Source organism: Sorex araneus, chromosome 2 (assembly GCF_027595985.1).
Source record: "Sorex araneus isolate mSorAra2 chromosome 2, mSorAra2.pri, whole genome shotgun sequence".
In the NCBI taxonomy this organism is placed as follows: Eukaryota; Metazoa; Chordata; class Mammalia; order Eulipotyphla; family Soricidae; genus Sorex; species Sorex araneus.
The window spans coordinates 357,034,330-357,178,508 of NC_073303.1; the positions used below are offsets into that span (position 1 = coordinate 357,034,330).

The window sequence follows — 144,179 nt, forward strand, 5'->3', positions numbered from 1 at the left end:
TTAAGCATTTAGGGAGCTGTTGTGGTTTTGGCTTTTTTTTTTTCTCTTTCTCTTCTCCTCCCCCTCCTCCACATACCTGTTATTTGGGTGAAGATTTCTTCTTAATTTCCCCATCTAAAAGAACAAACTACCTACTTCCTTTGACTCATGGTCTGAGACATACTTGGCTAGGAAGGAGCGTCGGCTTGCTGCAGGAATGTTTTAAAGAGAAGACTGAGTATAATTTAAATGCATAATAGATTTCTACCCCATTTGCCAAAAGCCATCCTAAAGAGAGCTGATACAGACAGTTAAACGCTGGTAATTATAGTGGAAACCCAGCCCCTTGCAGACATGAAGTCAGAGGTTTCTGCCACCCCGGCTGCTCACGAGCAGCCACTGAAGTAAACAGGGCACGCACCAGGGCTCCTCGTCCCAGGAAAATGGCGCCTCTTGCCCCAGGAGAACCAAGAACCAAGCTGGCTCCAAACAGCGTAGAGGAAAACACCCAGAATGGCCCCCAGTCAAATCATCCCCCAGCTCCAGAACCCCCGGCTGTCTGTGTCCAGGCCGCTCCCTTCACCGTCACACCAGCCCCTGTGTTTCCCCAGCTCCATGGGCCTCTGCCCAGGCAGTGTCCGTAGGTCTGTTGCGATCCCGTCCTTCCTGCCCCATCTGCCTGCTCCATTACCTCCTGTTGTGCTTGGGCACTGGTGATCCCACACTGCTCTCTGATCCAAATGCCAAATGGGCTCCATCCTGAGTACCCTACCGAGGTCCTTCTCCTTAGGGTGTCCACAGTGCTGCAAACAGATCAGTGTCCGAGGGCTGGGGTCAGGCACCACCGCCAGGAGTGGTCCCTGAGCACAGAGTCAAGTGTAAATCCCGAGCACCCTTGTTTCTAAAAGGTGTCCCTCCAACCCCAAACTCAATGCTTTGTTTTATTTTCCTTCAAGCATCTTTATTTGGTTGTAGGCCACGCCTGGCGATGCTCAGGCTCACTCTTGGCTCTGAGCTCAGGGAACACTCTTGTTAGGCTCAGGGGACCATATTGGGAGCTGGGAATCGAACCCGGGCCTACTGTGTGCAAGGTAAGCATCCTACCAATTATTGTTGCTCTGGCCCCTGCTGAGGAGATAAAATTTAAACTTGACTTAGATAGAAAAAGAGATACGTTTGGAAATGCAGAGTCAAGGCTGGAGAGCTTTCCGAAGCAGAAAGGAACCCGTGATTTAGCTGGGATTAGGCAGACGTGGGTCAATTCCTAACATTAAGAATGCTCCCTCATGAGTCCATAAAGACAACAAAGGGAGTGCTGCGAAGGGTTAATGAAGGCTGAGAAGACGAAGGAAGGTCTGAGGTGGTGGAGGTGGTGGTGGTAACATCTGATCTGGGTTCCAACGAGCTATTACGGTCTGACAAGAGAAGGACATTCAAGGTACCCAGAGCAGAATAGTGAAACCATGAAAGCCATAAAGAGCAAGTCCAGTAACCAAGGGAATAGTAGTACTGGCATTAAGGGACTTTCCTTGCATGTGGATGACCCTGGTTCTGTTCTTGGCACCACATGATCCCCAAGCACCAATAGGAGCAACTCCGGAGCACTTCCGGGCATGGGACACCCCTCCCCTTCTTAACCGTAAACAAACAGGAGGTCTAAGATAAGAATTTGACGTTGAGCCATCATTACTCTGCTGGCATTTAAGATCCCATTTTCCTTATAAAGCTCCACCCTCCTCTCCAGCACTGCCCCTGCAGTCTTCTCAATAAAACAAGGCCATGGGACTAGAGAGAGAGAGAGCACAGGGGTTAATGCGCTTGCCTCCGTGTGGATGGCCCTTGATTTTCATCCTTGGCACCACAAAGGGTCCCCTGAGCAGGAGTGATCCTTGAGCACCCTTGGGGTACAGTCCCAACCCCGGCATCTCCCTCCTCCCCGCCAGATGAAGCCATGAAGCTTAATAGTAGCTAGAAAGCATTTGTACTAGGACGACCACGGTTTTACCACTCAGACACGACCTTCAGGGTTTCATTACTGTCCTTTTTTTTTTTTTTTCCCTTTTTGGGTCACACCCGGCGATGCAAAGGGGTTGCTCCTGGCTCTGCACTCAGGAATCACTCCTGGCTCAGGGGACCATATGGGATGCTGGGAATTGATCCCGGGTCGGCCACGTGCAAGGCAAATGCTCTACCCACTGTGCTATCGCTCCAGCCCCTCATTACTGTCTTTGACTACTCCTTGGCATCTCTAGAAAGAGAAGTCTTGAATATCAGGTTCTGCTGAGAATGAAAAGGGAGTTCTTCTGGGTTCAACGAAAGCGGAACGGAGATAGGAAATCCTCTGCCCGTACCACCTCCCCTTCCTCCCCCACCCTCCATCTCCGGCAGCTCAGCAGTCACACCCATAAGCCACCTCTGACTGGCACCAGATAATCTCATCATCGGCCACCATCCAGATCGCATGTCCTTCTCTCTGAGAAGGGAGCATAGCATGACGCTCGCCATAACCATGCCTCCAGACCCCACGCCAGGCTGTTTCACTCAGGGCGCCCCAGAGGGGGGCAGGTGAGAGCCCTCCCCGCCCCAAGGGACCCAGCCCTGGCAGCTGAAAACTCCAGAACTCAACCGCCACCACGCTCAGAGGCACTCTCCACATGCTTGTGAATCCATTACCGGACAGTGTATACCACACACCCTACCCATGCTCCAAGAGTACCGCAACCAATCTCAGAGGGAGATATTTTTTTTCACAGATGTGTATATATATATATATATATATATATATATATCTCACGATCACGAAATCCCGTTAATCGTTGATTTCTCAAGCGGGCTCAGTAACCTCTCATTCATCCTTTCCCTGAGATCTTAGAAGTCTTTCTCGACTCATTTGGCCCTCCCAACGATGTCGCACTGGAGGCTCTTTCAGGGTCAGGGGAATGAGATCCAGCTTGTTACTGGATTTAGCATATGAATACACCATGGGAAGCTTGCAAGGCTGTCCCATGTGGGCAGGAACCCTCCAGAAGCCTGCCAATTTCTCCCAGAGGGAGAAGCAGGCCACAAGATATCACATATTGTGTGTGTGTGTGTATATATATATATATATATATATACAAACATGCAAGTCTCAACTTCTAACAATATTTTTAGCGGATTTTTATAACAAACAACACAAAATACACTATTTAGTTCTGTTTTGGAGCAGAGATTGAGGTTCGGATGGAAACATTCAAAATATGGTGGTGGGAAGGTATAATGTGGGATTGGTGTTTGAATACTAAGTGTAATCAAATGTTGTAAACTACTTTATAAAATAAAAAAAATATTAAAAATAAAAGAAAAAAGAAAAGGGAGTTCTAAGCTCAAAGAGCTCCAGTCACACACCTGAAGGAAAACCTGCCCAGTGGTTAAGGGGAAAGAGTTCATGATCCCTGGGTGCAGGGAGAGGGCCAGGGAGGCTGGTGGAGATGGAACTCTGACAGGTTCAGCAGAGGACTCTCCTAGGCATGGGCTTCTCTCCTCGCACAAAGCTGTGAGCCACACGGGGAAGTCCAGCTCATGACTCAACTGTGCCCAACACAGCGTGGAGACACTGGCGCAGGCCTGGGAGAAGGACCACCTTGTCAGGGACATCGCTATCGGGCAAGGAGCTCAGGGCATCCTAAGCTCCAATGTCATCCCTTCCCATGGACCCTCATCCGGTCAAGCATATGAACCATCTGTTGGGAAATACAGCCTTGGAGGCAAAAGGCGTTGTGGTCAGCAGCAGGACCTGTGAAAGCCAAGGGGACACTGCTATAGCAGCCAGTAGACTCAGCACAGTAGGACCCTGGCAGCAAGCTGCCCGCAGGCCTGAGCTCCTCAGCTCAGCTCTGATCTGACTGATCTGAACACGGGAGAACCCGTTCCCCACCTCCCAGACATCATTTCTACTTTTCCAGCTGCCGGAAGCCACGCTGGGGAGGAAAAACAGAAAGTGGCAGTGAAAGGGTGAGGGCTTGCTCCAAGGAGGCAGGGAACCTGAGGCAGACTGGGAATGGAAGGACAAAAGACCTATGATCAGCAAGCTTCAGGCCCTCCACCTCTTCCCACACCCTCCCAAAGCCAGATGGGCTCCTGAGGGATTTGAAGCGACTGACAGGAAGTGTAGAAACTGTCACTTTCTTTGGCACGGATCTGAGTTTCAATGTGTGGGAGGTGGGGAAAGGGGCAATACTGGGAGCGTGGGGACAAGCCCTGGTTTTGCCGGTGGACAACCCACCAGCGCAGATCCCGGCGGGCCAGCCCAGCCAGACTGCTCAGGGCAGTCCTCGGAACCTGCATTTTAACCCCCTCCTGGTAACTCCAATTTGGAAACCACTTATCCAACCACTGGCGTAAGAATTAGCCTCTGACCCAAACTTGTACTTCCTCCTTGTCTGAGGGAGAAGATAAGTGTGACTTGAGAGTCACTGCCAATTGGTGACTGAGAGGGTAGGACAAAAAGCAGAGATGACCAGTTTCAACTGGTCTCAACACACTTGGCTATGCAGATCGAAAGTAGTTATGAGGGTTGTAAGTCAGTTTCTCTTGGTTTTGTTTGTTTTTGCTTTTGTTTTTGAGTAGGGGGGGGGTCCCACCCAGCAGTGCTCAGGATTTACTCTTGGCAGTGCTTGGGACCGAGTCAGGGTTGGTTGCATGCAAGGCGAGCTTCTTAGCCCCCTGTACCACCTACTGGACTGGCCCTTCCGTATTGTCCTTTAAAGGAGGGAGTTACGTAGCCTGTGTGGGTTGTGGAAAGGGCAGATGAGCCGGACCTGCGCCAGGTTGTTTCACTCGGGGCGCATCAGAGTGGGGAGATTGAGACCCCTCCCCGCCCCAAGGGACCCAGTCCCGGCAGCAGAAACCTCCAGAACCCAACTGCCATCCTACTCACAGCCACTCTCCATACTGAGTCTCACCCACGAGTGAACCTTTTCCTGGAACTTTTCCGCAGTTGCGGCCGTGTGACACTTCATAGGACACACCCTATCCATACTCCAAGAGTACCACACCACACTTGATGGGATTCAAAGTAGGAGGCCACCAACCTTACAGGGAAATATTGTATTATTTCGGTTCTGCTTTGGGGCAGATATTGGGGTTCGGGATGGAAACACCTGAACTATGGTGGTGGGAAGGTGTCATGGTGGTGGAACTGGTGTTTGAAAATTAAATGCAATCAAATACTGTGAACTACTTTATCACGAATCACAAAATCCCGTTAATCACCGATTTCTTGGGTGGGCTCCGTAACATCTCATTTCATCCTTTCCCTGAGATCTTAGCAGTCCATCTCGACTCAGCCCTCCCAATGATGTCGCACTGGAGGCTCTTTCAGGGTCAGGGGAATGAGATCCAGCTTGCTACTGGATTTAGCATATGAATACACCATGGGAAGCTTGCAAGGTTGTCCCACGTGGGCAGGAAACTCTCAGAAGACTGTCAGTTTCTCCCAGAGGGAGAAGCAGGCTACGTGATATCACACGGCCGCTTTGCGCTTTGAACTACTTTATAAAATAAAAAAATTAAATAAAAAGAAAGGGCAGATGGTAAGTGAGCATGGCCAGTGTGAGAGCTGGCGGAGGCATACTGGAGACGCCTTGCACACTCCCTGGCACTCAGGGCCCGGGCAGAGCCCCTGAGATAACTTCTCTGCTTCTGGGTGGAGGGACGTGGCAGGAGGCAGCAAGTTCCGGAGTCTCTGGGAAGAGAAGGAAATCAGCCGAGGAATGGCAGAGACGCAACTCTCACTACGAGGCCTCTCAGGGGTGAAGACTTTCAGTAAAGAAAAATGCCAAACGGCTTTCTCAGCAAAGACTATGAATGGAAGGAAATTGGTTGGTTGGTTTACTGTGCTTCTGTACTGTCCAGAAATTTTGGGTGTTAGAGAAAATATTATATCATCATGTAGCTTAAAAAAAAAAAGACACAGCCAAAAAGTGTCTTGACATTTTGGATTTTACACAATCTGTACAATAGCTTTTGATAAGAAAGCACTGTAGCACTGTAGCACGGTCGTCTCGTTGTTCATTGATTTGCTCGAGCGGACACCAGTAACGTCTCCATTTTGAGACTTGTTAACTGTTTTTGGCATATTGAATATGCCACGGATAGCTTGTCAGGCTCCGCTGTGCGGGAGAGATACGCTCGGTAGCTTGCCGGGCTCTCCGAGAGGGACAAAGGAATTGAACCTGGGTCGGCCACGTGCAAGGCAAACGCCCTACCCGCTGTGCTGGACTGGACTTGATAAGAAAAGCATTTATTAATGGAGAAACAAGAAAAAGATAAAGGCTTGGACTAAAACCTGTGTAAACAATTTCTAAAAACAATAAGAAACCAACAAAGTTCTATCATCTTTCCAATAGTTTAAGTTAGCATGTTTAATATTATTTATGACCAATATGCTTTTATATGTTCTTTTTGTGTGAACTCTAGCTGATCAATAAAATGCTTTAATGGCACAACACCTTTATTTTAGAACACTTCTAAGGGATTACACTTTCAAGAGAAATGCTTGGTTCTAAAGGCAGAAATCAAAGTATATACTCAGTTTAGAGTCCATAAAAAGCCATGCATTAAAGAGGATGTCTAGAATTTTTATATTTAATTGAACACAAAATCTGAAGGAGTCCAACAGATTTTTTTGTGTTGTTCAGAGCAGACAAAATCTTTGCATTATGTCCATTAGGTCTGTTGGAGATGAGGGAATGCTTAATACATTTTAGGGATTTTCCTCTTATGTTTTTTAGTAACTTTCCCTGGACTAAATAAGCTGTTAAGAGAAGCATCAAACAGTTCTTACTGAACATAAACATATGAATACATACAGAGCAGTGACTTGCTCTGATTGTGGTTAACTGGGTAAAGTTTGTATTTTCCAAAACTAATGGCTATAAGGTAAAAATAAATAAAGGCCTATCCATTTGGCTATCAGTCATCACAAACTATTTCTGAATTTGTTTGTGAATGTGATCCACTGAACAGTCTATTCAAGGAAAATATATTTGGCTTTCTCAAAACTGTAGTAAAGGGGCTGGAGCAGTAGCACAGCGGGTAGGGCATTTGCCTTGCATGCGGCCGACCCCAGGTTCGATTCCCAGCATCCCATATGGTCCTCTGTGCACCTCCAGGAGTAATTCCTGAGTGCAGAGACAGGAGTAACCCCTGTGCATAGCCGGGTGTAACCCAAAAAGTAAAAGAAAAAACACACCAAAAAACCTGTAGTAAAGAAAGTTTGGATGCACAGAAGCGAAAGGCTGTCGATCCAGTTTGGGCAAACAAGCAGAGCTATACTAGAGAAGCATGCAGTTCCCAAGTTCCTTCAACAGCATAACTTCCAGACTCTCCACACCATTTCTGACACGTATCAAAGAGAAAGACACAGATAACTGTGCTCTGTCATGACCCACCATGGTCACCCTGATAATAATAAAAATCGTATTTCTGGCAAAACTTCCGTAAAGCATTCCAGGCTTCTAAAAGATGACCAGCATGTTTAGAAGTACAGCAGGTATAATAACATCTCTGTGTTCAATCGGGTGCTAGGTGCAGAATTTTTGTTTAAGAGTTTGTTTATATGGGTTTATTTATTTTTTTGTGTTTGAGCCACACCCAGTGATGCTCAGCGGTTACTCCTGGATCTGCACTCAGGAATTGCTTCTAATGGTGCTCAGGAGACCATACAGGATGCTGGGGAATGAACCCGGATTGACCACATGCAAGCGAACACCCTGTCTGTGGTCCTATTGCTCTGGTCCCAGCCCCAGAAAGTTTGAAAGCAGCACAAACGTAATTCAGTAAAGTTCATTCTTGGAAAAGTCTTCTCAGAGTTGAATGTTTCCATCAAGCTCACCAGTGCACCATACTTGGAGCATGCCAGGCTGAGCAGAGAGGGTTCTAACCCCAGTCATGTGACAATGGCCATGACCAACCTCAACGAATCTAGAGTTGACAGAAAATATACTCCTCTGGCCTGAACTCACCTTCCCTGGTCTAGAGTGGGACATGCTTCTCTTTGAAGGCCTTAGGGATGACAAACACTGAACGAAATAGATGCTTCCTTGGGATCTCTTCAGCCTCTCCATGTTCTTCACTCTTGGTTGCCAACCAAGTGCAACTGTCAAGGCAAACACAAAGCGGGGTGCAAGGCTGATGGCCCCGGGGCCCCAGCTCTTCACTGCATGTCCCACCTCTGGCTTTGCCAGTTAACTGTGGTGTCCTTCCACTCAGTGCTTCTGCAGGATGCCAGGCTGCCTGGAGCAGGCCAACTTGAAAGGGGACTTGTGGAACTGGGCTTTGTTGCTGCTACCCTTTGCTACCCTCATGTACACAAGTCCAGGCTAGATGTTGGAGGATGAGACACAGGGAAAAAGGGCTGAGTCGCTCCCTCAAGACCAACTCCCCAGTAAGCCAGGCAAGCCTAGAACTGTCCAGACGCCTGGTCTAAATTACTGATCTAACTCATAAACGAAATGAATGTTTATTGTTGCACACCACTGGGTTTTTGTGGTTGTTGTGCATTACTTTTGTGGCAGCAGGTAATTGCTACAATAGGTTTTCATTTATTTGACATCTCAGTGTGACGCTCCTGCAACTTTTCGGAAAGGTCTGACGATGCAACTTCGGTTACTATCTCAGGAACTTCTGAGTGCAGGGGTCTGCACACAGAACCCAAGCACCTACTTTGTCCTAAGTGCCCTCACTTAATCCTCTTAACCATCCTGAAAAAGTAATTTCTTCATTTTGGGGAACTGGAGGAAATGAAGGACTTGAGGCAGACTGATAAAAATTATCTATCTAAAGCCATTTAAATTGGCAGAATCAGGGCCCAATCCCAAGACTTGAGTCTAAATCCAGCTATACTTTCCATTACATCAGAAGTGATAACCAAGATTTAAAACAGAGGTTATTCTGTCTAAAGTCATTAAAGACAGAAAGTCTGTTTAAAAAAGGCAACTGATTGTTTTTATTCTACCATTCACCGAAGTCCTTGATCATTTACAGAGCTCTTTTCTCCAAACATGTTAGCCTCATTATTTTTGTTGCTAAAATGGCCTTTAGGATATTGGTATTCTCCGTTGAAAAATACCCAGATGGCCAGAGGTTAAATAAGACTGGTCCTTCACCATTTCCTACTTTCATCTATAGGGTTTTATATTCGGTATCCCTCTTCAGTCAACCACTAATTATATGGATTGTACATGCAAAAATCCAAAAATCAGTCACTCCAAAGCAGCAACAATGATTTTAAGGAAAACAAACAACTCTCTTATGTTACACATAAATAATAAACAGGGAACACAAGGTTTACCCCAAAATGCTCCCATTTTCAAAGGTGATCTTTTAAAGAACTCAGAGACAAGAAGGATTCTTATGCCCTCTCCCTTTTGTTTCTGGTTCTTAAAAAACAGAAACTAAAATCATTACATTTTTCAAAGACAAGGACATTTTCTGAGAATTTTCCTCATTGCAAACTGTAGAGTGTACTCTGGGAAGAGGGAGAGCAGAGAACAAAGTTGATATTTTGACAAAAACAACACGATTATTAGGTGGTATATAGACATCCCTAGAAACTTTAAATTCCAAATTTTAGTTTAACAAATTTAGGAAAACCTTATTAAAATATAGTGTATTTGCTAAGTGTAAATAAATACTGGAAGACAGGACATGTTTTAGTTAAAAAGAACTCTTTTCAAATATAACATATTATCACTGACTGTCAATTTAGAAATCTGAGATGGAATTTTTCTTTATTAGTGAATCACCAAGAGGTACAGATTAGACTTACAACTTTTCATGCTTGTGTTTCAGTCGTACAATGCTCGAGTGCCCATCCCCCCACCAGTGCCCATTCTCCACCACTGATGATCCCAGTGTCCCCGCCACCCCACCCCACCTCTGCGGCAGGGCATTCCTTTTTGTTCTCTCTCTCCTTTTGGGTGTTGTGGTTTGCAATAGAGATACTGAGTGGCCATCGTGTTTGATGAGATGGAATTGTTTTTTTGCCTCATACTTCCTTTATGCAAAAAGATTCCCCTTTAACAACTTCAGAATACAGTAAACCACACTGGTTTGCAGGCCACTAATTTTGTTATAGATGAAAGCACTCAATTATCTCTGTAAAATTCAATTCCTTAGAAAATGTGTTTGTGATTGACTAAGTACATTTTTAAAATGTGGTTGATACCACATTCAAGATTTTGATTTAAAAGCTGGAGTGAAGTAGTTTGTGGTTTTTGGCTAACACAAAAATACTAGTCTGTTTACTTCAATATAAAATATTTTTAATATAAAAAGGCAACCTAGAATATTTTTATTTCAAATGTAGTAGAAGCACTGTCGTCCCGCTGTTCAATTTGCTAGAGCGGGCACCAGTAATGTCTCAATTGTGAGACTTGTTACTGTTTTTGGCATATCAAATACGCCACGGGTAGCTTGCCAGGCTCTGCTGTGCGGGCGGGATACTCTCAATAGCTTGCCAGGCTCTCCGAGAGGGACGGAGAAATCGAACCCGGGTCAGCTGCGTGTAAGACAAACGCCCTACCCGCTGTACTATTACGCTAAGTTTATTTAATTCACTTTTTCCACTGCAGCCCCAAATACTTTAAATCTACTACAGGAAACTAAAAGAGGACCATCATTTGTAATAAAATCTTATTTACATGATACTGTAAGTGACCAAATACTGTCAACAAGCTCTTCCATTGAAAAAAAAATGCCTTAGATTTAAATTCAAAGTAAATTCTAGCTCAAGTTTCAGACAGGTGGCCTCAAAAGAGAATCTCTGTTGGGTAGGGGTTTAAGGCTATTCCATTTCATTGGGGAAAAAAGTCACTGTCACTGTCATCCCATTGCTCATCGATTTGCTCGAGTGGGCACCAGTAACGTCTCCATCATGAGACGTATTATTGTTTTTGGCCTATCGAATATGCCACGGATAGCTTGCCAAGCTCTGCCATGTGGGTGAGATACTCTTGGTAGCTTGCTGGGCTCTCCGAGAGGGGCGGAGTAATCAAATCCGGGTTGGCCGAGTGCAAGGCAAACGCCCTACCACCGTGCCATGGCTCCAGCCCAGGGGAAATAAGTACACACATATATGCTGGAGCGATAGCACAGAGGTAGGGCATTCACCTTTCATGAGGCCAACCCGGGTTCGATTCCTCCGCCCCTCTCGGAGAGCCCAGCAACCTACCGAGTATTGCACCCGCACGGCAGAGCCTGGCAAGCTACCTGTGGCGTATTTGATATGCCAAAGACAGTAACAATAACTCACAATGAGACGTTACTGATGCCCGCCCCAACAAATCGATGAGCAACGGGATGACAGTGACTGTATATATACATATATATATATATATATATATATATATAATCTTAATTACAAAAATAAAAAACTCCACATAAACAAGATTCTGTAGGAAAATGTCTTCAGTTGCGAGCAGCAAGCTAGATTTCACTTAGCACACGCCAGTATATGTCTCAACAACACTAGTCTGGAACAAGTTCTTCCCATGGAACGACGAGGGTGATGGCTAGTGTCCTGGGGGCTTTGCCTCTGCCAGCCACTTAGTACCAGTTTCCCCATGGGTTATAGAACCAGAGGCGCACCTCTCCACAGCTGTACCACCTTGCTACCTGGGCTTTCTTGAGTACATCTACTTAGCTTCTGGCTATCAGTTTTGGATTCATCACACAGGGCAGGAGCTAAGTAATATTTCCAGTTTTTGTAAAAAGTACTTCATTTTGAATGGCTTCAAAAGCCCCATCTATCTAAATACATGCAACCGAGAATCCTGCACTGCAACTGCATTTTGACCTTCCCCTCTCACACCTTGTTCAGTAGCACATTCTCCTCAAGACTTTACTAAACTAGTATTTTGTTGGGCCACACCCAGCTGTGCTCAGGGAACACTCCTGGTAGTGCTAAGGGGACCACAGACAGTGTCAGGGATTGAACCGGGGTCTGGCTGCCTGCAAGACAAATGCCTGGTATCTCCAGCTCCAAATTGAGTTTCTAAAGCAACTTCATCAGCACAGAGCATTAAGGCCATCGCGAAAACAGTCAACAAAACCACTAAAATTCTACCACTGAACTGTGAACTGAAACTGGGAAATCCTCTCACACTGCAGTTATTCAGTAAGTAATCATATGGTCATGTAGTTTGGATTAGAACACAGTAAAACAACCCATTGTCTTGTGGTTTTCTGAACGGGTAAGCTGTCTGATGGTGTATCACTTAAACTGGTTTCAGATAAATCTGGTTCAAGGTTCTTGCCTTTTTATTCAAGTAGTGGATTTTTGGAATGTTGTTATTTGAAAACTATCATGACAATTTTGCAAAATCACTACCAGGTAGGCCAATCTTATACAAGTTTCCATGCCTATACATTGTAGAAGACAGCTAGTATGCCTTTAACGTTGTTCCTTCTGGATCCCTCATTTGTGAACTTTGGTTTGTGTTCATCGTATTTTGATGAGAAAGATGAGTCTGTTATAAAGGAGGCTGGGGAGTAGATGATCACGGCCTACAGGACAGGACTACAGTAATACACCAGTGTGATACAGAAGCGTCCTGGACTTCAAGCTTCAAGTGGTCTTTGAAGCCAATACAAAGAGATACTCCAAGTCAGATGACACGGACCACAGTACTTCTCCCTTGCTGAAAACGTGCCATTACAGGCACTCGAGTTGTTAACAACTCATTGCCAATAACCAGTGTCACTAATGCAAGCTCCACAGCAGCAATGTTCCCAGGGCGAGGTAACAATGGAAAAGGGTCTCTTCCTACTCATCTATTGACTAAAGTGATGTAATTCAGTGTTAGAATGTTTCTTTTAGATTGTTTAGAGTAGGATGGTGGAATTTAAAGTAGGATTCTTTAAACAGGCTTTCTACCAACATGAGATTATTGATGCAGCCTCACCCTAGAGTCAATCCCTGGTACTATGCCAATCAACAAACCAAGTACTAATTGACGAAAACATACCTGTGCTGTTCAATGCTAAGAAGGTCATCGTATTCTAGCTTTAAGGTTCCTTTTGCTATACACTAGGGTGTGTCTATTTTAGATGGCTTGGAGAAAGTAAGCAATCTGCTAAGAACTATTGATTCAGCCACTGAACTGAGCTGTGGAAGGCATATAGGAAATCTGGTTGACCTAAAATGTCTTTTTAACTTTTTCTAAAGTATGACAATATGAATAGAATATCTTGATATTTTTCCAACAGAATCCTTTTAAAAGGAGCATTTGCTCCTTTGCTAACAGTACATCTTATGAGAAAATATGAATTTCACCTTCTAGACTAATTTTGTACACTGCTTAGGTAATGTCTATTAGATCATTAAGTTCTGAAATCGTTTCAAGCTCTGAGATAAATGCCTGACTTTGCAGCATTGTACAGTTTGTGTGTGGTGGGGGAGGGAGTGGTATATTTAACTGCACATCTGTTTGCCAGAGGAGTTGGCCTAATGTTATTACCCCAAACTTTGGGGGGGAAAAGATAAATATTAAATAACACATTTCTATTATTAAAATATACTATTTACCCCCACATAACTTAGGATACAGACAGCAAATATAATTCCCTTTTAAACAATCAGCTTAAATAAAAATTAGTTCACACAACTAAAATTAGTTTTATAGTAACATGGCAAATAACTCATGACTTTAATGCTGGGGAAAAAGTTCACTGTTGGTGAACACTGGTGAACAAAGGTAGAGAGGAAGCAAGGTAAATGTGAAAGTTACTCAGACACACAAATTTAAAAAAATGCTAGAAATCACAGGACATTTCAGCAGTTTTTTCAAAAGCAGCATTTTCTTAAGTAAAACTGCATGTGTGGGCGAGCACACGTGCTTTAAATAGACGAAAATATTTGGTGTGGGTGGAGGGGGGAAAGGTACAGGGGGGTAGTAGGTGGAAGGGGAATACTTAAGTGTTTCACAATTTAAACAAGCTGTAATAAAGACATAGCTCACTGTTTAATTTTGAAAGTTCATAGTACTTTGAGAAGTCATAGGATCAACTGTCTACATTGCAGTGCAAAGGACAACCTGAGAACAGGAAACAGGTACATGCTGTGTTCATCAAATTGGAAAAAAAAAATAATCTGATCTCCCATGGCTGGTGTTCTAGCTGTAAGAACCTGGGGAGTCAGAGGTCAAAACTGAGAGCAGAGCTCAAAGTTCAGGATGCCCAGTTCATTTGCCACTGGTTGATGGCATGTAGTCACCTCCACACAGCAGGCACTTTGAAGAATTGTATACCACTTTCTGGCAAGAAAATCCTGGTGATCCTGGACTTTCCTAGTTGGGCATTCAAAATCCCATATTCAAAAAAATCCCTCAGTTCCAAGGCAGGGCAGGCAGTCACTCTAAAGCCTCACCTTCCTTCCTGTACATCACTAGAAGAATAACCAGGTGCATAGAGCTAGTAGTGAGGGCGCATCAGCTTAAAAGCAATTTTAGGGATCTCAGGTTTTATCCCTAGTACCACATGGTTCCCCACGCACCACGTTGGGAGTAGGCCCCAAGTACCACCAGATATGGGGTATGGCTCCCAAACATAAAAGAACTGCTTAATATATTTGCTAATACAGGATATCGTATCAAGATATCCTGACATCTCTGATTTTATGGTGTCAAGTTTAACTTAAGCAAATTAGAGCAGTGTGTAAACTCACCCTTCAAACCTATTTTTAGATAAATCCTTTAAAGCTCCTGATTTTATTCAATTACATAGGATTTTGCTGTATCATTTCGAGATTTCCAGAGCTAAATGAATAATCCAGCTTTTAAGTCTTTTCAGATTTTTTTTTTTAGGTGAAAACACTCTCTGCCAACTATTTCCCACATTCCTGCTTTATATACTGAAAAGAACACTATCAACTGGAGCTGTTTCCCTCAGATTACCAAGGTCACGGTTTATGTATCTTTAATGTGCTCTGCCACAAGGTCTGACCTTGGGAAGAGATGGCAGGCAGAAAGAAAATATTCCCAGATATGCATAGCTTTATTTTGCCTACAATGCTGTGATCTTCTTCAACACTGCTGGGCTCTTTTCATCTCAATCTCTAGTTTCTCATTTTGCTTTCTTGTATAAAAATGGTGCCACAGTTTCAGTATTGTCAATCAAGATAAAAATACTTATGTCTTCAAGGACAGCGTCGAAAGAGCAAAGCGAAATGTGAGGTAGTTTAAGTGTGCAATTTGTGGTGGATTAAAAAAAATGGATTTTTTAAACCCACACATTACCTACTTGCAGTTTCTCCCAATTTAATCTGTTTTATATAAACCAGCAAATGACTATATTCCTCAGATACATATGCCCACCAATAAAGTACTCTTTCTCATCACAATTTTTGTTCTGTTTGAGTAACCTAAGAATGTATATTAAAAAAAAAGTGGCAAACATATATTCTTACAGATTTACTGAGAAATGGAAAATGTCTTTGGAAGAGATTTTAGTTAAGACTTTTATTCCTACAGACAAATGCTGAGAACCAACTTTATGCGACAGTATTATAAAGGGTAGAACTTAATTTAGAACCAGAAAGATAGCAAGTTATCTAGTGACTAACATTGCAAAATAGCCAAAAGCTTTAAAGCCACAGGAAGAACACGACAGTGTGAAATGGATATAGATAGTTGTTAACAACTTTCATAACTTTAAACCTTCACTTTTGCCCTTAAGTCAGTATGTTATGAATCTCATGGCTCAATATCTTTTTTTTTTTTTTGCTTTTTGGGTCACACCCAGCGATGCTCAGGGGTTACTCCTGGCTTTGCACTCAGGAATTACTCCTGGGGGTGCTTGGGGGACCATATGGGATGCCGGGGATCGAACCCGGGTCGGCCGCGTGCAAGGCAAATGCCCTACCCGCTGTGCTATCGCTCCGGCCTCCATGGCTCAATATCTTTAACTAGAAATATAAAGTAAATCCTTGCCCCCTGCCAAAAAGAGCAAAATTATAATTTTGTGAATTTAAGAAATTATTTTTGGGAGAATGGAGAGAATATTTGAGAAATTTTTTGGAAAAAAAAATCTTAACTCTTTTCTGTAGTATAAATCCTCATTTTTATAACCAGAAGCATCTTTTTTTTTAAAAGGGCACATGGATGTCAACCAATGGTGAAATTTGGGATTTATTATAGACTTCTTGGATCAAGTCCACTGACATTGAAGGTAACTTAGGTTAATGTATTCCTGTATCTGTGGATCGGAGATAGTCGAATGAACTGAATAGTCCACTCCTGCTAGATACAACTAAGAAATTAAGATCTGAACCACCACCAGGCTAGTCTCAAAATATGTAAGAACCTGATATGGTGCTGGTACTAACTAGAATACCTTACTCAGCAATCTTACGCTGGAAGGTAAAAGAAATAAATGGGGTGTGTATATTTAATCCAATTGCATACACACACACAAACACACTCGAGCACACACACAACTAATTTTAAGTAGTACCTTTCATTAGACCACTGGATGTGGAATAATTTAACGACAGGACATAGGTGAAAACCATTTTTTGATAGTAATGTATTGCTGTTATAATTCTTAACTTCTTAAGCTGCCTAAAAATAGAATACCAGATGAACCAACAAATTAGGACTCAGGAAGAATAAGAAAGTTTCACTATGAAAGAAAATTGAGAACAAATTCAGAACTTTTTTGCTAAGATCTAAAATGGAAACAACAGAATCACTCAACATTGTTAAAATGTATACAGACAACTGATCCTTAAGTTTTTTCTGTGTGTTATGTAAACCCATACACACATTATATAATTTATTTTCTACTAAAGATTTAAGGCAGTTATGTTATATATAAAGTCAGTTATAATTTATTCAAGATAAAACAGTTCCTACCCAAGAAATCATATGAACACATAGACAAATTCTTACCATAAAGGCTATTATGAGGCTATCTGTAACTAGTACAGCTCATATTTTCTGCTTGAGTGGCTACAAACACAGGATTTCCACTGCCAGAGATAATTTGTCCCTCAATCCCGTACATAAACGGCAGTCTGAACAGACAAAATATTCACAAAAACATGTAAAGATAAAAAAGGAACTCAACAGTAGGATTCTATTTCTACAGACCACACACTTTCATTATTTCTTCTGATTGTACTAAGTATAACAATTCAATATGCTCCAAGGTAGAAGCAGGACTAGTAAAAGATTATCATTGTAAACATAATTTTAAATAGAATCTGATGATTCATGCTATTTGCTGGTCACAAAGACATTTTGCTGGAGTGAATTCTGAGCCATACCTAAGATTTTAATGATTGACACACTTGAACAATATTATAACTTCACGGTGAAGAACTTAGGACCCTGGGTATGAACAGCACCATCCTTTTTGGTCTTTACTAAAGTTCCAAAGAGAGAAACATTCTCACATATGTGGCTACAACATGAACAGCAAGGAAAAGGCAACCAGCAATACTACCAAGATATAGCCAGCAGCTGAGGAAGACCAAAACTCAGTTGAATATAAAGCATCTGGCAAAGTTCATGAAAGAAAGCAAGCGAGCAATAATTTACCTCCCAAAATTCATGTGTTAGATCAGTGAGAAGAGATCATGTACTGCTTACACCCACAGATTATTTAGGATAGCAAGGGATGTTGAAATGGGAAGTAAACTGAAGCTGAAATGTTCGGCTATGAATGCAAGGCTAAATAAGGACTTTTCTTTTTTTATTTGAATTTTGGGCCATACTAGGTGGTGCTCAGGGACAACTCCCAGCTCTGTGCTCAGGAGTAATCACTGGCAGTGCTAAAGAAACCATGAAATGCCAGGGATCAAACTCAGGCGTGCATTCACAGCCACTGAGCTAGCTCTTCAGGCCCTAAAGACAAATTTTAAGTAAAGGTTTGCACTTGTTGCTTTATAACTCACCACCAGGATCAGGAGGTACCTGTTACTGAATAAGTTCTTGAAGTATTTAGTTACTAGAAAACCAAAAATCTTCAAGGTATATTTGGATACCTTTTGAAAGAGGTAGAGAAATCAACTGTTAAATATACTCTTTTATTTGATTTCAACTAGCAAGTGATGAGAATGATTGTTTTTCACCTTCAAAGTCTTAAGTCCCAATGAAACTACCAATAAAGGCACAAATAAAGCAAAATCAAAATAATTTTAACAATGAAAATCTGACTTTAACATTGACAGGTGAAATCAAACTAGATGTTCAAAGTTCAAAAAACAAAACAATCCTGTATCTCAATTTTTGAAATATGAAAGAAAAGTACAGATTAAGAATATTTAACTTTCAAGAAAAATTAGGCAGCTTTCCTTCTTATTAACTGATGGGTCCCAAATGAGAAAATAGCACAGCGTAAAGGTCAGGACCAAACACTAGCCATCTTTTTATCACCCAGCATTTATCACAGTGGCTGGATAAAGAACAGAAATCAGTAAATGTTCATCAAATGGATATATATCACAATGTGTAACAAGTATAACTCAAACCCAAATCAGGAAAATTTCTTAATGTAGGATGAGTAGAATGTAAGCAAGGTTCTTCCTACTGATGGGGAGAGTGCCCAAATCCAACTGCTTCTTCTAGTTTTAAGCATTTACTATAAAGACTTCATATTCTTTTAAAAGAGAAATCCTGGGGCCAGAGCAATAGCACAGCAGATAGGGCATTTGCCTAGCACATGGCCAACCGGGTTCAATTCCCAGCATTCCATATGGTCCCGAGTACCGCCAGGAGTAATTCCTGAGTGCAGTACCAGCAGTAACCACTGTGCACCTGCCGGGTGTGACCCAAAAAGCAAAACAAACAAAAAAAGAAATCCTAAGTAGAACTCTTGACACAAAATAAAAACAGAGCTGTAACTGATGAGATCAAAGTCAGTGAGAATGTCACCAGATGCCAATTCCCTAATGCAGTCTTGAGCTGTCTTCATGAAACCCACAGTGGGAGTCACTGATCAGGTTGGAAATGTGATAGAAAGCATGGCCCTGTAATTCTCATGTTATTAAAACGGAAGAAAATTACCTTCACCTGTAAAGGGGATATTCTGAATAATACTCAGAATTTAAGTATTGGCAAAATTTAACAGAGGAGACCCTATCACTCAGAAGAATGAAAAGAAACTCTCAGGGCAAAACTAACAAAACAAATGAATCCACAACAGACAAAACAGAATGCAAGCTGTATCTCATTAAAAGGAAAAATCGGATCATTAAGTCATAGTCACACAAGAAAATTAATCACACCCAGGAAGTCCAATGTTTGGCAGGTACAAGTGCTGGCACACTGCACTGGGGCACCCCACTGTGGCTGGGGAGGTCCGATCCTCCAGATCCTCCGAAAGGCTCTTGGACTTGACTCCGTGACACTTAACATGTGGGTGCAAATTAAAAAGCCAGGACATTCTACCGCCTTCCAAGCTGTTTCCTAACATCACTACCAGTTCTCAAGTACACAAAGGGCAGAGGTTCCACTGATTACACCCAGCAGTCCCACAGCTGTCAAACTGGGGATGTTCACTCTAATCACAAGATGCTAGGCAGAAGTAGTACTCACTTAGTGGGTAGCAGCAAGTCTAGCAGTGAAGAGGCAATTACTAGAACGGTGAAAATTTTTCTCGGGGCAGATATAAAGAAGGGGTGGTTAATTAAATGACACTGGCCCGATGCAATGACAAAAGCTTATAGCAAGGGTTTGAGGAGTAAGAAATATTCATGAGAATGAAAGTCTTAAATAAAATAAGGCCACTATCAACTATCATAAACTTAGACCCATTCTGACCCTCAAACTTGGACCTGTATAGAGGTTTTTTTTTTTTTTTTTTTTTTTTTTTTTTTTTTTTTGCTTTTTGGGTCACACCCGGCGATGCACAGGGGTTACTCCTGGCTCTGCACTCAGGAACCACCCCTGGCCGTGCTCAGGGGACCATATGGGATGCTGGGATTTGAACCCGGGTCGGCCGCGTGCAAGGCAAACGCCCTACCCGCTGTGCTATTGCTCCAGCCCCTGTATAGAGGTTTTAATATAGAGCAATTGTCAATTTCCTTTCAAAAGCACCTCTGGATTTGCTACCATTCTCCTTGCCACAAAGTGCCTGCCCCACCCAGCATCACATCTTTAAAGAAGTCTTTCTTTCTGTCCTGCTCTACCACAGTACTCTTTCTCTTTCACTGCCGAGTAAGTTGATTCAGAGTTATAAATACTCACAGCAAAGGTAGAGGCCCTGCCTGTCTTGTTTACCTTATACTCAAGGCTGAGAAAATTCCTGGCACTTTTGTTTACATATCAGAGAACAATAAATACATTTTAACAAATAAAAAAAAATTATTATACCAAGTTTACATGAACAATACATATACACACAAATATAGAAAAATGGGGACTATCTAATAGGAAAAGAGCCAATGTTTAAAGTACTGAAAAAAGGTACTTGTAGAAATGGGCGAATATGATTTCAAAGAACAAGTACCAAAGATACCTATCTTCGAGAATACAAAAATTTACTAGAACAGGATCAGAAGTGGTTATTTTCCATTTCTACAGAGATACACACAAAAAGAAATGTTTAAACTGCAGTGAGTTAACATTAGACAAGAATATTTGCTGCAGAATGGATTATCAGCAGAGCTTCTAAAGTCTCTCACTGCTGAGCATAAAAGTTGATTGGTTATAACAGACAACCATGTATCTAGGATTAGTTAAGAAGAGCTCAGACTGTAGGTTAAAAAAATTATTTTTAATTAAAAACACAAAAACAAAAACAAAAAAAACCCTCAAAACACTTGCTAAACGGCTTCTCTCCCAATTAAAAATATTCTGAATTAACAATTATGTAAAATAACAGATCTTATAAACTGAATACAACACACTTTTAAAAAAGATCTTATCTGCTAATCATACCTCAGTATCACTTTTCTAGATATTTTGCAGAACCAATTACATTTACAAAAGGTCCATTTCTTAATACAATCTGGTAACTGTATCAAAGGAAACTAGTCAAATCAAAGAATATAAAGGGGTTTTATATATATATATAGATTGGCTTTTTAAATGGGTAAGTATACTGAAATAATTGTAACATATCCCTGAAAATAATTATACTGTCACCTGTGCACTGTTTACAAGGTGCAAGAATAAATCAATAGACTGCTAAGTTAAACAAATTAATCTGCTAAAATTATGTGTAAGATACAGGGACTGCTCCATGTGAATTCCTAATACCCCAGAATCAACTGGTGCTAGTAATATCAGTGCAATCATTACTGGCATTGGATATCATGCTATGCTGTTTTGGTATCAGGATAAAGTAGGATAAGGGAAAGACTTGGGAAAGATTTTTTCAGCAAGGTTTCCTTATGAAGTCTAGTAATAAAATAAAAAGACAAAAAGAACCACGATTTAAGATCCACTGTACACACCGAAGTCAAGGATACCAAAACTTAATCCACTTTTTTTCCCCCAAGAGTTTATTTTTGGTAAAAGGCAGAAAAATTAGTTTTCCTAGAAGGGATATCTGCTTCTAAACGATAATTTGAAAATCTTGATATATATATTATATATTAAAAAAAGACATAAAAATAACGGAGAAGTGGGAATAGCAGATTAGGTACTGTAACTTTATAAGGGCTTACCTAAATCAAGAAGCAGGACACACGCGCACGCACACGCACGTGCACTCTCGCGCACACACACATACACACACACACACACACACGCGCACACACCTAATTTATGCAAACTAAAAATGTATATAAACAGCACAATACTGTGATACTGTATCATGATACATTACCTGTACACATTACTACTATTGTTATTAATAAACCTTTGGGACACTCCGTTTTATGCCCAACAAGACATCAGTTAAGTCTTTAAATTCTTCTCTTCCTCCTTTATGGGAGGGAATTTCTAGACACTAAATTTCCCATCTAATATTCGAATATAGGAAACTGATTCCACAAGGTGCTTTAATTGATGAGACCTCAAGTGCTGTTTTCTTTCTTGAATGTTTGGATAGTAAACAGTCCATGGGGACCACACACAAATACTATGACAGAAGAGTTGTTACAAAAGTCTTTTGATGGGACTTGATTGGTGACGAAGCCTTATGACATGCTTGAGCAACGCACTGAAGGGGATCCCATCTGAGTTAATACTTTGTCCAACCACTGTAGAGGTCCATTCAGATGAAGTTCAATCCAGCAAGGAGTGCTTGTAACTGTTTGCCTCCTGTTTAAAAAAATACAAGAGATAACAAAAGCTTTTTTTAGCTTAAATACATAAAAAACTTTTGATCATGTATTAAGTTTGGAAAGTTTATTATCCTAGAAACAGTTTTGTCCTCAGAGTCTAACAATGTACTACTAAGAACCTTTTATTTCCTTTAAAGTGCTTTGCAAAAACATTTTTCCCCCTGCAAATAAAATTTGTAGGATGACTTAATTACTTACCAAAGTGGGTAATTACAGGGGGGAGGTTAGAGAAGGGGTGGCGGAGACATAAGGATTGTTCCCAATTAACCAAAACCTAGAACCCTGCTGATCAATCAACAGAATAGAAGATACTCAAACAGCAAATGAAGTAGGATTTGCAACATCTCTGCACTTATCAAATGGACTATTCTCTGGGAATCATGAAATGTTAAACGACATCCTGCCACTTCCTGTACTGTTTCTGTTCTTTCTTAATTACTATATACAATAAGTCAGGAAGTCTGTTTGCTTCCTCAATGCAACAGGTCTTCAAACATGAGAAAAGGCCGTTATCAATGCTAGTCCAAATGATGTGGTTTTCTGTAGCATATGGTGTAGATGCTCCATCAACACCCTTTGAAGATTTCTGTGTTCTCTAGTAACTCCCGTTTTAAGTGGCTAAATTTCTGTGTAGAGCAGGCTAGAAGGAAATTCACACCCCAGGAGCAGCCATCAACCGATGACATAGGAACTGCCATTTAAATGTCGTTTCCTTACTCTCTCGGTGAAATAATTCTGTGTTCCTTACTATTTCCCAAGTTTTCCAATGGAACATACTCAAGTGACGCACCCAATTTAGGAGGTGACTTAATAATGGTATTGGCAGCCTTCCTCTCTTATCTCACTTCCCTCATTCGTTCTCCCCTACTTTCTTCAATTTCCTGAATAAATTCCTGGCACTTGAATTCTTGTCTTCAGTTGAGAGATATACATTAGACATTCTGATATACGATGGGAAGTGGAGGAGAATACAACAGACCCAAATCTGACTTGCAGATACCCTGATACCTTCGATTTCTTTATGTGCAAGGAATTGAGTTAGCACAGTTTACAAGTTGAATCATGTTATGTTGGTTGAGTTTTACATCTTTCTCTGTTCATTCTGTTGTTTCATCTTTCCACTGTTTTGTTCAATTATTCCCTTGGGTCAGGTATTCTGCAATAATTTTGCCAAGATCTTCTTTACTTTTGATTTTACCATTTGTTGAGTTCTAAGTATCTGCCAGTTTGTTTTTAATCAGGTCACTAAGATCGTTTAACCTTCAGGAATAATTCTTCATTCAGGTCACAGAGGTCACGGAGATCATGGATATTGTTACTACACTTATTTGAGCACAGAAATGCACCAAATTATTCATCCTCTCCCTGTGTGCATTACAGCACTGATTCACTTAATTCAGCTGTAATTCTCAATTATTTTCTACTTAGTTGATTTTATGCTGGCAATCAAGTTGGCATTAAAAAAAAAAGTGAAAACGGGGCTGGAGTGATAGCACAGCGGGCAGGGCATTTGCCTTACACACGGCCAACCCGGGTTCGACGCCCAGCATCCCATATGGTCCCCCGAGCTCTGAGAGGAGTGATTCCTGAGTGCAGAGCCAGGAGTAACCCCTGTGCATAGCCGGGTGTGACCCAAAAAGCAAAAAAAAAAAAAAAAAAAGAAAGAAAAGAAAAGAGAAAATTAAAAAAAGTGAAAAAGAATTTTATAAATCTAATCATGTATTTCTATATTCACTTCCAGTATTAGTAAGGATAAAAGTTCCTCGTTACTACCCATAGTTTACAGATATGGGTACCTGTCAACATTCAATAGGAAAATGTTAAAAGTGAACTATTTTATTGTTCCTAACACCAAATACAACATACTGTACAGTACTGCTTCTCCCCATTATGAATTTTTATTTACCTCTAGGTAAACAGTGGCAGCATCTTTCTCCACAAAGTAAAATTACTCTTAACAGAACTACAGATATACAAAGAATTCTTCCAGTGCTGTGATATTTATATTCAAGACCACTGAATTTCTATGATGTTTTTCAACATTCTAATTTTTGAAAGAAAAAGTCTGCCATAAAAATGTACTTTAAGGGGACAGTAAGAGCTGGAGTGCATACTCTGCAAGAAGGAACCCAGGTGAGATTACCAGCAGCACATGGTGTCCCATCTCTGCCCAGCAACCCTGCCCCTGTCGGTCACTGCTGGGTTTGGCCCAAAACAAAGAGAAGAAAAAACAAAAAAAACAAAAAAAAACCCAAAAATAACAACCAGCCCACCACCACCCAAAACCACAACAAATCCAGAATATGCTATCAGGTTGGAATATGGCACAAATGGTAGAGCACATGACTGTATCACTGCCATCCCGTTGCTCATCGATTTGCTCGAGTGGGCACCAGTAAAGTCTCCAAGTGAGACTTTGTTACTGTTTTTGGCATATCGAATACGCCACGGGTAGCTTGTCAGGCTTTGCCATGCGGGTGGGATACTCTCAGCAGCTTGCCGGGCTCTCTGAGAGGGACGGAGGAATCGAACCCGGGTCAGCTGCGTGCAAGGCAAACGCCCTAGCTGCTGTGCTATCACTCCACCTGGTAGAGCACATACCTAAAATAAAGTGTAATATCTAGTACCCATAGCCTCTTTAGGTGAGTTCTACCCCTTAACCTTGTATTTAAGTGTCCACTGATTTTTATTTCCTATACTTTGATAGAACTGAACTGCGTCTGTGGTTTAGGATCATTACTTTCACCCACTCCTACCTTCCACTACAGAAATTTTATGCTTTTGAGGCTGAGTTCATATGCCACCTCTACCACAAGCCCTGAGCCCAGCAAATATGCCTCTCCTTCCACACACCGCCTAACACTTCAAATCTATCTCTTCTATGGTATTTGACACTCTGCACTAAGTTGCAGAGCATGTCTACACATCATTTTCATTCTCTATTCTATAGTGTCAGTACAGAAATGTATAGTAGTATCACTATTTCAAACAAATATCTGACTCTTAATCCCAATGAAAACAGATATGTATAAACCATAGACGACACAAGGAAGGGGGAAAAGAATTACAGTTGGAAATTTAAGAACTGAGTATGTGTTTCATACCGGTATTCTGCTCCCCAGCCTTTAACAAAACTCATTCTTATGGTGCACATTCTAGTTAGCTGATACACGGCTTCAAAACCCTGATTAACGGACTGAGCCAGAAGAGCAGCGAACTCCTGGTTGTTAAAGATCTTCAGATTACAGCCTATGATCGAAAAAGGTAGAGAAAAACATGTAAAAAGAGAATCATGACAAGATAATTTTTAAAGGGGTTACAGATAGTGGAATACAAGCATGCAAATGATCTGATTTCTGAAATTAATAATGTCTAAAAACCTCAATAAATACAGGAAATAAGTTCATTTACATTATATGCATACCTGGTGGGATTTTACACACTGTTGCAGGGTGCCAGCCGTATCTCTGATTACAGTTGGGGCTCTGCACAAAGATTGCACTATCACTTAGGCACTCAGCAAAGACTTCCCCACCTATGTAATATAAGCGCACACCTCTTCCTAAAACAAAGTACATAGGGATTAGTCTTAAAGAATCAAACATTTCAGCATGACTTGGAAAAGTCTTCTAGGAAGAACACTAAAACAAGATAAGGATGTTTGATGACCTTTCCACAGCTCTAGTTACACGAAGTTTGACTTGGAAACATCTTTCTCTGTAGTTTTATATATAAAGTACTTTAACATTAATTTTATTATTTATAAAAATATGCCCATCAAAAGTACTTTGAAAATGTAGAAAATTAATGGGTAGTAAAACAATTTCTAAGAAACTAAGTGACCCTGGAAGGAATAAACTAAAGTTTGTACAATATTGTCATAAACAAGTTATTTCAGTAGTAGTCCAGTTATGATTTTAAAAAAATCATTAAGAGACCAATCATCTACCCCCATTAAAACTATATATTATGATGTCCCAGAAAGTAGCTTAATGGGTTGATGCTTTACAAGCAAGGAGGCTTAAGGAAGACTAAGAGTCAGATATCTGTTTGAAATAATGATACTACTGTTCAATCTAGGGAAATGCAAATGGCAGCCCCCAAGGAATGTCAAGAGCAAAGGCAGGAATAGCCTGAGCACCCCCAGGTGTGGCCTCCAAACCAAAATAAAACTTAAAAATTTTTTTTCAATATATTATGATTACAATAAAATCTCTAGTTACTTAAGTAGAATTATATTTTATTGATAAGAAAAATATTGGGGGAGTTTAATTACCCTTGCAGAATCTGACAGGTCAAAACCCACAAAATGATAAAGATAAAAGGGTTTTTTAAAAATGCAAAAGGCAGATTTCTAAGAAGATAATGATGATTCTCACCCCTAGTGCTACACATCTTCTTTCATTCAAACACTAATGTAGGTGCTGCTGTTATAGGATTTTTCGTAAGTAATTAAGGTCTCAAGTTAGCTGATCTAAAGGAAGGAAGATTATCCTTGGTCAGCCAACTTAGTAAGGAGCTATTCCTGAAAAGGGACTGGGCTGTTCCTTGTGAGTGATTTGAAGTGTGAGCAAGAGGGATTTAACAGGAAAATCTGCATGCTTATACTGAAGCAAATGTAGAAGCAGGAGACCCTGTGTCAAGAACAGAGAACATTTTTGTTGCTGACAGTCTCTAGTTGACAGACTACAAGAAAGTAGATGAGCTGAGCCTGGAAGAAGCTCTCAAGTTACAGATCCAACTCTTGAATTCCAGAGGAGAACACAGTGCAACCCCACTGTCATCTCCCCCTGTGAAACAGACCCTGGGGAGACTCTTCAGCCAAGCCTGAACTCTGAACCAACAGGAACTGTGAGGTATTAAATTTACATTGTTTCAGGCTGCTAAGCATTATACAGTATTAGAAAACCAGAAACAAGCCAGATTTAATATATAAATACACAGCCAAGTACCCTGTACTCTTATGACTAAGAAATATTTGTAAACTACCACTCACCAGAATATCATAACACTCTAAAACTAGAGATTTATCTAAATTCTTTAATCGAATCCACTCAATAAACTAGAAACCAGAAGTAAAAAGATGATCCAAATGCTACGCAATCTAAACTTAGTAGAGGTGAAAAGGGCAGAGGAAACTTGTTAAATTTTTATGCAGACCCCATAAAACATGAGAGTTTGAAATACATAAAAAGCAGAACTGTTTTAATTAAGGTGGCTATTCTCATCTCCTCATCTATAAGTCATCCTAGTAACCTTACCAAATATTATACAAAATTTATACACCAAGTAAGATTTGAGATATTTTGCAAGAAGCCAAGAAACAGACTTCGTAAGACACTGGTTCATAAATCACTGTAGTATCACACACTTTAACAGCAAGCATTATTTCTCACAGGATACAATGATTCTACGGTACCTTAATATATGATATGAGTATATATTGACTTCTCACAGAAGCCAATTACTGTTGTTACTTAAGATAATAAAAACTATACTTTATCATATTAATAATACTAAACTCTTCTTTAATCTCATTAAAAACAAAACTGAAGACCCCCAAAGATTTTGTGTATGTGGGTGATATTTAAGGAAAATTTTGCGATTCAAAATATTTAGTCATTAATTTAAAAAATCAAGATGAACACATTATAGAAATCACCCTACTATAAAATGACTGGCTATACCCTGAAGCAAAAAAAGTAAAAAAATGACAACATTTTATATTTTTGCAAAACTCTTTACTCAATTTAACAAACGATCTGGATTCTCATCAATTCTACATTTAATCTCCTACAAAATCATATTTCATGTAGCTTCTGAAATACTTTTCTGTTCACTTTACAGAATGAGAGTAAGAGGCAAAAAGCATCTTAGCACCACTAAGAATATCGTTCTGACCCTACAAACTTGCTTGAAAAGGTTCTGTAAGGATCACAGTTTGAGATCCTTTGAATTATATTTTGAATGAAAATCTTGTTTCAGATATCGTGCCTTAGATTTTTTTTTTTTAATCAATCATCGTGAGGTACTGTTACAGACTTATAAACTTTTGTGCTTACGTTTCAGTCACACAATGATCAAGTACCCATCCCTCCACCAGTGCCCATCCTCCATCACCAATGATCCCAGTGTCCCTCTCACTACCCCCACTCCAGCCCGCCCTGTGGCAGGACATTCCCTTTTGCTCTCTCTCTTTCCTTTTGGGTGTTGTGGTTTGCAATAGAGATACTGAGTGGCCATCAAGTTTGGTTTATAATCTACTTTCAGCACGCCTCTCCCATCCTGAGCAGTCTAAGAACCCATTACTTGGTGGTTCCTTCTTTATCTAAGCTGCCTTTCCCCCCAGCATATGAGGCTGGTTGGAACAATCCTCCTGGTACTCATCTCTACTATTCTTGGGTGTAAGTCTCCCATTCTGTTACTTGGGCCTCAGATTTTTAAAGTGAGCAAGCTTAATATATGAACTCACTGAAGGGAGAAAAAACTAGGAGGTACAAAGTAAAAAACTTTTGTCAATTTGTTAAAATTATAATTCTAAAACCTGTACAGAGTAACTTAAAACTGGGGAAGACTCAGGAAAGTCAAATTATTTTAACACATATTGAAGGAGGGCCAGAGAGAGAGTACACTAGGTAGGGTGCATACCTTGCATGCAGTTGACCTGGGTTCAATCCCCAGCATCCCTATTGCCCCAAAAATATTGCCAGGAGTAATTTCTGAGCCTGCAGAGTCAGGAGCAACCTGAGCCTCTCCAAGTGGGCCTCCAAAACAAAGAAACAAAAGAACCAAAGAAACACATATTGAAGGACTTCCCATACCAAGGGTACTAGGTAGACTTGAAGCTAAAGTGTTTGCAGATGGAAGAATCACCAGATTACTTCAAAGCAGTGGAGTCTGGTGCTAAAATGAGAATGCACTGTAACTGACAGCAAAGGCAGAAATAACCTTTTTTGCAAACAATCGCCTGATGTCGTGAACCAGACAATGCTCAAGAGGTGTATATGGAATTTCTTATTACACAAGGGAAAGGGAAACATACCTATGTGTCTTCTTGTCATTTCTACTGTAGCATTTCGATTGACATTGGAGAGTAAACCTAAGCAGAACCTCTCTGAATTTGAAGGATCTGTGAAGCCATCCACAGTGAGTGAGGGCTGTGATGCATGGAAGGTCTCTCCGACCCTCTGGTTTAATTCATAATATGCTATCGAACACCAAAATGCAGGTTCCGAGTAAGTAACTGGCTGCAAATCTGGGGGGAGAGGACAGAGGGAAGCCATAAGGGACATGTAAATAATTTAAGCCAAGAATAGATTGACTATCATTCTATTTACATGCTTCATACTAGCTTATCCTATTAATAGTTAAGGAAGCAGACAAATCTACTTCATTTTATAGATTTAAAAATTTTCAAATGCCTCCCATTTCTGTAAGTCATTCATTAACCCATTAAACATCTTTTTCAGATTTTTATGGCAGAGCATTATTTCACTAATAATCTTACCTTCGTTTGCTTAAATTTAAAATCACAGTAAAGGAAATAAATTTCATAATAAAGCTAATTTTTGGAAAACAAAATAAATCTAAAGCAAACATTAATGAGTCAAAGAAGAAAAATTGCCATAATAACAGGGTATAAAATGACATCTTTTTTACCTTTGCTAGTTTGCACATGACAATCAGAGTGAATTACCCTTAGTTACAAAATTAGAAAACTGACACATATACAAGAAATGGCAATGAAATACAAAAAGTATGCAAGCAGAAACAGAATATGGTATTCAACGTATTTTATGGACGTGTACTGGAGCGACAGCATAGTGGGTATGGTGTTTGCCTTGCACATGGCTGACTCAGGTTCGATTCGTCCGCCCCTCTCGGAGAGCCCGGCAAGCTACCAAGAGTATCTCAACCGCATGGCAGTCTGGCTAGCTACCCATGGTATATTCAATATACCAAAACAGTAACAAGTCACACAATGGAGACGTTACTGGTGCCCGCTCAAGCAAATCGATGAGCAAAGGGATGACAGTGATACAGTATAAAAATAAGGCCACACATATTTTATAACCTATGATCACATGTACTTCTGTAATTTTGATTAAAATGTATCAAACACACAGAATAACTCCAACATGTATTTTCCATATACACACACTCTATCACACATGTATACTTATTAGCATATTAATAAACACAGTAATATATCTCATATTAATATTAGATATCATGAACAGTCATAGAAAGACAGAGTATGATTTCCATGGGGGGGGGAAGCATGATCAGATCCTCATATTCCTATGTACAAGTAGAATACAGTTTTAGTAATAATTAAGGAGCTGCACCAAGTGGTGCAGGGGATCAAACCAAGGTCAACAAGGTGCCAGGCAAGTGCCTTAACCCCTGTACTATCTCTACTATTTTTTGAAAGCACTGAACATGTGTATACACGAAAAACAAAGAAAGTACAGATTATTAAGTGACACAATATCCAAAAAGTGGAGAAAAGTATTTGCATCTTACCCAAACTATGATTCACAGGGGAAAGAGTAGTAGGAGAGAGTTCTGCTGGAGATCCTGAAACAAAAGAATTTAATTTTAAAACATGCAAGGCAACATTTTCAAAATACTACTGCTAATAAAATGCCCTGTACCTCATTAGCAGTTATCATACAAAATTCAGACGATTTTTACCCTAAGAATTCAAATTATATTCTACTGTTTCATGTAAGGTCAAGTATGGGGTTTTCAATATATGAGAGTATAAACGATCCTCACGTCTCACCACTTCCTTTCCAGAGGCTTCCATGCTGCCAGTTCTGTGTGTGCCCAGCCATAATATTTCATGAACCATAAGAGCAAACACCTTTTAATCTGTGCCCCTCCTTGCTTATTTTATTTGGGAGGTGGGGGAGTGGGGAACACACACGTATCTGGTAGTGGTCAGGGGTTATTCTTGGTTCTGTGTTCAGGAAGGACCCCTGAATGTGCTTGGGAAAGCTAACGTGGTGCCAGGAATCAAACCCCTTGTCTGTACTCAAAGGAAATTAACCTCTGTTTCTTTCTCAAGCTCCTGTGCCCACCCCACTTTTGCATAATGATAACAGTTCTAAACTTTGCTTTTATACTACTTATTCCATCAGAGATGGTATTTCCTTATCATTTATTTAACATGCAAAGGTATCAGTTTAAAGACGTTTTTACATGCTTGTAATTAGTTCTAAGTTTTCTGGTTTTGGCCTATCTTTCAAGGTGACAGTAATTTTTTTTTTTGAACAAACTTGTTTCAGAGCACTTAAGGTTCACAAAGTAAGTGGAAAAACAGGGGATACACAGAATGGGAAAGAATATTTACCCAATACCCCTCTGATAAGGGATTAATATCCAGGATATATAAGACACTAGGAGAATTGTATAAGGAAAAAACCTCCAACCCCACCAGAAAATGGGGAGAAGAAATAAACAGAAGTTTCCTCAAAAAAAAAAACAAATGGCCAAAAGACACAAGAAAAAATGCTCCACATCGCTAGTCATCAGGAAGATGCAAATCAAAACAACAATGAGGTATCTCACACCACAGCGACTGGCACACATTCAAAAGAAGAAAAGCAACCAGTGCTGGTGTGGATGTGGGGAAAAAGGGATCGTTGTCACTGTTGGTGGGAATGCTGACTGGTCCAGCCTTTCTAGAAAACAATACAGACAGTCCTTCAAAAACTAGAACTTGAGCTTCCTTCCATATGACTCCACAATACCACTTCTGGGAATATATCCTGAGGATGCAAAAAAGCACAGTAGAAATAACATCTGTACCTATATACTCATTGCAGCACTGTTCACAATAGCCAAAATACGGAAACAACCCAAGTACCCTAAAACAGATGACTGGTTAAAGAAACTTTGGTATATCTACATAATGGAATACTATGCAGCTATTAGGAGATGAAGTCATGAAATTTGCTTATAAATGGATAAACATGGAGAGTATCACGATAAATGAAATGAGTCAGAAAGAGAGGGACAGACATAGAGGGACTGCACTCATTTTTGGAGTATAAAATAACATCACATGAGGCTGACACCCAAGGACGGTAGATACAAGGGCCAGGGGATTGTCCCATAGCTGGAAGACTGTTTCATGAGTGGAGGGGAGAAGGCAGATGGAATAGAGAAGGGATCACTAAGAAAATGATGGATGGAGGAACCAGTCGGGATGGGAGATGCATGCTGAAAGTAGATAATGGACCAAACATGATGACGTCTCAGTGTCTGTGTTGCAAGCTATAATGCCCCAAAGTAGAGAAAGAGTATGGGGAATATTGTCTGCCATAGAGGCAGGGGGAGGGTGGGAAAGAGGGGGGTATACCCGGGATATTGGTGGTGTGGAATGTGCACTGGTGGAGGGATGGGTGTTTGATCATTGTGAGATTGTAACCCAAACATGAAAGCTTGCAACTATCTCACGGTGACTCAATAAAAATTAAAAATAGGAAGAAAGAAAGAAAGAAAGAAAGAAAGAAAGAAAGAAAGAAAGAAAGAAAGAAAGAAAGAAAGAGAGAGAGAGAGAGAGAGAGAGAGAGAGAAAGAAAGAAAGAAAGAAAGAAAGAAAGAAAGAAAGAAAGAAAGAAAGAAAGAAAGAAAGAAAGAAAGAAAGAAAGAAAGAAAGACAGACAGACAGGGGCTGGAGCTATAGCACAGAGGGTAGGGCATTTGCCTTGCACTCGGCCAACGTAGGTTCAATTCCCAGTATCCCATATGGTCCCCTGAGCACCACCAGGAGTAATTCCTGAGTGCAGAGCCAGGAGTAACCCCTGTGCATCGCCAGGTGTGACCCAAAAAGCAAAACAAACAAACAAACAAAAAAACCACCAATAAAGTCTCCATTCTCCATATTACAAATACACATACAACCTCCTCTTCTCATCTTGCCCATACATGTTTATCACCCGAAGTTTACATTAAGGCTATTTTTTCCCCATGCCCTGAATCATACCTGGCTTGTGCTCAGGGCTTACTCCTGGTTCAGCATTTAGTTATCACTCCCGGCAGTGTTTGTGGGGCTGGAATTCAAACCCAGGTCTGCTGGGTGTTACAAGGCAAACACATCACTTGCGGTACCGTTTTTCTAGTCCTTTTTTTTTTTTTTTTTTAAGGCCACATCCAGAAGTATCCAGGGGGCCCTCCTCCTGGTGATCCAGGAACCAAATGCAGTATAACAGGATCCAAGCCACATGCCTCATCTCCTGACTCTCTCAGATTCAAGGGCTGACATAACGATATGCATGACCAATGTAGTATCAATGAACAGAATAGCTTTGCTGTCTCCCAAATCCTCTGTTTCTTTGTCCTAATCCTTTCAAGGCTACTAGACAGCTCGGGAGTTTTGCAATTTCCAGAATACCATTTAGTTTGAATCCAACAGAGAATAACTTTTCAGATTGGCTTCTTATACTTAGTTACAAGCAGTTATAGTTCCTCCAAGTAATCTCATCACTTGTTAGCACATTCTTTTTAGCACTGAATAATATTCCACTGTCTGGATGTACCACAGGTTATTTATTCATTCACTAACTGAAAAATCTTTCAGTTGCTTCCAAGTTTTGGTAATTATGAATGAAGCTGCTATAAACAGTCACATACAAGTTTCTATGTGGACATAAGTTTTCAACTCTTTTGGATAAATATCAAAGAACATGACTGCTAGATCATATGGTAAGAATTTAATTTATAAGAAGCTGCCAGTCTGTCTTTCAAAGTAGCTATACCATTTTGTATTTCACCAGCAAAGATAAGAGTTCCTGTTGCTCTGTATTAGTCTAATTATGTCATTCTATAATTTTGGTTATTCTAAAATATGGTAAGGGTAACAAAAATGTATTCAAATTTATTAATTTTTCTCCTATAAGGTTTTATGCTCTTCATGTTTCTTGCTCAAATTATTAAAATAATTATCCAATGTTCTATGCTAGAAATTACAGGGCTTCTGGGCTGGAATGGTAGTATAGCGGGTAGGGCGTGTGCCTTCCAGCACACGGTCAACTTCCATTTGGCCCCCTGGGCACCGCCAGGAGTAACCCTGAGCATTGCCAGGTGTGAACCAAGAAGCGGGGGGGGGGGGGGGGGATGAAAGAAGAAAAAAGAGAGAGAGCGAGAGAAAGAAAAAAAAATAAAGAAAAAAAGTTATAGGTCTTCTTTCTTTACATGGAAGTGTTTGCTCCTGACAAAACTCTGTATTACTGTAAATATTAACCAATCCTAAACTAGTATCATTAAAATGAATAAAAATAGACTTCAAAGGGCACAGAGAACAGGAATGTTGAAATAATTTTAGCAGATCTTAAAATCATTTTACTTTTCTCTTTTGTTTTCATATAGAGAATTTTGAAGAATTAACATTATCAACTATTTTTTGTTTGTATCCCCCCCAAAGCTTAAACATATGCTTTTCAAAATTTAACTAAATGTAGACTAATCATTTTCATTAGTCATTCAGAAAACTGAGAACTGTGTTGGGTTATTCTTTCAGTCATACATATGCCTCCCCACCAGGTCTTACATCTCAGAGCAAACATTTTTCCCCACGCCATCCAAAAATCAAGCAGAGGAAATCTACTGTAACATTAAAAATCATGATCTCTAGAATCTGACATCCTAAAGTCCCTTCATCAATTCCAGCTTAAAAATTAATACATTTTCTTCATTTAATTATTCATCCCTATGCTCTTCCAAATTTTTCTGTAAACATCAACTTCCTTCATAGTTTAATAAAGCTGCCTTTCTTTAATTAGTTAGTTTTATAGGAATTCTAATATAGGTTAAATGTAGAAGCTTAGAATACATTCCTGCTCCTAAAGTAACAATAAGGAAATATCTGAAACAGACCACAGTGATAGTGCAGCAGATAGGTGACCACCATGCAATGCAACAGACCTGGGTTTGATCCCCGGCATCCCATATGGTCCCCCGAGAGCCCCAATCACTGCCAGCTGTGGCCCAGAAACAAAACAAATTTTTTTAAATTTAAAAATATCAGAAACAGTACAGAATCATGTATGCGCTCACCAAAATAAGTTAAGCACACTGTTTATTTTTTTATTTTTTTTTAAATGTCTTTTTTTTTTTTTAAATTTATTTATTTTTAATTAGAGAATCACCGTGAGGGTACAGTTACAGATTTATACACTTTTGTGCTTATACTTCCCTCATACAAAGTTTGGGAACCCATCCCTTCACCAGTGCCCATTCTCCACCACCCGTAAACCCAGTGTCCCTCCCACCCTCCCCAATCCCATCTCCCCCCCACCCCACCCTGCCACTGTGGCAAGGCATTCCCTTCTGTTTTCTCTCTCTAATTAGCTGTTGTGGTTTGCAATAAAGGTGTTGAGTGGCCGCTGTGCTCAGTCTCTAGCCCTCATTCAGCCCGCAACTCCCTTCCCCCACATGGCCTTCGACTACAATGTAGTTGGTGATCGCTTCTCTGAGTTGACCTTTCCCCGGAACGTGAGGCCAGCCTCGAAGCCATGGAGTCAACCTCCTGGTACTTATTTCTACAGTTCTTGGGTGTTAGTCTCCCACTCTGTTATTCTATATACCATAGATGAGTGCAATCTTTCTATGTCTGTCTCTCTCTTTCTGACTCATTTCACTCAGCATGAAACTTTTCATGCCCATCCACTTGACTACAAAATTCTTGACCTCCTTTTTTCTAACAGCTGCATAGTATTCCATTGTATAGATGTACCAAAGTTTCCTCAACCAGTCATCCGTTCTGGGGCATTCGGGTTTTTTCCAGATTCTGGCTATTGTAAACAGTGCTGCGATGAACATACATGTGCAGATGTTGTTTCGATTGTACTTTTTTGCCTCTCTGGGATATATTCCCAGCAGTGGTATTGCTGGGTCAAATGGGAATTCAATATCTAATTTTTTGAGAGTCGTCCAAATTGTTTTCCAGAAGGGCTGAACCAGTCGGCATTCCCACCAGCAGTGAAGAAGGGTCCCTTTCTCCCCACATCCTCTCCAACAGCGGTTGCTTTTGTTCTTTTGGATGTGTGCTAGTCTCTGTGGTGTAAGCACACTGTTTAAAGGCATGAATCAATACTTGCTATGTAAGCAGAAAGTGAACTACTTCCATATTGAGAGGACCTGTCATGACAATACAGAGACACAAACCGGACTGGATTTGCCAAAGAAGAAATCAACCGAACTATTAATATCACACATAGAACTGAACTGTGAGAAGCTCAAGCAGAGCGGACTTCATCAGCTAATTCTAATTTACATATCTTTATTAAATGCAGATTAGTTCAGGAAGTTCTGGGCAAAGTGAAATGCAGTAAGAGATCCTGCATCTGCCAATTAGAATGACACACAGCTATAAGTGCTTACATTAGAAAAGTACCACGACGTAAGCATACACTAAATGGTTAAAAGGCAAATTAATTGAAAAATAAATAGATGGAAGAAAACAAAGGATAGGAAATAAAAGACAATAGAGAAAACTAAAATCTGAAAATGAGATCTTTGAAAACTCAATTGATAGGCCTATTTCAAGACATTGAAGCAATAGAAATCAAATTCCTTATATATAAAAATAGAGCATTACTGGGGCCGGAGCGATAGCACAGCGGGTAGGGCGTTTGCCTTGCATGCGGCCGACCAGGGTTCGATCCCCGGCATCCCATATGGTCCCCCAAGCACCGCCAGGAGTAATTCCTGAGTGCAAAGCCAGGAGTAACCCCTGAGCATCGCTGGGTGTGACCCAAAAAGAAAAAAAAAAAAAAGAGCATTACTACAGATACAGTATTCATTAATGAGATAAATGATCAGAAATACTTTTACAATAATAAAGATACAATCTAGACAGAATGACATTACAAAAAAAAAGTTACAAAATCAATTAAAAATTGAAAATCTAAATAACCTTCTATTTTATTTATTTTTGGCTTTTTGAGTCACACCAGCAATGCACAGGGGTTACTCCTGGCTTTGCACTCAGGAATTACTTCTGAAGGTGCTCAGGGGACCATATGCGATGCTGGGAATCAAACCTGGACTGGCACATGCAAGGCAAACATGCTACCCACTGTACTATATCTCCAGCCCCAAGCTTCTATTTTAAGATCCCATCCCTGGAAGAAATGGGTGCTATGGTAGACACTATTAAGTTTTTGAGACCTAAGTATGAAGGCATTCCATACTTAGATATTTCAAAAAGGGAATCCCTCTCCAAATATATGTGGAGTTCAGCATTATTAAAAAGTAAAAATTAGAGCTGCAAATAGCACGCTTTTAACTTCTGCTAAAAAACAACTTAGTAAATAAAAATAAAATATATAGGCTTGCAAAAAATCCATCAATATTTTAAAACATTAATATATCATAATCAAGGAAATCACGTATAATTTTTCATTAGAAAAATTTTGTTAGAAAATCACGTAGGTGATATTACTTCTACTTAAAAGATTAAAAACAGCTTCATGGTAGTTTACCTAACTAGTATATAGCAAAGGAACAATTCAAACTCAGCTAGTCTTGCTCAAATTCTGATCATGCTATACTACTTATTAGCTTATAAGCTTTTGTCTTCTAAGTGGAAGTTCGAAACTTTGTCTAGAGACTCAAAATGAGTGGAACAGAACTCAAATTTTCACAAGAACTAATGTCCACCTGGGGATGGAGCAACAGCACAGCGGGTGGGGTGTTTGCCTTGCACTCGGCCAACCCAGGTTTGATCCTCAGCATCTCATATGGTCTCCCAAGCACTGCCAAGAGTAATTCCTGAGTGCAAAGCCAGGAGTAACCCCTGAGCATCATTGGGTGTGACCCAAAAAGAGAAAAAAAAATTAATGTCCACCAGACTTTAAAGGAATAATGAAGGTTTGACAAGAATTTTAAGAGAGAGAAAGAAAGCAAAAAGTCAAAAGGCACTTGTTAACAATTTTTTTTTTTACTTAGGGTTGGGGACAGGGGCACCCTAAGGGAAAGTCTGCCAACTTGTACTCAGGGGGCCCTCCCTTAGAATCCCAGGGATTCTAAGCCAACTGGGACAGTGGTTCAATGTAAGGGCCTGCAGATGAGAGGCTATTCAGCTCTGCAGTGCCGGAGATTACCCAGGCCACCCCAGAGGTGATGGAGGATCATGTGGTGCTGGGAATAGAATCAGGGTCAGTCAGATGCAACCCTTATCTATATTATATAGTTCTTTAATCTAATTTCCTTTACTTAATAAAATGCACAGATCTGTACTTCCTTCTGTGCTAAGGTTGACTAGTATTCTAACGTATGAATATACTACATTGAACTTACCCATTCAGAATTAGATGGACATTTGGAAATGTTTCCACTTTTGAATTATTATGAACAATGCTTATGTGAACATTTGTATACACATTTAAGGTAGATGGATGTGTTTTCAATTTTCTTGAGCATACACCTAGTAGTAAAATTGTTGGTCATATTGTTATTTTGTATTTAATTTTTTGAGGAATAGCAAATTTTTCCATAGTAACAAAACCATTCTACATTCCCACCAGCAACATATGAAGATTCCATTTTCTCCATATCCTTATTAACACATTTTCTGGGGGATTGTCTCAAAGCAATATGCAGGGGAGCTTGTGGCCACTTTTAACAGAAATGCCCTGGCAGTGCTCAGCACCCTCCAGGGCTATACCCAGTGGTATATGGTCTGTGGGGATATGTCATGTGGTGCTGGGGTTAAGAACTCTGATCTAGCAGCACTGCATGCCTAACAACTGAACTGAGCTGTCTGGTCCCCATGAATACTTCTTAGTGTTCTCTTGAATTAAAGCCATTCTTAGTGTGAAGTGATATGTGATTCTGGTTTAGACTTATACCTCCTGATAGTTAATCACTACAAGCATAAAAGTGGGCCATCCTGGGTAAACAATATAGCTGTGGAAATGGAGAGATAGTACAGTGAATAGGGTTCTTGCCTTACATACAATGAACTTGAGTTTGATCCCCAGCATCCCATATGGTCCCACAAGCACAACCAGAAAGAATTCCTGAGTTTAGAGCTAGGAATAACCCCAAGCATTGCCTGCCTCAAAAAAGAAAAACAGTTGATTGATCTAGAATATGTTTTTTTGACATAAAGACTTAGTTGTATCTGGAAAATGAAATAAAATCGCAGTGAGATATTTGTATTAAGATATACCTCATGTACTTTAGCTATAAACTAATCTAAACAGTTCTGAAGTATGATTAGCTATGGCATTTTTTTTAACCTAAGAATCTAAATATTGGAAGAATTTAAACAATGTAATTATTGTTAAAAAAAGCTCATTACCCAATCCCCTCACCAATTTTAATTCATGGTTCGGTGGTAGCTTCCCCACACTGGCTTGCAGACACAAGGTGCCAAGTTGAATAACCTAGCACCAGTATTTATAATTCCCAGGGCCAGTGTACAACGAAAGTTTGCAATCACACATTGCAAGCAAGCATGAGTGACCACCACAACCAAGTGCAACAATGAGAGAGTAGTAGAGAAGGAAAGGGAAAGAGGGGAGGAACAGAAAGGGAACTGTGGCTAAAAAATAAAAACAAAAAATACCCCAAAACACGAATTATCAAAATGGTGGATGCTCTAGTATCCTGTGTAGAAAGGCTGATAATATTATTTTTATCAGGTTGTAGTATTAAGGTGTCTAACCCTTAAGATATAGTCATGATGAAACTGATCAAAATGGACAATTACAGGGCCAGATAGGGTACTTGTCTTTCACGTGGCTGATCCAGGTTCGATCCACGGCACCCCATATAGTACCCAGAGGCCCACTAGGATTGATCCCTGAGAACAGCGCCAGGAGGAAGACATGAGCACAGGAAGGCATAGCCAAAAAAAAAAAAAAATCAGCTAATTACAATGCCATCATAGCAATTTTCATGAGTAACCTATTAGTTTTGGTGGGTTATAAATTTTATAACAGAGTAACTGAGAGGTTTGATATGTATAACACACTAAAACTTTTTCTCCACTTTATCTGAAGCTGATAGCTAGAACACTAGAAATTAATTAAGAAGTCCCTGTAAAGATAAAAGAACACTGAAAACTGCTTTTCATTCCTTTCTCCAAATTCTTTTGAAGATCTATTACTAGACTAAGGACTTTTATCACAGATGTTTGTTTATAGAGTAATTCAATATTTAGAGAAGCAGAATATTTAGTATGTTCTCAAATTTTCATTTATCCCAGTGAGAAAATCTGAACAATTATTCTGCCAAATAACTTATGTTAATTGTTCACTGACATCAGGGCCCTTCCCTGAGTTGATGATAATAATTAAATCACAAGAAAAGATTCTTTCTAGGGCATTTGTTCCAATCTCCTAAATGTTAAGTAACTAGTGACTTTCAAATAGGCAAAACGTACATCTAATTACTGATACAATGTGGAAGGCATTCTTTACCTGTATCCATACTTTGGTTCAACTGTTGATCACTTGTTTCTCCATCTTCACTGATATAGCCAGGAGGTGGTGTTTCTACAAAAAGTTTAGAACAAATCAAGTTCAATTTAATCTTACCACCTTTTCTTCCAGCTACCAAAGATAACCAATGAATCACTCTGAATTTTAAATATGTTATATAATATTATTATAAAAAGCAGTATTGGATAGGCAAACTTGTGAATCAGCTTCAGATCACAATCTTAAAAGTGAACCTGTAAAGCCTACTTATAATACAATCAAGTTCTACAGCCATATTTTGTTAGTTATCATTTATATACCTGGCTCATTCCCATATGTAACTTTTTCTGAGGCGAAAGCCAAACATGTAAGTTCAAGAATGCTTCAGTTCTAAATTGCTTGAAAGATATTGGCACATTCTGTTTGTTTGTTTTCTAATGACCATTACGGGTGGCTACCTAGGGAATGATTGGAAAAACCATGCACAGGAGGTATAGGGTTCGCCTTGCACAGCCCTGGGGTTATTAATTCTGGCACAGCAACGCCCCCATTTCCCCAAAGATAAATTTATAATCAGTAAATGTTGAGTTTTGAAGCAGAAAACTAAAATAGATTACTGATTACTAAGGCAAAAAAATACCTTTGAAAATTCCATTATGTCTTATGAACAAAACGTTTATATTCAAGAGGCACCTGAATTAAGTTTTATGTTAAAAACATTTACTCAGTATTACCTATTACAATTTCAAAGAAGCAAAGTAAGTTTCAGTTATCAAGTTCATCAACTATACTGCTGGACCGCTTTAAGCAATTCATGATGATCTCCATACCTATGATGAATTTTGTAATTATCACTAAGGGAGAGTGATTATGTGGCTTAAAGGTCGCCCTCACTGTCTTTACAATTCCCTTTCAAAAGCAAGTTATACCCCCAGAAGTGTTCAAGCAATCAAATCTTGGCATCCTGCATGCAAACACATGATTCAGTATACCGAGCCGTCTCTCCAGCCTAAACCCACGAATTTTAATTATGAAAGTTCCAAAAGTAAAATAAAGTACCTCTACAAATTCAAACAACAATGTCCTCAGTTTCCCTCCACACTGGTGGTGGGAAACGTACACTGGTGAAAAGATGAGTGTTGGAACATTATATAACTGAAACCCAAACATGAACAACCTTGTAACTGTATCTCATGGTGAGTCAATAAAAAACAAATTCTTAAAAATTAAAACAACAAAGAAAAACAAAATTAGGGATAATATTTTTCACTATGTTCTTTATTATGCCCTTTTTAAAAGGTTAATGCTAATAAAATTAAACGGGCTAAATAAGCTTTGTCACTCAAACTTTTCTCAATTATCTCGAGGAAGAAATAATGACTGTCATAACAGTTTATTCTATTTTGTTTTCCTCAATTATTGTTTATCTGTAAGATAACAAATGATATCTTTTCCACTTTGGGTAAAGTCAGAATTTCTTTTGAGTGGAATAAAAAGTGAAACCTCAAATCTTGCTTAATTTAGGTTGAAGCTATATAATACCTACTGGTCAGAAAGGCAAATAAGTATGATCAACTTTTCATTTTCTACTTTGTAAACATTCTAAAGTAAACAAAGAAGAGGTTGGGGGGGCAGCAGTGAACCAAAGATCTCCATAAGGTAAAGTCATCTTTCCACATAATTACCGAGTAGTTCTCTTAGAAGACTGTTGCTTACACCTCCATTTCTTAGTATTGTTGAATAGCACTAATTCTCACATCAAAAACTTAAAATGCCTCCCTCCTCAGATCACACATATAACTCTACTTTCTGCCAAATTCTTCCCTTAGGAAATGATTGTTTTATTATTATTTTCCTTTAATCTAGCCTCCAGGCTTCACCCCCAAGCACTCTACGCACTTTCCTCCTAACAACCACCCCAAAGTTTGTTTTCTAGCAACCCAAAAGGCAGTCTCAAATTCTCTCTGGAACAAAACAGAAATAAAAGAAATGCACTTTACAACAATCAAGAAACACTTTCTAGATTTAAAGTTAGCTATTTAAAAAAATTTTAATGCCTTCAAAATTGCCTTCATGAATAAGCATTTTTCTATGATGAGGCATGCAAGTGAATTTTTTAATGTATAGAAAATTTTCTGTTCCTTAAATATCTCAATTTCATAAAAGTGAAGAGTGAAACAGGGAACTATTATAAAGCAAGAGAAAATTTGAGGCAATAAACAATGCAACTAAAAAATGCAGAATTTTAAAGCTAAAATGTTGATTTTATTTTCCAGGAGTTACAGAGCACAAATAAAAATAGCACAGTGGCTAACCTGAGTACTATACCTATAGAAGTAAGGTATTCTTCTATTTTTATATAATGTTACATTTCTCTCAACAGTATCAACCTGTTAACTATTGTTTGGTTGATTTTAGTCACATTTTGTTTCAAGAATCTCCTCCCCGCACCCCCCATTTATTTTGCTTAAATTCTGCGTCTCTCTTAGCTTCACCCCCCCTTTATTTTGCTTAAATTCTGTATCTCTCTTAGCTTCAGCAACTAAGACAAACCTAGTAAAACTAAAGCTATTCTCCAGGGGAAAAAAAAAATTAAGCTCCCTATTTCACAAAATAATAACCCAACAAATCAGATCTCTTTAGTTAAAATTAAGAAGTATTTGATTTAAGTAGTCAATCTAGGGTCTAGAGACAGGATAAAGGGCAGGGTTCTTGCCTTGCATAGGACGAACCCTTGTTCGATACCCAAGCACCCATAGAGCCCCCTGACCATAATATTGAATAATTATGAAAAAAATATTTTAGTTTTTTTAGGAGACTAGGAGGCAAGTTATACCTGGGATATAATTACTTTGTGGCTCAATTCCTGCTGGGAAATTAGTGTTTTCTGGAATGGAGTGGGTATAATCGTCCAAAGGTGGCAGTTCTGTCAGGATTTCAGTGTGTCGAGGTACCAATACCGGAGGCAAAACTGAAAGAGTAAAAGAAACTCAAATTAATGGCAAAAATAAGTGACAACTGTGAAACATTTATTAAAAAAATTTTCACATGCAAAAAAATAGCCTGCCTAACTTGAAAATTTAGGAGAACTATTTGAAATTACTGAAGAGCTGACAAATTTAATTTAGTACATACACCACCATCTAAACTCCAAGCACTAATTTATCTTTGGCTCTGCAGAACAATATGATCCCATTAATACTGCCATAGAAGCTCATAAATATCCACTGGAAAACACTATGAAAAAATTGTAACAACCTGATTTGGGGAATTTTCTAAACATACAGCTACATTTAAAAAAAAATTCAAGTAAATAACTAAATAAGCTACTCAGAAGTCCTGCTCTGGAGTTTGACTCAATTGCTTTGATACGAAGCACCCAAACAGAAAGTGCCCTTCAAACTGTACCCAAAGCTATTACTGACATCTGGGGTGTTCCATCACCCAAGGGGCAGTATCAGCCATTATGGGAAACACTGGTTTCGTTTTCAACAGATTACAAATTTGTGGGATGAAAGCAACTTGTCTTTTTTGGTGAAGCAAAATAGTTTTTATTAAAACTTATTTAGAAAGATATGAGGAGGAAAAAAAAGTATGTTCAAGAAAGAATACAGGCTTTTCTAGAGTGGAAACAGGCAAGCAAATGAGATATGTGTTCAAGGGAGAACATGGGCTTGAAGAGCAAGCCTGAAAACTTCTAGTGTATATATCTGGGTGTCAAGTAGTATGCTACCCCAAGAAACTACCGTATCTTTCCATAACTTTTTTGTAAACTACTTTAAAAATAAGTACGTTAAGGGGCCAGAGAGACAGTACAGCAGGCAAGGTGTTTGTCTTGCATGAGGCTGACCCAAGTTCTACCTCAAGCATCACAGATGGTTCTCTGAGCCTGCCAAAAGTAACTCCTGAGTTCAGAGCCAGGAGTAACCATTGAGTATCACTGGGTATGGCCCAAAATTTTAAAGAACACTTCAATTAACAGTAAATAATTGATCAGTTTTACAGCAATTTTTCTTCAGTAAGTGAGGTATAGTTAGAGTGCCTAAAATGCATTCCAATATTCATTTCAGACAATCAAATTCTATTTTTCCTACCTGGGGTCTCAACTCTCTGGTAGTGGTAAGGGTTTACACATACTTCATCTTTTTTAAGATTAAAAGCATATTCGCAGTTTTCAATAGCTTTGAGTTCATGGTGACTGTGAAGATCTGGCCAGCGCCACAATCGGCAATATATAACATGTGGCAGTCCTTTTCGATGAGATACCTGAAGACGACCATCAAGAGACCTATTGGGAAGCAAAGTATAAGAAAGGTGGTAATTTAAAAATCAGTCTTGGTCAAATGAACTAAACTTTGTACAACAGGAGCATAGAGGAAGAAATGACAGACATTTAGTTTAAGTGAGTACAAGGAAGAAAAATGTACTATTTAATGGATCTGATTAAAAAAAAAAATAACAGCAGCACTAACAAATGTTTCTTATAAATATGTAAAAAGGTCAATGAATGGCTAACTACTTGGGCAAAAACTGATATTTAATAAAAATATATCATTGTATTTGGAAAAACATGTTGTCAAATCTTTAGTAAATGAAACTCTGTAGGAATGTTTTTAAGGGCAATAATTCTGTGGGTGACTGAATTGTCAAAAAGGGGAAGTAGTGTGAAGAATGGTAAATACCAACAATGATATAAAAGTAACTTACTCTAATATAACTCATTCCTGCTGTGACTGTTTTTGCATACTGAGGTGCAATTCTGTAAGTCACACATAAATGCGGATGGTGATGAATATGATGAAATGAAGTGAACAAATATCATTATGTTCAAAGAAAGAGAATAAGGTGATTAGAACCAAAATAGAACAAAAATGAGTTTGTGTAACTGTGATAAGGGGTTCAGTAAATAATTGTGTATTTATTAGTATAAAGAAGATGAGGTTTAGATGATAGCAAGAAATTTAGCAAAAACTGATTATAAATTTAAAAATTAGGCCAACAATAGATTATAATGTTATCTCAAACTAAAATGAGAATATAGTTATCAAAATTCTTTTTCTTTAGGGGATGCAATAATTTAAAGATTCAAAATTAGATTTTCATTGATCAAAACATCAGTTGAAACATTTAATATATTTTTAATACCGGCAAGCAGGTATTTAGATGCCATGCCTTATTTTACATTAAGGAAACATTCTAGGCAAACTTATATTAAGCAACCCACTACAGGTCTTCCACAGTAACCCCCCACCTCCCACAAGATCTCTAGGATTTGATAGAGGGCAGAATATTCACCTGGTTTGTTCAGAGAAGTTGTAAAGGCCTGTTGTATCCCACTGATCTATCGTATTTGGTGTACTCAGTCCCCAAATTTCAGAGCAAGTGCTGTGCATAAATTGAAAAACAAAAAATTGATGTGAACATGGAAGCATGGTTATTCAAAATACCATGATGTAAAACATGGAAAATGTACAGAATACTTCCTTCACCCAGAAAATATACATTTCTTCAGTTTTCACAGGCATTTTTTGCTGGTTTCTATATTTTCTATATGAAGGAAGCCAGTAAAATGGAACATGTGACTCCAGATAAGTTATGATTATGTTTTTAAAATGTGAACTTCAATGCTCTCTACGTAAATGAAATTATACCTATTAATGTCCAATTTCCTCACTTCACAACAAAAAAATCTGACAGCCATTAGCCTTACAGCACTTCCTTTTAATCTAGTCTTTTTAATCAAAACATGATTTAATTTTTAAAACAGCTGGCATTTTTAATACACAAAATTTCTAATTAAAATAGATACATTTTCACAATTAAGGTTTTCAGGTTATTTGATTAGAATACTTTCTTTAGACTCAGGTTTACTAACAATTAGTGTTCTATTATTACAAGGAATACGGACATGGACTCTGAAGTTATTTGATACGGCACAATATCTTAGTTTCGAGCAATTCCTATTAAAGACAAAAAAAATAGATACATAAAAGCACCAAATTCTTCAAAGAATAAGAATATAAAAAAATTAGCAATACCCAGCTTTTCAAATATCAATATACCTGAAAGACACATATAGAGAAACCCCTGGTTTTTTCTTCAGTATTTCTTTTCAGAAAGATCATGGCATTCCAGGGACAATTCTCCCTATTTTCCCTACCACTAGTTCACTTCAAAGTGACTTTTCATCTGTGGCAAAGTGAAGAAGCAGCACTTCAAAGGTAGCCTGGAATGGAATTTGGACTGCTGTGGTTTCTCATGTACATTTAAAATAGAGTCAAAGACAGGACTAGAGTGACAGTACCATGGGTAGGGAGCTTGCCCGGCATGCAACAGACCCAGGTTCAATCTCCAGCATCCAGTATTGTCCAGAGCACAGCCGGGAGCAATTCCTGAGCACCACAGGTATGACTCCCCCCTCACCAAAAGATAATTTCTGAAACTCAATGATTTCCCCCACATATTACAAAATCAAAATTTGAAAAGAAGATACATTTCAGAACAACTTTTGAAAATAAAAAACAACAGATTAGGTTCCGGTTGCATTATTCTGAGTGAGAGCATTTCAAAGGGCGGTGGGATTGGCACCAAATTCCAGGCTCACTGGGCAACCACACACATAGGGTACTTGGTTTCAGAGTTACAGGTCCTCTTTCACAGTGTGTAAGCCTCAGGTACAATTCTGCCATGCTTTGGAGCTTATATAACTCTAATACTGGACAATTGAAAAAAAAAAAAGATACTTTCCTACACCCTTTTGGAAAATTTTACAGATTTGCTTGCTTTTAAGGCTGCACAAATTTATCTTTCATTTGTACAACTACAAAAGTAAAAATAAAAGAAACTGGGGATAGTTAATTTATTTATAGTTTTGTTTTGTGGCTATACCAGGCAGTGCTCGGGGCTTACTCCAAAGTTCTATGCTCAAGGATCATTCCCAGTGGTGCCCATACATTGTGCCATGGGATGGAAAACCAGGGTTGGCCAAATGCCAACTAAAGCCTACTTTTGCATTAGACTATGTGCTGGCTAGGGAGTAGACACGGCACAGGAAATCGAACTCGGGACCTGCTATCATGGTCCACATCCCTAGGCCTCCAGACAATGATTAATTTTTTGGCTTGGTGCCACACCCAACAGTGCTCAGGGTTTAATCTTGGCCCTGCACTCAGAGATCACTCCTGGCAGGGATGCCAGAAATCAAACCTCAGTCTGCCGGCCACATGAAGGCAAATGGCCTACCAGTTGTACTACCACTCTACACCCCAGACAATAATTTTAAAGTAACTATTATAGCACTGTGGCCCTGTCATCCCATTGTTCATCGATTTACTCGAGCGGGCACTAGTAACGTCTCCATTGTGAGACTTGTTACTGTTTTTGGCATACTGAATACACCAAGTGTAGCCTGCAAAGCTCTGCCATGCAGGCGGGATACTCTCGTAGCTTGCTGGGCTCTCCTCGAGGGACAGAGGAATCGAACCCAGGTCGGCAGCGTGCAAAGTAACTCTTACAGGCTCATGAAGTCTGTGTTCCAGGGAGAGCACAGACCTGCTTGCCTCTCTATCTCTGCTTGCTTGTTTTCACTCTGGAGAAGCCTGTGTGCCCTCTTGAACACAGTTCCCCTCTTTCTCAATTCTGACATCTTTCTGAGCTAGTTTCATTCAACAAAAACTACCTTATAGCACTAAAAAATAAAGTTTTGTAATGGTCCTCATTCCCCTGACCCTGAAAGAGCCCCCAACACGCCATCAGGCTACACTAGCATATGACAGGAACAAATGGAGACGTTACTGGTGCCCGCTTGAGCAAATAGATGAACAACAGGATGACAGTGACAGGTATGTCATGGGAAATTCAGTTAAATAATGCAAACTATAAAATTCAATTAGAAAATTCTAAAACTGAAAATTACAAAATCAGACACAAAACAATTAGCCTTAAAGTTACAGAAAACTGATTAGCAAATCTAAAGATAGATCAATAGGAATTATCTAATCAGAAGACCTAAAATGAAAGAGACCATAAAAAACGAAAAACCAAAAAACAGTAGCATGTGCTGTCCTGAAAAGGCCAGATAACATTTGAGAAAATAATGGTTGGGACCTCTGTAATTTTAGTTGAAAAATAAACCTATACTCTATGAACTTGGTGAACACAAAATAATTTAAAAACAAAAATTCAAAGAAAATTCCTCTCACACATGTACTTTCAAAAATAAAAGACGAACAGGTGCTGGGAAGATAATACAGCAAGGCCTGACCTGGGTTCCATTCCTAGAACCTTATACGGTTCTCTGAATACCACAGAAATGATAACTGAGGGCAGAGCCGGAAGTAAACCTTTATCACCACCAGGTGTGACCCAAAAACAAAGGAAAAACAAAAGATGAAAAAAAATCATCTTTGAACTAATAAGCACCACAGAAATGTTTGGCATAAGGATTCCATCTAAACCTCTGCAATCAGAAACTTGATAAAATTCTCTCTAGTAATGGCTGCCAGCAACCAAAGGCTACATCCCAGGTATTACCCAGACTCTTGTAACTTGAGTTTAGACCTGAAAAAGCTCAAGGCTAATGAAAAAATTTATTTCAACCAATACCTGTCTACAGGCATCTGATCTCGAGATCAGGTCATAGAACATTTACTTAGAAAGCTTACAACTGTAAAACCTCCCCTGTCTCTCTGTGGCTCCTACAACTCAGGTTTGACTTTCTTAAACCTGAAAGCCATTCCTTTAAAAAATAATTAATCAGTAGAACAGATAATGCCTCCAGCTCCAAGTGAGGAGGGAAGATGGAAATCTAACAGCCTAACTTCTATCAATGGCATTTACTAGACACAGAAGTTAACAGTGAAAAACTCTTTTCCTCACTTCCTGGGTAATTTTGTACTTCCCTATTCCCCTGTTACCAGTCATCTCTGTGAAAACCGAAATGGAACCAAGTTCTCATCCTATTGTAGCAAATACTGGAAAAAAAAAATCTACCAATGTAAATTTTATCTTTTAGTGAAGAGACTGAACAACCTATACACGTGAAGAGATAAACATGAATATTTTTCATCAGAAGAATGAAACCCTGAAGACAGTGGGACATTTTTTCAAGAGTTAAAAGGTGAAAAAAAAGCTCAATTCTAAAATATAACTAAAATAAAATACAAGCAACAAAAATAGCTTTCACAAAAGAATTTAAAGGTATGTTGAACACACTATACAAAAAAAGGTAAGAATTCCTATCTAGCAAGACTTTACAAAGAAATACATAAGAAAAGTTCTCCAAATAAAGAGAACTGCCAACAGATAAAAACTGAATACAATGGGCAGGGTGCTTGCCTTGCATATTAGATTCAATCCAACATCCCCATGGTCCTCCCTGAATGCAAAGCCAGGACTAAGGCCTGAGCACAGCCTGGTGTGGCCATCCCCAAATAATAAATAAATTAAAACAACAACAACAGGGGCTGGAGAGATAGCACAGCGGGTAGGGCGTTTGCCTTGCATGCGGCCGACCCGGGTTCAAATCCCAGCATCCCATATGGTCCCCTGAGCACGGCCAGGGGTAATTCCTGAGTGCAAAGCCAGGAGTAACCCCTGTGCATCGCCAGGTGTGACCCAAAAAACAAAACAAAACAAAAAAACCTGAATTGTGAAAATGAAAAAAAACCTTGTATGTAAGTTAACACTGAAGACAGTATTTTCTTTTGAGGCTGGAGCAATATAGCACTGTAGGTAGGGCATTTGCCTTGCATGCAGCCAGGTTTGATTCCCAGCATCCCATTGGCCCCTCAAGCATCGGCAGGAGTAATTCCTGAGTGCATGAGCCAGGAGTAACCCCTGCGCATCACTGGGTGTGACCGCCCCCCAAAAAAGGGAAATTTTCTTTTGACTTTAAAAGAAGAGAGATGAGACTGGCACACATTCAAAAATACAAGAGCAACTGGTGCTGGCGTGGATGCAGGAAGATGGAGACTCTCCTTCACTGCTAGTGGGAATGTCAACTTGTCCAGCCCTTTTGGAAAATAATACGGACATTCCTCAAAATACTAGAAATTGAGCTCCCATTTAACCCAGCAATACCACTTTTAGTATATACACATGGCGGCCCCAAAACACAGCAGAAACGTCATCTGCACTTCTATGTTCATTGCAGCACTATTCACAATAGCCAGAATCTGGAAACAACCCAAGTGCCCAAGAACAGACTACTGGATAAAGAAACTATGGTACAACTGCACAATGGAATACTACAACACAGCCATTAGGAAAAAAGAAACCATGAAATTTTCTTATAAATGAATGGACAAGGAGAGCAACATGCTGAGTAAAATGAGTCATAAGGAGAGTGACAGATACAGAATGACAGCACTCATTTGTGGGATATAAGAAAAATATATATAGTATGAGACCAAGGCAAGGGAAAACAGAAACCAGGAGTCAATGGTTGGAAGCTTGCCTTTTGGGCCTTGTTGTTTGAGTGTCTGAGGGAACAAGATCAGTTAGGATAGAGAAGGGACCAGTATGACGATAATAGTTGGAAAAGACCATTTTGGATGATCTGAGTGTTGAAAGTAGGTAAAAAGATATACCCGATAATCTGTTAGTATCTGTATTGCAAATCATAGGCCCAAAGAGAGAGAGAGAGAGAGAGAGAGAAAGAATGTGTGTGTGTGTGTGTGTGCGCGCGCGCGCGCGCGCGCGCGCGCGCGTGTGTGTGTGTGTGTGTGTGAGAGGAGTGGGAGGGGAGGAAGGTAAGTGCCTGTGGGAGGGAAAATGGAGACACTGATGGTGGGAAATGTGCACAGGTAAAGGGAAGGGTGTTGGAACAATGTATGACTGAAACAAATCATGAACAACTTTTTACCGTATATCTCACTGTGATTCAATTTTTAAAAAATCCAATAAAAACTACATTCAGAGAAAAAAAGGGGAAATGACCAATTATAACAAATTTATAACTGGTAATTAATAAAACAATTATTTAAGCAATACATACTGTTGCAAAGATAAGGACAAAAATTATCTAGAGGACCAGAACAATAATACAGTGGGTCATGCGCATGCCTTGAATGTTGATGACTTGGGTTTGATCCCCAGCATCCCATATAGTCCCTCCACCCTTCAGTAGTGATTCCTGAATGCAGAGCCAGGAGAAGCACTGAGCACCACTGTTATGGCCCAAAAACAAAAAATGGAAACAAAGAAATTATAATCTACAAAGAATAAACTGCCTTCTGCTGTAAGTAAATATATACAACTAAAAGGCACAGTGAAAATTAAGATGAGGGACAGATAGTATAGCAGGTAGGTAGGGTGCTTGCCTTGCACATGGTAGACCCAGATTCAATCCATATGGCTCTCTAGGCCCTGAGCACTATAGGTTGTGCACCACCCCAAAAAAGGATGAAATTTAAAAATTAGGCCCAAAGGAAAAGAGAAACAAAACAGGTGAAAGGATAGGAGGGGGGCGAGACACAAAAAAACAGAAGCCAGAAGCTAACAGAAATCAAAGAAATCAAAGCGGCAGACTTACATTCAACCATATAATATAAAGGTTCAATATGATTCAATCAGAAGCAGATTTGTCAGAATGAAAACACAATGCAAACTGTCCAAAATAAATAAATAAATAAATAAATAAATAAATAAATAAATAAATAAATAAATAAATAAATTGTCCTTTAGGTATGGAGATAGAAAAACAGGTACACAGCTCACCAAGCTTTAATTAAAAAAAAAATACTATCAGAAATAATGACTTCAACACTAAAAATACAAGATATGAATCAATGCATCTGAAGACACTAACAATCCTTTAAGTATCTAAATATAGCAAAACCTGATAAATGTAAAGAAAGCGATGAACAAATCACCATCAGGTACAGAGTAACTCATTAACTGAACAATTAGACTACCAAATGCGTGCACACACACACCCCCACACCCCTATTCATCACAGAAGAGCTGTGTTTTGATCTAAGTGACATTTATTCAGAGAATCCTTTTCAAATATACAAGGGATATTTAAGAGTCCCCATTATGGGGAGGGGGACTCAAAAGAAAAAGTATTTCAAATCTTACAAATCCAATAATCCTTGGGCTATAAGTGAAATTAGAAATCAATGACTTAATGATACTTGGAAAACTTGCAAATATTTGGAAATTAGGAACATACTTCTGAATAACCCTAGGGAATAAACAATAAATCACAAAATAAATCAGCACAAACTTTACATGGTAAATGAATCATAGCATAAAAATGTAAGGGGCAGGGCATTCTGAAGCTGAAGCAGTGCTTAAGAAAAATCACTGCTGGCCTGGAGAGATAGTACAGTGGATAAAGCGCTTGCCTTGCTGAGGTGACTAGGTTCCAGTCCCAGACACTCCATGTGGTCCCCTGAACAAGGTCAGGAGTGATCCCTGAATGCAAAGCCAGAAGTAAGCCCTGCACATCACTAGGTATGACAACAAAACAAAACACTAAAGTAGGTGGGGATCAACTTTAGGAAAGCTATTTATAGGCAGACCTATCTCTAGGGATGTCCTAGAAGTACTAGACATATCTTTTCAGAGGAAAAACAGAACTTAAACCTCATTCCTTCTTCCCTGATAACTTCCCAAGTGACCTTCCCTTTCTTCCCAATGCCCTCTCTGTTTTAGCTGAACTTATTTAAAGATATCTTTATAGCCATGGAAGTATATTATTCAGTTCTGCTGGGTCTCTTCCAGGTATACAGGAGGAATACAAATTAGTAACAAACATTGCTTTTCCTCTTATCATTCTGCCACTTATTTGTCCAGTCTCTGAAGAGTCACAGGGTATCAGAATGATTTTCTTTGCATCTTGATACTAAATTCTAAGTTTAGGCGACTTAGTATTTATTTACCCTAATTCCCTAATATTATTTGGTCTATTTTTTCCCCAAATCTACTACAATCATGACCTCAGCAACATCCCATAATAGCAACTGAAAGATCTAAACATATTACACACATATATACACACATATATTATATATGTGTGGATGTATGTATGTATATTTGTATATGTATATATGTGTTAATGCATACAACATGGATGCATCTCAGATATAGCTCCAGAAATATGCGGCCGGGAGCTATTAAACACAAAAGAACAGATAATAAAGGATGCCATAAAGTTCTAAAAGGGGCACAAGAGGAGAGCAGAAAAATATTCAGAGAGTAGAACTGAGTGTGAAATAACTTAAGTGACTGAAATGTTCTTTATCTTTCAAAAAAGGGGGGAGCAGTGGTGCTGCAGTAAAAGGGCCTCTTAAAATCAAGAAAATGTTTTAAATTCTTCCTTCCTAAGTTAACTATTACATGTCAGGCACTGTATATAGATCTAAAATAAACAAGTGCCAGAGGTCAGAAAGATAGTACTGTGGGTAGTACTGCATGTAGTTGGTCTGGGTTCAATCCCCGACATCCCATATGGTCCCCCTCCAGGAGTGATTTCTGAGCAGCATCACAGTAAGCCCTGAGTACAGCCGGTGTGGCTCCCAAAAAACTAAACAAAAATATATACTAGAGACCTCACAGTAGTCTGCAAGCTAAATCTAATTCCAGCATTTGAAATTTGAGAACACTGAGCTTACCAGGGTAATAAAATAATTTCATAAAGATCATACACCTAACAGTGGCAGAACCAGAATTCTAGTGCACATTGTATTAAATAATTCTTTCTGCTTTACTAAGAGCTTTCTGAGCTTTGACTTTAATAGTGGTTATGCTACTTCTATGACTGAAACTTAAGGTCCCCTGGGGACCTCAACAATAGTATTATCAAGAGTCTATATAATTTCGGCAATGAAGTTTTAAGTTACATTTTCACTGAGTAAGTATTAACTTACAGAAATCTTCTAAACAAATATCATGGATAACCTGGGTAATAAGTCTATTGCTTCATCATCTTAGTTTGATCATGGATCTGTTACAACTACCAAAACAAAGAATACCTACAGAGACTAGTCAACTTAACATGTTAGTAATGACATCACACCCCAGAAAATGAAATGATATCATGGTGTGCTGTACAAATTATGTCTCATTGTAGTTTTAAAGAAAAATCCTAGGAGAATTGAATCCCAGGGGGTACATGGTAGTATGGTAATTCCAAAGAACAACTCAGTGTAGCTTTCAGCATCATGATCATGATCATAATATAGAAGTCAAGGTGAATAATTAGTATCATTCATTAGTTTCATTAGTACAGTATAAAAATGATAACAGTATAAAGAAATCTTCTGATAACAAAAGCTTACTCTATTTAAACATAGCAATGGAAGGCCATAAAAATTCTGTACATTAGTCACATGAGAAAAGCATCAACCAATACCAAGCTGTCTACAGTGAGAAGGATAAAGAAAGTGAGGTCTGAAAACTTTAAATAGTTGCCAGGTAAAATCAACAGTAACAATAAATGCCCAATACACCAGTACATTTCCTAAATTTATTTGGCCGTCTAACTTCAGGACATTTTTAAAAGTGAACCAGGAAGAAAGGTCAATAGGTTTTATATTAGTGAGGCCTGAAGTAGCCTGAGTGCCACCGGCTATGGCAAAAAACAACCAAATACATTGAAAAGCAAAATCGCTTCATATAAGTTCTGCCAGATCAATATCTAATAGTTTACTAATTGCAATTAACATAAAATATTAAAAATATTTTATCAGGGGCGATAAACCAACATTTTTCAGTAACAATGCTCCGTGCATTGATACAGATGAGCAAATCCAAACCCATTACAATCCCATGTGAAGTCCTACTGCTCCATTTATGGGACATAATTTCTTAAAGATAGACAATCTCCCTATTAATGGGTAAATTTCTGGCTGACCTCACTAAAATAATATAAAACTGGGAAAGAAAGGTGAGACAACAGCTAAAACCATCAAGATACAAGTGCCTGAACAAAGTTTCTATGCCTTTCAGTTCCTAGCAGTTAATCCCACTCAATAGTTAAATCTTTATCAAACTCCCCCAGTGACAAGCATCCGTAAAATCACATCAACACTCTGCACCGACTCAAAACATGTTTGTTAAGATATTTTTGTAGGACATATGTATTTATTCACATACTTATGATCAGATGTAAAAAAGGAATGAGAACAAAATTCAAGGAAAGTATTAACTTAAAAGGTAACCCCTAAATCATAAACCACTAAACCACGTTTACTGTTCCTGCCAGTACTTACATAAATCACTACAGCAATCAAACCACCAGTGTCAAAATATTCCGTTACCTTTTACTAATTTTTCTATTTTTCATGACTTCCTATCTCAATAACGTAGTTTACAATGTAAAGGAAGCCACAATCTAGGCCAGAGGTCTTCAACCACTGGTTTGCTGGTGCAGAAAGGTTGAAAACTGGGGCCGGAGCGATAGCACAGTGGGTAGGGTGTTCGCCTTGCACGCGGCCGACCCGGGTTCAAATCCCAGCATCCCATATGGTCCCCCGAGCACCGCCAGGAGTAATTCCTGAGTGCAGAGCCAGGAGTAACCCCTGAGCATCGCTGGGTGTGACCCAAAAAAGAAAAAAAAAAAAGGTTGAAAACTACTGGTCTACCACCTTGGTTCTATCAGTTCACAGATGTGAAAGTTAAAGAACTCTGGTTCAGGTTATCACTGAGAAAAGATTATAAAGCATGCTGAACACTGAATAAAATTAAAGGAGTTAATAAACTAGCAGTATGACATCAAACAAAAAACGCTGAGTCTCCTGCTCAAAAAAATGGATGGGAAAAAAACTGATGAACTCAAGAAAAACTACTCATACAGGAATACTTGTAACCCTGCATCCATATTATCCGTACTGACACAATCCTTTCATTTTATGTATAACCAATAAGACTGTAAGTTTATCGTTTTTATTTTATTCTTGGTTTTTGTTTTTGGGTCACACCTGGCGATGCACAGGGGTTACTCCTGGCTCTGCACTCAGGAATTACTCCTGGCGGTGCTCAGGGGACCATATGGGATGCCGGGATTTGAACCCGGGTCGGCCGCGTGCAAGGCAAGCGCCCTACCCGCTATGCTATCACCCCAGACCCTTGTTTTTATTTTAAATAGTTCAGAAATCAAGAGCTGGATGTTTTAATTAAACATCTCCAGGGCCAGGCAGTGTGTTCAAAGGGCTGCAGTGCATGCTGTGCATGACGAAGGCCCAGGTTTGATCCCCACCACTGCATATTCCCCATCACCCACATCCCACGAGCTGCCGGGAGTGAAGCCAGTACACGGAGGTGAAATCTCCGAGTAGCATCAAGTGTGACCCCTCTTCCCACAACAAATAAAACCTCTATAATAACACCTGTCATCATCACCATACAAATAAGGAACAAGAAACGGAGAGAAAAAGCTTTCCTCCAGACAGTTTATCTTCCCTTCATCACCAAAAAATGAGCTTGAGAAACAACACTGTCCTTAACAGGACATAGTGACAATTAATTTTTCCTCTTTTTAGTTTTGGGATTACACCCGGCTGTGCTTAGGGCTTACTTCTCTGTGCCAACTACATGCAATGCTGGGGATCGAAGCACGTCAACCACATGCAAGGCAAGGGCCCTGACCTCTGTACTACCTCTCTGGCCTTAAATTAAAAGATTAGCATCTCTGTAACACCCAAAAGGACAGAGAGAGTAAGAGGGAAAGAGGGATTGTGCCTGCCACAGAGACAGGAGGTGGGAAGGGGTGGGGGTGGGGGGAGGGATACTGGGAACATTGTAGGTGGAGAATGGGCACTAGTGGAGGAATGCGTACTTGAACTTTGACTGAAACGTAAGTCCGTAAATGTATCTCACGATGATTCATTAAAATTTTTTAAAAGTTCAAAAAAAATAACATCTATAAAATAGCAAATAACCCAGTAGCTGTCTATTTCAGGATTCTCTATTTCATTATTTGTTTCTATGACAGAACCACACCCTGCTGATTACTGTTACTTCAAGCAGGTCTTAAAGCCTGATAGCTCATTTAAACCCATCATCTGTTGTTCTTCCTCATAACTATTTTGGATATACAATTCGAGGTAAATTTTAGGATCACAGGACAATTCTTAAACATAAATGTGGAAGGTTTAATTTAAATCAAAGTAAATTAAAGAAGTTCTTGAAAGAAAAAAAAACAATTTAGTTTGCATTTTTATTCCCCTCTTTCTTCCACCGTGGCTGAGACACCAGGGATTGCATGCACAACTTGTTACAGTGCTCACTAGGCATCATGCTTGCTGGCTGTGGTGCTTGCACATCTCTTAGTGGTGCTCAACAGCACTGTGGTGCAAGAACCATTCAGGGCCAGAGATCACAGACATCAGCACTGCCAGACTCAAACAGCATAGCTGCCAGAAACGCACTTGGCGCAAACAGTAGCACCAGGATTGTATCTGTTGGGAGCCACTGAGCTCTTCCAATTCAGCCACATCACATTTGAGTTTACAGCATAGTAGGTAGTTCCAACACTAAGACACCTCAGGAGAACAGGGTCATGTTTTCTCTCTTTCTATATTATGTTATTTTAAATACTATATACACAATGTCATGAAGATACTAGATTCTATTATATTCCTGCAAGGAGTATTAATTTTGTTTGTACTGGGCAATTAACTTGTTTGCATTCAAACTGCAAAAAGTTGTCTGAGAACAAGTCAAACATTGTTTTCTACCTTAAGCAAGACAATCCAGTCATTTTGGTCAAGACAATCCAGTCATTTTGGTCAAGTTTATAAGCAGAATCTGGGGCTCCCTTTCTTCAGCTTTTTTTTCTTTTTGGGTCACACCCAACCTGGCTCATGCACTCAGGAAACAGTCCTGGTGGTGCTTGAGGGACCAAATGGGAGGCTGGGAATCAAACCCAGGTCAGCCTCGTGCAAGGCAAATGCCCTATCGCTGTGCTATTATCGATCCAGCCTCTCTTCAGCTCTCTTTATTCTGGGATTCTCCCTTCACCTGTACCAAACTCCAACCTCTCATTTTAGGCAAGAAAAACTGTAGGTTTTATATTAAAATTTTGTCTACCCTGTATTTTATACTTTGATAAGAGCTGTGAAAAAAGAAAACTGGGCCAAAAAGATAGTACAGTGGGTAAAGCACTTGCTTTGCACGCAGCTTACACAGGTTCAATCCCCTAGCACCAGCAACACCAGGAATAATTCCTGAGCTCAGGATAGGAGTAAATTCTGAGCACTACAAAAGTGACCCAAAATCAAAAACATTTTTATTTTCTTTTGTGTCTAGTTTTGTTATCTTAGATAATGTTCACCTGGTCGACATGTATCCATTAATGGGTAACAGTACATCCCATTAAATGAGAAGCAGAACTCTGCATATCTGATCTTTGAAAATTTCTCTCAAGGTTCAAAAATCTGGAGGCCAGAGATACAGTACAGCAGCAGCTAGGGTGCTTGCCTGCACCAGGCTAACGCTGGTCCTATCACAAACACCACATATGGTCCCCCAACCACTGTCAAAAGTGATTCTTGAGCAGAAAGCCAGTAATAATTTGTAAGCCCAAATACCTAGTGTGCTCCCCACCAACCCCACCCCGCCCCCCCCAAAAAAAAACCACAAAGAAAAGGAGCAGCAAGTAAAATTTAAATGTAAAAGTCTTGAATGCTTCTGAAAAATAATTCCTTAGAGTCAACAGAACTGTGATCTGAGAATGTTAAGCAAGGGACAGAACAGGGGCTGAGGGACCCTCTCACTCTTGTGAGCACGTTGTAGTATTGCAAGTATAAAACAATAATAGTAGTACTATTTAAGTGCCCACAGCAGTTTTGTTACCATTCATAGAATTGCTTTCTTAATATCACTTCCATTTGTTTGCTACCAGCATTTATTTTTTAAAAATGTTTTTAAAGTGAGTCTGATAAATCTGTATAAAAAGACATTACTAAATTTACTCATTTGCTTTAATGGCTTTTCTTTTTCTTTTAAAGGTGCATTACATAATAAAGTTGTTACAAACTAAAAAATGCACCAATTTTGGTTTGTTTGTTCAGACCTTTACATATTTTGTGTTTTCCTCACTGCATTGGCTAGATCCTTCTCTAGATTAATGAACTAGAAACAAGGGTGAGTCTTTATTAAGTATATTTTTAGGGTTTTTTTTTTAAGACTCCTTTATTGGACTGAGGGTATAGCTACATTTCTGAGTTTGCTAGAAGTGTTTACCTTAATTGATGAAATTTATCAAATGTTTCTGACGAAGAGGTGATATAAGTTTTGAATATTATAATAAACAAACCTGGAATGGCCATTATGACATTAATCTTGATATAATTCTTACTGACATTAATCATGAAATTATTCTTATTGTGTATTATTGAAGTTACTTTTTTAGGAGTTATTTCCGAACCAGTTATTTGGCAGAACCAATCTCCAATTAAAATCAGAAAAATAAAATAACTTCATAGTCAAGTCCTATAAAAATAAAACTGGTATTCCTATACCTTGGTTTGGTACAACTCATCAGAAGCACATGGAAGGACTGAATAATAACTAAAAAGGTTTTTCAAGGCCAAAGACACAGCTCAAAAGGCTAAGGAGAATACTCTGCATTGCTGGGGTCCTAGGTTTAAACTCTGGCCCTGTTGGGGGCTGGAGCAACAGCACAGTGGGTAGGGCATTTGCCTTGGATGCAGCTAACCTGGTTTCAATTCCCAGCATCCCATATGGTCCTCCGAGCACCGCCAGGAGTAATTCCTGAGTGCAGAGCCAGGAGTAACCCCTGTGCATCGCCGGGTGTGACCCAAAAAGAAAATAAATAGATAAATAAATAGATAAATAAATAAATAAAAATTTGGCTCTGCATGGTCTCCTGAGGAGATTAAGCAGGAGCAAAACATGAGCATAGCAGGTGTGTCCAAAACCAAATAAGGTAAAAGAAAAAAAATTTCACCTTCCTCTCTTTTATACAGAAAAGACTGAGTCTTGATAGTGTTTCTGCATTTTAAAAATGTCTCCCATGCAAACAAAATAGACCCTATCCATGAGGAGATTTAAATATCAAGTCTAAAAATAGCTCTCCAGAATTATTTCAAGTCCTTCCAAAAACAGAAACTTTTACTGAGACATATCACAAAAATGGACTCAAGAATACTCATTTTATAAGTAGCTGACAGAATTCTAAATTTTATTTTTAACATGTAGTCTTTTTCATAATTAAAAGTTTTATGGGGAGCCGAAAGAGACAGTACAGAAGGTAAGATACTTGCCTTGCATATGGCCAACGCTGGTTCGATCCCAGGAGTGATCCCTGAGCACAGACTAGCACTGAGCCTGAGCCTGCACATAGCCAAGTGTGTCGTTTACCCCTCTGGCCACCCCGAAACTCCCTACCTAGAAAAATGTTTTCTAGGGCCAGAGAGAGTTCAATAAAGCTGAGTGCATGCTTTGCTCCATTCCTGACACCAATGTACTATTTATACCTATGAATAAAAATTACAAAGTATTCTATAAAAACTATGGGGAAAATTTCTTGTAAGGACTTATTCTGCATCATAAATTTTGTTCAATATCTAACTATGAACTTTGGTGTCATCATTAACATATGTATTTTCTCCCTTTCATCCCCTCTCCCTCAACCCAGCCCTAGCAAATTTGGGAGTAAAACCAAATTAGGAAAAATGTTTTCTTCTTCTTCTTCTTCTTTTTCTTCTTCTTTTTAAATGTAGGAGTACTATTATTTACTCAGCCGTTGATTAAACTGATTGAACTGGGAATGAACTTCACAAAATGTTATCTTCTTACATGAATATAAATCCACAAAAATAAGCAAGTTCATAAAGCAGGAAAGTCTGGAGGAGCAATAAAGTTCAGTTCTAATTTAAGTAAATTTTATAACATAGTTTCATCAAAAAAAAAAAAAAAGACTCAAAAAAACTCCAGTTGGGAGCTATGAGAAGCTTAGCAGCTGAGTATAAACTTTTACATAAGAGTAGCCTGGGTTCAATGGTCCCCCAAAACACCTTGGGGGGAGGTCGAGTGAACTCTAGGCACAGAGTAGGAAGAAGGCCAAACCATTGCTGTGGGTGCCCCACCCCACAGAAAAGAAAGAAAACTCCAGTTATGGCTTCTAGGCTGTAGACATGTGGCTGACCCTGGTTTGATGCCAGCACACATTGCCCTGGAAGCCCCGAAGTACTACAGGGCAAACCCTGGCACCGCAGACTCGGAGTAACATCACATGCATCCTCAGGCCTTCCCACTCAACCTCTAGCCCAATTGGTTGAGAATCACTTGCAAAGGGCTTTAGGGCCTCCTGAGCACAGTTTAGGAGGACTCCCGTCATCACTTCTCCTCCCCCAATACATAACCGCTTCCTACTCTTTGAAAATAAAGTACCATTAGATTATTTAGCAGGTCACTGTCACTGTCACTGTCATCCCGTTGCTCATCGATTTGTTCGAGCGGGCACCAGTACCGTCTCTCATTGTGACTTATTGTTACTGGTTTTTCGCATATCGAATACACCACGGGTAGCTTGCCAGGCTCTGCCATGCAGGCATAACACTTTCGGTAGCTTGACGGGCTCTCCGACAGGGGTGGAGGAATCGAACACGGGTTGGCCGAGTGAAAGTCATTGATAATCATTTTATTCAGAAAACACAGCAGAAGAATCTTGCTTACAAGAACCCCTCCTATACCATGGAAAGTTTTTTAGAAAAAAAAAGAAAAAAGAAAAAAATTATGTTTTGTTAAAATAGTACTTATTTCATACAGATGTGCATGGCATCCTGACATTCTCAAGTTTTCAAAAGAATAGTAGGAGCTTATTCAAGAAGCTGGACCCCTGGGGCTGGAGTGACAGCATAATGGGTATGGGTAGGGCGTTTGTCTTGTACGCAGCCGACCCCGGGTTCGATTCCCAGCATGTCATATGGTCCCCTGATCACTGCCAGAAGTAATTCCTGAGTGCAGAGCCAAGAGTAACCCAAAAAGGAAAAACAAACAAACAAACAAAAAAACGAAGCTGGACCTAGAGAGCTCCTCTCTCTTAATGTCTTATGTTGCCCTAAAACAAAATTCTTGTCAAACTGATTTCCCTCCTTTCTGCATAAAATCTCAAAAAGATGGTTTGGTTGTTGGAGTTATAACCAAACATATGTATTACCAATGAATTTCATGGACCAGAAAAACCATAGAGTGGGCAGGGCTCTTGCCTTGCACACATCCTGACTGGGCTTGATCCCTGGCACTGAATATGTTTCTCTGAGCCCCACCAAAATTGAACCCTGAACACAGAACTGGAGTAAGCCCGAGTACCTCCAGGTACAGCCCCCAAATAAATAATCTCTTTTCAGAAATTCATGTGCTACGATCAAATCAGGGTTTGCCATGTCTCTACAGTTGCAGAAGCTGTAACTGGAGTTTCTTTCTTTGGTGGGCTATGGGGCACCCACGGTAATGCCTTGGGGGCTGCTCCAGCTCTGTGTTTGGGGGTCACTCCCAGTAGTGTTTGGGGGAACTATGAGGTCCTGGGAACCCAATCTCAATCTAAATCACCTTATTCTCTCACTAACTCCACCTTCTCTAAGACTCTCCAGTTATTATTCATAGCACTATAGCACTGTTGCCCCGTTGTTCATCAATTTGCTAGAGCGGGCACCAATAACGTCTCCATTGTGAGACTTGTTACTGTTTTTGGCATATCGAATATGCCACGGGTAGCTTGCCAGGCTCTGCCATGCGGGTGGGATACTCTTGGTAGCTTATTGGGCTCTCCAAGAGGGACGGAGGACTCAAACCCAGCTAAGCCGCGTGCAAGGCCAACACCCTACCCGCTGTGCTATTGCTCCAGTTCCCCATTATTTACAATTTATTATTTATAAGACCTACCTAATCCAAAAATAGCAGAAAGAGGGGGTTTTAAAGAAAACCACTACAAACTTAAAGGATTTATATGGCTGAAACCTGATGTGATTAGTTATGTGATAATGGGAGAGACGATGGAAACTGACCTAGAAAGTGAGAAACCCAAATATTGATTCTCCTACCTGCAGTTAGTTCCTAATGGAGAAACTTCCCTGCTAAACTTCGGTCACTTTGATGTTCAAAAAGTTGGGTTTCTTGGTCTTTTCAAAAGAAATCAATCTCAATGACCTTTGTAGGATCTATCTGATCCTTGACCCATCAAATTGAAGGTCATTCCCATTGGGCAGCTTCAACCAACTCATGCTCTCAGGCGTAAGTTGAAAACCAGTCTATTTATGTCCTCAAATAGGAGCACAACTCACATGTCAAACTAAGTAGTTCTCCGAAAGTTTCCAATTTGGATAAATAAAAGGGACAATGCCACAGCATACACTACTCTTCTCAAAGAAGATCTCAAAAACAGACCTTTTCCACAAACTGTAATTTAATTGCAAGGCCTAGAATGACAGGTCAAATTTGGCAATAGTTATCTTGGAATCCTCTAAGTCCTGTGTGAATGGTACATAGCAATTCAAATTTCAAGACAGGTTCCTTGCAATCTGCAAGTGAGGTCTTTGAATTAATGAAATCATCGCTTAAATCTTTTGCTACACTTCTAGTTGTTCCTGTTGTAACAACTAGAGAAAAACATTAATAAACACTTTAGTCAATGACTACGGGAAGCTATTAATGAGACCTAAATAAACTAAAATTGCAAGAAAAACACTTTCAGTGTGTAGACACCTGCCACTTTTTTTCCTGAGGTCATTTGCAAATTCTAGCTTGAGATTCAGGCTTGATGTGGGAAAAAATATATATAAACAAAAAACACAACTTTTGGAAAAAGAGGGGGGTTGCCCCTGGACCTACGCAAGCACTCACAGCTGCAACCCAGTGTCCAACATCTACATCCTGTCACCAACCCCAGTGCTATCATCACCACCATCCAAGAAAAAGGCTGAAGGAGATGCTGAGGAAGATAAAGCCAAAGTGAAGGGCAAACCAGAGATTTGCAGACATCGGCTAAACGTACCCCTTCCAAGCCAGAGTTGGCTCAAAAGGCCCTTGCAAAGAAGTGAGAAAGGATTGCCAAAGGGAAATGGGGGGAAGCAGATACCAGTAAGGATAGGAATAACTATACAGGAAATGGTGACACAACACAGAGCCAGCACAAAAAGCTGAAGGGGAGGAGATGCCAGTGCATGTATGTATTCTGAGACTGCACGACTGGGAAAGTATAGACTGAAATACCATTTTTTAAACAAAGTTTTATAAAAATGCAGGATTTTTCTTTTCCCCCACTATCTCGTGAGCACACAGACACTGCTTTGCTGTGTCCAAAGCTGGACCTAGGGGGAAACACCTTTCCTGAGTTCTGAGAGCCTCCCCCCACTTCCCAGGAGGGAGCCCTGAGGCTGACACACACAAGCCACCAGGACACAAACTTCTGTGTCCTGCCACACAGACACGACTCCTGTGACCCAGAGAGGCCTGCTGAGTTTCCACACAGTCCCCTGCGTGTCTTGGAGTCAGGACCCCCAGTCTCCTCCAAGACTCTCCCCTTAGAAGAGCAGGTCGAGGTCTGTGAGATTGCAGGATTTCACCTGCACAATCCTGTATTTTCCCTTCGTTTCCTGAAAGCCACGGCTGGCTCATGGAAAGCTGGAAGGCCATATGCTGAACAGGAAATGCCTCAACCCTCACTGCACATGGTCCCTGCTTGGAGCATCATGGAGACTTGCCAGGTTCCATGCTGACAGCCCCTGAAGAGGGGTCCAGCAGGGGGCTGTCGATTGGTAACCACTGTCTGGCCAGGTCTGCCTGGGAGACCATGACTGTATATGGGCTTTATCCTTTAAAAAGCTGATGCAGCTTGGGAATGAGGGAGAATATGGTAGAAATTTTGACAATCACAAATTTCCCTCTTCAAGAAGTCTGTCACTCCTAACAGTAATAGTGAGGTTTTTGTTGAAATACTGAATGTAACCAAAGTAAAGAGAAAGCAAAGTGAAATTTATCAGTTGGGGGGCCGGGATGGGAGGTATACTGGGTTTTTGGTGTTTTTTACTTTTGGTGGTGGAATACGGGCACTGGTGAAGGGATGGTTGTTTTAGCATGTATAACTGAGACTTAAACCTGAAAGCATTGTAATTTTCCACATGGTGATTCAATAAAATAATTAAAAAAATGTCTGTCAGAATTCAGAGCCTCAAGCAAAAGGACACTTGAATCAATCTCAAATTATGGAAATGGCAGATGTGAATCTCCCAGTGTTTGAGAAAGATGATTTAGACTTTTTCCATCAAAATTTCAGAAAAGACCTCAAAAACGTATGAGTGAGGTCAGATATTCCTTGGGAAAAATATGTGTGGTATCTATAATTTTCATATATACAATAATATATCATACAGTCAAAATCACTCAACATGTAAAGAGGTACAAAATGTGAGTGATAATCCAAAAAGTTAAAAAAGAAGCAGTCCCAGAGATGAACTAGATATCAGAGTTGAATCAAAGGGAGATAGCTCAAAGGGAAAACGGATTGCCTAGATTCAATCACCAGAACTACATGGTCCCCTGAAGGACCATGGTACCCAGGACAAATCTGAGATCCTGAGCTTAACCCCCAGAGCTATGCATGCCCTAAAATAACCCTAAATACCCAAGTGTGTATGTGTATGTATGTATGTATGTGTGTGTGTGTGTTTGTGTGTGTTGGGGGTGCTGAAGGTAGAGTAGGGGACGAACACACGAAGCAAGGGGGAAGTAGTCCAAGGAAAGTGGGGAGAAAAAAGAAAAAATTACTGAATAAGTTTAATAGATGACTAGACAGCATACAATGGGACTAGTAAACTCAATAGTCAGGTCCATAGAAAAATATTACAAATGGGGAAACAGAAAAAAAAAAGATAAGAGCACAGGGACTGAAGAGATTAGAGTATGTGGCACACTTGGCTGGCACGCGTCTGACCCAGATTCAATCCCCATCACGCTATATTCTCCTGAGTCCCGCCAGGAGTGATTCCCTCAGCACAGAGCTAAGTCCTAAGCACAGTCAGGTGCAGCCCCAAAACAAAAATGAAGAGAACAGAACATAAGATCTAAGTGGAAGTTAGTCAATTTTGCCGAGTAGAAAGATTCAAACAAAACTGCAGAATATCCTAAATTTGTGTTTATGATTATTATCCACCTCCAAAGTCTACGTGTAATACTAGTTCCAGGTTCTTTGGGTGAAGTTACCTTTATTTACATCATATAAGCCGGGAGACACTCTACTAAAGGACAGGAAGCAGGAACAAGTAAATGGTATGGTTGAATTGTCCCCATGGCGTATTCATATCCCAAATACAGTAACAGATATATACATTCTTCTCGGAGAGCCCAGCAAGCTACCGAGTATCCCGCCCACATGGCAGAGCCTGGCAAGCTACCCGTGGCGTATTCGATATGCCAAGAACAGTAACAATAGGTCTCATTCCCCTGACCCTGAAAGAGCCTCGAATCGTTGGGAAAGACATATAAGGAGAGGCTGCTAAAATCTCAGGGCTGAGTGTAACAGAGATGTTACTGGTGCCCGCACGAATAAACCAACGAACGGGATGAGTGATACAGTGATACAATGAATTGTTCCCCGTACTATGATCTTGTAATGTTGTTAACCAAAGAAGAAAGATCCTGCCAAGCTGGAATAGTTCCAGACAAGAGTAGAAAGGACCAAGAAGAGTCAGAGAGATAGTACAGGAGGTAGGGTGCTCGCCTTGATATGGCTGATCTGATTTATGTCACAGCACTATATATGATCCTCTGAGTACTACCAGTTATCCCTGAACACAGAGCCAGGAGTAAGCCCTGAGTATCACCGGGTATGGTTCAACCTGTGCCCCAGCCCTGCCAAAAAATTAAAAGCCAAAGATGATTAAGAAAAAAAAAAAAGTAAAATGATTACAATTTCAAACGCCTACTATTTTACCTATGTCTAGTCCAGGTTGGTCAATGATAGAATATGAAAAGTGGGGATGCCGCTTATTACATCAGATGTTGACTGTCTAAATTACAGAAGTTAATCTGGGTATAATTCAGTAAAATTTTATAAACAAAGGCTCTAGAATAGATCATATTTTCTCTTGGTAAATTAAATAATTAAAAATATTCTAGGTGGGCAAGATTTATTGTTTAAATAGCTGAAGCGTATACTTCGAAGGCTGGAGGCCCAGAATCCATTTGTGGGAACACCAACACATCCCTTCCCAACACCACTCCACCCCTTCTCCTAACCCCCCCACCCCTGAAACCCTATGGAGCAACCCAATTAGAATAGAAGCTCCTAAGCACAAGGGTGTGTGTGTGTGTGTGTGTGTGTGTGTGTGTGTGTGTTGGGAGGAGGGGGGCAAATGTGTGTGTGTGTGTTGGGGGAAGGGGGGGGGCAAATCCAAAACCTAAAAGTAAAAACTGTGTGGCTGTGACTGTAATCATATGTTTAAAAGGGGGCTTGAATATCAGTGTCCTGAAGCAGGAGCTCTCTACAAAAATTCTCCCATAAAATACAGCAAAGTGGCTTTCTAGAAAAGTGCCCTTCAAACTCTCTCTCACAGGACTCAAGACCTCATCAGAAATATTTGCACAACTTACAAACAATACAAAGTACTTTCACAACTTACAAACAGCACACACTGGATGCTGAGACTGATGATCAAAGGTAAGCTATTACCCACAACCTACAGTCTCTAATTTACATTTAAAAAAAAAAGTTTCACTGTTCTAACTGACATTATGAGTAAATGTTATATATTTGAATAAACTGAATTATGCATAATGCAATGTTGTCTGGAAACAGCTTTTTTTAAACTGTAGCACTGTTGTTCAATTTTTTTGAGCAGGCACCAGTAACATCTCCATTGTGAGACTTGTTGTTACAAGTTTTGGGCCTATCAAATACGCCATGGGTAGTTTGCCGGGCTTTGCCATGTGGGATACTCTTGGTAGCTTGCTGGGCTCTCCGAGAGGGATGGAGGAATCAAACCCGGGTCAGCCGCATGCAAGGCAAACACCCTATCTGCTGTGCTATCGCTCCAGCCCTAACTGTACTTACTACATAAATATTAATGAAAATCTACAAGATAATTCTTTGTTATCCACAAATAACCATTAATAATAATGGGTGTATTTGTCTCTAGAGGTTCATTTTAGAAGTGAAGTTCATTTTAGAAGGTTCATTCTAGAGGTGTACATTTTAGAAGTATGGTTTGACAAGTTAGAAAATTTCTATCTCAAACTCGCTAGCAGCAATAACAAATTATATAGAAAGTTCTTTCTATATCAAGATCAAAGTTCTCAAATATGAATAAAAAATATATGAAAGACCTCATATTAGATTTTTCTATGTTTAGTCGAGTTGAATCACAGGTGCATTTTTGTAAGGATCATGTTTCTAAGATTTCTAATATTTATGTTATATCACAATATTTATAACATAGTATTTGTTATATAATTTTGCCCTAATATTTATGTTATAGTTCTATTTTGAATATCTCCAGACTCGTTTATAAGTTTTACATCGATTTTTCTAAGAGTGATATGAATTTTTCCTATACATATCTAATTCTGATACGAAATGAGTTCAGTAAATTTTCTTTGTTACTGAAGAAATTATGGATCAAGATTGTTTTCTCCTAAAAAATTAGTAAAACTTCAGAGTTCTCTGACCCTACTGTCACGTTATTTTATCCATTTATTTTATTTAGGCACCATGACTTACAAAGCTGTTAATACCAACTTTGAGCATTCAATGTTCCAAGTCCAAAAACATGCCACTATAAACCTCACTCTCACACCTTTAGTTTTATTGTCTCTAACTCCAGCCCAAGTTTCATTTTACTTTGTTATATTTGTTACATATTAAAGAGCTTTATTTCTTTTTTGTCTGATGCTTTACCTAAATATCAACTTCAATTCTGATTTTTGTCTGTGTTTCAATACTAAAAATACTGAGATCAAAAAGCTTTGAAACTTTAAACTATTCAGCTCACTGCAGCTTAATATGATACTTTCTTCCACACAGAACAGTGGGAAGGATACAGCAGTGACATATATGTGTAATTATATGGTCTATCCTTTCAAAGGCAAAACTATGAAGACAGTAATAATGTGAAGGAAATAAAGTCAGGACAATCCTTCTGCCCTAAATTTAGTCCCACTAGAACAGGGTAACAGAGAAGAAACTCTTTAAGTCAATGAAACAAAGAGAGTAAGGACAAACACTGCCTGTTTATTTTTTTAAATTACATGTTCCTCATAAATATATTTATTTTAGCTTTGTAAAACCTTAAAGAATTATGTAACACAAGGGGGGTTAGGGAGAGCGAGCAAGTGAAACTGCCTGCCACAGAGGTGGGGGCTGGAGGGGACACACACGGAACTGGGGACACTGGTATTGGGAAATGTACACTGGTGACGGGATTGGTACTGAAACATTCACTGTATCACTGTAGCACAGTCATCCCGCTGTTCATCGATTTGCTCAAGCGGGCACCAGTAACGTCTCCATTGTGAGACTTGTTGCTGTTTTTGCATTATCCAATACACCACGGGTAGCTTGCCAAGCTCTCCGAGAGGAACGGAGGAATCGAACCCGGGTCGGCAGCGTCCAAGGCAAACAACCTACCCACTGTGCTATCGCTCCAGCCCCATTGTATGACTAAAACCAATCATGAAGAACTTTGTAACTGTGTATCTCACTGTGACTGAATTAAAATTACAGCAAATTACTTGCAATTTTATGTCATATTTTAATTATGGTTTTATTTATCTAACAGACCCTGTCATCCCAATTCCTACCCCACCCTTTTCAGTGTATTGTATTGAATTATATAAGCATATACAATCAATATAGTGATCAGAAGTTAACCAAAAACTTTATTTAAATTATAAAATAATCATATAATATAGTTATTTGGCAAAATAATAAAATTGGTAATATAGTTAAATGTTAAAGGACATTTAACACCCGAGAAATGACTCAATCTGATACAATAAGCTGTTCTACTTACAAAAGGAAACTAGAATTTATGGCACCACACTACAGTGCAGAAAATCTAAAGTTAATTTTAGACAGCAACCAATACTAACAAATAAAACATTTTTTGTAACTTCCAAATTAGATAAGCAAATTTCTAAGCTTCAAGCAAATTTCTAAGCTTCAAGAACTTATGATAGAGAAAAAGATTACACACAATCTTACTTTCATTAATCAGGAAAGAACATAAAAAAAAATTTAGTGATGAAAAAGCCCTAGATTGGGAGACAAATTTTAAAGATAGGGTTTTAAAGGACGAACAAAAAAGTAAAGAAATTTAACAAAGATGACCTCCATAGTTTAAATACCCACACCCGCACATGTTATTCATCAAATTGCAGCCTACTGCCTCCTTACAAAACAGAACTGCATAGCTCTACTCATAGGTTCTGCTGGCTCAGTCAATAACTCTACTGCATAGGCAATTTAATTCTTAGATGAAGCTTTGCAAAAACAAGGCTCCATGTCTTCCTTGAAGGAGACTGCTAACCCATAATACAAAGACATATTAACTCATTTCCCTGCCATCACTCTTAAGAGATTCAAGAACCATTTTCCCCCCCACAGATAATCTATCACTGATAATCACAGATAATCATCACTGTATCACTGTATCACTGTCATCCATTGCTCATTGATTTGCTAGAGCGGGCACCAGTAACATATCCATTGTGAGACTTGTTACTGTTTTTGGCATATCAAGTACACCACGGGTAGCTTGCCAGGCTCTGCCGTGAGACAGATTCAATACGTAAAAGTAATGAAGTAATGAGACCTCTGAGTCTTTTTCCCCCAAACTGTTCAGTACCTTCTCTCACCCATCACACATTATCAACAACTCCCCAGCACTGCATGCTGGTGGCAGTGCCTACAAGATTTAGTCCTTCCAGGTTTTACCTCCCAAGATACCAGGTGGCTTAGAACCCTTTCAATAAAACCCTGCCACCACATTCTCAAATACTATAGTACCACTCTGGACAATAAAACTTCTCTTGACTGAATCCCTCTTTTACATCCACTAAGACTTAATTAGCGCACAAATCTTTTCCAAGAAGGAAACTTACTACAAGCTGTTGAGACCAAAGTTCCCCAACTTTGAACACATGCCCTGGAGCACACTGATCTTCCAGAGTACCTACTACACCACTACACCTTATAAAATTAATCTTTCTTATTTCTTGAAGTTTATCTCCACTACTAACAAGCAAATCAAGAGCAAAGACTTGCAACAGGGGGGTGGGGGTAGTGGAAGGAACTTTTAGGCCACACCCAGCAGTGCTCGGGACTTACTCCTGGCTCTGTGTTCAAGATTCAATCTTGGTGGGGCTCAGGGGACCTATGTGGGCATCAAACTGGTTGGCCATACACAAGGCAAGCACCCTGTCCACTGTACTATATATAGCTCTTGCACCTTAAAGATTCTATTTTAACTCCAGTAAGGAAGAGCTTATCACACATGTAATCAGTATTTAATAAATATGTTACTGTAGACACTACTATGCAATGAAAAATAATCTTAACCAATTTATTAGCAAAGTGTATCCATTTAAAATGCAGGTCAAACCCATCCATTTGAAAATGTTAACACAACTACCAGGTCATGTCTGCACAGCTTCTAACTTATTCCATTTAGTCTTACTTTATTTCCTTATGTCCCTGACACAAAATCTTCCTACCAGTAACCAGAGTGATCCCTGTTAAGATAAAAATATAATTAACCCTTTTTTTCTGATTTCTATTATATTTAGACTAGATCCATACTCCCACAGTGCCCTATAAACAGTTTCTCCTATCATGTCTTCATCCTGACTCTTCTCTGACTGGAGAACTCCTCCCCGGCTAGCATCTACTTCTCAAAATTGGACTGAAGTGTCACAAATCAAAGCAGTTTTTTAATAACCTAGTCATTATCTCCTTTGTACTTATTATCACTTCGAATTAATTTGTCCACTTATTTGCTGTGTCTATCCTGCAGAAATTTTGTTTTGTTCATCATTGTATTCCATGTATCTAGAAAGAGTATGATGCACAAAGCAAGTATTCATAAGCATGCATGGAACAAAAGAACAAATTAAGAGAAATGACTGATTTACAATATTCATAAAATAAGTGAAATAATAGCTAATCTACCAAGCAAAGCAGAAAGCAGTCTATTAGTATCTGAAAGCACGTAGGTCTGAAGTACTATATTATGAAATTCCAGAGTGCATTTCCCAGATTTCATTAGAAATATGTTCAGTATAACAACTTCAGGTATTATAAATACATGCAAGTCCACATGTATAACAGTCAATAATCATCTGAGAAAATGCAAAATATTGCTATTCCTCAAAAAAAAAACCCTTTAATGCAAATACATACACAGAAAGTAGTGAAACATTTTAAAACCACCTGCTACTTGTTTTAAAGCTATTTTTGACTAGAATGCTTATCTATAAAAGATTACATTAGTAAAACCTCTTACACAAATTCAATCTCTAAAGTAATAGGTTGTTCAAAACCAATTCCCCCGGTATCTAAAAAGCTGCCTCACAAAACTGGCCTTTTGGGGATGGGGATGAAGTTGTACCTTATACAAAACTGCAACATGCATCACCGTGTTCATAGTCATAACTCCTAGCAAAGGAAGTTATGACCAAAGGGGAAGAAACTTTCAACTACTGTGGCACTAGGACTTAAAAAAACATATGTATCTTCATTCAATTACAGGAATTTGGATAACATACAATGAAGCATTTAGGTAATGCAAGTAAATGAAGACTGTGAAAATAAAACAAAATCCAAGAATTTTATTTTGTTTGATCAAACCTTCTCACTATTCAAGAAAATGATTTATAAAATAGACAAGTCTTAACTAGTAAAACAAAATTACTATGACAGATTAAAAATAGCTGTCATATTTTAATAAGCACTGCTTATAGATGACTGTAAAGTTAATAAAGTCTCAGTAACTTCCCTCTAGATCCCTTTAAGCAAATTTCCAGAGTATGCCATCAAATTCTTTTTGAACACTTACCTTGGTATGGTGACACATTTAGTATTACAATTTTGAGTGGTGATGGCTTTCTCAAGCTCATCTAATCGTCCTGTTTTCTTTAGCTTCTTCACCAAACTTTTAACTGCTTTCTCACACCATTTCTCTTCCTGTCCATTCTGCTCTCCTCCCCCTGCTCCTCCAGATCCCCCTGCTGATTTCTTCCATCCCAGCAGTCTCTTCACAACTGGTGGAGTGAATGGCAAGATGGACGACATGTTCTTGTCAAAGACAGCAATCTACACCAAGAAGATAGTCTCCTTTATCTAACCTAGAATAACAGAGAAAGGGTAATTAAGAGACTTAACTTTAAAATTCAATAATGATTTCAATACAGCACAGAGAGCAAACTACAATGAGATAGAAATTTAAAGTCTTACTTTCCCAAAAGTCTCAGAAATTCTCTTCGACCATAAAAAAAAAATCTTTACTAAATTTCAACAAACTGGAAATAAACCCTTCTGAAAACAAGACAATGTTATATGGACAAGTCTGTGAGCAAATATTTTTATAAAGACTGAACAATTTTGGCACTTCCAATCCAATTTCCCTTTTTGGCTTTGCTCCTTTGGAAGGGCCACACCCAGTGGTGCTCAGGGGTTACGCTTGACTCTGAGTTAGGGGAACTGTGCAGTGCCAGGGAGCAAACCTAGGCAGACCTCCAGCATGCAGAATCTCTGTTCTCTACTTTAACTCTCAATAGCATCAATAATTATATTTTCACCAAAATATTTACTCATTTTCTCAAACTTCATCTATTCTCAAAGTACTTAATAAATTTTTTTTTTAATTTATAAGCCCATTCTCCCTAAAGTTTCAAACTTGTAAAACAGATCAAATAGATACCATAAAGTAAAATGTAAAGTTCTAAGAGGGGAAAATACACACAAGGTGAAGCAAAATAAAACAAAATGGTAATGCAGTGTAAAGAAAGGTCTGTGTCACATTTATCACTGCTCGAAGATGTAACTGGGGAATATTTAAAAATGTATCTTTACCTAAGCAACCATATGGATGATAAATAACATGAAATATAATCTCTTTTCACAGAATGACAGTTCTTTAAAATCTTTTAAAATTTCTTTTATTTTGTTCATGTATACCCAGTATAAGAGCTTATAATTAATAGTGTCTCTTAAAACATCATTTAGTTTTCTATAAATTTGTATCATGGTTTATAGAATTATAAACCTACAGAAAACCACTTAGCTTTCTGAAGATTTATATCATGACCACTGTCATTTCCTCACCTAAAAAACAAGTTATCGTAGAATCAGGGAGACAGATCCAGGTGAGTACATATACATTCCATGCTGGAAGTCCTTGCTTGATTCGCCAGAATCACAGAACCACCACCAACTCACTGTGCTGGGACTAGCCTCTAAGCACCATTGGATATGCCCCCAACCCCCAACACCATTTTTTTTCTCCAGTGCAGACTCCAGCATTGACCCCACATAGTGATAGAATGAGGTTTGTTAAGTCACCATAGTCATAAAATGTTTTAATCTCATGCTGAGATTGCCATTCTATCCTAACACAGCGTTAGAAAAATAAATGATCTCCACAGTTAAATAACTATGCATATAATTTTGTCACCTGGTAAGAATAGTAGTAAACTACTAATATAATCAAGTCTATTTCTCACCTACCCCCACTAATTACCTTCAGTTTTTCATCTGCTTTTTTTGTACACCTTAACATGAATTCTCACACTCACAAGAATCTCAATTAGATTTCAGTGTTGATGACTTTAATCTCAAAATGATTCAAGAACATTCACCACTTAACCAGAATGGATGAGTGAAAACTTGAGAAGATTGGAAAAAAAAGTAAGAAATCGCATTTAGAATTAGAAATTGGGATTTGGAAAGTTCTAAGAAATGCTATATAGGGGCTGGAGTGATAGCACAGCGGGTAGGCCGTTTGCCTTGCACTCAGCCGACAGGGGTTGGATTCCCAGCATCCCATATGGTCCCCTGAGCACCACCAGGAGTTAATTCCTGAGTGCAGAGCCAGGAGTAACACCTGTGCATTGCCCGGTGTGACCCAAAAAGGAAAAAAAAAATAGAAAGAAAAAAGAAATGCTATATAACCTGCTAAATGGAAATAACTGAAATTTTATCAAGAATGACACAGACTATATATTAGAGACTATTCCATGACAAGAGTTCCACTTCTAATCAGGATGCAGAAAAAAATCACAGCAGATAGCTGTCAGAACTTTCACACTGAAACTACAATAGCTACAAAACCAAGCAATTATTGAACCCATCAGAGTGAAGGTCCTTAAGTTACATAAACTGAACTAAAGTTCCAGCCAGTATCAGGGTTTGATAGAGACCCAAGAAACATTTGATGAAGTAGCAAAGGAAGAAATGAATAGTCCCATTATAGATGAGCATAAGAAAAACTACTCTAAACGTTAATAAATTTTAACACACAGACTGACACACAACAACTCCAAAGTTCTTGCAAAACAAATCTGTACTGCCCAACAGCTCATTCCCACAGAACTTCAGCAAATGCTTGATCAGATAAGACAAAAATATAGAGGAGGAGGGGGCTGAAGCGACAAAGTAGATGGTAGGTAGCGGTACGTGCCTGGCCTGGGTTCTGGAATCCCGTATGGTCTCCTAAACACCACCAGAAGTACAGAGCCAGGACTAAGCCCTGAGCATTACTGGATGTGACCCAAAAACAAACAGAAACAAATATAGAGGCAGAAGGCATGGTTGGAACTCTATAATATAGTCTAAGAAATTTACAGTCTTCAAATACAAGGAATCTGTTGTCTGCAGAGGACTGCAGGTGGGAACAGGCAGGAGAATCAATTCAAGAGACTAGATATTCAACTGCCAAGGTTTTGTGGTAGCACAGGAAAACAGAAAAACTTTCATTCAGGTCTTCAGAATGTTGGATATCATGACTTATGTAGAGATGGACTGCTGAGAGGAAATCCTGGAAAGTACTACTAGTAGAGAACTATTTCACCAGGCCCAAAAAATCTGGGACAGATTTTTTGAGGAGAAGGGAAAAAACCCTCTAGAATGACCAAAAAAGTGATGACTGCATAAAGCAGAATAAATAACATATGGCTCAGAAAGCTGAAGGTTCAGATATAAAGCACAAAGAGATTACTGAAATTATTCTCAGATAACAATCTTCCAGTAAATAAACCCTTCATCTTGCTCTCATAATACTTGAACTAAACCTAACTAAAGTTGCAACAAGGCCCAAAGTAGCTCAACCATGTATCACCAACTGACTTGTTTGGCCCTACTAAATGGCACAAAGAAATGATAAACTATTTTCTAGAGATAAAAATTTACTTTAATCTCTATTTTTATAAATCAATCAAAAATTACATCATCATGGAGTAGCAAACTGTTAAGTCAAGAGACAAAATTATTAATGTAATCAGATCAGTGAGAGCCCAGTTGCTGGAATTATCAGATATAGACTTGAAAGCAACTATGATTAAGGAAAAAAAAAACAACTAAAGCATCTGATGGAAGAGATAGGCAACAAGCATAATGAATCAAACAATTTTTTCATAGACAGTGAAACTATAAAAGAGAATCACAGGAAAATAAGAGAAAATTACAGGACCAGGTATTAAAAAAAATTTAATGGATTTAATATCAGACAGACATGAGTCTTGAAGATAGGCTAGAGCGACAACCCAAACTTAACTGTGAAAGAAGAAAAGAAAATTTTAGGTGCAAAAAGCCCCTAACCACCTGATACTAAATATCAATTGGAATTCCAAAAATTCCAAAGGAAAGAAAGTATGGGGCAGAAAAAATATATAAAAATTAATGACCAAAGACTCTTCAAAATTGATGGCAACTATCAACCCATTTATAACAGGACGTCATAATGATGCTTTAAATATTAAGATAAAAATTAGACAAAATGATTGAGTCAACTAGTTTGACAGTTAATACGAATTCCTGGGAGACTAAGACAGAAAGACCACAGCACATTAAGGTGTTCAGTATCGGTGATCACTCAGAAAATACAAACTGAAATCACAATGTAGTATCGTTCACACCATCTAGAATGGCTTAAAATATTCTGACACCACCATATGTTGGTAAGAATGTGGAGTGCATTGGTACACTAGTTTCCTACTGTGGCCTAAAATAACCCAGGTTTACCAATGAGTAATGAGTTTCAACAGTTTAGTTGAGGCATCCACTGACTTGTTCCTTCTGAAGAGTGTGCTGGGAGAACTCATTTCCTGGCCTTTTTCAGATTCTAGTGACTTCCTGTTTTCCTTGGCTTGTGCCTCTTTCTTCCATCTTCAAAGAACATCATTCTAATCTTTGAGTCCATTGTCACGCTGTCATCCTCTATAGTCAAAATTCTACCTCTCTCCTACAAGGATGTTTATTTATGACACTGAGGAGGGACTCAGATAAACCACAAGTATTTCCCTATCTCAAAATACTTTTTATCAAGGAAGTTCCTCTGGCCATAAAGATTAACTGGTTCTGGGGATTTGGACTTGGTTACATAGAGCAATTAGAATACTCATACAACTCTGATATGAGTTTAAAATGGTATATAGTATTTTTGGAAAAACTGACAAGCTAAAAAAGCTCAAACACACCTATCCTATTATAATAATTCTATTCCAAGACAATTTAAAGAGAAAGCATAAACCTAACAAAAAGACATATAGTAAATATGTTCATAGCAATGATGGGTATAATATCTTAAAACTTATTAAGTCCAAATATAAAAAGCTGGAAGCAAAACATAGCAAATTCATACAAACAAAACCAAAATGAATGAGCTTCTCATAACCTTCACAATTTATGAATGTATCTCACAAACATCCTAAGTGAAAACTATACCCCCGAAAAAAGTACACTTTAAAAAAAATGTATACTGACTCCACTTATGTCTTCCAATAAGTGAAATAAATCTAGTTAACAGAAGTTAAAATGACTGACTTGGTAAAGAGTGATAACACACAAAAAATGCTTAGTCATATGTAAAAAGTATTTTCCTGGGGTAGATAAAATTATTCCGATCTTGGGGCTGGAGCAATAGCACAGCAGGTAGGGCGTTTGCCTTGCACGCGGCCGACCCGGGTTCGAATCCCAGCATCTCATATGGTCCGAGCACCGCCAGGAGTAATTCCTGACTACATGAGCCAGGAGTAACCCCTGTGCATCGCCGAGTGTGACCCAAAAAAAAAAAAAACAAAAAAAATTATTCCAATCTTGTTTTGAGAAGTAATGTGAGCACACAATTATCAAAACTCACAGAAATGAACTTAAAGTTAAGGTTTGGACATTTAATTAAATATAAACTACAATATAAAGAATTTTAAAGAAATCAGAACTAATAGGGGCCAGAGCTATAATACAGAGGGTAAAGTGTTTGCCTTACATATGGCCAACCAGGGTTCAATCCTGGCATCCTGTAGAATTACCCCAAGCATCTCCAGGAATAATTCCTGAGTGCAAAACCAGGAGCAATGACTCCCCCCCCCCCGCCCCGCAGAGTTGGGTGTGGCCCAAAAATGTGTGTGGGGCCCCCCCAAATATATGATCATCTAATCTTTGATAAGGGAGCAAGAAATGTGAAGTGGAGCAAGGAAAGCATTTTTAACAAACTGTGCTGGCAAAACTGGACAGCTACATGCAAAAAAAATGGGCTCAGATCTCCACCTATCAACATGTACAAAAGTCAGATCAAAATGGATTAAAGACCTCAACATCAGACCAGAATCCCTAAGATACAGTGAAGACAAGGTCGGCAAAACCCTCCACGACATTGAAGCCAATGGTATCTTCAAAGCTGACACGCCACTGGCCAAGCAAGTGAAAACAGAGATAAATAAATGGGACTATCTTTTTTTTTTTTATCTTGACATAGTTCAATTTTTATTTTTATTTTTATTTTTATTTATTTTTTTTTAAATTTATTTATTTTTAATTAGAGAATCACCGTGAGGGTACAGTTACAGATTTATACACTTTTGTGCTTATACTTCCCTCATACAATGTTTGGAACCCATCCCTTCACCAGTGCCCATTCTCCACCACCCGTAAACCCAGTGTCCCTCCCACCCTCCCCAATCCCATCTCCCCCCCACCCCACCCTGCCACTGTGGCAAGGCATTCCCTTCTGTTTTCTCTCTCTAATTAGCTGTTGTGGTTTGCAATAAAGGTGTTGAGTGGCCGCTGTGCTCAGTCTCTAGCCCTCATTCAGCCCGCAACTCCCTTCCCCCACATGGCCTTCGACTACAATGTAGTTGGTGATCGCTTCTCTGAGTTGACCTTTCCCCGGAACGTGAGGCCAGCCTCGAAGCCATGGAGTCAACCTCCTGGTACTTATTTCTACAGTTCTTGGGTGTTAGTCTCCCACTCTGTTATTCTATATACCATAGATGAGTGCAATCTTTCTATGTCTGTCTCTCTCTTTCTGACTCATTTCACTCAGCATGAAACTTTTCATGCCCATCCACTTGACTACAAAATTCTTGACCTCCTTTTTTCTAACAGCTGCATAGTATTCCATTGTATAGATGTACCAAAGTTTCCTCAACCAGTCATCCGTTCTGGGGCATTCGGGTTTTTTCCAGATTCTGGCTATTGTAAACAGTGCTGCGATGAACATACATGTGCAGATGTTGTTTCGATTGTACTTTTTTGCCTCTCTGGGATATATTCCCAGCAGTGGTATTGCTGGGTCAAATGGGAATTCAATATCTAATTTTTTGAGAGTCGTCCAAATTGTTTTCCAGAAGGGCTGAACCAGTCGGCATTCCCACCAGCAGTGAAGAATAAATGGGACTATCTTAAACTAAGAAGCTTCTGCACCTCAAAAGAAACAGTGACCAAAGTACAAAGACAGTCTACAGAATGGGAAAGGATATTTACCCAATACCCATCCGATAATGGGTTGATATCAAGGATATAAAAGGCATTGGTTGAACTCCACAAGAAGACTGCCAACCCTATCAAAAAATGGGGTGATGAAATGAACAGAAACTTTCCCAAAGAAGAAATCCGAATGGCTAAGAGGCACATGAGAAAATGTTCTACATCACTAATCATCAGGGAGATGCAGATCAAAACAACAATGAGATATCATCTCACACCAGAGACTGGCCCACATTCAAAAAAACAAAAGCAACCGGTGTTGGCGAGGATGTGGGGAGAGAGGGACTCTCCTTCACTGCTGGTGGGAATGCTGACTGGTTCAGCCCTTTTGAAAAACAATATGGACAATTCTCAAAAAATTAGAAATTGAGCTTCCATTTGACCCAGCAATACCACTCCTGGGAATATATCCCAGAGAGGCAAAATAATACAGTTGAAATGACATCTGCACTTGAATGTTCAGTGCAGCACTGTTTACAATAGCCAAAATCTGGGAAAAAAACGGAGTGCCCAAAAACAGATGACTGGTTAAAGAAATTTTGGTACATCTACACAATGGAATACTATGCAACTTTTAGAAAAGATGAAGTCATGAAATTTGCATGTAAGTGGATCAATATGGAAACTATCATGTTGAGTGAAATGAGTCAGAAAAAACGAGACAAACATAGAAAGATCGCACTCGTATGTGGAATATATAGTAACAGAATGGGAGACTAACACCCAAGAGTAGTATAGACAAGGACCAGGAAGTCTGCCCCACAGCTTGGAAACTGGCCTCACATACTAGGGGAAAAGGCAGCAGAGATAGAGAAGGGAACACCTAGTAGAGAATGTTGGGAGGACCCATTCGGGTTGGAAGAGGCGAACTGAAAGTAGACCATAGACCGAACTGAAAGCCACTCTATACCTCTACTGCAAACTACAACACCCAAAAGGAGAGAGAACTAAAGGGAATACACTGCCACAGAGGCATGGTGGAGTGGTGGAGGTTGGGATGGGGGTGGTGGGAGGGATACTGGGAACACTGGTGGAGGAGAATGGGCACTGGTGGAGGGATGTAAACCAAATGCAAACATGAAAGTTCATAGGCTTGTAACTACCTCACAGTGATTCACTAATAAAAAAAAATTTTTTTTAAAGTACGTGGGGAATGGGGGGAGGAGGAAAGTAAGAATAAGACAGAAGTTCCATTATATAACAAGGATAAAAGGCCTTAAGAACTTCTCAAACATGGGGCTGGAGCAATAGCACAGTGGGTAGGGCGTTTGCCTTGCACGCGGCCAACCCAGGTTCGATTCCCAGCATCCCATATGGTCCTCTGAGCACCGCCAGGAGTGATTCCTGAGTGCAGAGCCAGGAGTAACCCCTGTGCATTGCCAGATGTGACCCAAAAAGCGAAAAAAAAAAAAAAAAAAAAGAACTTCTCAAACTTAAAATGCCCACACAAACTACAAATTTCTGAAGGGAAGAGTCTGCAACTGGCCCAAGTAAGCCTGGAGGTGTCTGTCCTTCGCCTTGCAGACCTCCTCCTGCAGTCGTATGGAGGCAAATGTTGGGGAACAGGACTGAAGAGTTGTGGACGCTGTCTTTTTGTTTTTGTTTTGACGATACAAATGAAATGGAAATGATAGCCAGTTACAAACTTATTTGGGGTAGCAGTGGTTAAGGTTGCGGTAATAGTTACATGCTCATCAAGAAAATATATTCCCAAAAAAGGACACTGAATTCTCAAAATTGGACCTCCCACTTAAGACACCTAAGCCTTGGTACAGTTGGCAAGAAAATAAAAAGTCACAACCTAATTAATAATCATATCCACACTGCTTAAAAGGAAAAGAACAACTAATGGGACTGTAACCTCAATACGTAAGTCTATTTCAAGAACCTCCCAGAAGACTCTATTGGCAAATTACATAGATGTATCTGGCCATAGGAAGATCTCATGGAGCCATCAAATGCTACCTTGACAGCCTTGTTGTAGCTCAGACATTAACAACTTAAAAACAGTATAGAGGATTATATGACTCTCTTTAGCAATACAACTATAGTGGTGGAAAAGTTGAAGTTACTCAGAACTAGGGAACTGGCCCATGAGACTAACAATAAAAACTGGGAAAGCAGCAGTTAATTTGTTTATAGTGACAGACTATAGAAGTACATAAATAAATCCTATAATATAAAAATTATGATATGAAAAAATGAAACAAACATAACTCCACTAGTTACACAATAATCCACCCAAACAGAAGCCTGGGAATACCAGGCAGCAGAAGGTAAACTGGGCCAGCAGCTAATGTTTAGTTCAGAACCATCAGTTCAGATAGTTAGTTCATAGTTCAGAAACTATGCCATGAAGCATGCTTTAGAAGATCCAGCCACATAAATCTACAATATCATGTGACACATAGCACAAAGAACATGCTTATTAATTCAACCTTTGGAAGGGAGAGGTACTGCAAAAGTGACATCAGAGCAAAAGTTTAAAGAGAGACTGAATATACCAGGCAGAAAGTTCAGAATGTAGAAAACATTTTAGAAGTTACAAAAATTTGATGTGCTAAGGGAAGAATTAGGCCTGTCAGACTGAAAAGTTTAAGACTGCTGATAGGATTATTTACTATATCAGGTACAATTCATATGTTACTGACCAACTGAATGTGGACAGTTTATGGAAAAGAATGACTCAGAGATAACTACTAGTAATTAAAACGACCATATGATACATCAATCTCCACTTGGAACACAGAAAGAGAAGCAAATCTGAAGGCTAAGGTTACAGGGAGAGTATTATACATGGCTTTATGTAAGTAATCATGTTCAGCACAAGACTAGGGGGAACTAGAGAATAGAGCAGGAATAGCATTCAGCATACAAGAAATGTCCAAGCAAGGCAATGACTACTGTGGTCCTGAGCAGTACTACCATCAGGATGCTGAGTTCCACCCATTCTATTCCTTTTCCATCCACACACCAATATTATCTTCAGAACAAGACTGTGAGCTCCAAAAGAGAACTCTGTTCTTGTAAAACACTGACAAAAAATGCAAAATAATGTAAATGGATGGACATGGAGTATTATGCTGAGTGAAATAAGTCAGAAGGAGGAACAGATATAAAACAATTGCATCCATTTGTGGTATCTAAAATATATATATAATTAAAAAAAGAAAAATACAACAAGACCTTATCTAAAATTATCTGTATCTTTGGTTTAAACCAACAAATATGTGAGAATTCAGTCTGTGAAAATAAAAAGTAAATTGCATAAGCGGTAAAAATAATTAGAAAGGGTCTTTGGTATTAAGAAGAATCAGGGGAGCAAGTTCACTGTTAAACTTTAATTAAGAGAAAGGTTTCTTTTGAGTAAGATACATTCTTGAGGATCTGAAGTTTTTCATGAAAATAAACAGTTGAGAAGTTCAAGATTGCTAGAGATCTGAATGACCTCATGACCTAGTTCTGATTTCACATGATTTCAGCATCTCATGTCTAAGAACACTTGAAGTTAACTTTCACTTTTTTCCCCCTCTTCATATCTTGGTAACTGAGACTGACTAGTTATGCAATGATTTATTTCCAAGTAATGTTAATAATACATTTCAACCCCTTGAGCATTTTCTTTCAACAGATCTAACCTATGGTACATAGTAAACAACAGTTTTAAAATTTAAGCAGACTGAATATAGGTCTTCAGAAGAAATCAATGTTAGTTCCAACTTGAACACAAGAGAATAAGAAACCTCTGTTTCTGATCAAGTTGCTATTGAAAAGTTCTTTATAAAATGAATTACCTACAATAGAATAAGAAGCTTTACTTAAATTAGAATTTTTCAGTATTTTCAAGAATTGAAAAGTAAGTTCAAACACTAATTCTGTTCCTAACTCCAGCAAATAAGTTACACATAGAAAAGGATGATTTAATCTTTCCATTTAAATAAAAAAGTTTACCAAGTGATACTTTTGTAAAATTGGAATTCTAAGATTACCCACTGGAAAGTTTGTTAAGTCTAATTATTCTGAACTAGCAAACAAAGCCTTCAAGTTAATAACCGCAAAGAAATTTTACAAGCAGTCTCTATCTTTATTAAAAGTAGTAATATTCTTTAAAGTCTTCAACTGTGCTGTTTTGTTTACATAAGCCCTATCACTAAACATGCATTACCAAAATACTCTCCAAACCTTCTAAAAAATCTTTTAGAATACATGATTTTTAAAACTTATTAATATTTTAACTACCAATTTATTAGGAGGGGGCAGAGTAATAGCACAGTGCGCAGGGTGCTTGCCTTGCACACAGCTGACCTGAACCATATGGTTCCCTGAGCCCTGAGCACAGAGCAAGGAGTAAGCCCTTGAGCACTGTGAGGTGTGGCCCCTGGAAAAAATAAAATAAAATCGCTTTTGATGTTACCTAGGTCTTTTTAAAGAAATCCCTTTCAGTCCCCAGATACAGTAGAAATCAGCTGACTTCTTACTCCATAATAAATATATTAATCTAAGTATCAAGCATTAATTTAATTCTTAAGATTCCAGTGGAAATCTATTATGAGAATCTGAGGTACAAAGTACCCTAATAGTATGAGTCACCCCCCAGATATTTTTCCAGATGATTTAGTTTAGATTTCATATTCAGGTTTCTCTTTTTGTTGTTTTTAGTCACACCCAGTTATATCTGGACCATGTGTTGATGCAGGATCAAACCTGGGCTGCCTGCATGTGCTCAGCCTGTTGAGCTCGCTCTCCAGCCCCAATAAGGTTCCAAATATATCAGGAATATGTTTTGTTGGTGATAAGAAGACTAAATCATTTCCTATAAGACAGCTAATTTTATCAGCTGAACTTATTTCTACAAAAACTCAAAGTCTCTATAAACATCTGAGGCTTTTTTATTGTTTATCATTGTATTTGTTCATAAACTGTTTCAATATCACAAATTTTAGTTGCTACTTTCTAGGCTTGGTATCTGCAAGATCGAGCCCCTGTCCTCATTTCTCAAATTTATGTTGCTAATGGTTATTTTAAGCTTGTCAAATTTCATCAAAATTCTCTAGTATTTTAATTAAATATGCAATAGATTTATATTAGTTTGTTGGAAACATTTATACCAAATATTCCAATTAATCCCTGTAGTGTATCTCTAGTCCCACTACCATTTTAAAGCATTTCATTTTAAAGTGCTCAATTTTGCCCATGTTTTTAATTTTGTTATAATATATACTTTTGTACTTTAACTTTTAAAGTTCCATAATCTTTCATCTTTTTGTGATGACTAATCAATCCAGCGGTACAAGCCTGAGAGCTCAGTGCTTATTCTAGTACTGTGTTGCTTGGGGCTCAAGGTGCCAGGACTCACAGAGACACCTCAATAATGCCCAGGGGATACCAGAGCTCAGTCTGACGGTGTTCATTAAGGTCATCTGGAGCCAGACATCAAACTTAGGGCCTCACACATGCCAGGCATGTTCCACAACCCCTTTGAGCACATCTCCAACCTTTTTTCTCAATGTACTTTTTTTTTTAAAAAACAAACCTTAAGTCTAAAGCTTTTTGCTTTTTATACTTGTAACTTATTTTTATATGGTATGAAGTAGGCAGGTATCCTACCCTATCCAATAAAACAATTACAAGGAAATACACCAGCATCACATATTCAATCTTATCACTACTGATAAAAATGCTACTTTGTTCCTGTACTTCCCAGACTGTCACCAGCTTGTGTATTAGTTTGTATCTGTGGCAAATACCACTATGTCTTAAGCACTTTGCATCTCATTAAGAGTGAATTCTCTTTTACCTGAAGAGATTTTAACTGAAGTGACATTGAATCTGTATGTAACTAGAAGGTGACATATTTATAATAGCATCTTCCTTCATAAAACAAGCATCTTTTCTTAAACTTAAATGGTGGTTTTAATTAAGGTATCACACGTCTTTACTGTTTTGTCTTACAAAAGCATTTTAGAGATGTTGCTGGTTTAAACAGTAACTTTCTACATTTTAACTTTTATTTGTTGCTAATATATACAGACAATGATTTTTATAGTTTTTAATAAATCTTTCTTGAGGAATAACTTACAAATGCAAAAAAAATGCAAATTAAATTCTAGTAAGCTATATATCCACCTATCACCCCAATCAAATTACTAAACATTTCTAGCATCACAGAAAGTTCCCTCTGTCCTTTTCCAATCTGTCCTCCTCACCCAGGCAACTACTGATCTGGTTTCTATCAAAGTAATCTTATCTGTTCTAGAAATAAAATTAGAATCATACTATTTCTGCTCTCTTTTAAACCAATACTTTTTAGGTAAATTAATCGTGTTCTCTTATGTTTCTTGTCTCCTAAGTCTTTTTTGTCAAAACAAGTAATGAATTTTACATGCATTTAACTTCCACGCATCAAGATTATCATATGGCTTTTGATATGTTAATGTGTTAATTTTCACATCAAGAGACTAATCATCTATACATTCCTGAGACAAACCCTAATTGGTTGCAGTATTTTCTGTTTTGAACAAATAATAACATTTTACCTCAAATATTTAGTACCACCTTCATTAGCAGACATGGCCTTTTGTATTTCCCTTAGCATAGGAAAAATCAAAATTACAACAAAATTTTTTTTCTCATATTTTCTACAATACTTTTATAAGATGGGAATTACTAATTTCTCAATATTCCGTAGAACTTGCTCCTCTATAGAGCTCTGAGCTACATACCTGTGTCTCCTCCAACCCAAGTAAATGCTGAACCTAATCCCCAATGTGATGGTTTCTAGTGCAGGAGCTGCTGGAAGGTGATTATGTCATAAAACAGACTCGAGTTTTCATGAATGGGATTAGTGCCCTTATAAGAGAGACCACAAGGAATTCCTGTGCACCTTTCTACCATACAAAATTAGAGCAAAAAGACAGCTATTGAAGTAGGAAGAGGTCTTCACCTGGCCACCAAATCTACTGGCACCTTAATCTTGCCTTTCCCATGTTTCTAGACTGTAAAAAATAAATTTGTGGTTTTAAAAATCTGTAACAGTAGCTTAAGTGAAATAAAAGAGAATTTATGCCTCCTATGTATTTTTCCATTCCTTTACTTTGAAACTCTATCATCACACATTTAGGTTTTCTATTAACAAAAAGCATTTAGTTGGACTGAAACTTTTTCAATCTTTTAATTGGGAAGCCTGATCCAAAATTCTGCATTTATGGTAATTTTTAAGCTCATTTTCTATCACCGTATTTTGTACTTTGTAATTTCTATCCATTTTATTTAGTTATTTTTATTTCTTTCCTGACTTCTATTAGAATGACTACATTTTATTCCTTTTCACACTTCATCCACACTGTTTTGGAGTTACAAATTCCAAAATGTAACTTTTTCAAAATATTATCCTTTGGGGGGTGAAAAAAAGCAATGGAAAACTTTTAAATGTGTTGCAGTAGTGAAGCCAGCATATTAAAAACTGTAACAGGGATCCAAGGAGAGTTCAGTGGTAAAGCACTTGCCTTACAGATACCAGGCCACGTTCTGGGTTGTGGGCACCGTTCTACACACAGAGTATAGCAGTAGCATCTTTTGTGATACCTAGCTAGTAAGAGATCTCCAGCATACCACAACCAAGTATGTGCAAGTACCACAATCAAAGGTGTTCAATCCCCAGGGCCATAGCAGGTAGGGCACTGTGGTTGACCCAGGTTCTATCCCCCACACCACACATATGGTCCCTCAACCCCTGCCAGGAGTGATCCCTGAATGTAGAGTAAGCCCTGAACACTGTCAAGTGTGGCCCCAAAACAACAACAAAAAGTGCTCAATGCCCAGAGAGCACCAAGACTAAAGTGTGCAGCCTTCTAGAGACCCAAATTAGTGTGTACACTGACATCAAAGGTGTGTTACAGTCCCACCAACCACAACTATTAGGGGGAAAAAAATTTCATAAGAAAAAAAAAAAACAATGTCTGAGAATAGGAGAAAAAGTTAAAAACAGGAAAAGAAAATTTTTCATTTTGGGTTGTTCAGGACTATGGAGTGCTCCGGATTGGAACCTTTGTCTCCCATATGTAAGGCATGTGCCCTTTGAGCTCCCTGGCCCCCAAAAGCAAAATTTTAAGAGCTGAAAGATGATAAACAGATTAGACACTAACTGTGGCTAGATGTGATTCATCCAGCAGAATCCTCAAAAGGTTAAGTAACAGAGAGTACCAGTCATAGCAGGAACAGAGGGCAGGAGGAGGAAGGGATAAAACGGGAAGGATCGGGTGAGAGATACTTGAGAAGCAGTTAGAGCCGTAGATTGGCTTCCTCACCCTAGTCAACTGAATAATCGCTCCTTCTCCCTTTTCCAAAGCCAAAATGTTTAGTTCCACAGGGATAAAAGAGTTATCTGTTTTATCCTTGGGACTAGAAGATAGCCTGGGTTCCACTGCAAACAGACAGGATAAATGATCATGTGTGCTGCATGCTAAATGTAAACTCGCAAACCTCTTTTCCCTGGTTTCTAGCTCCAGAACTTAACAGCAGTCAGACCTTCACCGTTTGCTCAGATCATTACTCTTTTAGGTACCTAAGTAACCTGGGAGGAAAGATGTACAGCTCTTAATACTGAAAATTTACCCACAAACAGCCCACTCAGATCACTCTACAGGGAAACTCAAGGAAGGCAAACCTCACCCACATGCTCCCAAACTGCTTTTAGATACGTATCCTCTTAATCAAGGATTACTCTGAGGAAAACTGTGTGAACAAAACCAGAAAAATTCAACAAGAAATCTGACATTGTATGTGAAAAAAAAAAACTGCAAAAGTCAAATAAATAAGACACAGCACCCCTAACAAGTGCAGCATGCTTTCACAAAGGAAACAAAAGCTCTCAGATTATTATAGCAGAAAAGGTGTGTGAGGATAGGAAGGAAGAAAAAAAAATCAGCAAAAGAGTTAGAAATTGAAGTACAGGTACTCTCCACAAAGTAGAGCAAAAAAGGATGCAAAGTTATAGGAAAAGGTGAAGAACATTGGAGGAACAATTCAGGAGATCCAAATGTCAAAAAGAAATTCCAAAGAGACAAAATGGTGGGGGTGGAGAACAGCTGGAATGTGTTTCCAAAGAAATCAAGAAAAGAACCCAGAACAGAAATGAGAGTTTCCAGGTTGAAAGACTTTCAAGATCAAGGGCAATGAAAGAAAATACAGCCAAGTCAAGGTTAGAGGCAGTCAAACTTCATAATACTGGAGAAGGAAAGAGAAAGCCTTAAATCGGCTGGTGGTGGTGGGAGGGGATAATCAGAATGGCCTTGGTTTTTCTTTTTTTTTTTTTTAATTTTATTGAATCACCGTGAGACAGTTACAAGCTTTCATGTTTGGGTTACAATCTCACAATGATCAAACACCCATCCCTCCACCAGTGCACATTCCCTACCACCAATATCCCTGGTATACCCCCCCTTTCCCACCCTCCCCCTGCCTCCATGGCAGACAATATTCCCCATACTCTCTCTCTACTTTTGGGCATTACAGCTTGCAACACAGACACTGAGACGTCATCATGTTTGGTCCATTATCTACTTGCGGCATGCATCTCCCATCCCGACTGGTTCCTCCAGCCATCATTTTCTTAGTGATCCCTTCTCCATTCCATCTGCCTTCTCCCTTCTGCTCATGAAGCAGTCTTCCAGCTATGGGTCAATCCCCCTGGCCCTTGTATCTACCGTCCTTGGGTGGCAGCCTCATGTGATGCTACCCCACACTCCACAAATGAGTGCAGTCCCTCTATGTCTGTCCCTCTCTTTGTGACTCATTTCACTTAGCATGATACTCTCCATGTTTATCCATTTATAAGTAAATTTCATGACTTCATCTCTCCTAACAGCTGCATAGTATTCCATTGTGTAGATGTACCAAAGTTTCTTTAACCAGTCATCTGTTTTAGGGCACTCGGGTTGTTACCATATTTTTGCTATTGTGAACAGTGCTGCAATGAATATATAGGTACAGTTATCATTTCTACTGTGCTCTTTTGAATCCTCGGGATATACTCCCAGAAGTGGTATTGCAGGGTCATATGGAAGCTCAGTTTCTAGTTTTTGAAGGACTGTCCATATTGTTTTCCAGAAAGGCTGGACCAGTCGGCATTCCCACCAACAGTGAAGGAGCGTCCCTTTTCCCCCACATCCACACCAGCACTGGTTGCTTTTGTTCTTTTGAATGTGTGCCAGTCTCTGTGGTGTGAGATGATATCTCACTGTTGTTTTGAGTTGCATCTCCCCGATGACTAGTGATGTGGAGCATTTTTTCAAGTGTCTTTTAGCCATTTATATTTCTTTTCTGAGGAAACTTCTGTTCATTTCTTCTCCCCATTTTTTGATGGGGTTGGAGGTTTTTTTCTTATACACTTCTTCAAGTATCAGCTTTGGTTTGTTCAACACTCATTCTATAGAAAGTGCAATCACTTTCATGAGTCTAAAAACTTCCACTCTAGAATTCTAACACCAAACAGGTTAGGAAAGGATGGCTCAAAAGCTAGAATGGGCCTTGCACACGTGAGGCCTTTTCGATCACCAGCATGCTTCACTCCTCCCACAACACTGCCAGATGAGCCCTGCTGTTCCTCAGGCATTGCTGGGCAGAGCATCCCTAGGAGTGGGTCCCTCCAAAAGTCACCAAGATACTCTCCATCATCTTTGTACTGTTATGTATCCAATTTACATTTATACACTTGCAGCCTATCTCAAATCCTTTTTAGCTACCTTTCAAGTGTTCCAATAGCTATGTGTGGCTAGTGGCTAAGAAGTGGACTAGAGAAAAAAGCTAGTTCAGTGATTAATTACACTTCTGGGCCATGGAATTGGAAATGGGACAGAGCTAAGACTTACTTTTTTACTTTTATTATTTTAGGCAGTTACAACAGGGTTGAAGTTTATGGTACCAATGTATAAGATCACTGCACCCTACCACCACCGAGATTTATTTTTCATTATTTACGATTTTGTTCCCTTTGAATTATTATGCACGTTACCTATTCAAAAAAACGAATAAAGTACATTCCTAAATTAAATATATAAATTTACATATCCTCTAACCTAGTTCTAAAAATTTAACCTTTGCATTTAATATTTAAAAGCTACCTGTTACAGCACTACTTTCAATACTATGACTAGAAATAACCTAATGCCCACCAACGAAAGAACTGATAATGTATTACAAAGTTTAAGTAAAAATGAAAGTGATTGAATACAAAAATAAATGTAGAGTTCAAATATCTTCAAATTGTAAAAAAAAAGTCACTAAATACCTAAATTTTTATTTAAAAAAATCCAAATTGAGGTGTTTCAATATAAAACACTTATAATGTGAACATGTAAGGCCCTACTGAAATTTTAAAAACACCATTCGACTTTCACTAATCCATGATCAAACATGGAACCTACTAGAAAAGCCAATCACTAAACAATGGGAATTTTACAACTGTTTTAATCAAAGAAATTGGGACAAAAGCATTGAAAAATAAAATACAGGGGCTGTACAGGGGGGCAGGGTGTTTTGGGGGCAGTACAGGGGGCAGGGTGTTTTGACTTGCATGCAGTCTGCCCATATTCAATCCCTGGCACTCCATATGGTTCCCCCAAAGCACAGTGGAAGTGATCCCTGAGTGCAATTTCGAGTAAGCCCTAGTATCGCTAGATATGGCCCAGAAACAAAAAAAATAAATATCAATTTTAAGAAATCAGACTTGTCAATTCTCAGTGAAATTATGCTTCTTCCAAAGTTGGAAGCTAAAGGAAAAGGTACTGCACACTGGAAACCTACGCTAGATGTATGAATAACAGGTAATGCGCCTTTTAAATAAATGCAAATGGAAAAACATTCCTTTGTTCAATTTAAGATAGGCTATCTGTGTGTGTGTGTGCGCTCACGTGTGTGTGTGTGTGTGTGTGTGTGTCTATGTAAAGAAACTAATACTTGTTCTTTCAGTTAAAAGTTCTTTCCCTTTTAATGGACTGTGTGCTAGAATCTACAGTTTTATGAAAACACTGAATACTTTCTGGTCTATCATAACCTTATTCGCCAACAAAAGCAACTCATCTATCAGTCCCAGATTCAAATTAGCATGAATACTCAACTGCCCTTCAAATTCCCAGTGTCAGTTTTGACTCTCAGCTGCACCAAGTACATAGTACAATCCTCAGGAATTAAAAGCATATAACTGAAGCATTGTCCAACAGCGCTTTATGTAAAAATTAACATCCATTTCCCCAGTCACAGTAGCCACATCATAAGTTCTTAATAGTCACTGGTGACCAGTAGCTGCCATACTGAACAGTGCAAGCTAAACAGCAAAAGCTTTTCTTTAAGATCCATTATTCCTCAATGAGCTTCAAAGGGTTAGAATAAGAGGAAAATTCAGATTAGAATAAGAGGTAAAAATTCAGTAGATAGGACTTTAGAATTGCCCACTACCCTTACATTCTGACTTTATTAAATATTTTAAGAGCTTTCGACAGCAGATTGTGCACAGGCTGTGGCATAGATGTATGCATGCTTTTAATTTTCAAAATACTTGTTTTGAAACAAAAATGGCAAAAACACAAATCTCAGACAAAAATGTATCTTCGTAATACTTACACTTTACTGAGGAAAATTTAATTAACTGCTTATATCTGAATGACCAGCTTATTGGTGGTAATCACCTGTCAGTAGTAAAGTCAGTCTAAATGTGGAAAATCTGCATTCACTGCCACAGACAGAGCATCTCTAGTTAACAAAAAATTTCCATGGCTCATTCAAATCGAGGTAGAAAGCTTATCAATCCAGTTCCACTGCCCAGTTTATAAGTTTATTCTTTCAACTATGCAAATCAGATTCACTAATCCATACTGAAATAATGACTATACTGGTGGAGCACTTTTTAGTATTTAAGACCTTAACCATTATCTGCTCACAGAAATTTTGGAAGCAGTACGTTAAAGTGAAGTTTAAACATAAATTACAAAAATTACAAATTTACTATGTAATTCCTCTAAATGTTTTTTTTTATTTATTTTTTTAAGATAACAGGAGTCAGTGAGATAGCAGAGCGGTCAGCAAGCATGTGGCTGACCTGTGTTTGATCCCTTGGACCCTAAGTGGTCCCCTGAGCCTGGTAGGCATGCTAAGCGTGATCCCCAAGTGCTGAGCTACCAGCTCTTGTCCCAAAACAAACAGCCAAAAAACCCAAAACACTCAAGATCATGAACTTGATGGGCTTCTAATGGTTCCAAGATTATTCTTTCATAATAACTGAGTGCCATTAAACCTGAAATTGTCCTCTCCCCATTAAAAGGGAAAAGAGATAGTGTTAGGGCACTATATATACATTGTTCAAGAAAATGCAGGTTTACAGATGCAAACCAATTATGTGGACTACTTAACAGATCACAACGAAAGGCTGCACTCACTTTCCACAGTTCTAGTCTTGGTTCAAAAGTAATTCCAGATTCTTGGAAAATTAAAGAACTACGTAGAGTAGTTAGTGGTAATTTCAGAGTCAATCCATAAATTTTAATGAGAATGAATCACTTTAGGGTTTTGTTTTCTTAAGAGTACAAACTTGAAGACAGATGTGAATTAGCAGGAAAGTGGTCCAGTTACATGTAAGGGGAACTGAATGCACTAGGGAACCTTACACTCCAAAATAGTTTCTCAGTCTTTTTCCGACAGTGGCTCCCTTCTGACCATTTCCTTCCTGTGGACCCTCTTCCCTCACCTGCTGACCCAGTAGGCTCCTTGACATTGCCTAATTACAAGACTTTCACCTATGGCCCCCTTGGAATATACTAGGGATTCAAGGAGAGGACAGACATAAGGGCACTGATTAAGAAATATTAGTCTAGAGGGCAGAGCAATAGTATAGTTTGTAGGGAATTTTTTTGCCTTCCACGTGACCAAACTATGTTCTATCCCTGGCACCCCATATGTTCCCCGAAGCCTGCCAGGAGTGGTCCCTTAAGCACAGATATAGGAGTAAGCCCTGAGCACTGCTGGATGTGCCCCAACCCCCAGACCAAAAAAAAAAGAAAAGAAAAAAAACTACACCAGCATTTCCAGTACTCTGGCCACACAAGCACTGTCTAAAGCTTGGCAAAATTACCTTCTCTCTACCTGGAATACTGAAATTGAAGCTGAAAGGTATCCTTGAAATGAACAGCTAGAGTCAGCATTGAAATATGTCCTAACTGAATACACCACAACTTAAACCAATCTGGAGAAATGATCCAAACCTCTAACTTTGCATTTCTAAACTGAAAAAACTTTGATTACTTTTGTTTTGAATTTTAAAAATCCTTCAAAACAGCTAAGACTACATAATACAAGATAAATATTTATTGAAGTAGATAGTTTAGAAATTATTTCTTAGCAAAATCTACAAAAAATCATTAAGGGTAAGAAGCAAGAAGTTCTCAACAGATAAACGCACTGATTACACTTAATTCGGTCCTAGAAACCTCTAGCACACAATATCCAAACTTATGAGTGCAAGGTTTTATATGATAACCCTACACACTGTCAGAAAGCATGACTTACTCTAAAGAAAAGGTGCATTAAGTGAAATATCATTAAGGTCACTTTTACCACTGGTTTAACTTGAAAGGCTCTTCCAGTCTAGCTTCTGACTCTCTGAAGGGCAAACAAATCAAAACATCTTGGTCACACATAGTAGGTACTATTGATCTTTTATGAAATAAGTCATTCTATACAACAAGATCTCCTACTCCTTTAAGAACGTTTGTTAAACTTCCTAAATGAAATCTTAAAAATATTATGCATTTTTTACTATACTCATAAATGATTTTCCCAAACATGATTTAAGCTAACTGATGAACATTCATTACTATGCTTTCAGGTCTGGTTCTGCACAGAATGATTCCAGACGTGTTAGTTAGGCTTGAGTATTTGTTTTTGTGTCCTGTAGATTATCTCTATTATCCTCACCAAGCTGTTATCTGTTTCTTTCAATAGATAGTAGGCTGTTTCCCATCCTCCTGACCCAACCCCCACTCCCATCTCCCCCCCCCATCCTTAACCTCCCACATTATCCATAATCTACTGTCTCTAATCTACTGTGGTTAAAGAGTCAGATAACTGTCTATTCTAAACATTTGGAGGAAAATGTCAACATACATCGATTAAGAGTTTCAATGGTTCTCCTATTACTAAAACTTTAAGGTTACTCCTATTACTAAAACTTTAAGGTTATGGACTTTGACAATTGTGACCATCCCAAATTTTCTTTGCCTAGTGTCTGGTTCTCAAATACACTTTACAGTAAATCATAGATAAGCAGTTGGTAAAGCATTTGGATAAGAAATAAGCTGTAACTCTAAATCACAATTGGAAGAGAATGAATAAGGATCCTCTGGAAGGAATCTTATGACTCAAGAAACAGTATAGATACCTTAGTCCCTAAAAATGTAATCCATGTACTCCTCCATTGTCAGGAAACAAAAACCCAATTCATTTGACCAATACTGTAATGAGTCCCATCAGCCTAGGTTTCTGACTCCAAAACCTTACCATAACGGAAGCTGACAACTTAATCCTTACTCTTGGTTTAGCCAAGTGTAATTTTCACATTTTTCAACTCTTTCATTGAAAGCTGACTGATTCAAGTTTGCGTCCTTTCCCTAACTAGTGTATAATCAAAGACCAAATTAAATATGGCTCTATAAGTATTCATCTGTGATGCAACAAATATGCTATGAATGACTGGCCATAAATTGTTAGTATAGACTGTAAAAATGGTGAATGGGTCCTTCCCAAAAAACACTGTTCCCAGCAACACTCTGAATTAATACTTAACATCTTTCCTAGTTCAGTCCATTATGTTTGACAGAAAGCAATGCAAGCATACTTTAGAATCTGGCCCAGTATATATTATAAAGCCTCTCAAACTGTACACAACTGTGATTTTCTTATTGTGTCTAAACATCTTCGTGTTCGTGGAGCAAGCAGACACCATTGGGCTACACTAGCACTCGACAGGGACGAATGGAAACGTTACTGGCACCCACTCGAGTAAATCGATAAGCAATGGGATGACAAGTGATACAAGTCTAAACATCTTAGAACAGGTCAAGGAAATAGCAGTTTCCAATAATCTCACGAAGGAATGAGACTATATCAATTCCATTAAATAATTTATTGTCAAGTAATAATATTGCCTAGCACACAGCAAATGCTGTTTCTTGAATATATTTAAAAGAGCTGCTTGCTCAAAAAATTACAAGTTGTTGGCTGTATACATAGCACTGTAGCACTGTCATCCCGTTGTTCAACAATTTGCTCGAGCGGGCACCAGTAACGTCTCCATTTTGAGACTTGTTGTTACTGTTTTTGGCATATTTAATACGTCACAGGTAGCTTGCCAGGCTCTGCTGTTCAGGCGGGATACTCTCGGAAGCTTGCCGGGCTTTCCGAGAGGGACAAAAGAATCAAACCCAGGTCGGCCGCGTGCAAGGCAAACGCTCTACCCCTTGTGCTATCGCTCCAGTCCAGCTGTATGCATAAACACTCCTAAATTATTTTTGAAATCTATATAATCAAATTTTCTGACATATCCCCTTGCAGCAGAAAACACTTTTCCTCACAGAAACAATGAGCTTAAAAATTGCTTCACTGGGGCCAGAAAATAGTACAGAAGATAAGGTGCTTGCCTTAAACACTGGCAACCCAGAATTGATAAGACACTGCATATGGTCTCCTAGGCCCTTTCAGGAGTGATCCCTGAGCACAGAGCTGAGAGTTAAGCCCTGAGCACAGGAGGGTGTGGTCCCAAAACTGAGAAACCAAAAAAAAAAGAAAAAACTATCTCCTAGTACTTAGTATTGCCTGGGAGCCACACCTGGCCTGTGCCCAAGGAAAATTCCTTGCAATGTTCCAGGACACCATAAGTGGTGAACGGGATTGAACTAGGGCTGGCTGTGTGCAAGGAAACCGCCTAAACCAGCTGTGGTATCTTTCAGAACCCAGTTGTCCTTTTGTTTTGTTTTTCAAACAATCTTAGACACGGCCCTCTCCATCCCTTAAAAAAGTGACTCTCGGGCCTGAGCAATAGCACAGTGGGTAGGGCGTTTGCCTTGCACGCGGCGGACCCCAGTTTGATCCCCGGCATCCCATATGGTCCCCCAAGCACTGCCAGGAGTAATTCCTTAGTGCAAAGCCAGGAGTAACCCCTGAGCATCGCTGGGTGTGACCCAAAAAGCAAAAAAAAAAAAAAAAATGACTCTCTTCCCAAGAACATGAATAAACCTCCATCTGCCAATCTGCACTAAATACATCTTAAATGCATTGAGAAACACCTGTATAAAAAAGGATCCTACAAAATGAGGTTTTGGAATCCTAAACTACAAATCAAAGAGAAGCAAAACCAAACAATATTCAGACATAAAAATCAAAACAAAGTAATTCTGAAATGTAAAGATTTGATTTGATCAATTATACATATGCAGTTGAACCCATTCTTACAATCCCATTCTTCCTTCAAATTTTCCCCAATGTGAAGCAACAAAATTATAGCCCTCTGACTCTAAAACTGACAATACAAAAGTCAAGGGGCCTTTTGGCATCTTGATGTAGATACCATCTATTGCCACCTTCACTGTCATCTCACTGCTCATCGATTTGCTTGAGTGGGCACCAGTAATGTCTCTCATTGAGAGACTTATTGTTACTGTTTTTGGCATATCCAATATGCACGGGTAGCTTGCCAGGCTCTGCCGCCCAGGAGCTTGCCAGGCTCTCAGAGAGGGGCGGAGGAATCGAACTCGGGTCGGCCTCGTGAAAGGCGAAAGCCCAACCACTGTGCTATCGCTCCAGCCCATTGCCACCTTAGTTCCCATTAAAAGAAGTTTCTGAAATATACAACAAAACCATCCCACACAAATTCCAACTTTAAGAGTTAAAATACATACCAAACCTGACAAGCCACAAACAGGAAATTACCAAGCAGTTTTTTACAAGACTATTATTTCATTAACTTACCAGACTTAACAGAGATTTGACTACCTATGACTAGGTACTGCTAAATTACAACCCCCAAGAAAGTAAACTACTGCTGAACATCTACAATGTGAACTCATCTTAGAAGGTAAAGCTACAAAGTATAAAAAACCAAACACTTTCTAAGAGCAATTTCTAACTAAAACTTCAAATTGATGCTTAAAGTCCCATTACATTAAGACTGGTAAAAGAACTTATTTAAACTCAATTTTTATAGTCATGGTACAAAAGGAAGCACCCACTGCAATGAGAGTGACTTCAACTAATCTTACTACCACAACCAATTTTATAGCACAAACCAAGAAACTTTGAAGGTGTTTAAAATTACATAAAAATGTTATATTCTGCTTTTAATGTTTGCTAAATGACTTTCTGGTGGACAAGTTCTTCAAATATCCTGTATGGTTTTTAAGGTAAATGAAAAAAACATCATAGTATAATACATTTTTGAAGCCCATTTTTACATTAAACCTCTCATTTGCTTCCCTTCCTCAGATTAAACTCCATTTAATTATATGTCTTAGTTTTACATAAGGAAAAACTTGGGGGTGGGGTAAAAATTAAAATAGGTATTTTCTTGTCAATTTATCAAGTTAATAAATTAGGAAAAGTATCCTAACATTCAAGTCATATAAAATTAAAAAAGAAAAATGAAAATCAAGTTAAGAATTCATAATTCTGAAAATGAAATCCAAAAGCCAGGGACCCACTTTTAGAAAAGATGGAATTCAAGCAGGATGCGGTGGTCACTTAAAAACAAATTATTTAACTCGAGTTATTTTTGAAAGCTTTCACACACCAAAAATTTCGGCTACTTCAAACTGAAACAAACAAGCCATGATATGGGCGGAAAATGACAACTTCCCAAAAGATGCTTTTTTTAAAAAAAAAAAAAGAAGGCTTTGGCGATCAACAAATCGGTAGGTAGCCTCTAGCTTCTCCAAGGGGTCAAAGAGGAAGGCATAACAAAACCAACCTGGGTGATGTTTTCCTTTTGTTTAGGATCAAAAGGAAAGCACCGGACCAGAGGGGCAAGAGAAGTAAAAGACAAAAAAAAATTAATTTTTTAATTAAAAAAAAAAAAAGCCCTACAGCCACAGAAGAGAGTCCGCAACCGAGAGCAACAACAATAAAAAACCAAAAACACAAGTCTAAGCTGCAAAATCTGCAAAACCAGGCTGGAAATTGCGTGCGATCGATGAGCGTGCTCTTTTTTTTCTTCCCCCCCCCCCAGCTCCTTCCAGGCGTGCGACAACTAGGAGGAGGCTCCCGCACCGAGCAACTTTCACGAAGCGAGCCGGGGCCGAGCTCCCCGCCGCCGCCGCCGCCACGGGCCGCCCGGAGCCCCGACGCCGCGCCGGACTAACAAAGGTTACAGGAACCCCCACCACCCCCAAGAGGGAGAGGCGGAAAAAAATTTTTTAATTAAAAAAGAGAGAGAGGAAAAAACAAAACTGAGAAAGTGGAGAGCCAAGTCTGCGCCCCGACACAGCTCCCCCCCCCCTCAGCCGGGCGCACACACACACGCGCGCGCACACACACCCCTCGTGAAGGCACAGCGGGCTCCCCAGCAAGCCTGCGCGCGGCAGCGGCACCACCGCCGCGGCGAGGGCGTGTGCGCGGCCGGGGGCAGCGGCCGGACAGACGCCGGGACGCCGGGACGCCCGGACGCCCGGACGCCCGGGCCGGCCCGACCCCTTCCCCTCCCGCGGCGCTCGGGATTCCCTCCCCGCGCGCTCCTGCGCCCCGCGCCCCGCGCCCGCCACACCCCGGCCCCCCGCGGCCCGTGTGTATCTGTGTGTGTGTGTATGTGTGTGGGGACGAACGAACACACACGGACGGGGACACACACACACACACACACACACACACACACACGCACCCGCGCGCGCGCTCCGCGGTGGGGGCGGGGAGCGGGCTCGGCTTTACCTGCACCCAGGCTGCGGGGCCGCCCCGTCCGAGCCGGGGGTCCCGGACCTTTTGTTCCTCTCCGGCTCGGGCGCGGGGGCTGAGGGGGCCGGGAGGGAAGAGGGGAATGGGCGTCTGGAGGCGGAACCGAAAACACGCCCGCGGCCGCCCGCCCCGCCCCCGCGCGCACCCCCCTCACCAGCGCCCGGCTCCGGGGAGGGGGCGCGGGCCCGGTCGCCGCCCGCGGGAAGAAGGGGGTGGGGACGCGCGCGCCGCCACCGCCGCCGCCCCTCCTCCCCTCAGGCGCGCGCGCGCCCGCGGCCCCCTCACCCCACCTCCCCGGGCCGCCCGGCCGGCCGAGCCCTCCCCGGCCGCGCCCGCCCGCCCACCTCCGCTTCCGCCCGGCGCCCTCCGCGGCCGGCGGCGCGGCGCACCCACCTCCGGGCGGCTCGCTCGGCGCTCGCTGCCTGCTGGCCGGGAGCTGCTGCTGCTCCTCCTCCTCCGCCGCCGCCGCCGCCGCCGCCGCCGCGACCGCGCGCTGGGCCCGCCTCCCACCCCGGGCCGCGAGCCCCGCCGATTCGCCGCGGCTGGCACCCTGCCGCCCGCTGATTGGCGCCCCCGGCCGCCCGTTAGGGCGCGAGGCACGCCGGCCGAGCGCGGCGCTGGGCGCGCACGGAAGACAGGGCGAGCGGAGGAGGGAAGAGGAAAGGGAGGCCGGGAGCCCGCCAAGGGCCCAGCGGGTGCCAGCAGGGGGTTCGGGGAGTCGCGGGCCCACTAAGCTTCCCCACGTCCTTCCCTCCCCCGCCCCCCCCCTCCGCGACCCGGCCCCGCCCTCCCGGCCCGACCGGCGGCGCGCGCAGCCAATGGGCGCGCGAGCTGCGCGGGGTGTGAGCCGCGCGTCGCGGGCCTCGAATCGGAAGGGAGAGGGACGTCGCTCGCTGATTGGTCCCGCCTCCCCCGTCGAGCGTGAGGCGAGGCGCGGCGAGGCGCGGCCGGGCGGCGGGGCGCTGAGGCAGGCGCCGAGGCGGGGTGGGACGCCCCGCGGTTTCGGTTGACTTCGGCCCCGGCGCGCGCGCCCGCGACAGGCTCCGGGAAGGGGAGCCCCGGAACTGCGGCGCTGGGCACGCTGCACCCCCCCCTCCCGCCCACCCACCTCCCCACCCCCGGCCTCTCGCCAGCGCCATTGGGTGGGGCCTGCTGAGGCGAACGCCTGGACCCAGAGTCGAGCCGCACGTGCCAATTCCCCTGAGGAGCCCCGGAGCCCGCCGGGAAAAGCCGGACGAGCCCGTGGCTGACGAGGGTCCCACACAGCCCGGGGTCCCCCCCTCTCCCCGACCTTCTCTGAGGCGCGCCCCGAGAGGCAAAGGCGCGGGCGAGGGGGGCGGGCCCGGGCTGTGAATGAGGCTGGAGCGGGGCTCGCGGGGCTCCCGGGTCCTGCCTAACCGGACTCTTGACTGAGCCTTGCGTGCTCCGGAACGGCCCTTCCCAAGTCTCCTGAGGAAGCGCCCTAGACACCATGTTCCGAGTCGAGTCGCGGCCGCCTCTTCCCCCCCTTCCTCGGCGCTCGGTCCTCGCGGTGATGTTCCTAGGCCCCAAACGTCCCGCCTCTGCTCCCGAGGTCCGACGCCCGTGAGAGTGGGGCTGCACCCCAGTCACAGTCGCCGCCGGTTTTTTACCCAGGGGGACACCCAGGCCTCTGCTGCTGCGACCCTTAGCCCCCACCCGTGGTGGCTGTCGACTCTGTCGTGAGCGTTACACTGGTAGGAAGCAGGGAGCGTCATGGAGTTGGAAGATCGGGGCTGCCACAGGTAGTGGCAGAGGCCAGAATAGAGCCCAGTTTTCCTTGCTGCTTCGTGGAATTATTGGGGAACTCATAAATGCCCAGGCAAGCGCCGATGGCCATAGACAAAACTATGAGCAAGAAGTACCAAGGAACCTTTTTCAAACTGGAGAAGTTTACTGAAGTGTACTCAGAAATTAAGCCATCAGGGCCAGAGAGATAGTACAGGGGTGAAGACGCTTTGCATGCAGCCGATCCCAGTCAATCCTCAACAACATACGTGATTTCCCTACACTGCAGCGAATGATCCCTCAGTACAGAGCTCGGAGTAAACCCTAAGTACTACGAGGTGTAGTTCAAAAGCAAACAAAAATACCAGTCAAGCTATCCCTGAGGTTGTTGAGAGACTTTGGGCCATCCACTGAGCCTGAGACTTTTTCCAGATTTTCCAGAATCTCACATTTGCGTTATCTCCCCGAACATAGAAATCCTTTTCTCTTGGAAAGATTGTGAAGCACATGAAACCCAAAGTGAGGGAGACTAGATTTTTGTGTGTGGCGCTATCCCAAATCTATGATTTGGGGCAAGTAGAACTGGGCAAAGATAGCTATTGTTGCTTGTTGCAGGGGTCAAAGAGATTGCTCCAAAGGACAGAATGCAGGCTAAAGCAGTTGGTTGGATCCTGGCTCCATACTTCCCTTAGCTCTACAAGGTGTGACCCCCCCCCAAAATAAAAGTGATGTAGATATAGCCCTTGGATGATTAAATGAAATATGAAAGTGGATAGCATCAGGGCTTTGAAGTTAAAAAGCGATCAGTTCTTAAAATTTCCCCTCTGTTGCCTGCATACATTTATGCTGAAAATGAACCCACTCCGCAGAAGTGATTCAGAAGTTTACTTAGAGTGGTTCCTTTTGCTATCAGTTTTAGATACTTCTATCCTTACCCCCTTTAAAAATAAATTATGAAGGAGCCCCAGGAGGTCAATTGATGGAGCTGCTCTACCTCCTAAGCCTTCTCTTTCTGCTTCCCAGGACCTCGTGAAAGCTGGTTAGGGCAAAGGATGTTGAATTTATTAGAAATGCTGTTGCTGCATTTTAGTCCTCCATATAACTGATTTAGTATGAAATGACCTATAAAAAGCTTCCCTGGGTCACAGTTCTTATATGCGGTCAGGGCCTACATTTAGATATCCCTCTAGGTTAGTGGGAGCAGAAGCAAAGAAGGACTGGGATTCTAGAAGAATCAGCTCCTAGAATGGGAAGTTAAGTACTTTAAGTGACATATCGATTCATTGAATAATATGCAAGCAAGGCCATCTGTCCCGAATGCCCTACTTCGATTTCTTTACACTCCAATTTAGAAAACATTTTTGCATGGAGTCAGAGAGTACAGCCAGTAGGACACTTGCCTTGCACGCAGTTGATCCAGATTCAGTTTTCATCCCATATGGTCCCCCAAGCACCACCAGGAATTACTCCTAAGCACAGAGCCAGGAGTAAGCCTTGAGTATCACCAGTTGTGGCCCTCTAAAAAGGCGGGGGTGGGGAGGGAGGAAATGGAAAAGTGGTCTTGTACCAATGCTATCCCCAAAGGGTTGATTAGCAGAAGCATGCCTACTGTCCCCTCTGCTGGAAACATCTAAACCTAAGTGGGTCAAGACAGAAACTGAAGCAGATGGAACAGGGATTGCCGTGGCAACAATCAACTTGGAAATCCACTGGGGTACCTTGAACCTATCAGTGGGTCTCTGTTGTATAAATTATATTGAATGAGTCTTTTCATGTGAATAGGTGCCAAGTTTAATCCTTCATTATAAATCAAACTGAAAATTCAGAATTTGTTAATTTAAACATACTGAAAATATTCATAAGGAAAATGACCATGTGGCTGCCTATGGAAAAAAAATTGAGAATCATGAGTGGAAAATTTAAATTACATCATGAATTCTTCTGTAGTTTTTATTTTTAAGTATTGGGGCCAGAAAGATACTACAGTGAGTAGGGTACTACCCTTCCATGCAGCTGAATCAGGTTCAATCCCCAATATCCATATGGCTCCCCAAGCACTGCCAGGAGTGATTCCTGAGCACTGCTGGGCATGGCCCAAGTCCCTTCCCCAAATAAAACTCGTGTGTCTGTATGTGTGTGTGTGTGTGTGTGTGTGCATGTGTATGTTTATACCATGGGTATTTTTTGTTTGGGGTTTTATTTGGCTTTGGGGGGGTCACACCTGGCAATGCTCAGGGGTTGGTCCTGGCTCTGCACTTAGGAATTACTCTGGTGCTCAGGGAACTAAATGGGATGCTGGGGATCAAACCCAGGTCAGCAGTGTTCAAGGCAAACACCCAACCCACTGTACTATCACTCCAGACCCATAGGTTTGTCTTTTTTTTTAAAAAAAGATACAACTTGTACTCTTTCTCTTCTGGTTATTTTCAGTAAAGCCTTTCTTAACACCCCAAACTATCACCTATGAACTTTCTCTCATGGTCAGAATAATACACATATTGTGACAGTTCACTTTGATTAATGTCTTAGCTGTGGGTTTTGTTTTAGCTTTGTAGTTGGTTTTGTATTTGGGGGTTGTTTTGTTTTGTTTTGTTCTGTTTTGGGGGGCCACACCCAGCGATCCTCAGGAATTATTCCTGGGTCAACATTCAGGAACCACTCCTGGCAGTGCCCAAGGGACCATATAGGATGCTGGGGATCAAATCCAGACCAACGGCATGAAAGGCAAATATCTTACCCCATTGTACTATTGCCCCAGCCTATTAGTTTAGTGAACATTTAAAAAGATAAAAATAAAAAAACTTCTCTGGTGTTTATGTTATATCTCTATTTAGATTGTAAAGTCCTGAGGGACAAGGGCAACATCTTGTTCTCAGTCATTTGTCTTCTCACACCCATAATGAAATACTAAGTAATTGGAAAGAAAATATAAACGCTGTGTTCGTAAACGGGAAAATGCTATATGTGTCTCATGAATCTGCAAGCATTCTGCACAACTTGGCACCATCTTTCAAGTTTGCTGATATCCTCAACATAACTAGTGGGTATTTGAAAATGTCCCCATCTCTCTATTTATTTATCCTGGTAGAACTAAGTTGCAGTGAATATTACATTGTAAGGAAAGATCTAACTATTTGCAACTGAAAGAAGACTGCTTAAATAAATTGCAAGGAATCAATAGGTGGGGTTATTTCTTGTACATAACAAGAAATCTAATACCATCTGGATTTTTATGTTTATACAATGAAAATGGATATTTCAAATGAACTTACATTGAAGATGTGTACACCTGCTTCTCCATACATGCTAGTTGTTAACAATGAAGAAAACGAAACATCTTATGGGAAGTGAGTCAAAAATAAAACATATAATACAAGCAAAAAAATCATCAGGTACATATCAGGTATGTGCTATATGACTATTAAAAATATTTGCTAATCATGCTGAGAAAAATCTCATTACATGGGTCAAAATCATTCTAGAAAACAAAGCATAACACATAGGATATTTTAGGTTCAAAGAGAGTGACATTCTAATTAAGAGAAAAATAATTGGCAAAATAAGCTATAGAACAGACCATAGAGATACCTCTGGATCCTGTACCAAGACTGTCTTATCAGGGGCAACCTGGAGGGACACAAGTGAGTTCTCCTCCCCACTCTAATGAAGCTCCAGTAGCCAAAAACCTCCAGAACTCAATTGCTACCATGCTCACGGCCGATCTCCACAGACTCAGATGAACCTTATCGATGAGTGAATCTGCTGAAATACCCAGGTATGTAGGACTTGTGACTGAAATCTTTAGGCTCGCAGGGAGTCGGGAATGGGTGACCTCTCCCTATCTTGCTATACTTCTGGTAGCCTGGTAGCCATGCCCATGAACTGCCTCTGGTAGCCTGGTAGTCATGCCCATGGTACCATATAAGCTCATTAGTGGCCATGATCCAGAGACTCATGAAAAAAAAAATCTTGGAAGAGAGAAAAACTTAGTAACATGCTTCAGAGATGCCTCCAGATCCCAAAGTCACCATCCAGTTTTAAAATTTAACCTCAGCAAGATAACTATGTAAAATTTTAGAATTCCTGGACATCTCAGACTTTATACCACTGATGTACCAAGAGTAGCACAACACATTTGATGGGGTGTAAAGTAGAAGACAACCAATCTTGGGGAGAAAAAAATATATATGTATAGATCTAAAAGCACACAAGGCTCAACCTTGAACGATACATTAGTAATCTTTTATACAAGGGATTAATGGCTCCAGGGTGAAATACAACAATTTTCACAGACTTACCTCTAAGAAAACTTTTTTGAATCATTTTAGCAGATTATTCATAACAAGCAGTACAATATAAATTATTTATGTCCTGCCTGGGGGCAGAGTTTGGGGCTGGAAACATACTAAATATGGTGGTGAGAAGGTGTAATGGTGGTGAGATTGGTGTTGGAATATTAAATGTAATTATTAAACAACTTCATTAAACTTAATAACAATTTTTACAAATTTTCTTTTACTAAAACAAGCTATATTTCTCATCACTTCAGGAATCTAACAATACTATATTTCTAATTTATGTGTTTAAAAGCATTAATTATCAATCAATTGGATAGTTAATCCAACACCAGCTAGAATATTACTGGGAAAAAAAATCACACTTGGGCTCCAGTGCAATGAGTGGTCCTATGAAATGTCATGTGAGATCTAATGGGGGGAGGTGGTGGAGGGTGGCAAGAAGATTGGAAAAAGCAGTCAATGTCTAAACTCTGAAACATCACTGTGTCACTGTCGTCCCATTGCTCATCGATTAGCTCAAGCAGGCACCAGTAACATCTCCAATGTGAGACTTGTTACTGTTTTTGGCATATCGAATACACCATGGGTGGCTTGCCAGGCTCTGCCATGCGGATACTCTCGGTAACTTGCTGGGCTTTCCAAGAGGGACGGAGGAATTGAACTCAGGTCGGCCATGTGCAAGGCAAATGCCCTACCCGCTGTGCTATCGCTCCAGCCCGCAAAAAAATAAAACTTATGCTAACTTAAAAGTTTGGTATTCAGGAGCATTACTCCACAGCGTGGAAGCTGGCCTCACATGCTAGGGGAAAAATTAATTAAAGTTCTATTATGAGAAGGAATAATTTGATAGCTGTATGTCAATAATAAGGCCTTATTACTTGATTATAATTGTCTGTGGCTAACAATATTGACTGAGCCAGACTGTTGCTAGGCAGGATAAGTGTATAAAAGTATAATCCTCCTGGAAACTTTCAGGGATGTTAGCATAATTGCTCTGATCAAGACTGAAGAGTTTATTTAACATAACTGACTAGAGTTGACAATTGATGCATAATCAGTGCCCTGATGATTGAATTAATGAGCCCTGATTATTTGTCCTTATTATAAACAGTCCTCAGGTGTGAAAAAAAAAGCATATTTATTGCTGGAGGAATCTGACAATTGTATTAGTTGTTGAGTGGCCAGAATGTAACTAATGGTGGCAGAGATTATTATTATCAATGTATTCTAAAGACTTCTGTGGTGGCTGATATAGTTAAAAGGAGGTCTGAGCTACATTTAGGGTTTCATATCCACTTCTCCTTGCCCTCTTATAATCATGGAGTCTGATCAATGGCTTTGATTTTACAGATAAGGAAAGTGAGGTCCAAAGTCCCATGGCCATTTGGTCTAGAGATCATGCACATAGTATATACTTTTCTCACTCTGTCACTGCTTATGAACTCTTCTAGCTACCCTGGTTCCTTTAGATGACCATATCTGTCACCACCTTCCAACACAAGATGCCTCAGCTTCCACTCCTAATTCAAAAGCACTGGACACTGATTCTTCTCACCACTGACACCGCTGGCACTGTTGCTCCTGGAGACCAAGACACATGGCCATCCTAAGCCTCAGACAGCAGAGCTTCTCCCAACTATGCTGACCACATTGGTGCCTGAATGACCAGGCAGAGAGAAATCCACCCCCCAAGAAGCTATCAGTCCCCAGGTATGCCTTTCTGTTTGACACTACCCCTATTATTTGGCTGCTTTCTTCCCCCATGAACTGGTCCTGTGAATAACCAAACCACTCATAATGTTGGTGACTCCTTCCCTTGAGTTCGTCATATGCCCTCACTTTTGCTGGCATCTTTCACACCTTGTATTAATGATTTCTCTTCCAATGATTGGTCAGCACTGAGTTTAGCTTCCTGGCCTGTGTACACAGGAATTCAAACATTCAGCTTTTATTTTTTTTTGGGTCACACCCGGCGATACACAGGGGTTACTCCTGGCTCTTCACTCAGGAATTACCCCTGGCGGTGCTCAGGGGACTATATGGGACGCTGGGATTAGAACCCGGGTCGGCCGAGTGCAAGGCAAACGCCCTACCCGCTGTGCTATCGCTCCAGACCCAAAACATTCAGCTTTTAGACATGGCTTTTCACTTAAAAGATGTACCAAGTAGAACCACTAAAAATGGACATTATTTAGGGCTAGAGAGAAAGCACAATGGGTAGGGTGCTTGCTTTGCATGTGGCTGACCCAGGTTTGATCCCCAGCACCCCATATGTTTCCTGCAAGCCTGCCAGGAATGATCCCTGATCGCAGAGCCAGGCAAAACCCTTGAGCACCATTGAGTGTAGCCCCCAAATACAAGTAGACATTATTTAGAAAATTTTCTGTACTTGGGCCTGAGTGAGATAGTACCACAGGTAAGGCTCTTGCCTTACACACAGCAGACCCAGGTTCAATCCCAGACATCCCATATGGTCCCCTGAGCCCACCAGAAGTAATTCCTGTGTGCAGAGTCAGGAGTAACCACTGAGCACCACCAGGTGTGACCCCGAAACTAAAACAATAAAAAAGTTTCTGCACAGCCTACTAAGGTATATATTTGCAAATAATGTTTTCTAGTCTCTTTGTGTGTGTATTGTGGAAAGGTGTCTAACAATGCTCAGCAAGTCCTAGATCCTCCCTGTATTCTTGATCAACTGGGCCAACAGTTCAGTGCAAAGGTCCTGAGGGTACAATGCTGCTCAGGCCTTGTGGTGCCGGGAATTGTCCAGACCACTACAGCAGTGCTGCGGGGTTCTCCAGGAAGCATCTTCTGGGGGACAACGTGGTTTTCGGGTCAATTACATGCAAGACATGCATCTTAGCTCTTGAATTTAACTCTTCTCCAGCTCTATTATTTTTAATAATAGCTATTTTGAGATATAATTCATGTGTCATATAATTTCCCAACTAAGCGATACAATTTAATGTGTTTATTTTATATAATATTAGCAGAGTTAATATTATCACCCCAGTCTAAGTTAGAACATTTACATCACCTACAAAATAAATCCCATACTGTTAACATTCACTCCCCATTTTTCCTTTCCTTTACCTGACCCCTTGCTAACCAAAACCCTTCTGTATCTTTTTTGTCTTTATAAACATGCCTATTCTAGATGCTAACTATAAATAAAAACATGCAATTGGTTTCTATCACTTGATACTGATTTTGTTTGTTTGTTGGCCTTAAGCAGCTGTTCTCAGGGCTTACTCCTGACCCTGTGCTCAGGAATCACTTCTGGTGGTGCTTGGGGACCATATGCAGTGTCCCAGATTAAACTAGGGTTGGCCGCAAGCAAGGCTTTACCCACTGTACTATCTCTCTAGCTCCTTTACATAATATTTGTAAGGTTCACTTATGTAGTAGTATGTCTCAATACTTTCTTTCTTTTCATGGTCAAATAATATTCCATCCTTTGAATATGAATGGAATAAACATACTTTATATATCCATGCAGTTGATAGGCATTTCAGTTGTTTCACTTTTGACTTACAAATAATGCTGCTATGTGCAATAAGATTGTTTTGGGGTTGCTGTTTTTTTTTCTTACTATTTTCCTGATTACAAATTCATTCTAAAATTTTTCCCCACTTCAGATGCTCTGTCTGAGCATTCTATCCATCAGTTTACAAGATGCTGCCAGGCTTTTTATAAAGGATTATTTAATGGATGTTGAAGGAAGGTCTGGCAAACATCCAGTCTTGCTACTGTTGGAATTGATTGCCAACATAGAAAATATTTCACTGAAAGAATGAAACAGTGATCTCTCCCATGGTATTTTGTGACTTCTGTTCAAAGACACTAGAGAGTCAAGCTTTCTGTTCATCCATCAGATCCATGAGCTCCTGGATGGTCCATCCACTCTGTATTAGGGAAAATGTACCTTGCTGGGATGAGAAGGACAGAGCACTGGCCTTGGGGATCTTTGATCCTGTTAGAGAAAACAGCTGTGGGGGACACTGGGCCTTGGATGTCAGGGCAGATTTCCCAGAAGAGAACTCTATGGGCCCCAGAGAAGTGACTCAAGTGATAGTGCACCCTCCTTGCAGGAATAAGGCTGAGAATTCAGTCCCTGCCACCACCCCACCTTCCAGCAGAGACCCCAATATTATAACCCACGTGTTTAGTCTTTGGTACACTGCAATGCCCTCCCCCTGCTCTGAGCCCTGCAGCTCAGTATAAGCACCACTCGCTCGAGCCCCGCAAGCAAACCAGAGGACCACAATCAAGTGTGTGACAAGCACAACAACCTCCCCCACAGACGTCAGTACTGTAGCTGTGCTCAAACCCACGTCATCAACAAGGTGGGAAGAGAGAAGCAGCAGCCCAACTAGGATGACAGTGTCAGGAGAAAGACAGTCAGAGTCAGGAAACCAAAGAAAACCAGAAACAAGACTTAGCTGAGTGGGACGAAGGAAGAGAGAGGCGAGGCATGAGAGGTGTGGAGAGAGAGAAAGGAATAAGATGCACCATGCTGCTCAGAGCTTTGAAGGCCAAAGAAGGCACAGAACTATGACTTGAAGGGGAAGAATCTACAATTCACCTGAACGGAATATTCACTGATTGTTTGACCTTCTAAAATGACAAGCTAGGGTTTGTTAAAAAAAATGCACAATATTGAAAAATGCACAAAATTGTCTCTTCTTATAAGAGACAATTGTGTCTCCCTTTTAATCAAAAAATTCTAATTTGGTATCAGCGTGTAAGAATGGTAAAGTTCAAAATGATTGTATTTGATTATTTAATAAACACAAGAGTCCCTCTTCTGTCAAAAAGATTGCTCGGAGCTGTGAAGTTACCCAGTGATTCATAATGTTTGCTTCCTCACTTGCAGGCATGAAGTGGCAAATAAAGTAAGCTGTGAAGAAAGAAAAAAATATAGTATATATTATTTAATCAATTACCTGTGTAGGCAAGTAGGCATCAGAAGTAATTCAGAGAATCAATAATTTGTTAGCATAACTATAATTTTTAAAAGAGTCCTATATTAAGTGATTTTGTTAGTAAATTTGTAGCAATGCTCTGGGGCTACTCCTGACTATGTGCTCAGGGAACTCTCCCCTCAGTGCTCAGGGATCTTGGGGCCCCAGGAACCAAGTCCAGGCTTCCTGCATACAAAGCATGCACTCAGCCCTTTGAACTATTTCTCTGGCCCACAAGGCTGCTTTTATATTTAAAATATTTCTTAAATAGTTTCTCTTTGGAAATCTTCATATTCTCTGGTTCAGTTCAGAACCCTGGTATCAATAACACTTATTTCTTAAACGTGTATGTAAAATACCCCCTGTGAGCTATGAAGTATATCAGGGGTGACATGAATGGTTCCTTCTCTCCCAGTGGAACTCTGAGCTCATTGGGAATATGGAAGCTGGTGTGGAGAAGGCTAGTGAAAGAACAGGCATACACATTTGCTACTCATTCTCTCATTGTGCAAAGCCTTTAAAGCTGCTTAATCTCATTTAATTTCGAGATAACTCCAGAGGGAATAAAGTGGGGAGAGTGTTTGTTCTCAATCACATCGGCCCCATAGAGATAAAAATAACCTATCTATGACCAGTAAGATGTTTCTAGGTGAGTTGAAAACCAGGACATATACACAAAGTGCAGACATGTGGGCACCTTAGGCCGCATGTAGATGTGCTAAGCAGGGATGAGCTGGGTACCCTCCTATCTGCTCTGTAGCTGTAGGGAAAGTGATGAAGCCTTCTAAGGTCCAGGGCTCATCAGCCGCTGACAGCCACAGGGAAAGGCTGCATATCTCTGACTAGGGTATTGTTTCTGCTTTCTGGCTTGCAGGAGAGCATGGGGGCAGACATACTATTGTAAGGCATGGGCTGTCCCCTGCAGAGCTGGCTTAGCTCTGCAAGATGGGACTAAGTTGCAGGGGACTCCAGGAATGGGAGGTAGGGGATGGGCCGAAGAAAAGAATTGCAGCCGGGAATAGGGTGCTTTTGCCTGGATCTAAAGACAATACTGTTCAGAAATTCCAGGAAAAGCAATGAAGCCAAGTGGCAGGGATTTGCATTTGAGAGGGGCCCGAAGGTGGAACAAGGAGAATCACTGAAGAATGTGGTCGGTCAGACTCTCCTCTGCAGGGGAACTCATATGGCAGGACCTCGTGGGCTCACAGAAACACGTTCCCAGGGTGGAGAGTCACTCATCCTGAAATCTATTAGGAATTGTCCCTTAGGAAAATTGCAAGTGGCTATAAGCAAAACAAGCAAAAGTGTCTGTCTACTCAGAGTGTGCATTCTGGTTGTGGGGAAAAAAAAACAAGGAAAATGGGTCACATATTTCAGACATAGCCTGGTACAGAGGACTAGAGCAGGGAAAGAAAATTGGACACGGGGGGCGGTGGGAATGAGGGCAGTCTTCAGTAGGTCCCTCAGAAAAGCCAAAAACCTGCACTGAGAAGGTAAGATTGGAGCTAAGAGATGCTGGAGGAGAAGAGCCAACCATCTAGTATCTCCTGGAGGAGACTCTGCAGCTGCGGGAAGCACCAGTACCATGACCCCGAGGCAGGAGCATTGCAAGCCAGTACAGGCAGAGCAAGGAGGAAAAGAGTGGGCAAGGGAGAGAATGGTGGGAAGAGAGGGATTGAGAGATGGTCTCTTAATCTGAGTTATATTAAGCTATGAGGTTGCAGTACAGAATAAGGAAAGTTGGATTGGCTCAGGTTATTTGATTGATTTTGCCATGGGAATATAAAGAATTGGGAAAGAAGGAGTAATTATTGGAATAGACTGGTCTTGGAGCTGGAGTGATAACACAGCGGGTAGGGCGTTTGCCTTGCACGCTGCCGACCCGGGTCTGATTCCCAGCATCCCATATGGTCCCCTGAACACCACCAGAGGTAATTCCTGAGTGCAGAGCCAGGAGTGACTCCTGTGCATTGCCGGGTGTGACCCAAAATCACTGTAATCACTGTCATCCCATTGCTCATCGATTTGTTCGAGTGGGCACCAGTAACATCTCTGATTGAGAGACTTGTTACTGTTTTTGGCATATCCAATACGCACGGGTAGCTTGCCAGGCTCTGCCACGAGGGCTCGATACTCTCAGTAGCTTGCCGGGCTCTCCGAGAGGTGCGGAGGAATCGAACACGGGTCAGCCACGTGAAAGGTGAATGCCCAACTGCTGTGCTATCGCTCCAGCCCGACCCAAAAAGCAAAAAAAATAAAAAGAATAGACTGGTCTAGCTATCATTGGTATATAACAAGCCACTGCCAAACAGAGTCTAACACAACTATGGATTCTGTGTGATAAGAAAGGGGCAGAAGACAGTGAGGTCGCTCCCATGAACTATTCCACTATGTCTGGGGTCTCAGCTGGGAAGCACAAAGGTTGGAGGGCAGGTTTACTTAGCGCATGGTTCTTATATTTACTCACATGTCTTATGGGTTATATTGGCTCTTGCCCACACGCCTATACCTGGTCCCTGCAGCAGTGTAGGTAGCAGCTCAAGAAACTTGAAGTGAGTATCCTGAGAAAGACAGAGGACTGTACTTGGCCTGAAAACTGACACAGCATCACCACCTCCATATTCTTGGCAAATAATCACAAAGCCCAGACTTAAGGGAGAGAGAACCACAATTCTTGATGGGAAGGGTAACAATGAATAGCGTTTAAAGGGCAAGACCAGAAACTGGAGCAATTGTGCAGTGGAAAGGGTGCTAGCCTTGCATGCACACCTCTGAACTGGTTTCAGTTCCCAGCATCCCTGATGGTCCCGTGACTCCCACCAGGAGTGATCCCTGAGTGCAGAGCCAAAAATAAGCCCTGCGCACAGCTGGGTAGCCCTCAAACTAACAAAATAAACAAAGTGTCGCCCAGTTAAGCTTATCTCAGAGTGGTTATCAGCAATAGAAGGTCACAGGGTCATTCCTAGAAGAGAAGTCCACCATTGACAAGTGGTGAATATGAAGCGGACCCAGCCCAGGAGAGTAAGGCACTAAGGGAAAACCAAATTAAAGCTATTCTGAGCCTAATTCTGCTGTTAGATCAGGGAAAGGAGGCTGAGAAATGACCTTTGGACAAAAGATGGAGGACACTGATACTCTGACAATGGTAGGATAGTCATGTCATGGAGATGAAAGTCTGATTAGATAAGGTTAAAGAGAGAATGGGAGGTGAAAGAAAGACAGCAAAGATAGACAGCCTTTTGAGTAGAGATTGAGATCAGTAATGAAATTAACATGGGGGCTTAAGGAAGGATGTCTATCAGATGGAAGGACTACATTTCTGTAGGCTGAAGGCAGTAACCTACTAGAAACTGGGGAGATAAAGAAGAGAAAGCCGTAGGAGTGACGTCCCTGAGCTGATGAGAAGAGATCGGACCTGGTGCACAGCAAGGTTAACCTAAGATGGTAGCATGGATATTTACCTGATTCACATATTCTACATGGGATGAAAATTGGTTTATATGCTTTTAACATGTGTAGCGCAGACAGTTGTATACAACTCATGAAAGTAACAGTGTATTGGTGGCATCAACCTTTCATATGGCATAATCAGGAAAAATACGTATCTAAAAATCCTTAAGGAGGGTGGTCTTTTTTTTTTTTTAAGTTGAGAAACACGGGTCTATTATAACTGAAGAGAGGACGGTGTTTGAGTAGACACGAGCAGTACTCGTATGTGGTGGTAAGAAGCACGTGGAAGCTCTTTTTGCTGAACAGTCTCAGGTGAGGATTTCAGCCCCTGCAATATAATGAGAACCAAGCACACTCCGTGTGTGTGGGGTTATTAAAGCCAGAAACACTCACGTGGCCATGAAAGAAGGCTATAAAAGAGAATTGTTGTTGACTGAAGTGCTACCTTAAACAGCTCTTACAGCAAACAGGGAAAGCTAGCTAGAGGAGATGGAGATACAGAACCACAACCAGGAACAAAAACTGGCCCCCCACCCTTCTGGATCCGAAGCATCCTCGGATAGACCAAACATAAAACCTTGTTCTAGATTAGAACCCTGGTGTGAGGATGGGGAAAACTAATCACAAACTACCAACAAGGAACAAAAGATAGACACCAACTCCCATCTCAAAACGAGGAGCCAGAGCAAATAGGGTGCTTGCCTTGCAAGGCTAACCCTGGTTTGATCCCCAGCACCCCACATAGCCCCCTGAGCACCCCCAAGAGTGATCCCTGAGCACAGAGCCAGGAGTATGCCCTGAGCACCACTGGATGTGGTCCAAAAATCAAAAAAAGAAAAAGAAAAGAGAGATAAATGGAGGCATGAAATTAAAAAAAGAATTACATACACAGTATGTAATAATATTTCCATAATTTAATATTGAATAAATAAAAATAACTGATGTAAGATCAAAAAGATGGGGCTATTAATTTTTGTAATCAGAGCCATAATAAGAATGAGAATGGGAAAATTCCCCATGTCCCCATGACCGGTGGGCTGTTGTCCACTGGGGTGGGGAGAGTCACAGGACAGGGTTAGGACACACAAGAGCATCTTCACCTTCAATCCAAGAGGGAACATTCCAGTGAGGGACCCAGAACTGCCAGAGTAGGTTGGTTCCCACAATGGGAATCCCGATGGCACCTCTATAGTTTTCAGGTCTGGGTGCAGAGCAGGCTGTGACATTGCTCTCCTTTTGGCACCTTGTCCTGATACGGCAAACGAGGCAGAAGAGAGGGTTAGATTTTGTCCCATTTCCTGCCCTGAGAATCTGCTAGCTTTTCCACTCGTGGTCCCCACGTGATCAAAAGCCCACATTCTGCAGCAAGGGGGAGTCACTGTCAGACCCCGAAAAGGACTTTTTGCACTGATTCTGGATAAATAGAAAAGTGTGTTATAAGTTAATAATCCAGGGCCAACAAGATGGCTCAAAGGATTGAAAGGTACACTTTGTGCGCTGGATCCGTAGGTTTGGTCACCAGCAACTCCCGGCCCCCTGAGCACCACCAGAAGTAGCCCCCCTCCCAACACCATGAGACGTGAGCCCCAAACAAAACAGAACAACAACAACAAAACAATCCTGGGCTAACACTAACAAGATGGGGCACAGAGTTCAACATGTAAATGGTATTCATGTCCCTTTCAGTTTTGTAGAAGGATAAAAATCTTGAATCTCGTGCTTTAGATTTGAAAGTTAAATATGTAGAAATTAAATGTTTAGAGTAACCACTCTAAAGAATAAAAATAACATTTCCACAGAGCCTGAGACTGTAGCTCTGTGGTGGAGTGCCTGCTCTGAGGGCATAAGGCCCCACATTCGATCTCTGGAACCATCCCACATTGCTGAGTGATATCCTGAGTAGTACTGTCAGTTGTGCTCCTTGGTGCCACCAAAAAAGTGTGCAATCCTTGGTGGCACGAGAAAACCAGGTGTGTGTCTCCAGATCAGTGCAACAACAGCAGTAGAGAGAAGGGAAGGGGGAAAATATGTAACTTCCCAAACAGGAGCTTAAAAATAGGAAGATTGAAAGTGTTATCTGTCCACAGAAGTCTGGGATGAAAGGAAATCTGGGTGAAGGAAAAACACGAAGAAAAATACTAGAAAGAAGTTTAAATGTAATAAGAATTTTAGGATTAAATTCACGTAGTAAAAATAGAGATTTTCAGAAATTTAAAATTCATTTATATACACAGAAAATTTAATAGAAGGATGGCAAAAATCTACCATGCAAATGTTATCCTTAAATACATTGGAATGGCTATAATGATATTAAATAGAATAAAATATGAGGCATAAAAATCCCACATAGGAGTAAGGGGTACAACACATAATAAATGAGGTAACAATAAGAATAAACAATAATCATAAACTGCATGTGTTAAACCACACAGTCTTTTAATATACACTAAAAACATAGACATTTACAAAGAAAAATGGAACAATCTATGATCATGGTGTGGAAAATTAACCTCCCTTTTTTTTGAAACTCCTAGATCACACAAATTAGAAAGACTCTAAAAGTTGAATTAAAATTATGATCTATTAGGCTATTTAGAGAATTCAGTTTGGAGATAAGTTCACAGGCTGTTTTTTGCGGAAAACTAGAGTGAAGACTCACGGGTTTGAACTTAGGGACACCAGGACATGCTCAGGAAGAGAGCCCAGGCCTCTCTCATTCTGAATTTAAAGTCAGGGTTTCAGAAGCCTCGGAGGCTGTAGGGCAGGGACTTAGTAAAATAGAGAAGAGCTCAGGATGTGGGGTCTTGGCTTGAAGGCACCACTTTAGGCAAATCACTGCAATCACGTTAATCTTCTTTTTGTTATGTTTTGGGGGCATACCCGAGCTTACTCCTGGCTTAATGCTCAGGGATCAGTCGTGCTGGAACTCAGGGGACTCTCTGGGGTGTCAGAGATCGAACCTGGGTCGGGTACGTGCAAGACAGGCACCTTACCTGCTCTACTAGCTCTCCGACCCTGCTTTGATGTTCTTTTTTTTTTTTTTTTTTTTTTGCTTTTTGGGTCACACCCAGCGATGCTCAGGGGTTACTCCTGGCTTTGCACTCAGGAACCACTCCTGGTGGTGCTTGGGGGACCATATGGGATGCTGGGGATCGAACCCGGGTTGGCCGCGTGCAAGGCAAACGCCCTACCCGCTGTGCTATCGCTCCGGCCCTCTGCTTTGATGTTCTTAAACATCAAGTTCTTCCTCAAACAGATATCACAATGAGACAAAGGCCTCTGGGTTTTGTTATGAGAATCAAATTGTCGGTTTAAGCCCATAAAGAATGTAGCAGAGCCTGACATGTGCTGAGTGCACACTATGTGCAAAGCATGATGACAACCGTCACTGTATCAGGGTCATCCTGTTGCTCATTGATTTGCTCAAGCGGGCACCAGTAATGTCTCCAAGTGAGACTTGTTGTTACTGTTTTTGGCATATCATATTCCCCATGGGTAGCTTGCCAGGCTCTGCTGTGCGGGCGAGATTCTCTCAGTAGCTTGCCAGGCAGAGGAATCGAACCCAGGTTGGCGGCATGCAAGGCAAATGCCCTACCCTCTGTGCTATTGCTCCAGCCCATAACATCATAAAAAGTAATGACACAGAATCTACTTTCAGTGTGGCAAGATGGGCTGGGAAGGTGGTTCAACCACCTGGGTTCAGTGCCCAGGGCCACCTGCTCCACCCCTCCCCTCCCCTCCTAGCACCACCAAGAGTGACTCAAAAAAGCAAACAACATTTTTAAACAGTGAGTGACAAGATGATAGCTCTAAGCCAGTAACAATGTCCTGGGGTGACTTCATCACATCTTCAGACAAGCACATGCTTATAACGCATGATTTTCAATCTCAGCTCCACCATTTTCTGTCAATGTGTCTTTCCCACTATTTATTAAACAGAGATACTAATAGCACATATAAAATGGGGATATTGGAAGATATAATTGGAATTCTACAGTAAGTCTAGTATTGACTGAATTAGTAATATTTAGTAAATCACTGTATGTATCACTGTCATCCTGTTGTTCATCGATTTGCTCGAGCGGGAGCCAGTAACGTTTCCATTTGTCCCTGTCGCATGCTAGTGTAGCCCGATGGCGTATTGGGGGCTCTTTCAGAATCATACCTGTAAGATTCAGTAAGTGGTAACTAGTGTCACTAACAACATTATTAAGATTAAAGAGTGGGAAATGATGCAGAATTCATATAAATGAAAATGAAGAAAAGCCTGAAAAATTTGGTTGGAAAATGTATCTCAATATACCCAAGTCTAGAATGAATACACAATATGAATATAAACTATGATTTGGTACTAGAAAATATTTCCTTTCCCTTGGCTAGCATCTTTTGGTATATCGTAGGATCATTTAAACTCATGCTTTAATTTTTATGTATTATTGTTTTGAATGTTTATTGATTTTACTTTATTTAAACACCATGATTTACAAAGTTATTCATGATACAACTATTACAAGCTTTTGATGTTCCAACACCACCAATCCCACCATCTGACTGATCTCCCCTCCACCATTGACCCTACTTTACCATTCATGATTTTTAATTCTCCCAAACAACACAGTTCCCTAGTAGAAGTCAACTATCATTTACTTACAAGGGAAGTCTTGCTACCAGTTAATGCCTAAAGATTGACCATAAATTCCTAATATAAATTATTGCATTTCCTATGTACAAACATTTTCACGATCTTTAGTTTTTCTCTTTGGATGTCATAATACCTTTTTGAGATAGCTTTGCACAAATGCAGTTTCCTCCCTTTTTTCAGAGGAGCAGAAAAGGTACAGAGCAAAAAGAACATTCTAAGGAGGCTGTTTAATTAGTGGCTCCACTGTCTATTAAACCAAGTCCATTAAACTAAGTCTTTAAGCAAGAAAAACAGCACGGGTCAGAGAATCTTGTATGGATGACATCATACCTGAAGAAAAGAAGTCAACCAATTCAACAAAAATGACTATTCAGACTAAATATCCAATAAGTGAATATATTCTTTAATCAAATAGTATTTCTCCTGGCTCTGGGACTATATGGAGCCCTGTCACTGCACTACCAGAGTGTAAATTTAGTAAAAGGGGAAGATTTTTTTCAAAGGAAATAGGAAATATACAATAGACTCATAAAATAGCTACACTGGTAGAATGGACAATTAATATATAGTCTGCTCGATTTAAGTGACTTTAAGTAACTCTACCTCCTTTCTCTTTTTTGTTTTCCGCCTTTCTCTTTTAATGGCTTCTCTTTTACTTTTATGGATCCCATGAAGGCTGTCATCTTATTAACTGACCTCAGTCCTACGACTGAAGTTGGTTGGCCCAGGGGTAGGAATCTGACCTAGCCCATCCCGTGCCAATCAGAACCTGTGAGGGACTCTACCAACTTTTATGGCATCTCTGTGGGATTTAGAAAAGGTACCTCTATCCTCAAAACACTGTTTGTCCATCAGTGAGGAAACTGTGGAAATCTATCATGCTCATGGTCTCGCCCACGCCTTTAGGCTTAAACCCTACAGCAGGAAGGTTGAGTTTAAGATTGAACACAATGACAAGGCAGTGTCTCTTAGGAACAGAAATAACATTTAGGGGTTGAGGACATCAATCTCCTCTGACACATGGAAAGGCTGGTCTGCAGTGAGACCAGGTGAAGTTCATGTGTAAAAAGAGGCCAAAGGGAGAAGTTCTGGCTATCTTTGGGGCCATGACTCCAGCTATACCTGTAGACTCCAAAGGCCCATCCCTGCTTCTCTCACTGTTTGGATGAACAAACTCTTTCTTTCTTTTCTATGCCCAAACATGCCTTTTTTTTTTCTGTTTGCAACTAATGCAGCTGTGAATTTAATTTCACTAATTTCCACATCCCTCAATTTTAAAAGCAAATGGGGGAGAGTACATTAGCTGTGAGCTCAACTTGATCTAGTGTAATTTTTACACAAAGGGAAATGGTTCTGTTTCTATCTATTTCAGCCCAGTAAGTAGTTTCCCATTCTATGTCCTTGCCTAAAAAGAAAATTACATGTTGGCTGCCCAGTTTAATTGTTTGTAATCACTGAAATTTGCAATCCTATCCTGTGGTGTGTTCAGAGACCTCTCCTCATGGGGCATTCTTTCAGCGTGTTTCACTGGCAATAGCTTCAGCAATTAGAAAATTGGGAAATGTATAAAATCCAGAGGGATATCAATTTTGGCATTTCTTTCCTCCAGTCAGTGTTGTTGTATACATGGGGAAGGCCCCAGGGGAAAGAAATTAAATGGCACCGTGGGCTTTCTTACTGACAGACAGAACTCATTCTGTTCCAAGAATCATTGGCTCTTCCAATTCCCAGAGTATTGGGGTCCAAAGAGTCTATTTCTGAAAGGAAAGGATCCCTGAGTTTGCTTAGAAACCAGGACCCTTAGCAGGCCTCTTCCTCCTGAATGTGTGGACTCTTTTTTTCTTACTTCATTTTTGTCAGAATGGATTTGAATGTATAGTCCTAGTCAATTATGCAGAGCAAGAAGAGTGAACATTGGGGGCTGGAGCAATAGCACAGCGGGTAGGGCGTTTGCCTTGCACCCGGGTTTGATTCCTAGCATCCCATATGGTCCCCTGAGCACTGCCATGAGTAGTTCCTGAGTGCATGAGCCAGGAGTAACCCCTGTGCATCGCCAGGTGTGACCCCCCCCCAAAAAAAGAAGAGTGAACCTTGTTTGTGTATCTGTGTGTGGACACCTGATCAAATGCAACTCAGAACACAGAGATTTTTAAGAACCAATAGCAGAGTCAAGCTGGCTGAAAAGGAAGCAATTTAGCAGTGCTCTTGGTACCCCACAACAAAAATTGCATCAAAATCAGGGTGAAATAGAGAATCCTGCTTGGGGCTTGCCCGAGAAAGTTCTCTGAATAACCCAGGCAACATCTCCCAGAAATTCTCCACTGTGGATAAGGAAACTGGCCAGAGCCAGAAATTTTGCTCAATAGAGCACTTGCCTTGCATTGGTGAGGCCCTAGGTTTGATTTAAGCATCACACAACTTCTGAGTTCAGCCAAGTAAAGCCCAAATACCAAAAACAAAACAGTACCAACTTGAAAGCTGTAGCCTGTGGACAGGAAAGGATGAGTTATCCACCTTGCACATGGCCACCCAGGATCTATCCGGGTACCACATATGGCCCCCTGAAAGCCTTCAGGAATAGTCCTTGATCATATACAAAAGTCCATTCAAAATAGATTAAAGATCTTCATGTTGGACCTGAAAAACAATAGAGGGCTTCTAAAAAAATGTTTTCTGTTTTTGGATTTTGGACACACCCACCAGTGATCAGGGTTTACTCCTAGCTTTGTACTCAGGGATCATTCCTGGTAGACTCTGGGAACTATAGGGTTGCTGGGAATTGAACCCAGTCTGGTGCATGCAATTTAAGCAACTTACCTGCTGTACTATCTCTGGCACCCTAAATTGTTTTTTTCTTAAATAGAGGTACCATGCAATTCAGTAATTCTACTCCTTCGCATTTTTCTCAAGAACACAAAATCGTGTGTGTGTGTATGTTGTGTGTGTGTGTGAGAGAGAGAGAGAAAGAGAGAGAGAGAGAGAGAGAGAGAGAGAGAGAAAGAGAGAAGCACCTGTCATAAGAGGCAGGCAGGGGGTGGAAGGTGGGGGATGATGGGAGGGAACCTGGGGACACTGGTGCTGGGAAATGTACATTGGTGGAGGGATGGGTGTTGAATACTGCATGACTGAAATCCAATCATGAACAGCGTTGTAATGTTCTTAATGAATCACAGTGATTCAATTTAAAAGTTAAAAAAAAGATATATGTACGCCTATGTTCATTGTAGTGATATTTACAGTAACCAAGATTTGGAAACCTCCCAAGGGCCTAATGATAAATGAGTGAATAAAGAAATTAAAATGAAATATACATCATTATATATGCACACACATACAAACACAATGGAATGCTACTCTTCTATGAGAAAAAATGCAATTTTGCTACATAGATGGGTTCATGTCAGGCGAAATAAGTCAGGAGAGAGGTAGACACCAATGGTTTTACATACATGTGGTATTTAAAGGGAAAAAGGAAAGGCATAGACAATGTCCACTAATCCCTCAGACTCCGACAACAGAACAGAGGCTATCACCAGCTGGGGAGGTGAACACAGGAGGGGACCAGTAAACAGTGGTGTTGGAATATATTTCAGATATTGATAGATATTTTAGAATAGCTGTGGTAACATTATACCTCTAAAATACCAATATTAACAGTCTTATAAACCACATTAATTCAATTTTAAAAGATTATTTGTATTTTTTTTCACTAGCAGAACTGCAACCCATCTTTCCCATCTTCAATGCAGCTCCAAGTGTATTTTCTCTTTAGAAACAGGAAGGAGTTACTTGAAACTACAATGCCTAGCAAATAAAGGGGTAATCCTGCAGCAATATGAAACCTGGGGTCTGAAAGACATGTCTTTCTCAGTTGTCCGACTGTTTTTCTGTGTGGCCCAAAAGCTGCTTCCAAATTTAATTTTCAGGTCCATCATAGAACACTTTCCTTGCATGTGTGAGACTTTGGGTTCAATCCCTGATACTACAAAGCATAATAATTCATTATTATTTATTTATATTTTGCTTTTTGGGTCACACCTGTCGATGTACAAGGGTTACTCCTGGCTCTGCACTCAGAAATTACCCCTGGTGGTGCTCAGGGGACCATATGGGATGCTGGGAATCGAACCCATGTCGGCCTCGTGCAAGGCAAACGCCCTACCCGCTGTGCTATAGGTATAATAATTCAAACTTAATATCCAAGATAAATCAGTCAAGAACTTCTCAGCAATGGAAGCATCCTTAGAATAATTGTATATGCATCTAAAGAAAGTACTCAGAAGAAAAACCCCTCATTTTGGTACCAGAGCCCATGTATGCTTAACAAAAAAAAAAAAAATTAAGTGAGGGAAGGCATAAATAAACTAGCACAGCTGTACCAAATGCACCCATATAAATATTTATAATTCTGGAATAGCTGCCAATAGTACTAGAAAAAATTAGCAACTTAGAGGTAGTGAAGTTCAATCTTCACCTTATACCTTGGGATATTTATATTCTAAAATAAAATCCTTATGCACCAAAAAAATTTTAGCAGAGAGATGCCTAATTAGGGTCCCTTGGAGTGAGTGCAGGTGAGCCCTCCACCTGCCCAAACAGAGCCCCGGCAGCTGAACACCTCCAGAGCCCAATCGCTGCTCACAGAAGAACTCTACAGGCTCAGGTGACCCTCATTAATGAATGATCTTTTGAAGAACTCAGGTATGTGGGCTTTGTGACTGAAATCGCCAGGCTCTCACAGAGTCGGGGTTGGGTGACCTCCCACATCCCCCTGTTCTCCTAGGAGTCTGGCAGCCATGCCCATGAACTGCCTCTGGCACAGTATAAGCTCATTAACCGGCATGATCCAAAGATTCACAAATAAATCTTGGAAGAGATCAAACACCTGCGAAGATTCCTCCAGACCCCAAAGTCACCATCCAGTTAAAAATTTAACTCCAGCTGTATCACCCTATTTAAAATTTTAGAATTCCTGGAGCGCCGATGCAGCCGTGTGACATCTCATACTCTAGATCACTGATGGGTGGGATGTAAAGTAGAAGGCAACCAATCTTGATTAAAAAAATATTAGCACACAAACTCAACCTGTAACAACACATTAGTGATCTCTCATATCAGGGCTTACTGGCTCCAGGATGAGATGCAACAATTTCACACACTTTCTTCTAAGGAAACCTTTTTTTGATCATTTTTAGCAAATTCTTCATAACAAGCAATACAAAATAAATTATTTAGGGCTGGCTATTGGTGCAGGCTTGGATGGTGGTTGGGAAATTTTGAAATAATGGTGGTGAGAAGGTGTAATGGAGTGCAATTGATGTTGGAATATTGAATGTAATAAATTATTGTGAATAACTTTATAAAAATAAAATTAAAAACATTTTTAATCACTAAAGTAGTGTTCAGTAGCCCTAGCACTGCAGGGTGTGGCCCCCAAACTGAAATAAATAAAATGAATAGCCTAAGCACCCAACTATGATTTAAAGGTGGATAAAGTTGGTCTCCATAATTTAGTCACACTTTCCCATCTGCATGTTTTCTCTTTCTTCTCTCTCTCTCTCTCTCTCTCTCTCTCTCTCTCTCTCTCTCTCTCTCTCTCTCTCTCTCTCTCTCTCTCAATCTCTCTGGTTTTGGGCCAACAACTGTGCAGTATTTATTGGGAAAAGAGAGCTCCTCCCTCATCTGTGCTCAAGAGTCACTCCCAGCAGTGAGTGATTGGCGCACCACGCACATCTGGGGGTCCAGCGTGGGGCTCCTGCCTGCCAAGCATTTATCCCAGCCTGTTTGAACTCTTTCCCAGGCTCCTTTTTTTTTCTTTTTGGGTCACTCCTGGAAGATGCTCAGGGGTGACTCCTGGCTTTGCACTCAGGAATCACTCCTGGCAGTGCTCAGGGGACCACATGGGATGCTGGGAATCGAACCCGCATCAGCTGAGTGCAAGGCAAATGCCCTACCCGCTGTGCTATCACTCCAGCCCCTGTTTTGCTTTTTAAGGATGAACACAAACCTCTCTTGCACTGGTTTTCAGACCTTGGCATTGGGTAAGGCGAATGCCCATTGCCTGTATGAACAGATGCCTACTGGAGTTAGGGCAGAAGATGAGATTTTACTGGCTTGCTCACCTCAGAACCATCTGCTCAGGGAGCCGAGCTTTGAGCAGTGCGGGGTGGAGATGTGATGATTCACTGAACCCGGTAGAGTCGGCCCAGGCTCCGGCAGAAAACAGGATATGGGTCGTTCTCTTGAGGTATTAGCCCAGCCCAGATGCGGTTTCCTTGATAGACTCTGATTTCCCAAGACCAGCCTTTGGGTTTCACTGCTCTGGGGCGGTTTCCTCACACACGCATGGGACAGGCAGAATGAATGGAACCAGGAGTGTGGGGGCTGGTTACTTCGCCAGGAGGCTGTGGGAAGCCAGTGTCCTTACACTTCCCTTTAGACTAGCTGGTGCAGCCTCAAAGCCCAGCTCAGGAACCTGCACTGCTCATCCAGGAATCCAGCAACTAGGGGCGCACACCCGCAACCTGGGCAATGCCACTGTTCGCCTCTCATGACCACGAAACCCCTTTTTGTTTGTTATTTCAAACAAAAATTCAAGCTGAGGCATCTAGCTCCACACGGACTTCTCATGGGTTTTTCCTTTCCAAAGAGGATTGTTTTGTAAGGTAATGTGATAATTCCCTTCCACAGGACTGTGGAGATAACACAGCAGGTAGGGCATTTGCCTTGCATGTAGCCGACCCGGTTCAATTCCTCCACCCTTCTCGGAGAGCTTGGCAAGCTACTGACAGTATCCCGCCCACATGACAGAGCCTGGCAAGCTACCAGTGGCGTATTTGATATGCCAAGTACAGTAACAACTAGTCTCACTATGGAGATGTTACTGGTGCCTGCTCAAGCAAATTGATGAGCAATGGGACGACAGTGACAGTGACAGGACTGCTGAAGGCTGCCCTTTCCAGAGTGGTTTGGCTCCTTTGGCACCTTCTGCTAACTGGATTTTTCTCTGTGAAAGGGGAAAGGTTTTTTCTTATTTCTACTGTTTAGTGGATAATACAAACATATGGCACAGAAGTGAAAAAATACCCCAAAATATTTAGTGGTAAATGATTCTCACACTCAATGGCCCAGTGCTTCCCTAAAAGTCACTGTTATTAGATTTGGAGGTGGAGCCAGAGAGATAGTACAGGGGTTAAGGCACTTGCCTTGCATGCAGCCAACCCTGGTTCAATCCTCAGAACCATATATAGGCCCCTGAGCACCCTCAGGAGTGATCCCTGAGTAAACCTGGATCACCTCAGGTGTAGCTGAAAAACAACAATGAAAACAGATTTAGAGGTTATTCTCCGAATATACAAGCAAATATACATTTGTGCACACATTCACATGTATACGTGTTATATACATATATATCACTAAAACAACGGAGGGATGCTTTTTCCTTACAGTTGCTCTCGCATTGTTTCACTTACTCTTCCTTGACTCCTGCTCCATATTAGCTCACAGGAAACAGGGGGCTACGTGCTTCCAACACCAAATGTGCCCGGGGCTTTGAAAACTGTCTCTAAAGCCATTGCAATTCTGTATCCATTTGCATGTAACCCAAACTTGCTTTTCTATCCCTTTCCAGCTCTGACTGGGAGGGTATGAACAACAAGTGGCAAGGATACTCAAAAATACAGCTGTGTGTGACAGGGTGGGGTGGGGGGAGATGGGATTGGGGAGGATGGGAGGGATGCTGGGTTTACTGGTGGTGGAGTATGGGCACTGGTGAAGGGATGGGTTCCCGAACTTTGTATGGGGGAAGCATAAGCACAGATGTGTATAAATCCGTAACTGTACCCTCATGGTGAGTCATTAATTAAAAATAAATAAATTTATTTAAAAAAATACAGCTGAAAAAAAAAATACAGCTGTGCACACATGCGCACCTGCCAGCCACTCCACCTCTAAGGCTGGAAACTTGTCAGAGTACCGGGCCACAGAATCCAGGACCCCAGAGTCAAAGGGCACCTGAGAAGTTGGATAATTTTTTTTCATATAGTATATTTTTATTGTATCTTCTGGAATTATGATAAGGCTTTTTTAGAATGCATTGCAGTTAGGGGTAATCTACAGAGTTTGCTTAAATCTATTGGTGAACCAGAACATTGAAAATATTTTTTTGAGTAAAGAAAGAAAACAATATTTTTGTAGAATATTTGGTAATAGAAATATCATTTGGAGCAAAGGTCTTCTTTTGGCAGAGATAACAGAATTCATCTTACAAAGTGGGAAATGGGTTCACGGGGCTGGGGAAATGAACGGGAAGCTACATTGAGAATGAAAACGTCTCATCAGATGATTTTATTCAGACCACTGTGGCAATGACCAGGATCACTCGACCTTTGATAACAGGACTGGATTTATTCATAATAGTCTACATACTCATTTGTATCTACAGATAAACTAATGAAACTGTGACGATATTCTTCAACCTCTTTGTCACTATATTTCAAGTTTAATAGCAAGTCTTCCTTTACTGCATAGAAGTATCAGGATATGATGTTTGTCGTTGTATTTTGATCGAAATTGGATAATTTTTGCGTAGTAGTAGAATCCCTTCCACATTCTTCCTGATGGAGTCACCTCACGTCTGCTGGTGGGACACCCATTTCCTCCCCAAATAAGCCATCTGTCCTCTAGGCTGCTTCTGCCTGCTTGTCTCAAGGTCCAGCCTGGCTTCTTAGTGGTGCTTTCAGAAACAATTAACAGTGGCTGCCCCATGGCACTTGAAGTCTTGTCTTCATACTGCCCTTCTTCAGGAGCACCGGGGACACAACCACTGCCATCCCGGGCAGGCACTTTGCCAGCAGGTTAAGAGAGAGGCACTGTGACCCAGAGGGGACCGCAGAGGAGAAGAGGCCAGACCAGCAAAGAGCAGTAGGATGAGATTATGACCAAAGACAGGAGGCCGTCGTGGCCTTGCTCCTCGCTCCCAGAAAGTCCCCAGCTTTCTTTCTTTCTTTTTTTTTCTTTTCTTTTTTCTTTTTGGGTCACAAAAGCAAACCCCTGTGATGTGCAGGGGTTACTCCTGGCTTTGCTCCTTGCGGTGTTCAGAGACCATATAGGATGCTAGGAAGCAAACCCGGGTCGGCCATGTGCAAGGCAAACACACGCCCTACCCGCTGTGCTATCACTCCAGCCCCTCCCCAGCTTCTTATTTTATTTTATTTTTTCTTCTTGGGTCATACCCGGCGATACTCAGGGATTACTCCTGGCTTTGCACTGAGGAGTTACTCCTGGCGGTGCCTGGGGGACCGTATGGGGTGCCGGGGATCGAACCCAGGTTGGCCGCGTGCAAGGCGAACGCCCTACCCACTGTGCTATCCCTCCGGCCCCTCCCCAGCTTTCTTAAGAAACACCCAGGGCAGGTGTTTTCATGTGGCTTTAGTCGCCATATTTTCTGGAGCTTTAAAGCACATGAATCAGCACCAGGCAGATTCTTGCGTGTCCTCTGGGGAACATGGTACCATGTCCAGAAAGGTGCAGGCACAAGCAGAGCCAGGCTGGTACCTCAGCCCGGAAGCTCCGTGTGCCTCTCGCATGCTGTGGGCAGTCTTGGATAACTCCACCCCTAGGAGCTGCATTGGTCTCGGAGGAATGTGGACTTACAATGTGGACTTGGAACAAGCTAAGCCATCGATGATTATCTGTGAGTGTCTTGGCTCCTACGGGCCATCGGAGCGCATCAGTAACACACTTCCTGACTCTGAGAATAAGCCTGGATAAGGAAAGCTCCCCGAAGGTGAAAATGGTCTTAATCAACACGTGGCAGATGAGAACAGTAAACTACAGAGATGTCTCCGGTGGAGCCCAGCTGGAAATGAGCTACAACGGCGGCAGCCCTGAGGGCTTGGCTGGAGGAAGACTTGGAGGACAGAGTTGAGAGATCTGCGCACGGCCCAGACCAAGGAGGCACAGGGTGACTGGCCTGCACCCCTCCTCCCGACATAGCGCCCCCCAGACATAGTGCCCGAGTGCCAGCTTGAGTGCTCCCGTGTGGTTCTGGGAATGATCTGGTTCCTCAGTTACCTGAATCCGGGGGGGAAGGGGCCTGAAGAACAGACACTGATCTGAGTGTGCTGACCCCAGGACAGGCTGATCGCCACTAAGCAGTGTGTGGGCACCTGCCTTTCATTTTCCTTTTCTTTCTTTCTTTTTTTTTTTTTGGTTTTTGGATCACACCCGGCGATGCACAGGGGTTACTCCTGACTCTGCACTCAGGAATTACTCCTGGTGCTCAGGGGACCATATGAGATGCTGGGAATCAAACCCGGATCAGCTGTGTGCCAGGCAAACGCCCTCCCCGCGGTACTATCCCTCCAGCCCCGCGCCTGCCTTTCTAACGAGCTTTATTGATGAGGAGCAAGAGGGCCTGTTCCTGAGTACGGGGCCCATGGAGGAGAAATGGACTCCATCTGAGACGCTGCAGTTCCCCCAGGACAAGCCTGGCTGAGGAACCCCAGTCTGGGCACCTGCTCATCCTCTCTTGAAATGCAGCAAGTGCTCAGTTACACTCTGGGGACCCATTTGGAAGCTGCTTGAGATGTGATTTTCTTCTTTTTCTCTCTCTGCCATCGGCCCAGGAACCGTCAGGCTCCGTGTCGACAACCCGACTAACGTACTGATCTGTCTCCTCAGCTCCACGGACCCCTTCCCAGTCTCACTGCTGGCACTGATGGCTCTGCTCCAGCCAACCTGTCTCGGGGCCTGTCTGTCAACGGCCTCCTGGCACGAGAACTCAGTTCTCTCGGCTGCTGAACTCCTTGCTTTCCCGGTTCTCCTCTCATCCAGCTGACCAGTTTTCCCCTCTCCTTACTGTTCTCACCCGCTGTGTCAGGATTGTCATTTAGCTTCCCAGGACCCGACCAGAGCAACTTTGACTTCCCAAATAACCATCATTAGGCACCTGACCAATATAGTACAGCGGGCAGGCCACTTGCCTTGCACATAGTAATCCTGGGTTTGATCCCTGGCATCCCATATCGTCCCCTGGGCACAGCTGGGAGTGATCCCTAAGCACAGAGCCAAGAGCACTGTGTGGTCCTAAAACCAAATAAATAAATAAATACATAACCATATATATGTATATATATGTATATGTGTATATATATATGTATATATATATACATATATATGGACTGGAGTGATATAACAGCAGGTAGGGTGTTTGCCTTGCACGTCACCGACCCAAGTTCGATTCCTCCAACCCTCTCGGAGAGCCTGGTAAGCTATTGAGAGTATCCCGCCTGCACGGCAGAGCCTGGCAAGCTACCCGTGGTGTATTTGATATGCCAAAAACAGTAACAAGTCTCACAAAGGAGACGTTACTGGTGCCCGCTCGAGCAAATCGATGAACAATGGGATGACAGTGCAATATGTGTGTGTGTGTGTGTGTGTGTGTGTGTGTGTGTGACCAGAAGTGCAGAGGTGAACTGGGGCAGTGGCTTCACAAGGTCCCCAGCTCCCAGCCCACATCTATCTTTCTGTTCTTGCACCCTGAGCATGTAACTTGTATCTTCTTGGTTGACCACAATTGCCTAATAGCATCTCAGACTTTTGCCTCCTGTTTCATATCCAAGCAGAAGAAGGAGGAAGCCACGGGGAATTCAGGCTGTCGTCTAGTCGAGGAAAAAGAAACCTCTGCAGAAATCCCCACCACACTTCCACTCAGACCTTGTCACTAAGAACCGAGTCACATGCGCAACCCAAGCTACGAGGAAGAGACGCGGATGGGGAAGGGCCAGGCCCAGAGCTGCTCCATTGGGGCCACTCAGTAAAGCGCAGTGGGCAGCTACCAGCTGGGCGAGTCACCCTCTCAACATCCCCGAGGTGGAGACAGTTCTCAGTCCTTTGCTTTTCTTGACATGTTCCTTCCCCACTCCTGGCTCAAGGAGTTTCGCTAGTTGTGCTGAGCAGAGCCTCTTTCTTCTAGACATCCGAGCCTTGGAATCTGGATTTCTTCATGTCTTCCTGTTCTGATCAAACACCACGTCCTGCTACTCTGTCCATTGAAATGGCTCTTTTGCTCACATTCCTCAAAAGCAAGTAATGGCCATAGGCGTCATATTCTAGTCCCTGCCACCAGCACTCTCCCCTCCACCTTTTACCCACTGCTGGTGCACACATTTCTCTATGCTGTACCCCTCTGAGCTGGTTGCTTCTCTGCTTCTCTTCTTTGCCGTCTCAACCCAGCCAGCATGCAAAGCTCGCACGTGTGGGATGGCACTCGAGAACCTCAGGACCTCCAGAATTAGGCTCCCAGGTGCGTCTCTAGCTCTGTGTCCCTTCTTCTGCCACATGAACTCTCAAGACAAGCAAAATGATCTGCCAAATTGTGTCTGAGTTTTCCAGTCTCTGCACTTTAAGTCATCTTGAGCATCTCTTCTGGATTGACTCCTTAAATCGCCTTCTGTCTTTGTATTTTTTTTTAACTTATTTGGTTTTGGGGCCACATTCGGTAGTGCTCTGCACTCAGGAAGTACTCCTATTACTCCTGGTGGGCTCGGGGGACTATATGGGATCCTGAGGATCCCAGGTCAGCCGTGTGCAAGGCAAGTGCCCTGCCTGCTGTACTATCACTCCAGCCCCATCTCTTTTTTTTTTCTGTATGTTAAAAATATTTCCTAGGGGCTAGAGCGATAGCTTAGTGGGTAGGGCATTTGACTTGCGTGCAGCCAACATGGGTTTGATCCCTGGAATCCCATATGGAGCTCTGAGCAGAGTCAGGAGCAACCCCTGAGCATGGCTGGGTATGACCCCCAGAAGCAAAAACAAAACTATAATTCATATAATCTTTGTGATATTTTTCCCTATCTCCTTTGTCTGTATTTTTAAAATATGCTCATAATTCATATCATCTACAAGTATTTGTTTTGATGTATAATATGATCATTGAAAGGAAATCTAATAACCAGGTAAATGAAGAGTTAGGGTGAGAAATATCAGGCAGGGCCAAACACATAAAGGTCCTAAAGGAGGGGCTTGAGAGATCATACAGCAGGTAAGGCACTGCTGGACTTGAACCCGTTGGCCCAGTTTGAATCCCAACACCACATATACTCCGCCAAGCACCGGCAGCAGTGGCCCCTGAGCCCAGAGCCAGGAGGAAGCCCTGAGCACGGCCAAGTGCAAACATAAAAAGCTGACACTAAAGGAGAACTAGTTGGTTATGTTTGTGGAAGGCCCATGAGGTTAGCGAGCTATTTGCATTCTGCATTTATCTCAGATCCACCGTCCTCCATAAAAATGTTCCTGATCCCGACCACACTGGGCTCTGCCTCTTTTCTCCCAGGAGCAGGGACGGTGCCGTGACACGATGGAGAACACCACTCTAGGTTTTGGATAAACCCAGGCTTGAACCTCAGCTTTTCTTTCCACTTAGCTCTCAGATGCGTACCAGCTCCTAAACCTTGCCAAACCTTATGCTTTTCCCCGCTAAATTGAGGAAAATATTTACAGGTATCCTCAATTTCCAATCTATCCCTCCCCCCAAATGCTCTGAGGAGAAATGAGATGAGTGACAGGAAGCAGAGGACATCTAGGGCTCACTTCTTGTCTGTGGTCATTGTGGGTCAGACTTCACCCAGCCAGCCATCAGGGAGGAAGGAATTCACTCTCTTCCTATCGCCACAACCTGATTGCACACAAGTCACGGAACTGTTAAATTGTTGTGTGTGCTTTGTACAGTCCATAAGCAAAGAACAGTTTTTACAGTGTGTTTTGGTTTTGGGTTTTAGAGGGTCATAGTGGGTAGTGCCAGGGGATCCTTCCAGAGCCAGGGGCCACTTCTCGTAGTGTTCAGGTGACAATATAGATCCAGGGATCAAGCCTGAAGCTCCCGCTTGCAAAGCCTGTGCTCCAGCCCTTTGAGCTAGCTACACAGCCCTGGTTTTTATCTTTTTTTTTCTTTAGAGTTATAAGAAGCAATATGTTATAAAAACACAGAAAACTATGGGACAGAGAGCTTGTAGGTGACCACTCAAGCTAAAACATGTATTATCTGGCCTTCACAGAAAAGTTTGTGGACCAGTGGTCAAAGCAATCCTACTCATTCATCTCAGGGGTGTGTTATTCGTTTGACTTCATGAGGCTGTTTCTGTGTCTCTGTCTTTCTGTCTGTCTGTCTGTCTGTCTGTCTGTCTTTCTGTGTCTGTCTCCTGTTTCTGCAGAACATTTTTTCTCTACCTTTTAATAAAAATTTTTACTTACATTCTATTCTTTTTGCTGAAGATTAGATTCGAGGTGGACAAACCTGCTTTAATCTAACCAATAAAGGGCACATTTGGGCCCCTTCTCCATGCCACCTCTGGATTCCTTGACATCTGATAGTTGCCAGCAAGACCCTGGCCACCTTGCTCCAGCAGAGGTGACACAGAGGGAAGGATGAGAGTGAGAAGCAAAGAACCCCGATGGTGACCATTTCTCATGAATCAGCCAACCCTCTAATCTGCTTATCCTCAAAGTTTGTGTTAGTTAGAAAGAAATAATACATTTCCTCATTATTTAAGGTCATCTGAGTCAGGGTACCTAGCACCTTGCAGCCCAAGTAAAACAGGTCAAGTTGTGTTAGGGTAAATACCCAGAATATTTCTCTATTGCATTATTTGTCTCAAACAGGTCTACAGGCATGCTGTACTACAGACACTAAAAGCACCAGGTTGGTTGAGGTGCCCACATTTTATACCTGCCCCACTTGGAACAAGAGACCTCCAGTTTCACTGTCACAGCAGAAGAGTTGGGGAAATAAATGGTTGTTTCACTATAAGTTCCTCGAAGTTACTGTGTTTTTGTGTTGTTGTTACTGTTGTTGTGTGTGTGTGTGTTGTTTTTCATTTATCCCCAGGACCTAACACAATGATTGGCACAGAGTAGATGCTCAGTGAACGTACTGATTCCATATAAGAGTCTTTTAGTCCTTTCCTCCTTTTTCTTTTTTGTTTTTGTTCTTTGTGTTTGGGGGCCACAATGTGGTGGTGGCCAGGGCTCCTCCTGGCTCTGCACTCAGCGATCACTCCTGGAGGGTTCGGGGAACCATATGGGGTGCTGGGAATTGAACCTGGGCTATCTGGTGCAGCCATGCACCTACCTACTGTGCTATCCCTCCAGACCCCATTTCCAGTCTTTTTTGATATGTGCCATTATCACAGGTGTGAGATGATATCTCAGTGAGGTTTAGGTTTGCCGTTCCCTGATAATAATTGATGGTTTTGTGCCTACTGGCAATCTGGAGGTCCTCCTCAAGGAACTGTTTGCTCCTCTCTTCTCCCCATTCTTTTTTTGCTTTTTGGGTCACATCTGGTGTTGCACACGGGTTACTCCTGGCTCTGCACTCAGGAATTACCCCTGGTGGTGCTCAGGGGACCATATGGGATGCTGGGAATCGAACCCATGTCGGCCTCGTGCAAGGCAAGCGCCCTACCCGCTGTGCTATCACTCCAGCCCCTCTTCTCTCCATTTTTTGATGGGGTTACTTTGCTGAGCTTCTTGCTTTATGTATGTTGGATATTACCCCTTAATCTGATGTATGGTATGTAAATATTTCCTCCTATTCAGCAAGTGTTTAGGTTTTGTTGTTGCTGTTTTTAAATTTTAGCCCAAATTTCTTTTCTTTTTTGGTTGGGAGTAGGGCAGGGGCATAGCCAGCAGTGCCCTGGGCTTCCTTCTATCTCTGCACTCAGAGATCACTCCTGGTAGGGCTAGGGGAACCAGAGTAAGTCTTGTGCAAAGCAAGAGCCCTACCTGATATAGCCCAAGTTTCTTTTGCCAGGTAAAACCTTTGTAATTTGGTGTCATTGAAGCCAGGTCAATGCAAGGAGTCTTTTATTTGTAGTTTTCATGTGACACTGAGTTGTATGTGTGCACAGGTGAGCTTGTGTACCTTACCACAAATGATCAGCTCCGGCATCACCAGAACGCTGAATCTGTGGGGGAAAGAAAGCAGAAAGTATCCTTCTTTTGTACACTCTGGAGTATTTGGAGAGCATAAAAATGTATCTGGGGCCAGAGCGATAGCACAGCGGGTAGGGCGTTTGCCTTGCACGCGGCCGACCTGGATTCTATCCCCGGCATCCCATATGGTCCCCCAAGCACCGCCAGGAGTAATTCCTGAGTGCAAAGCCAGGAGTAAACCCCTGAGCACCGCTGGGTGTGACCCAAAAAGCCAAAAAAAAATGTATCTGATCCTGGGGCTGGAGTGATAGCACAGCGGGTAGGGTGTTTGCCTTGCACCTGGCCGAACCAGGTTCAATTCCCAGCATCCCATATGGTCCCCCGAGCACCGCCAGGAGTAATTCCTGAGTGTATGAGCCAGGAGTAACCCCTGTATAACTCCGGGTGTGACCTAAAAAGCAAAAAAAAAAAAAAAAAAGAAGTATCTGATCCTTGAAGTGTTCATCCATAAAACTTTCCAGACCTGGCACTGGGACAACTTTCTTTTGCAATGCATCACTCTATTTTGCTCTTGTTGCTAATTTGAACTTGACTTCTTTTCATGGATTCATTTGGAATAATTTGTAGTATCCAGAAGAAAATGCCCATTTCATTCCTATTTCAAAATATATTAGGCAGAGAAGTGAAAAATTATTCTGTAAGTATTGCTACTTATACTATCTCCTAGCAGTTATATACAATGGCCAGTATCACTTATTCCTCTTGAAACTGACCCTAGATTTTCATGGTGGCATATTGGGTCAATTTCCCCCAAGTATTTTAGGTGGTACAGCGTAGATGGTAACAGGGTTCAAGTCCAGTTATACCACCAACCAGTGAACTTGGAACAGATGCTTCATATCCTCACGTAAAGTAGGAAGAACTCTAGACTTGTTGTGGATTATTTGTGGTCTATATTTAAATGAGCAATAAAGGAAAAACACTAAGAACACAGTAAATAAGCAAGGATATAAATTTATTATTTTTAGGGGGGGCTTTTGGCTGTATCCAGTGGTGCTCAGGGGCTATTCATAACTCTGCTCAGAAGAGACCCCTGAGTGGTACTCAGGGGACTATATGTGGTGCTGGGGATTGAACCAGAGTTACAAAGTGGCCACAGGCAGGGCAAGAACCTACCTCTGGAACTTTCTCTCTGGCCCTCAGTTTTATTACCCTCACCCTGTGACTTCATCTCTTCTTTGAGCAAAGTTTTATAAAAACTTTGTGGCTTTGGGGCTGGAATGATAGCACAGCGGGTAGGGCGTTTGCCTTGCATGTGGCCAACCCGGGTTTGATTCCCAGCGTCCCATATGGTCCCCTGAGCACCGCCAGGGGTAATTCCTGAGTGCAGAGCCAGGAGTGTCCCCTGTGCATCGCCGGGTGTGACCCAAAAAGAAAAAAAAACCTTTATGGCTTTATGCTACAGAGTTTTGTCTAAAACTGAGTCCTATTATTAATAAGTTATCATTAATAATGAAAATGCATCTGTTGGTATTGACTTTTTTCAGCTTTATGAATGTTAAGTGATAAATAAAGCGTTTACATATTTATATTTAATGTGTACAGTGTGATGCTTCTAATTAATAACTACCGAATAAAGCAGGTAAAATAAGACATCAAAATAAGAGGGAAGAATAAAATTTGTATTATATACAAATATAATAATAGTGATTTGTATAAGAATATATGTGTGCATGTAAACTCAGAAGGAAAATGTCATAAAAAACAAAAAGATAAGTAATTCTGTTCAAGGGGAAACAATTAGAGTGCCTGTAAAAATCATTCTTATACTAACAGGTTTCAAATGGCCTTAAGTTTCTGGGGGTCATGGTTAAATCCTATTTGTTCAACAGGCCCTTTTAATGGGTCCATCTGCTACTCACAGAAACCTACAATTGTTAATGAATCCAACACTCCAAATTTTCCATTAGAGACTCTTGTAAATAAAAACATTTTCAAATAGGTCCTATCACCCCAGCAATTCTTAGTGTATTTTGCAACCAATTTGAGCTCACGCTCCTCCTTCCTTCCCGTTTTTCTCTCTCTTCTTTTTTGTAGTCTCCGCGCCTGGAGAAGCAGGGACCTGGGAGGAGGGGCAAGCTGTATTATTCATCTTGAGATGGAACGTTCTAGTCCAGCACGCTGTCTGCCCACGCATGCTGTCTACGTACAGCACAGTCTCTCCTCTTTCCCTTTTTTTTTTCCCTAAGGGAGGGTCGCTGAGGGGGATAGCCTCACAGTCTGGGGGAGAGTGGCCAACCAGCTTCAGGAGACAGGAGCCTAATCCCCCACTCCTGTATCCCCGCCCCCTCCTTGCATGATGCTCACGCCAAGGGAAGGAGCTCTCTCTGCGGCAGGCTGCTCCCTCACTTGGGGACCCTGCAAGTCATCCTGAAGAACATTCAGGATGAACTGAGCCTGATGGAGGATGTCAGCCTCCAGCACCACCTTCCAACCCCCCACCCCACCTTGTTCTGAAGCTGAGCCCCAAACAACACATCCCCTTTCTTCCCCATCTGCTCACTGCACCCTGCCCCAGGCCCATAGCCGGGACTGTGTGATTATTCCACAGCAGTCTACAAGGTAACTACAAGTCTACCCATTGTACAGCTGCCAACTTGAGGACCCGTCCCCCCCAGACCACCCTTCAGTTCACTGTGTCCTCAAAAGGATGCACAGGACTCAGTGAGAAAAGTTCCACTCAAAGTCAGGGCTTGTTTCTGTGACGGGGTCCAGGTTAAGATCAGCCCAGGTTGGGCCAGAGAGAAAGAACCGGAGCTAAGGTGCTCGCCTTGCGTGCCACAGGTCCGTGTTAGATTCCCTGTAGTTCCGAAGGTTCCTCAGGCACATCCGGGGGTCGCTCCTGAACAGAGCCAGGAACAGCCCCCTGGGCACCTCTGGCTCCGATCCCCAAACTAAAAAGAGCTTCCTTTGCTGTCCCTGACAAAGAGCGCCACACAATTCTTCCTGCAGTGTTTCCTACAGTGCCAGCCTGGCGCTTTGGACCGCTTTCACGTGTCCCTCCCGCCATGGGGTGATGGTGGAAACGAGTCAGAAGTTTATCCGTTCCAGTGGTTCTACCTTTGAACAGTTGGGGGTCAGCTGTGTTTGTATTCACTTTGCGGGTTGATTGTCCAACTGAATCCCTGAGATGTTTATGGTATTACAGTTTAAAAAGTTTCCGCCCACAGATGCTTGGGGCCTGGGCCAGTAGCCAAACTCTGGCAAGAAGCATGTTCTTCAAAAGTGCTTTGGATTTCTCACGCTTCCCCTTTGCTTCTCTTTATGTTCTTGCTGTGGAGATAGCTGGGGGCCGCACACTTGGTTGCATTCATTTATCTGCAGTGCGTGGCTGGAGGCTGCATGCTTGGTTGTGTCCACTCGTCTGCAGTGCACTGAAGGGCACACACTTCTTCACGGTGCCAGAATTGCACCATGATTGTGCTCGATACTGGAGGGATGTTGCTGGTATCAAACTCAAGGCTTCGGGCTTGCAAGGCGGTTACTCTGCTTCTGAACTAGCCCGGATCCTCATCGCTCAATTTTTAAAGCTCATGTTTGACTTGACTGTCATGAAAAGGGAGTCACAGCCAGCGCAGAAGGTCAGAAGGCAAGATGGCATTAAATGGTATCTCTTGAGCCCGAGAGTTACAAGTCAGGACGGAAGGAGCTAGCTCTGCATGTGGCTGACCCTGGTTGCACATCCTGGCACTGTTTACATGGTCACTCAGTACCACCAGGGGTGATCCCAGAGCACAGAGTCAGGAGTAAGCCCTGAACACCAACGCTGGGTGCTGCCCTAAAGAGGAGGAGGGGGAGGAAGGGGAGAAGGAGGAAGAAGAGGAGGAGGAGGAATAGAGGGGGAGCACTGGTGTATAGCTTCTGTCCCTTTCAGGACTCTGGGTGCACCTTAGCATCTCAGAGCGACTAGGTTCAAACCTGAGCAATCAACACTCTCCATCACGGTGTCCCTGTCCAAATCTGCCCCTCCCCATGTTTTCTCACCCCCTCCCCCTTTCCCGGTGATTCCGCACAGAGCATGCTTATGAAGTGTGTGTGGGGGAAGGTAAGAAGAAAGCAGAGTATGACTAAACCAGCTCAACTGTCCCCTCCCCCCACTCCAGGCAGGAGACCTTGTCGCCTCCCTCACTTCTCTTCCCAGAGAAAACCTCCCAACACAGAACATTTGCTTAACAGCTGTGGGCCTGGCCCATGGCAGAGCTGTTTGTTTGCTTTTTAAGAGACAGAGGGCCCTTTCAGCGATTTGATAAGACCAGAGGAGCTAAAAATACTGCCAGAGAGTAGCCAGCACACTGTCTCGCTGAAAACTCCCTGTCCCCCTGAGCATCCTGACGCAGGCATGGGTGACGGTTGCAAATAACTGATGGTCAGGAGGGGGTGTCCTTGGTACCCACGTGTACCCGCCAGTATCCAGGCCGGCACCCCGCCTGTGGAGTCTGAATAGAGAGTTCTTTTTCTGTCTAGATGTTCCCTCACCCTTTGCTCTAGAAAGTAGTTTTAACTTTTGTAGGAGAGAAGAGCTCGAGAATTATTTTTCCTTCATTTTATCAATATTCAAAGCTAGAACAAAGGATGATTTCTGTTCTGGACACACTAACAGCAGGCAAAGTTCAAACAAAACAAACAATAAAAGCAAAGCCCAATGCTTTATAGAAAAATGCAGGGGCTGGAGCGATAGCACAGCGGGTAGGGCGTTTGCCTTGCACGTGGCTGACCCAGGTTCGATTCCCAGCATCCCATATGATCCCCTGAGCACTGCCAGGAATTAATTCCTGAGTGCATGAGCCAGGAGTAACCCCTGTGAATTGCTGGGTGTGACCCAAAAAGCCAAAAAAAATGCAAACACCACACAGGGTAGCAAGACACAGTACGCCATGTCCATAGAGACAATGATGGAAGCTCTGGTCTTTCTTGTCAAACCCTCAAATCCCACACTGCACAGTCAGATTTATAACTGTGACCCATAATTGCTTAGAAACTTCTGGATCCCCCACATGCCCACCCTGACCAGACCTGCCCCCCAGCAGTGGTTACCAAGCCCACAGAAGACCTGGTGAGACGGGTAACTCTGAGGTTCCAGAATCTTTTCAAAAGTTCTTCCAGAAATTCTGCTGCCCAGAGTCAAGAGCCATTGTTTTAGAGAACTGATTTTAATCCTCATCATACAAAAGGAAAGGCTGCGTTAACAATGCACAGAAGCCTGCAGAGAAAGATAAGGAGACGTACGAAGCCCCGGGCCGGGTCTGTGCTCAGGGGGCTGAGCCCTTGGTATTCAGTGTCTGGGTCTGTCCTAACTCTCCTGGCTGGCACGCCCGAGTGTGCCATGGAGACCATCTCAACTGACCCCGTGGTTAGCCGGTCTGGTACGAAACAGATGCCCCCTTGGATCACAAATCTCATCTCTTTCTAGTAATTCTGAAATAAATTCCTGGTAAGAAAGAAAGTTCCACATAGCCAGAGAGATAGTAGGCAGCTAACGGCGCTGGCCTTGCATGCATCTGACCTGGGTTTGATTCCCAGCACCGTATATGGGGAATGATCCCTGAGCACCACAGGGGGGTGATCCCTGAACACAGCCCCAGGAATAGTCCTGGGCACAGTTGGGTTTGGCCCAGATTCTCCCCTACTCCCAAATGAAAATAATAATTTTTAGTGTGACCTCCTGAAAGACACTGTTTTTTTTTTTAAAAAAAATGAATATATTATTGGGGCTGGAGAGATTGTACAGCAAGTAAGACATTTGCCTTACATGCAGCCCACCTGGGTTGAATCCCTGACACTCCATATGGTTCCCTGAGCCCACCACAAGTGATCCCTAAGTGTAAAGCCAGGAGTAAGCTCACAGCACCACCCAGTGTGGCCCCCAAATGAATAAATGCATATTATAAACCTTTCCAGATTAAGAAGGTTTGATGATGCTCTGTGTATATTTCTAAAATACTGGCGCCAGAGCAATAGTATAGAAGGTCAGACACACTTGGTTCCTGGCATATGATCCCCCAAGCCCACCTGGAGTGATCCCTGGGCACAGAGGCAGGAGTAAGCCCCGAGCACCACCAGGAGTGGCCCCCAAACCAAAATAATTTAAAAAATTCAAAAGTAAAATACACATCACATATGTCCTTCCTCGTGTCTCTCCCTCCCTCCTCAGCCCTGCTACAGATGATTTTCACAATTTCTTTGCATCTCGTGACCCAGGGTCTGCTTTTCTCTGTCCTGGAGGGATCTAAAGGCAGGAAAAAGAAGTGAGCCTATAGGAAGGGAGAATCTCAAAGGGGCAGATGCCTGATTTCGTTCCCTCCTAGAAGAGGGCTGCCAAGAGCTGTTTGGAGTCTCAGACCCATGTGAATGTGGCTCTGAGCGAGAAGACAGCAGCTAAGTGGGAAGACACGGGAAAAGCAATGAGCCAGGGGGTCATTAACTGAGCAGGACCAAGAAGACAGGGAGAACTCGGAACCCTAAGCAACATTCCGGGTGTGAAGACCACTGCAGGGTGAAAGCCAAAACCCCCAGGAGGACTGAGAACTGGCAGCATGAGTCCATCTAGAAGCGGGGGTGGGTGCTGAAATGTGAGGAATGGGCTGTTGCTATAGTAGCACGCAGACCCTTCTCCAGATTCCTGGCCCAAGTCCTTGCAACCACGTGATGGCTCTCCCGCCTTCTGGAAGAAGACAGGCAGGTTCACACCGAGGGTCTCCACACAGGATGGAGTGCTGTGTGCCAGCACCATTCACCGACTCAGCTCCCAGAACTCCCAGGAAAGCCAGACTCCCTCCTGCTAGGCAGGAGCGGGGCAGAATCTCCCCAGTGACCCGCTCAATCCCAGAGAGAGGACCAGCAGACCGCATGGGAGTTCCCCCAGGAAAAGACCCCAGCACACCAACACGAACTGGATTACCATGAGTTCATGGTAGGTCAGAACTCCTGATACACATCTTTGTCCCTGGAACCACAACCCAGAAAACTGGGGTGACAGTAAAATGGGATCCCACAGGACTGGTGTCAGGAGGAAGGAAGTGAAATGGTTCCCTTGAGGCCCGTTGAACAGTCCCTGGTTCTCAGGAGGAGTTATGCAAGTTACTGCACTCGAAGCAGGGGTGAGAAACCTTTTTGTCTCCCTGGGATTATGCAGATACTTCTGACATCATTTGTGAACCGTTTGGCACAGGCAGATGGCTGCGGGCAGCCCAGGAGAAGCATCTGCGTCTGTTCCGTCATGTACAAGGATTTCATGGGCCTGATGTTCCCCACCCTGCCGGCTGCAGATGCATACACAGACCAAATGAGAATGAGCAGACACAGAAATCCTCTAATCTCTACTGATCCTCCAGACCCAAAACAAAGGGAAAATAAAGTGGCGTAGAGACGGTACCACTTAGAGCAAGAATCAATGCCCCCAACTACATGTCTAAGCATGTAGTTATATATGAGAATAGTTATATGGAAATATGCATAAATAGATTATGTAGCACTGCACTGTAGCACCGTCGTCCCGTTGTTCATCAATTTGCTCGAGCGGGCACCAGTAACATCTCCATTGTGAGACTTGTTGTTACTGTTTTCGGCATATCAAATACGCCACAGGTAGCTTGCCAGGCTCTGCCATGCGGGTGGGATACTCTTGGTAGCTTGCCAGGCTCTCCGAGAGGGATGGAGGAATCGAACTCAGGTCGGCTGCGTGCAAGGCAAATGCCCTACCTGCTGTGCTACTGCTCCAGTCCAACAGATTATGTATGAGTTATATTTTATTCATAGAAACATAGTACGAAGAGTTTGTGGAAGTGGAAAAATTTAGGAACTTAGTAGGAATTCACAGTTCTTTAATAGTTCTATTTTCAATTTTTCTTTTCCTTTTTATTGCATGTGTGTGCGTGTGGGGACTCCCAACTAGTGCTCAGGAGAGCTGGGGACTCTCCCTGCAATTAGGTCACCTGTGTTGGTCGTTCAATGTCTGACCCCTGGGGACACAGTGTTGCTGGGGCCCTGTGGGGTTAGGGACCATTCCTCAGGGCTAAAGAGAGAATATCAAGATTAGCGTTTGCCTATGCTCTGTGTGTGTGTGTGTGTGTGTGTGTGTGTGTGCGTGCGCGCGCGCGTTTGTGTGAGTGTTTGCGCATGAGCGTGCCTATAGTACACATGTTTATAAATATCATCTCCAGGGGGCCTCTAAGTGCTGGGTCACTCCCAGAGGTTCTCAGGTCTCAGAGTGCCCAGGTGTCACCAGGCCACCCGGTGGTGTTTGGAGGGGTCACGCAATGCCAGGTTGTGGACTCAGGGCCTTTTGCATGCTATCTGTTCATGCCGCTGCGGTGATCTCCACGGCGTCTCAATATTTTTCACATTTGCTTCGCTTTCCTCTCTAGGGAAAACTATTTATTTAGTTACTGGTTTCAGAGGACCACACCGAGCAATGCTGAGGGTCGATCCCTGTGGGCAGAAGCCCGGCCCCCTGCGTTCAATGCCTG

At 41.3% G+C, this 144,179-nt stretch overlaps 1 protein-coding gene across 5 annotated transcripts; it reads right to left on the reverse strand.

Moving 5' to 3' along the window:
• Positions 1-20,718: 20,718 nt before the first annotated feature.
• SMAD2 (SMAD family member 2) lies at positions 20,719-101,319 on the reverse strand. Of its 5 annotated transcripts, none has more exons than XM_055126558.1 (11): positions 100,966-101,319; positions 73,716-74,004; positions 45,991-46,080; positions 44,790-44,983; positions 43,532-43,666; positions 40,696-40,770; positions 30,782-30,835; positions 29,298-29,510; positions 25,680-25,817; positions 25,360-25,504; positions 20,719-22,232 (listed from the first exon to the last, which is right to left on the reverse strand). In XM_055126558.1, exons 2-11 carry the CDS (start codon positions 73,949-73,951, stop codon positions 22,109-22,111), a joined length of 1,404 nt encoding a protein of 467 aa, XP_054982533.1. In that variant the 5' UTR covers positions 73,952-74,004; positions 100,966-101,319; the 3' UTR covers positions 20,719-22,108. The 5 variants fall into 5 exon arrangements, with proteins under 5 accessions (XP_054982533.1, XP_054982530.1, XP_054982532.1 ...); XM_055126555.1 differs by having other exon boundaries at positions 101,015-101,318; XM_055126557.1 differs by lacking the exon at positions 100,966-101,319 and adding an exon at positions 100,776-100,884.
• Between the last annotated feature and the right edge of the window lie 42,860 nt (positions 101,320-144,179).

Excerpts from the sequence above, each read along its gene's own strand:
- SMAD2 (XM_055126558.1), bottom strand. The coding sequence starts at position 73,951 with ATGTCGTCCATCTTGCCATTCACTCCACCAGTTGTGAAGAGACTGCTG. Across the intron at positions 46,081-73,715 it reads AAATGTGTCACCATACCAAG|CACTTGCTCTGAAATTTGGG; the intron begins GTAAGTGTTCAA and ends ATTTATGCACAG. Across the intron at positions 29,511-30,781 it reads CCCTGTGAATCATAGTTTGG|ATTTGCAGCCAGTTACTTAC; the intron begins GTAAGATGCAAA and ends CTCTCCCCCCAG.